The sequence below is a fragment of the Carassius carassius genome, chromosome 11 (genome assembly GCF_963082965.1).
Source record: "Carassius carassius chromosome 11, fCarCar2.1, whole genome shotgun sequence".
In the NCBI taxonomy this organism is placed as follows: Eukaryota; Metazoa; Chordata; class Actinopteri; order Cypriniformes; family Cyprinidae; genus Carassius; species Carassius carassius.
The window spans coordinates 5,324,718-5,468,896 of record NC_081765.1 but is presented as its reverse complement, the minus strand read 5'-3'; the positions used below and the strand labels follow the sequence as shown (position 1 = coordinate 5,468,896).

At 38.0% G+C, this 144,179-nt stretch overlaps 6 protein-coding genes across 6 annotated transcripts; all 6 read right to left on the bottom strand.

Annotated features, from left to right (window-relative positions):
* Positions 1 to 67,000: 67,000 nt before the first annotated feature.
* On the bottom strand, positions 67,001 to 87,456 carry LOC132152665 (homeobox protein Hox-D3a-like). Its single transcript, XM_059561449.1, has 4 exons — positions 87,046 to 87,456; positions 71,786 to 71,851; positions 68,879 to 69,420; positions 67,001 to 68,664 (listed from the first exon to the last, which is right to left on the bottom strand). The coding sequence occupies exons 3-4, from the start codon at positions 69,318 to 69,320 to the stop codon at positions 67,916 to 67,918; spliced, it is 1,191 nt and encodes a 396-aa protein (XP_059417432.1). The 5' UTR covers positions 69,321 to 69,420; positions 71,786 to 71,851; positions 87,046 to 87,456; the 3' UTR covers positions 67,001 to 67,915.
* On the bottom strand, positions 79,036 to 81,420 carry LOC132152666 (homeobox protein Hox-D4a-like). Its single transcript, XM_059561450.1, has 2 exons — positions 79,988 to 81,420; positions 79,036 to 79,591 (listed from the first exon to the last, which is right to left on the bottom strand). The coding sequence occupies exons 1-2, from the start codon at positions 80,454 to 80,456 to the stop codon at positions 79,290 to 79,292; spliced, it is 771 nt and encodes a 256-aa protein (XP_059417433.1). The 5' UTR covers positions 80,457 to 81,420; the 3' UTR covers positions 79,036 to 79,289.
* Positions 87,457 to 91,192: 3,736 nt separating the features above from the next.
* LOC132152664 (homeobox protein Hox-D9a-like) lies at positions 91,193 to 96,933 on the bottom strand. Its single transcript, XM_059561448.1, has 2 exons — positions 95,322 to 96,933; positions 91,193 to 92,076 (listed from the first exon to the last, which is right to left on the bottom strand). Exons 1-2 carry the CDS (start codon positions 95,848 to 95,850, stop codon positions 91,835 to 91,837), a joined length of 771 nt encoding a protein of 256 aa, XP_059417431.1. The 5' UTR covers positions 95,851 to 96,933; the 3' UTR covers positions 91,193 to 91,834.
* An 821-nt stretch (positions 96,934 to 97,754) lies between these two features.
* Positions 97,755 to 106,511, bottom strand: LOC132152662 (homeobox protein Hox-D10a-like). The gene is made up of 3 exons (XM_059561445.1): positions 106,328 to 106,511; positions 99,047 to 99,978; positions 97,755 to 98,342 (listed from the first exon to the last, which is right to left on the bottom strand). Exons 2-3 carry the CDS (start codon positions 99,765 to 99,767, stop codon positions 98,068 to 98,070), a joined length of 996 nt encoding a protein of 331 aa, XP_059417428.1. The 5' UTR covers positions 99,768 to 99,978; positions 106,328 to 106,511; the 3' UTR covers positions 97,755 to 98,067.
* LOC132152663 (homeobox protein Hox-D11a) lies at positions 103,420 to 105,999 on the bottom strand. Its single transcript, XM_059561447.1, has 2 exons — positions 104,837 to 105,999; positions 103,420 to 104,122 (listed from the first exon to the last, which is right to left on the bottom strand). The coding sequence occupies exons 1-2, from the start codon at positions 105,432 to 105,434 to the stop codon at positions 103,890 to 103,892; spliced, it is 831 nt and encodes a 276-aa protein (XP_059417430.1). The 5' UTR covers positions 105,435 to 105,999; the 3' UTR covers positions 103,420 to 103,889.
* Positions 106,512 to 108,416: 1,905 nt separating the features above from the next.
* On the bottom strand, positions 108,417 to 109,770 carry LOC132152367 (homeobox protein Hox-D12a-like). The gene is made up of 2 exons (XM_059561130.1): positions 109,178 to 109,770; positions 108,417 to 108,800 (listed from the first exon to the last, which is right to left on the bottom strand). The coding sequence occupies exons 1-2, from the start codon at positions 109,734 to 109,736 to the stop codon at positions 108,562 to 108,564; spliced, it is 798 nt and encodes a 265-aa protein (XP_059417113.1). The 5' UTR covers positions 109,737 to 109,770; the 3' UTR covers positions 108,417 to 108,561.
* Between the last annotated feature and the right edge of the window lie 34,409 nt (positions 109,771 to 144,179).

The following is a 144,179-nucleotide window of genomic DNA, read 5'->3' as shown; positions in this document are numbered from 1 at the left end:
AGTTAAATATATTACATTAAATGTAATATTAAATAACACAGTACAGTTAAAATTATAATCAAGTGTTTTACATGTGCTTTACATGTTAGTCAATACATCTAAATAATTGTACTTCTTTAAAGCATGAAAATGATTATAAAACCGCTGATTTAAAATGATCTTTAGAGTTTTGTTTTATTTGATAGTACTACAAAGTGTACTTAAGTGCATTAAGTAATATGAAAGTGTATTCTCCTTAAGTACAGTTATCATATTTTTACATAGCATTTTTGTCTATATCACTTTCTCAAGCCACATAAAACCCAAACTTGTCAGACACTGTTTGTAGAAAAGATTCTGAATGTCTTTGCAAAACCAATGTTGTGTTGTTGCGAAGTGCCAGTCAAGCGAGGATGTGGAACTATATGCAGAATATTTAAATAACAAAGGAAACTAAAGTCAGGGAACACAAGAAACAAAGAACAGAAAACACGAGCAAAAACATCATTACGTTAAAAAACTGACAAAAGCACACACAGAGAACATGTAACAGTAGGCATACAGTACCAACACAATGTCATTGCCATAGAAATAAATGCAGCAAAAACAAGTTGGCACCACAGGACACACAAATCAGATCTGAACCATTGCAATACACAGTACAGTCAATCATTTAGATCAGGTTCCAGTCAGATACACAAATAATCAGATTTGGACTTACATTCTGAACAAGGCTTTTCCACTACTTCTGATACTTACTGAGCTCAAGTCACACAACACTCAACAAGCTCCAGACTCTTAGAGTAGACAGTTTAGCTGATATCATAAACTCCAGAGTTTTGTCACATAATGAGTATGGGATTGAGAATAACAGTGATACTATTTTACAAAAGAGTTTTCTGGTCATGTGAGCAGGTTTTTAAACAGCACTGCTAAGCTCCAGGGCTCTAGTCTTGCCAGCCCAGGCTTTCATTAACATAAACCTCTGAATCCTCATTATGAAGGAACAGAGTCGAGGGGCCGCGAGATGCTCATTTTGAAAATAGTGTTTCTGCTTGTCCTGCCATGGGGCACAACTAATGGCTAATGTTGATGCCATATCTTCAAATGGACTGGGAATGACTGCATGGACCACCTCAAAATCCAGTGTGTTCCAGAAGATATGCGTATTGGCAGATGTACTCTAAATCAATTTCTAGTTTTCATTATTTTATTTATAGATTAGAATGGACGGTTTGATCATGTTGATTCAGTTGACGAGGTCCTCAGGCAGCTCTTCGTTTTTTCTCAACACACTGTTGTTTCATTTCATCTGTAAGATGCATTGGATCAATGGAGCGGAGAAATCGAGAGTGTATCAATAACAGGAACAGAAGAGAAGAGAATAATGAAGCGTTTCAGGAACCTGCGGGCTGCAGACTTACTGAAAAAGAAACAGTCGTTAGAACGAGGCCCACCACTGAGAGAGAGAGACAGTATGAGAGTGTGTATCGGGAGTGGGTGTTCATAGTCATTCTGTGGTTGTTCAGCTGGTATTAAGATGCGTTCTCAGTGATCCGATCACAAATGTTCAGCCGAGACACATTATCATTCACACCTGGTCTTAACGTGCACTTTAAATGCTCCTGTGTCCACTTGTGTTTGGATTTCATCTTATTTCATCACACTCTACACCATTTTCTCAGGAGCGAAAGCCAGCAAATAGAAAGGGCATGAATGGTAATGGTCATTTCAATCGTAATCTTATTGCTTTGACACAAAAAAGTGAAGTTGGAATCGGTGTTTTAGAGCACTTTCTCAAAACACATCCTATAAGGCTCACATGTTAGGTCAGTGGTCAGCGAGTATGTGGTCTTTTGTGGCTGTTTGAATGCATTTGTGCACATGAGCGTCCAGGCAATCGAGTCAAAAGCATTTTCGACTATCTCTGAAAATGGCCAAAAGTGGACAAACTCATTTTCATGATTGTATCAACAAAAATGCATCTTAACACCAGGTTTAAAAAAAGGTCTTACATGCATATGTTTATACTGTGAATTGTTGTGTGTTTGAACTAAGAATATGAAATATCATATTGTATATCTTCATCAAGTTATAAAACACAGGGGTTCTCAAACCTGGCCCTTGAGGTCCACAGTCCTGTCAATTATAGCTCCAACCTTCATCAAACTGACCTGTTTTAACTTTCTGTTAAGTCTGAAGACCTTGATTAGCTTGTTCAGATGTGTTTGATTGGGGTTGGAGCTAATGCTGCATTCCATTTCCCCTTGGGAGTTTGATGTTGGAGCTGGGAATGACCTCACACTGAGTTTATCACATTTCAGTAAAAGACCTCCATTAGCAATAACAGTCTATAAAAACAAATAAAAAGCAGTATATTGAGCAAATAATGCTGAACTGTGATGTCCATAGATAGAGGTTGGATAGCACTGTGTACGCCACTGATACAGACAAACAGAAGTGCTAACAAACAAAATATTACTAGTGTTTCATGAATGTTGATGCACTAGGAAGCCATTTTTAATTTTGAAGTTGGGGTTGTTATGATTACTTCAAGCTTCCAAAATCGGAAATTCTGACTTCTAGTTAAAAGCGCCTATAATGGGAACTCCAGATTTCCTACTTCCATTTATTTTTTTCAAAAACATAAAACAACTTACCAACCACACAGTAGTGTAAACAGTAGTGTACCTTCATATCCTTTTTTTGTTGCCTTTTTTTTGTAATTTTATTGGTATTTTCAATTGTCGTCTTAGTAGCAGTAGTAAGTAAGTAGTAAGTGTTTCAGTGGCCCAACGGTGAGTGTTGCCACCTACTGAACTCAAACAATGCATATGAGCAGATGTCAAATTCAGATGAGCATGCATGCAGCTAGTAAACGTGTGCTGCTGTGCTCAAACAGACTCTTCTGATGACTACATTTCCAGAAATTGGAAACCGAAGCACACTTTGGCCTTTAGTATGAACAATGAAAATTGAACTAATGAAATTGTTGCTCTCCCATACACACTCACACAGTGCCTTGCCTTCGTCTGTAACACTGAACGTAAAGGCCATCTATCAGTACTCACTCACTGTGTATGTGTGTGTAAATGGGACAGATTACAATCACTCACATGAAAGGAAATTAGCCTGTCCTTATGAGGAGCAAATGAGTAAGACCAGGACAAACACATCAAAGCACACCACAGGATCAAATCAGCCAAATGGACTTCATCTGTGAAGCTAAAAAAAAGGCTATCTGTCTTATGACTTTTCAGTCTGTCCTTTTTCAGGTTTGTTTTCCTTCTATGTTTAGTTAAATCCCACATATGTAATTAATATGAACATCATACGACAGACACAGGCATTAAAAACGTTGAGAATGTTTTTTTACTGTTGAGATTTTTCTGAAGCCTCTCTCAGTGAGTATAAAAGCAGCCTGTGGCAGAAGAGGTAGATATTTGTGTGAGCTCATAATCCTTAAACCTGCTTGTACTGTTGTGGTAAATTTGCTTATAAGCAAATTATACAGTAATTAAAACTCTAGATTCATGAATCATCAAGGATGGAAACAGTCCTCAGAGCATTATTTGCATCTGCTTCCCCTCTTTACTCTGACTGTGTGAGGTGCATCAAAATGAATGACCACATTGTGAATTTTGCTTCTTGATTCCTAACATAGTTCAGTTCTTAACACTGATTCACTGAGCTTGGATATTTAATATTTGCATCTCAAGCATATGACATCTATCAGTGCATGACATCACTCTCCTCTACAGCGAGCTCAATATCCATGTGTACAGATCACACCAAAGAGCTGAGCCAACACAATTTTAGCCAGTATTAAACACAGATGCTGATTCTCATTTTTACCCTTACACTGTGTTTTCACATCACTATACAACATGCAAACCACTAGTACACTGTACAAAGTATATTGTCATCCACATCTATAACATCCATATACCATACTAATGCATCATCTACACATGCATCTATCTACACCGTTATCATTAACCGCACAACTCATAGCTCTCTCACAATACATTTAAACCCTGTTAGCCTGAAATAAATGAAGAAAATGCCTGATTTTATGTTATGTCATCCTGTGTTTTTTTGTTTTATCTGACATTTTGTATTCATGGTGACCATAAATTTTTATTTTTATAAAAAAAAAATATGAAATAACAGATACATTACATCAGTCCTAACCAGTGTTTGGGTAACACATTGTAACAAGTCGTGAAGTAATACATTCCTTTTTAATTTACATGGTTTACAATGGTTTCAAATACCTAACACGTTACTTTGTTTTACTTTTTAAAATTAAAAATAAATAAATAAATAAAAATAATAATAATTAGCTAGCCCATCTCAGGTAACAGAAGTAAAGCAATGCTTTACTTTCCATGAAAAGTAACTGAATAACACAATTAGTTAACGTTTATGGGGAAACACAATATTGTAATGCATTACTTTTAAAAGTAACTTTCCCAACACTGGACCTGACATCTATATTTTTTTCTACCACCGCTAAGCTTCCCACAACTTAGCTTAACTGTACAATCCATCTTAAATTTAGCAGAATACTACCTTTTAGAATAATTAAAGAGAATGAACACTACTATTTTGTGAAATGTATTAAGGAATAGTGTCATCTAAAGAGAGACAATCAAAAAAATTGCACCTTTGGCTTGTGAAATGATGGTCGAGATGGTAAACACAAAATCACATTGTTATTATTTTCATGTGTTTAAGTTAGTTATTGAAAGCTACTTTCAAGTTCATATTTGAATGCACGGCAAGCAATATTGGAGGTCTGTGTGGATTGATATTGACAGATGGATTATCCCATGGGCAGTCATTTTAACAAATGGACGGCAATAAAAAAGCATAACAGTGAAATATTCTGCACATCAGTCTTACAGTAACATCACTGACTGGACAAAATACTAACCCGCACAGCAGAGTCAGTACAGAGCATATATCAGACAGTGACTTAATAAAACACTCCATCAGAGAGAGAGAGTATGACAGCGTTTCATCTGGTCCCAACCCAGCTCAGGAAATGAAAGCTGATGTGTGTGTGTGTTCTTTACAGATGAAACATATATCATGATCCACAAGGCTCCCTCTCACTCATTGTCCCTATCCTTCTGTGTGTGTTGAATGTATCGCTAGTGGTTATACACAGCCATCTGACTTCAGAATAACTGAAACACACACACTTTAAGGCTGTGTATTTGGGTTCTGAACACCTGTGTCTCATGAAGCGCTGCCATTTCTGAGCATAGAAATAATTCACAGGTTACTGAACATATCTTATTTGAAATATTGAACTTTTTTTGTATGTATTATGTAAAGGAAATTAATTTATTTAAAACAATTATACTATTTTTACATTTTTGTTGGTTTTAGAACCCTTTTATGTTGTGACATTTCCCTCCTTATGAAAAATTGCGGTATGATATTTCTGGTATCATATTTAAGGGATTTTTTAAACCATTTAGTTATCTTAATTAGTTGTACAGAGATAAGTAGCAGTCTTTATACTTATCACTTCAACAGTTCAACCCCGTTATTAGACAAAATCTTGACACAAAGCACAACAATATTGACTGTAACTTATGGTGTAATAATAATGCTTTCACTGTGAAAACAATTATGCTTTCACAGTCAGCTTTTTGATTTACATTTCTGAGAAACGCACTTTCTTTTCAACCCTGATTTAATTATTTAAGGGATTAACCCATTATTTAAGGGAATTATTATTATTTAGCTTTACCTCTTAGTTATCTTAGTTAGTGGTACAAGGGTAGGTTATGACCTTTACCATTATCACTTCAATGTTATAAGAATGTTATCACCCTGTTATGAGAAACAAATACTGAGCCAAAGCATAAGAATATTGACTGTAAGTAATAGTGATATTTGCTTTCATTGAAAACGATTATGCTTTCATGGCCAGTTGCACAATGTATTTATTTTATTTTATATGATATTTTTTGCTTTATGATTTATATTTTTGAAAAATGTGCTTACTATTTTACCCTGTTATACTGTGACATTTCCCTAATTTTGAAAATAATGGTTTGATTTTTCTTTCCTTATATTCTCTTATATAAGGGATTTATTATTATTATTGTTAGTATTATTATTACCTTACACTTATAGTTAGTTATGCATCAGTATCACTTCAATAGGTCAATCCTATTATGAGAAAAATTATTGATCAATTGTAACTAATGATAATGTGACACATGCTAGTTAAAGGTTGCCTACTATGCAAAAATCACTTTTGTTAGTTGTTTGAACACAGCTGTGTGAAAAGAACCAGCCTATAATGGTAAAAATTCACCCTCTCTTTTTATATATATATATATATATATATAATAATCCCAATAAATCATAAACAGTCTCTCCAAACGAGCAGTTCTAGATTTTTCCCTATATTGACATAAAACTAAGGAAAAGTCCCGCCCATTTGTGAAGATATCTGCTTTATTAGCATAAACACCGCCCTGAGTTAGAAGCAGCAATCCGCCATTACAGATCTCTTGCTGTAGCTGCTGGGCATACAATGTCAATAGTTCATAGTAATAAGAAATAAAATACCACTGGTACTAGAAACCACATATTTAAAATTGGAGGCGATAAAGACTTGGCGACCCATAAATCACACACATCTGTTGACCTCTAATTTTAATATTTAAGGAAGGAAACACTAATGTCTAGGTGGTTCTGAATATTAGGCACAAAGTAATAAAATATAATTTCTCACATGTTTGGGATAATCTTTACAAATGAAACGGCACCTTGTTCTGTATATCTGTCTTGAATGTGCTATTCAATTGCTGCTTCAGGTTGACACACTCATGGCGGGACTGCATACTCACACACACACACACACACACACACACACACACACACACACACACACACACACACACACAGCTCACTGTGAGCCAGATGACGTCCATCAGCGTCTCTATAATTATCTTACTCTGACACAGAGTAGGTGGAATTAGATTCCTGTATTAATTATAATCTAACACCATAAACGCCCTGCTGGGCAGAAGACACAGCTCTCACTCAGGTTGCCAGATTGAGCCCCCTGGCAAGAGAGAAAATACAATTGTGGGTCTGCTTACTCACCCTCTCTCCCGCAGAGCGCTCGAGGACCGTCCAACTCACACACACACAAACTGTTTATTACAGCTGGTCTTGGATCAGCTCCCTGCCCTCCAGCTGGCAGTAACAATTATAACACATAAAGTAAAACTGGGCTAGGATAAAAAAAACATGGTAAACCAGGCCTGCAGCCACACTGTACTAACTTAGTATTGCCTATTAAGTCTTCTGTAGTCATAGGATATCTTTGTGTGAGAAGAGAGCAGAAGTAGTTAGTAGTAATCTTTTTCTTTTTTTGTCATTCAAATATGGTGCATTAATAATACATATGAAAAGTCATTTTTTACAGTTTTTACCAACTGCTTACACACAAAATCTTTTCATGTCACACGATTTTTGAAACCTCTCACTCAAAGTGCAAAACTACATGCCAAATCTTCAAAACCATAAGCTATTTCTCAGCCTTATTTCTTAGCCTTTTTTTCAAAACACTACTCACAATTCTCTTCCTAAAACACAAAGATCTATCAGGAAGTGACTTGCTTTCCTTTTCCAAACAAAACAACTCAAAATGCTACACTTATTCACCAGGTCACACAGACACACTCCTCACATGTGCAAACACTAATTGCTTAACTGATCACTAACCAATCACTGCTTTACTTTACAGTAGTATAGATAGTACAGGTCAGATTACCTGTTTTCAATAATGGATGCTAACAATAAACAGAGAGCAAGAGGAGTAGGAGGAAGAGGCAGGGGACAACAAGGACAAATACCAATAGGAAATACCGATTTACAGTGGCGTCCATAATTCGAACCTTCAGAAATGAGAACAGGTATGCAACTATCTAATGACTATTTTAGCATTATAGTAATGTACTGTAAAATATGTATGACTGCATAGTATTGCATAAACATTTGTAACTCTAAGCCATCCATTTACTGCACTGCATTGAATGAATTAGGTTGGTTATCATGCTGTACTAATTTTTTTTTTTTTAATGGGTTACAGTTCCTATGCTGAACACATACAGTGTTTGAATTCTGTACAGAGTGGAAAGGCAAAGACATCATCGAGGACGAGGACGCTTGTTTACAGATGCAAGAGACTGCAATTATGAATATGGTTTTGGCCAACAATGCAATTAGGATTCGAGAGATAAGAGAGCATATCTTGAATAATGACACCATATTCAACAACATCAATGCTGTAAGCCTGTTGACCATACAACGCATCCTCCAATGGCACCAAGTGATGATGAAACAACTTTACAAGGTGCCATTTGAGAGAAACTCTGACCAAGTCAAGAATCTGCGACATGACTTTGTAGTGGTATGTATGCAACACTACTTCCAGTACTTCAGACATACCATATTTACTCATCTGTATATAATTCTGTCTTTTACAGAGAGTATTGGAGATGGATGCCCATGTAATTCGCCACAAATTTATTTATGTGGAAGAGGTTGGATTCAACCTCACCAAAACCAGGCGCCGTGGACGAAATGTAATAGGACAGAGGGCAATTACCAATGTCCCTGGACAGCGTGGGGGTAATATAACCATGTGTGCTGCCATCACTCAAAACGGGGTCCTCCATCACAATGCCACACTGGATCCATACAACACCGGCCATATACTCACTTTTCTGGATGCAATTCACACAATGCTTGTCCCTGATCCAGATCAGGCGCCTACTAGATCTTTGGTTATATGGGACATATTAGTTTTCACTGGGCTGTTCTGGTCCAAAACTGGTTTGCCACCCATACACAATTTGTAGTTTTGTACCTACCCCCATATTCACCTTTTCTAAATCCCATAGAGGAATTCTTTTCAGCCTGGTGCTGGAAAGTGTATGATCGCCAGCCCTTTGCCCACATGCCGCTTCACCAGGCAATGGAGGACGCATGTGCGTACATAGAGGTTGCCTCTGTCCAATGTTGGATACGCCATGCTAGGAGATACTTCCCTCGATGTTTGGCAAGAGAAAATGTATCTTCTGATGTGGACAAAGTATTGTGGCCAGACCCAGCTCAGAGACGAGATGAAGCTTAGCACTGGGGACTGCCCCCTATCTCCACCCCCCCCCCACCCGCCAATTCCTGGACGGGGACCTCACACACAATTTACTGTATTCTACTTAAGAATATACTTTTGGTTTACATGTTTATAGTCTTGTTGTAAGCTAATGTATACAACATTAATGTTTGGCCTAATAAATATTTTCTGTTTCTACATTGCATTGTATAAGGCTATGAAAGACCAAAAAGTTTTAGATTTAGAACAGCAGTGTTTACATGGTATATCCAAAAATGTATTATTATGAAAGAAGTGTTTGCCATGTGTTTATGGCATTTTGAATGCAGTGTTGCATTTTGAAGGAGATGTGAGGCATTTTGCATTTTGTGTGTGCAGTTTTAAGAATTGTGTGTAGAGTTCTGAAAAAGGGGACTTGGTTTTTGAAAACGTGTGTAAGCAATTGGTAAAAACTGTAATATAAGCACAGTGCAGTGAGTGCACTTATATGAAGAAAGGGGTGAGAGGATGGAAAAAGCATGGGCACTTAGTCTCTGGTAGTTGTCATAACTACACCATGTTGGCAAAAAGCATCTTTGAAAAAAAATTGCAATGATTTGCATTGGTGAGGTCATGAAACAGTGCTACTAGCCTGTTGGCCATTCTTTTTTTTTCCTTTTTTATAAATTCTAACAGTGCATGGTTGTAATGAAGCAATATGCTTTATGTACAATTGGCTGGTTAGCCGTCCTTGTACCAAAGGAGAAAAATGCATATGCTGCAGTTTATTGCCAAGGCATTATTAGGCAAATTGCCAACTTATTTTTGTAATCTCTTATCATATTATACTTGTCATTATAGGACTAGAATTTCTTCTAAATGACACTTTATTTTTCCTAGAGCATATTCTGAGTTTGGCAACACTGCCTTTTCCTCCTATGGCCCTTATGAAATGAAATGCAGAGTATTTTGATGTTAGAAGCACTCTCATCTTTAAATATTTGTAGAAACCTTTTGGAGTCCTGCTTGAAGGAAACGTGTGCACATTTTATGTATATTTCTTTCATATTATGCTGGATAAGATTTTATTCTTTATTATATTTAGGTGTTTGAAATCTGTTTGTGTGCTGCCATTTTGGCCAGGAATCCCTGGCAGAAGAGATTTATATCTCAATTGGATAATTCCTGATAAAATAAAGGATACATTAAAAAAAAAAAATGCTTATTGAAATTATTAAATTGCAAAGGCTCCGATTTAATAATATAATTATATTGCATCTCTTGGTTCATTGAAAATGTTGTGCCGCAAAAACTATTCAACTCTATTCTAACTCAATTCAAAAACAATTTGGGTCGCATATAATGTGCATTTTAAAATGCCATTTTCCCAGATTTTGAATGAGAATCATTAATAAATCTGAGATCAGAGCTGTTCTGCTCTTTCTGCAACACTATTAATAATCCATGCAGCTAAGCTTACAGAAATCACAAAATCTTTTCTTCTTGTCTCTCTCCAACACTCAGGATTGTTATATTGTTGAGTAAAACACTTTTAAACTGGAAGCATTGTTCCTGCAGCTTAGCTTATTATGTGTCCTCTCTCCGTGGTGGATTGTTTGCGGTGTGAAGCCCCAGAGGAGGCCACACAGTCCCGCTCTTTTAGTTCCTCCATACCAAAATACTCAGATCAATAAACGGAACAGACTCATTCACTACAACGTTATTGCCCAGAAGTTTGAAAGCGCTTTCTTGAAAGGGATTTGTTTTCCTAACCTCTGGAATGGTTTCATTTCCAGAAGATCCTTTCTAATAATGTAAAGTGGCTAACTTTGGAGCTTTTCACGTAACTCCACCGAATGTGATTTTAACTGGTAGGTGCAGTATGAAGTTCTGTGCACCTCATTCAGAGACGTCATACCATCATATGGATCCATTTCATACAACTGATGGTCCATGTGGACACAGCATCAGATTGAGTGTCATTTATGGATTTATTGAGGAATGATACTATGGAAAAACACTCTCTAGCCAAGTTTATACAACAGGTGGGGCTTGTCTGAGACAATGAGTGAAAATGCTCTTATTTTATAATTTAAGACTTAATTTTAAGGGATCTTAAATATGGTCAGGAAGAATAAGGCATTAAAAATGTGCTTTATAAGTACAGCCAATATGCTAGTAATATGCAAGGAACTAACTGCAGTGTTGCAGTGTTTTCACAGTCAGCTGTCCCTCATTAGCCTTATATACACTGAACAAAACCTACATTCACAGAGGTCCACACAAACAAGCCCACTGGTCATCATGCCTTTCACAGGAAGATCTCCTTTACCCCCTTCTGTGAAACCTTGCATACACACTTTTGGTGTAATATATATAGGCACAGTTATGTGCTCTCACACACAACACATCCCCTATGTGTTGAACGCAGCTGCAGGTGGCTGTGGAAGGCTAATGTGTCGGCCTCATGACGGAGAGTGATGAAAAACAAAACTGCTTTACTAATGAAAAGTAAATGCGTGCAGCAGCTCCCCCACTCACTGTTCCTTACCTACAATAAATGCCTTCAATGCATTTAAGTGCATTATTGTAACGTTCAAATGCTGTATTATTAAACTCAAGCAGAGAGCAGTGACCTGCTTCTGCTCACACACACACACACATGTTTGTTTTTGTGAAAAGTGGGGACATCCCATAGGCGTAATGGTTTTTATACTGTACAAACTGTATATTCTATGGCCCTACACCAACCCTAACCCTAACCCTCACAGGAAACTTTGTGCATTTTTACTTTCTCAAAAAAACTCATTCTGTATGATTTATAAGCGTTTTGAAAAATGGGGACATGGCTTATGTCCTCATAAGTCACCCTCTCCTTGTAATACCTGTGTCATACCCATGTCATTATACAGAGTTGTGTCCTGATATGTCACAAAAACAAGAGCACACACACACACACACACACACACACACACACACACACACACACACACATACAGAGTTTTAATTGATTAATTATTTTTATTCATCTATACACTGGCAGTATGTCATCACTGTATCATGGTACTCCCGCCATATTTTTGTAAAAGAGATATTTCAAACTGTACCATGAAATCAAAAAAGTGTGTTACCATGCTTGAACGAACAAAAAAAAAAAAACAGACAAACAGACGAACAAATAAAGTACAATAGGCTACTACTTTTATTCTGTCAGTTTTCTAAATGTCTTACCAAATACCCAAATCGTCCGTCTTCAATTTTCCCATCTGAGCGAGTTTGCAAACGCTGTTTAAGCGTCATACTGTGTACTAGAGTAACTGCTGAAGTTTCTCTAAATGAATGTAGTGAAATAAGCGATGTGCACACATTTATCACGAGCTCTGTTTGTGTGGGAGCGCCGTGACCTCGACTGGGATGTGCTCAGGTGAGGAACACCTTTAATGGTTTCGTCACACACCTATAGCGTATCTCATTCCACGTCTGAAAGCTGTGGAGGCCACCAGCCCACCGCAAGTCAAGATTTATGAGATGTTTTTTTACCCCAGTGTGTCTGAATTAGTCCAATAGCTGCTGAGTTGTGGTCAGCACCCTAAACACATATAAATATATAAATATGTGATTGTAAATGTGATACTGTACTGGTAGAGTATAAATTCTATATTTCATAGATTTTGATGAGCCCTGTTTGAGTTCATGGGTAATAATATACCTTTTTCTCGGGAGAAAACTGTCAGGCAAGCCAAAGTCTGCATTTTGTCTCCCTGCTGTCTTTGAGAAACAATCTCATTTGTGATTTTATTTCCTATGGACAGTCTGTTAGGAGCGTAAGATGATTTATTCCCCTTCCACCAGAGGGCACAGTTCTGCTAATTACACATGCACCGAAACACAGTGATGATGTCAGCTGTGCTAAATCTCATAGGAACCAACATAAATGTGTTAATTCTCCATGAACCTCTAAACACTAGTGTATCCGTCTGTGAAAAGCATTACCTCAAAGAAATCCCATCTATGGGAAGAGCAGGGAGGGGGAAATTGTGCCAGGAGTTCTTCGCTCGCTGTAGGAAATGTAGATGAGATTATTCAGCAGGAATATAAACCAGAGGTTTTTGCAAACACCAAAATTTGCACTGACAAAATAATAATAATAATAATAATAATAAAATAGATAAGATAATTCATCAGCAATAGAAACCAGTGATATTCATTATATTGTGTAAAGATGAACATTTATTTTCTAAGATTTTTTAGAAAAATGCTTTGATATAATGTTGACCAAAACACTTCCAACATCTTGATTAATGGTTGTTAACTATAGTCCTGTTAAATTGCCATATATAAGCACCATGATATTTAAATGGTGGTATAAGGCCATATATATATATATATATATATATATATATATATATATATATATATATATATATAATTTTTTTTTTTTTTTAATTTAGTTTCATGGAAATATTTCGATGGAACTGTTTGATTACCATATTCAAAACAGCACCAAACTTACACACACAAAAAAAGTACCAAAAGGGACATGTTACTGCCATTTTAAAGTACCATATATCATTTCAGCACTGAAAATATGGCGTAAAGGTACCTTCTGACACTATTTTAATGGTACTGCAACAGTATAGATACAATGGTATTTAAATTATACTATAAGATACCAATGTGAAATATTGTCCTCTTTTCTTTACATTATGTATTTTATAATAGTTGTTTTTGTAAAAGCCAATGCCCTTTTGCACAGTTTTATCTGGCAGCCATCAGTAACTGCTGCGTTAATGACGGTGAGTGACCACTAGATGGTGCTGTGTGAAGAGTTTTAGTAATGATGATGATGATGATGATGGTGGTGGTGGTGGCAGTGGGGGAGGGGTGTGTGTGAGTGTTTCTTTTAAACCCTGCAGTGTTCGCACATTCTGCCCTTGTATAACACATTTGGGCTTGGAAATCTCGTGCAGCTTTATGTTTTTGTGTTGCCAAAGACTGCTTTAACCACTAGCACCATGACTTTTCCTTCAGATGTTTTCTGCGCAGCATAAGACTCTTCAGTGCCAAACAAAGATGATGGCTCGCCCACTCGTCATGCATGTGTGTGTGTGCCATATCTGCAGTAAAATGACAGGATGTGTTCTGCTGTAGGGCTCTCCGAAGGGATGGGTTGGAATGAGACAGAACAATGCAGGGGGCAGAGAAACCCATCAGCTAGAATAGAATGAGTTCTCCACCCTTCTTTCATCCCTCCATTCCTCCCCTCTCTCTCTCTCTCTCTCTCTCTCTCGCCTGCCTGCACCTCTTCCTTCCTCTCCTGCTCCGTATTTCACACCCCTCCATCTCAAACAATCACACGGCTGGCCTGGGCCTCTGCTCTGGGACTGCATGAGGAAATCTATAACAATGTTATGAGTACCGATGCCAAAAAAGAGAGAATTTATTCTGTTTTATGTGAATACACTTGACTGCAACGCTCGCATTTATTACACCAACTCTGGCCCCGCGTTGGCAGAAAGACAGATGACTGTTTGACTGCTCAACATGTTTGCTTTGAAAATAAATCCACCCTGTAGAGTATCTGATCAGTGTGATATAATCGAGGTCTGTTGGCTGGTGACAGCAGGTAATGTTTAGGAAATCTCTGGGTCTGTTATTAATGAAGGAGCTCTGTCCCTGCGGTGGGTCTAATTCACAAGTGTGTAATCTGCAGCGATTATTAGCCTAGCCTTTTGCACGCCGGGTTGATGTGCATCCAAATAAAAGGGTCTTCTAGCATGGACAAACACGGTGGAAGTGTTAGAGGGGGTGTTGTGTGTGTATCTGTGTGGGGGTCGAGGATCGCTCTGAATGCTGGTGAACTACACCTCTGCAGAAAGCATTGTCCCGTCTAGACGGAATTCTGCCTCATTCTCTGCTGGGCTTTTACAGCCCGACATAAACAGAGCCACAGGCATCCAGTTCCACACTGTTTGTTTCTGTTTGTGAGGGCTTATTGTATATTTTCTGTATGTCTTTTTGTTTTCTCATAGCTCAGCTGGTAGAGCATGGTGCTGGCAACTCCAAGGTCATGGGTTTGAATCCCAGGGAAGACGCTGATAAAATGTATAGCTTGAATGGAAGACTTGTTTAGAAAGGCATCAAAAAAACAACCAAACCATTTTTGCCATTCTCTATTGTTCACAATGTTAGGGTCAGTAAGATTTTTTTTGGGATCACTTGCAGTAGATTTGGGAACACTATTCCCTATTAACTAGCTCCTTATTAGCATGCACATTACTAGCGATTTGGTTGTTTAGTAGTAATTATATAGCACTTATTAATGCCTTATTCTACATAATCATATTCTAGACAATTAAACCCTTAACCCTAAACATAACTAGGTCTACTAAAAAAAACTACCTTACTATCAATAACAGTAATTAAGAGTTTATTGGAGGAAAAACTGAATAGTAGTGAATATGTTTTCCGTAATTCCGTAATAAGTGTCACTGATTGTTTCGATTTATTTAACAAAGATGCATTAAAATGACCAAAATCGACAGTTTCCACAAGAAAACAATACACAGCACAACTATTTTCAACACTGTTAATAATGTGAAATATGTCTCTTGCACCACATTATCAGCATGTTGGAATGATATCTGAAGGATCGTGTGACACTGAAGACTGGAGCAAAGGATGATGAACATTCAGCTTTGCATCACAGGAATACATCTCATTTTAAATTATATTAAAATAGAAGGCAATCTGAAACAGCTGTAATAATATTTCACAATATTATATTTTTACTGTATTTTTGATCAAATAAATGCAGTCTTGTTCAGCATTACAGACTTACAAAATAGGCCCTTTGCTTTTGAACAGCCGTGTATCTGAAATAAATCTGCATAGTTATTTGTGGTCTGAGCAGCAAGCAAATGCATGAACATTTACACTTCTGAATTTAGCATATGCTTTTATCCAAAGCTTCTAACATTGGATTTCAAGCTAAACATTTTAGCATTCTCTGGGAATCAAACCCATGAGCTTGGTGTGGCAAGTATGCGCTACTCTTTGAGCTGTTCAATCTATATAAGCCATAATAGTCTATTCAGCATGCATAGTGGTTTATTAATCTTCAGAACTTCAGAAACTCAGAATGTCCCCATCCTTTCACGACTAGCTGGTTCTCCTTCTGACGTACAGTTACAGAGCAGGATGAAGTGATCTGAGTTGCTTCTTGTCTATTTGAGAGTATGATTTAGTTGCATGAGGTCATTAGGAAACCCCAGAGTGGACTCGAATTGTTTCATTTGGCTTTAGTTTGCGGCTTGGGAGTTTTCACTGTGAGATTTGGCCTCTCTGGACAGGCTCTTCCTGCTTGGGGACCTTCTTCAGTTTACTACTTCCTTCTTGTGCAGACAAGCAGACCAATGGGGTGTCAGACCGCCGTCAGATCTCTGTATATATTTGTCAGGCTGTTGAATAAGGGTGCTGATGTCTCAGGCTGAGCCGAGCAACTCAGAGTCTTACGCCAGACCAGAAAAAGTAACACTTGGGAAGTTAATACCTCAATAGCTTCTAAAAGACATTAGTACGGCTAAATGATTAAATCAAGTACATTGCAAGTTTTTTGAGCTGCGAAAGAGTAACTGTGAGCAATAACATTTTCCTTTGGGCTAAACACAGAATAATTTAAAATGAAACGTTTATCTGTTGTTGTTGAGGTCTGGAGAAATTTCAACAGTCATTTCAGTTGTTTCTAGAGATATATAGCAGTCAGGGTTTGGATCCAGGCTGTGACAGAACGAGAAAACTGAGAACAGGAAGCCAGACCTGATGATGAAGGGTGCACACACTTTTACAGCTGGATTGAGAGAAAGAAAACAGAGAGAATGAAAGAGACAGAGGTGAAGTTCTGGAGGAAACAGCTGTCGGTAGGATGCCTCAGGAAATACGGTGTCTCTGAAGAATTCATGCTCTTGTCATGCGGTGTCTCTGAGTTCACTCCCAAGGAGTTATGATGATTTTTACACCTCACTAGACAGGGACAGCATGGTTTGATGTCCTCGATGTTGTCCCAAATTGGACATTTCACCCATTCGCATATGTATTTTAGTAATGTGATCGTCCATCCTGTCATCGTGAGCTGTGTGTGGTCCTGTCACGACCCGAGTGCGGTCTCACATGATTGGGTGCTCTGCGTCTCCATCTGTCCATCTGTGTGTGTTGTCGCCTGATCCAGTTTCTGAATTCACAGGCTCAGAGAATGAAGTGGGCTGTGTCCAATTTCTCTGCCAGAGCAAATTCTAAAGATGGTGTGAGAGGTCAGATTAATCAGCTCACACTCACTCACATTTACGGTTCATGTCTTCGCTGGGCCACCAGCAGTCAAATATATAATACTTTAAATGCTGGTTTTTGATTCATTCAATATCGACTCAGTAAGTACATGTTAGGAATGGAATACTAACATACTGCTTACTACATAGTGGAAATGGATTATTGTTGTTTTCTTTTTATATATGGTTCTTAAATATGGTTATTTTGAATCCAAGTTTGTGTAAAAGCATTTAACAATCCAATCGAATGATGAGTAGAAACATAATTGCTGATATCTCCTCGAGTAATCTGTTTGAATGCATTGCATTGTGGGATTCAATAGTATTCAGTGCAGGATGTTCTCTTGATTCCACCTAATTTTTAATGATATTTGCTATAATTATATTTAATCATAATCATTGTGCAAATAGTTTTACCATTTACTGAACTTTGTTATTCTTCTAGTTATTTAATTATAGTAGCTAATGAAACAGAAGTCTCACACATTCAAAGGAAATAGCTTACTTCCATGCTGAAAAATAATGTGAATACTGCACTTTTTGGTAAGTGTACTTGGTCATCTGATATGGTATACTACAGAAATCGTGTAGTGTGTTATAAATATAGTAAGCTAAATATGGTAGTATATAGTATATGGCACCCTACAGCAAATCTATGTCAAATATCCACTTTGATTGGATTAGCGCTTCGATGCCACCATTACAGTGTAAACCTGGAATTAGAAGAAGGACAGATATGTTCTTAAAAACTCTTCAGCATGTTGAAGAGGTGTTAAAACCCCTGTGTGCAGGTGGAAATATAAAAAAAATGCCATCAAATCAGACCGTTTCAGATCAGATCCTTACTTCAGTAAGGATGATTTCCCACTGAGTGTGTTTAAACAAAACCAAGGTCTTTAAACCATTACCGTTTTGCAGTTTAAGACCTTAAAGGAATAGTTCACCCTAAATCTGTCATCATGCACTCACCCTCTCCTCGTTCCAAACCCGTATGATGTACTTTCTTCTGTGAAATACAAAAGGAGATAGGCAGGCTTACAGTCACTATTCACTTTCTTTGATGCAGTGAAAGTGAATGGTGATTTATCGATACACACAGAAGTCCTGATCTCCGTGGTTTTGGCGGAGCTGATCGGGTGTGTGTGTGTGTGTGTGTGTGTGTGAGAGAGAGTCTCTACTATAGCATTCACTCTCTTCTCAGGTCAGGAGTTATGTAGCTCATGGGTCTAAAATCACACCCTGCCTGTCGTTCCATGGCCCTATAAACATTAAAATTTGCTTGTTAAATTTTACTAAGTGCCAAAAAGTCCAGCAATGGATTCTCCTACTGTGACTGCCATTGAGATTCACCTAGAGTTCAAACCTCAGACTCACTGTGTGAAATCTGTGGTGCTGATATCTAATGATGAGAAGATCATAGGTGGTCATGTTGCAGCTGAAATGTGGACTCTGACTCTCTCTCTCTCTCTCGCTCTCTTACACACACACACACACACACACACACACACACACACACACACACACACACATCCATTGTTTTGAATCTAAGCTAATGAAATTTTCTTTCCCCAAACCTAACCCTCACACAAACCGTTTAGCATTTAGCATTTTCATTTAGACATTATTTAGTATGTTCATTAAGCTGTATTCTCACAATGCAGATGATTTCATGGTTCTTCTTGTTCCTCACAATGTAGGCAAATTCTGATCCACACACACGCTCTCTCTCTCTCTCTCACCACTAGGAGGCAAAGTAACTCCAAAAATCTCTCTCTCTCTTTTTTTTTTTGGCAAAGTTACAGAATGGCATTTTCATAATGCCATTATGTCATTAATAAACTAGTACAATTATAGAAATTTATAGACTTTTGAAAAGTCTTTTAAATTGTAGAACAAACACGGCTTCTTCTCTCAGTTCATACTTGTATGTGCATATATGATATCTTGCATCCTTATTTTGATAAATATTTGCACAAATATCCACCATTAGACTGTAAAATATGTATTTTGAGTGTCACTCACATTGGAGGTGTTGAAACGGGATTTTAGTGGAATAATTAATAAAGCATCAAACATCCCTCTTTTGTGTTTCCTGTCCAACAGTGTGTGTGTGCGCGCGCGTGTGTGTGTGTGTGTGTGTGTGTGTGTGTGTGTGGTATTTGTGAAGTGGACAGTATTGTCACAATCAGGTCAATACAGTGTTTTAATGTTGAGTATACAATAAAACATTCTATTGATTGTATTGAAGTTGTATTTGTTTATGTTTCTCATAAAAACACACAAAGCACACACACATATGCCTGAACGCTAATATGCACACACACTTCTCTTTTCCTTTCTTCTTCTTCTAAGGATTGTTGAGCCAAAAAAATAATAATAATAATAAAAATTGGCTTTGATAGATGAAACAGGCAGGCATGCACTGTCCTGCATCCACCACAAAACAGACTTCATGAGCTGTTCGATTATTACAGTGACATGATTTACAGTCACATGATCAAATTACCAAGCTTTCATTGGCCAAGATATATTTATTTTTAAATTATTTTAATAGTAGTAGTAGTCTTGGCTTAAGGTTTAAGATTAATCTATAATGAGTATTTGCACTTCATAGTGATGTTGAGGAAATGCTGTGCTGAATGGGCTGTGTGTTTAGTTGTGATGGTTGTAATGTACGCTGCTGAGATTGCTGTTGACATCATTACTCAGGAGTCTCACTGTTCACATCAATCTTCATGCTCATACACACACACTCTCTCTCTCTCTCTCTCTCTCTCTCTCTCTCTCTCTCACACACACACACACACACACACACACTCCTCAGCTGAGGGAATTTTTCATCTTCGGGTTCAGGTGGGGGTCACATGCACTTACACACAACATCTTCTCTAATGTGACACATCCACTGCAGGTACACTCAACTGCTTTTGCTTCAGGACACAGATTTTAAATTGGGTATTAACCCCATGGTATTAACTGGCGACACAACACAGTATAAAAAAATCATAACACACCCCTAAAATTAAAATGAAATATTCAAAAAACCATAAACAACATATAGATGTGTATGCAAAATTATTAACATGAGACAGGTTACATATATGTTGGTTTCTACCAGATGTATTTTCTGCTATACATTATGCTATCCGAGCTATAACAATAGCCTACACAATTCTATGGTTAGTTGCATCTTATTATGTACAATTAGCATAGTTTTTTTTCCCCCTGATGCTGACTGTTGAGCCCTTTTTTTTTTGTATCTACCACACTAATGTACCTATAAATGACTTGTCTTTTCCTCACTCCTGCAGTGTCTCAGATTACACCTCTAAGTGCACACAACTGAGGTGAAACCATTTTATCTGAAACGGTGACAGTACGGTGGTAATGTCAGTCATCAGCTCCTGACTATCATGGATGATTGAGTCTTTTATAAAGCGTAATATGCCCTGCTAACAGGGCTGTGTGAAGTTCATTGAGCTGGCTGTGATGAGATACTCTTGCTGTAGTGGAGAGGTCAGCGTCTCCTCTAGAGACCCTCTGTGTTGCGCTCGTCCCACTGTACTGTGGAGGACACACAGGCTCATTTTCTCTGGAAACATTTTCTCTGACCCATGGTCAAAGAGTTTCAAATAATTATCTAAATATGTAATTTCATAAACAAATGATCTCCTCATTAAACTGGAACACACATAATGCTTAATGGACTTCATGGACTTAAAAAAAGCTTAGTTTAACAGTATGAGGTTTGACTGCATTTGGGTTTTCTTTACTCATGCAATGACATGTTTCCACTTCAGTAAATGGATGAATGTCTCCAAACTAATAAACTGTAAAATAATTACTTGAAGTTAAAAAATGCATTAAACACCAAAGGTGTTCAGGGGCTTATCCTGTCATTAAACACGTAAATGATTTAATAGGATAGTTGTCTCATTCAGAATAAGACTATTAGTCATATTATTGCTGTGCATTTACAAGTAGCCAGTGTTAAATGAGTTTGTTGGCTACCCTTTCTTTTATAAATTTGTTTCAGTGTGGTTAACTGGACATTTTTTTGTGAGTTCATATAACACACACTCTACAAAGTTTGTCATCGGTGTTTAATTCATAGGATTCAGTCTAAACTGGCTCAACAGTTTTACTCAGCACCATAATTTATCCATATTTAGCATGCAGTTGAATGTTAATTCAGTACCTTCTGTGCTGAAAGCAAATTATGAGACAAGAATGTCTTTGTGTGCATGTGTGTGTGTGTCTCGGCGTGCTGTAGGAAGGGAGGACTTTCTGACCCTGCCATGAACCTGCTTAGCAGAGCAGAGGTCATCTGACAGGTCAAAGTTCAGGAGTCATGCTCGCCTCAAACTGTGATCAGAATTTAGCTGAGAACAAAAGGAGAAGACAAATTCAGAGTCAAAATCAACCAAACAACATCACAGCACAGACGATTCCTACAGAACACCGGATTACACACACACACACACACACACACACACACACACACACACACACACACACACACACACACAAACACACACACACAAACACACACATACATACATACACATACTATACACACACACACACACACACACACACACACAAACACACACATACATACATACACACACACACACACACACACACACACACACAAACAAACACATACACACACATACATACACATACTATACACACACACACACACACACAAACAAACACATACACACACATACATACACATACTGTACACACACACACACACACACACACACACACACACACACACAAACAAACACATACACACACATACATACACATACTACACACACACACACACACACACACACACAAACAAACACATACACACACATACATACACATACTATACACACACACACACACATGCATACACATACTATACACACACACACACACACACACACACACACACACACACATACACATACATACACATACTGTACACACACACAGACACACACACACACAAACACACACACACACACACACACACATACACAAACACACACATACACACACATACATACACATACTACACACACACACACACACACACACACACACACAAACATACATACACACACACACACACACACACACACACACACACAAACACACACATACATACATACACATACTGCACACACACACACACACACACACACACACTGTAACACTCAGAGCATCACTATAGAGCAGACAGAGTTACTGTATTAGTAAACACGTGTAGTATGAGTAAGAGTTAACAAATATTATATTTATATTATTTCACAACACTACATTACTATTTAATAACAATTTAATAACACACTTATTAGCATATTACTGTTCAATAACACACTTATAGTAACATTAACTATTAATATTGAAGATCTGAAAAGTCTGTAACACCCAGTTAGATCTAAAAGGCATTTGTCCTATTAAATCCCCCTCAAAAGAGATGTATTTCAGTAAATATTACTATACAATCTAAAATACAGTAGAAACAATATATTATACAATACAATATGAAGTACATGCAGAATATGGAAAAGAAAGAGAGCAATGTTTCTATATCAATCAAAACATACACTGTTTCATTTACCACTAATGCTTGTATGAAATAAACTGAGTGCATTTCAGAAGTACATAGTGTCAAATTCAAAGTTGGCAGCAGTAGTAAGCTACAAAGTATATTTTGTAAAAATGAGAAATCATAAATATCCAGAATAGTCTCTCCAGAATTGTTCCTCTGTCCAGTATACACAAAAGTGAAAATCTGCAGTTGTTTCCTTAATGATCCGTAATGAGCTCAAGGGTGAATTATACTGAATCTGCTTTGTTTCCAAAGGAAATGTAACATTTCCTTTTGCATGGGGCATAGCAATTTTGGCAGTGCATAAGAGAGAAGCTGAAGATTATTTAATAGGTTGGCTGGTGACCAGAAATGCCATAAGCTTGGTTTTATGTAATGGTCAAAAATTATTTAAATGGCTAAAAAATACAAAGCTTCTTCTTGTTTTATTAACATGCCGAGCAGAAATATAAAAACAAATGATCAGTGAAATGTCCTGTTGCGTTTTGCTTGATATCATCATGGCTATTTTCACAAACGAAAACTTCCGTTCGCTCCTTATTGCTTCAATATAAAACTGCAGGGAAGTCATCCAGTGCATTTACGTAATAGAATAAATAGAGAGTTACAAAAATAGTAATATGGTCAAAGTGCACATCTCCTGCAGGAATGTGCTTTAGTTGCTGATGAGAGCCAGCGCCTGAAGAAAGAACGTGTTTTTGTAATGAACTTAAACAAGCAACAAGCCACAAAGATTCATTACAGTTGTTATATATATATATATATATATATATAGTTTGTGCATGACATATTAGTCTAGTGAGTCAGTACAATCCCAAGCTAGATTCCTCTGGCTCTTAAAACACAGGGTGCACATGCATGACGTCGTAAAGCATTAGTCCAGAGTTTGATCCCAGCTACAGACATCTGATGTGAGAGAGCGCTGTGCTCTTCTTTGCTGGTGCTTATCTCTGCAGGCTCTGGACACGAGAGGGCAGAAGGGCAGCTGCTCTATCTGGAGTGCTGAAGGATCTGAGGTGATGAAGGGAAGGATAGAGAAAACCTTGCACATCTCACACATCTCCAGTAAACTGGATGTCCATGAGCAGAACTCTAAATTCAGTTTGAGGTAAAAATGCCAAAATAAGCTGCAAAGTGGACCAGATTTGTGCTGTTTGTCAAATATCTGTCTACACAGTAATGCAAGAATGCAAATTAAAGGGATTGTTCAGCCAAAACTATAACAAAGATGAGAACTGTTTTTTCTTACACTTTACAACGTGCCACACTTTCTGTGGAACATAAAAGAAGATGTTCTGAGAAATGTCTGTTGTCTGTCCTTACAATGAAAGTCAATGGTCACCAAAATTTGGTTACCGATGTTTTTCAAAATATCTTCTTTTATTTTCCACAGAAGAAGGAAACTCAGACAGTAACTTGAGGGTGTATGATGACAGAATTTTTTTTATTTTTGATGAACTATCCTTAGTACAATACATTATGTAGTGCAATACATTAGCTAAGCATTCATGTCTGTTGTATGTAGGTACCATTCGCTTAAACAAAAATGACCCCTAACATGCAAACTGAATAAAGGAATAGTCCAGCTAATTTTGAATTGAATGTACTACGCTCTGTGGCATGCTGCCAATTACAACAGACAATAATTTAGAATTATTGCAAAACACATGTACGGCAGATATACTTTTGATGAAAGTCTGGTTAGTTTTTCAGCAAAAATGCTTTGTCACTTGGGTTGTGATGCTGTCTGAATAGCTATTTCACACTTTGTGCTACATCAGCATTGTGGCAACGTGTCTCTCATTTGTGCTTCTGTCCACTAGGGGGACAATCTGTGCTCAGATCAGTGTGTGTTTGTCCCATGTGTCAGTCTGAAGGGCTCTCTTGCCTCATGCCTCAACGGCTGATGGAAAGCTCTCTTATTCGGCTAGTTTTCAGGGATATGCCATTGTTGTGATTTGTAATTTTCAGGAGTGTGTCTCCCGAAGCATGACTTTACGGCATTGAGAAACTGTCCACATACACACAAACCAGCATGCACGCGCTAACACAAGGGCTTGGATGTGTAAGCAGGATAGCTGGGTGCTTTACAAACTCTTTAACACAATTTTATTTATATTACAGTTTAATTTCAGCAGTCATTACATTAGTTTTCAGTGTCACAATGATCATTCCTGAAATAATTAGTATTATTCTTATTAATTGCTTATCATTCAAATTGATCAAATCTGGATTTTTTGGATGAATAGAAAATTTAAAAGAACAGCATTTATTTGAAATAGAAAAAGTGTATCTATTTCCCCCCTGTCCTTTTGTTTCGCCCCTCACTGAAATCTAATAGGAGCATTTGTTTTTCAGGCCACCTTAACCCCGTGCTGAACCCTATAGTTAATACACTGTAGTTATGATTTTACCATCAATCAACAAGCAGGCACCTAGCACACACACAAATACACAGCTCCCAGCTCTGCCCTCCAATTTAATTGTGTCTGAACCCTCATCAGTTTCCAGAAGAATCAATCGCACCCCGTCCGTCTGTCCCCAGCAGGGCTGTGCTCTTTTCATTACACAGTTCAGGCCGCTCTGCAGGTGGCCACCAAGCCTGCTCCAAATCCCCCAACCCCACCATTTGTAACCTATAGGAAAGAAAAATCACAAAACAAGACGTCTTTGATATCGCAGTTGTTTCTACATGACAGCAAATAGATACAATGGAGAGAAAAACTGGATTTTTGCATCTTCTGCTTCTCAAGTTGCCTCTTACGTGTCTTCTCTGGAGTTTCAAAAAAGACAAGGTCTCAAACTGTGCTCCGATTTATTGAGTCTGCAAACTCAGTTATTTCTCATCAAATTCTCCCACATCCCAATCTTGCTGAGCTATTATACACATTCATTTTCCCTAGAAGATGAGGTTGTGAGAGTGCTACAAGAGTGGACAGAGATAGAGATATTAAGGGATGCTGTGTCAGTAACACTGAGGTGTGATGCATTCATCTAAATACATCCAGATCCAATGATGCCATTCAGTACCAGCTTCTACTCTAACTCCTTACACGCTATCAGCACTTCTTTCTAAAGTGAAATAGACATTTGCACACCTCCCTGACTGCATTAGTCACATAAATAATATAAACAAGACACATGAACAGGAATAAATCGCTCAATCAGAACACTTCATTAACACAGCGACCCCAAAAAGTAATTATAGAGACTTTAAGCCATCTTTGAAAATGTATGAATTTTGTCGCATTGCATGAAAAAATATTAAAGCAAGCTCATTTATTTTAAAGAAAGAACAAGCACAAGTACACTTTACAAGCAAGACATTTCGAAAAATATGCTTGCAGGATTTTAAAATGATAAAACAATAGATATATTTGTTCAAAATTACGGATTTGGAAGCTTTCATGAGGCAACAAACTTGTCTTGTTACTTCTGTAAATAAAAAAACATTCCCAGAATTCTCTATTTACAAAGTTACCGTTATGGTATATTGTATTTTTGTCTGTGACACAGTCCACCTTTTATATATTTTCGAGACTGAGAGAGAGAGAGAAAGAGAGAGAGAGAGAGAGAGAGAGAGAGAGAGGGACAGAGAGAGAGAAAGAGAGAGAGGGACAGAGAGAGAGAGAGTGAGAGAGAGAATTTTACCTCTGCTTGTTGTAATGAACTTTAATTCATGTTTTGTTTTGTTTTATTATTATTACCACCTGTGTTTTATGATGGTTGGCAGTATAAAGTATAATATTTGATATATTGATATTATTTCAGTTAATGAAGCAGGTTCATGCTTACATTTAATACAAACTGTACATTTTTGTACAGATCATGTTGTATGAATCTGTACACAATAGATTTTTGGTGAAAATCTCCAAAACACCAGTTAAGTTATTGAGGAAAAAATATGAGAAACATTATGAAGTAAAGTGTAAAGATTTGTGAAGAAGTTAGCGAAGACACTCCAAATCAAAATCTAAATGCAACTTAAGTTACATTTTTTTTAGTCTTTTGCTTCTCATATAAAGGCCTTAACATTTCTTAAAGCTCACTAAAGCTCTCTCTCTCCCTCTGTGTTTACATTCTGGTTCAGCATATGTATCTGTTATTAAGACATATGGCTGCTTTATAGTTGCTAACAATGCCAATCGATACTCATGAAGCATGCAGAAGCGTCACCTACCACAAATCTCAGGACCTGAGGGGGATCTGACAGTGATCATCTCTCAAACACACTCTCACCAACATCTACTACAGTGTCTCACATCCACGATGAATCTGTGCAAGCAGAGAGAGCAGCACTGCCCCAACTCAACAGCAAGATTCATTGTTGTTGGATCATTTTATACTTAATAAAGGAAATGGTACATGACTCAAGCTGTCTCCTTACAAACAGAGAGAGAGTTTGTGTGTGTGTGTGTGTGTGTGTGTGTGTGTGTGTGTGTGTTAAATCCATCATAACAGTTCAGCCCAGAGCCAACATTTTACCTTATGGGTCAGTTATTGTCCATCAACTGTTTGTGTGTGTGTGTGTGTGTGTGTGTGTGTGTGAGAGAGAGAGAGAGAGAGAGAGTAATGATGACATTTCTCTGTAGTTGGAGATCAAAGGGTCAGATCGATGATAGATACTCACTTCCTGTTGCTCTCCCTGCCAAAGGGCTGCACTTCCTTTTTCTCTCGGGCACACATGTAATCATATTCACACACACACAAGCTCATTCCCCTCTCACGCTCTCTTCCCTCTCTCACATCACACACCTCCGCTCAACCCTGATTCATCTCTGGCACGTCTGTGTGTGTGTGGGAGACCAAATGTATTTGTGCATGTGTGCTAATGATTAAAAGCAAATGTAAATATGTGTGGATGTTTAATTATAAGACAAAGATAAAAACAGCTGAATAACAACTGAGATTGAGACGTTTTAAATTAGGCTTCATTTTCATGTTTCTCTCTCTCTCTATCTCTTTCTCTTTCACTCTGTATCTCACTCTTTCTCACTTTTTTTACAGTGAGAAAAGAACAGAAAGAAAAAAACTGTGGATTTGATTTCGAAAGCAGGTCATAATAGGTAGAATAAAATTAATACAACAGTTATATGAATAAAATAAAATAAAATAGTTGCAAAATGAGCAATTAAGAGAGATACCATCAAAATGTATTAAATATATTAAATATTGCCTATAAATATTAAACAGGGGAATCCTCTCTCTGTCTCTCTCTCTCTCTTATCTTTATTCCCATCAGAGTTAAGTTCTCTAGCTCTTCTGTTTTACATCATTGTCAATCCAGTGTTCACATTCCTTCACTATCCGCACACACACACACACACACACACACACACACACACACACACACACACACACACTTAGAATTGCTCTCACACACACAACACATAGACTTGATCACATGGAGGAGCTCAATTTGAAGACTGACGTGCTCTTGCCTTTTCTTACATCAGATGGTCGGATTCTCATACTTTCTCAGACCGTCTTTGTGTGTGTGTGTGTGTGTGTGTGTGTGCGTGTGTGTGTGTGTGTGTGGCTGTTGAATGTGTGCTGCAATGCCACTTACGTCCAGTTGGGGGAGTCTGTCCTCAAGTGTGAGTTCACTGTGTCTGGGAACCGAACGCATTATGAGCACAAGGGAAGTCCGTTTTAGAGAATCGATTCGTTCATACGGTTCGTTTAAATGAATCGGTTCGCTTCAGCTATGGCGTAAACACATTTATAGTGTTTGACTTTATCTATCGAATGCAGTGTTGTTTATCGATTCAAGAGGTTACTCGCCTCTCACTTTTACCCCTTGCTTTCTTGAAATTACAATCCAGAGATTTATGAATGAATGAATGAATGAATGAATGTTCGAGTCATTAAAAAGATTCATTCAGAAAACATTTCTATCCCAGTCATAAATCATGTAATAAAATGTAAAAGATTAGGCTATGTAAAAAATATCACTAACAGTCTATTAGTTCTTTATACACTGTACCATCTGTAGAATATATAGCTACATGATTCGCTAGTTTGACCTCGAATGGAAAGTAGGTTTAACTGAAGGCAAATGACTATTTGCCAAGGAGAAAGTGAGTATATTTGTGCTCCAAAGCAGAAGAATGATGAGGAAATGGTCTCTTGACCATACCATCTCTCTTCTACAGGCTAGGATATATGGAGCGCTGTATTCACAGTGAAGTTTGTGTTTTCTGATTTAACTATCCTCCTCAGTCAACACTGGAGAGCAGAAGTTTACCTAATGTGTTTAATATGATTTAATACGGAGGTCTATGGTTCAGACTGCCTGCACTCTCCTCGGTCAACATCATGGAGTTTGGTGCCAATTAACACAAATAGTAAGCGTAGCCTAATGGTAGGGAAATACTTGTTTGCCAAAGTCCTGAAACAGGCAATAGACAAAAGTGAAAAGTTTTTCTGATGCATTTTTCAGATTTGTATATCATTAATAAAAATAAAATAAAATAAAAAGTGCCAAAAATAAACTAACAAATTATGATTGAAATGTTTCCTTATTGATGTGCCCTGCTTACTTCTAAAATGCGACATGTTGATAGGAAGCATTTGGACAGCCTCTGTTTGATATGAAATGTCAATGTTTATTGAGCTGTAAGCAGAGACGAGCAGTGAGACTGCTTTCAGCTGCTGTTTTAGGAGTCCCTGAAGTGCACTTACATCTGGCCTATTTGACAAAAGACAACAATAAGAGTCAGTTTGGTGTTTTAGTACAGTCTATCCTGACCAATACAACATAACATTTCCTCACAGCTCAACTCAATGCACAGTTAATAATTCCTGCTTAATCCTGCTGAGCCAAAATGTATGTCTCTTGTGTGTGTGTGTGTGTGTGTGTGTGTGTGTTTGTGTGTGTGCTTCTCTTGTCAGAGCAGACACATTATGTGGAAGCAGAGTTTCTGTACACAGTGGCAGGCACTTATTTCCCATCCAAAACACACTGTATAGTCAGGTTCAAATGTTACTCAAATTACCACGGCAGTAATTGTGTCATTTATGTATGACTAATTGTAGTACACTTCTTATGATGTGTCTCCAAAAAGAAGAGATGATCCAAGAGACTTTTTGTTTAAAAAGTGGTTGATGTTGGCGAAATGTTCCAGGGTTGCAAACTTAAACAGATGTTTTTGTATGTTATTATGCACTGTCAAACAATATTGCTGTGATTATTGCTGATTTAAATACGCCAAATACATATATACTTGCTAGCTTACATATATCAAGTTTTACTAAATTGCAACTTGACAACTGTTTTTTGTCTTTGCAGAATCAAACAAACAAACTAGTTCTTTTTTGCACTAGATGCTATTGTCTTCTAACAATTACATTTTAGTTGCATTGACAGCTATTATTGTAAATCTAAATATCTAATGAACTTTTGTTCATCTTTGTTCAAAAAGTGGTTGTTTTTGGTGAACTGTTCCAGGGTTGCAAAACGAATTTGTTTTGCGTGACATGATTAAAAATGATCCCTCCCTGAGTTACAATATACACAGACACACTTATGTGCATAGTCACTGAAACATATGCATGCGCACAATTGCGCTCAAAAGACTGTAGAAATGATGTCATTTGTCTCCAAGTGTCATAATCTGGGTCAAATCACGGCCTACTGTAAACCGACTTTACGGACAGTTTGACACATTTTGTCTGATCTTACCACAGTGTAATTTGATCTGCTTCTTGCCCCATGCTGATCCAAATACACACCCCCTCCAGGATGGGTATATTTAACCCTCAACGTCTCCTCACATTACTGCAGCAATTATCTGTTAGTTAAAGGCTGGGAGTGGTGTTCAGGGTGCTCTGCCTCCCTGACCAGCTGCTGATCTCTCACACACTCCTGGAAAACACGCTATGGCCGCGCTGCTCATTTGTCACGCAGTACACTGACAGTAAAAGGTCATCGTCTTCCATCGCTGCGAGCCAGAAACAGCGGTCTCCATATTACCCAGCACAACAGATTTGTTTAAGGCTGGGAAGACAAACGCGCACACACACACACACACACACACACACACAAACACATACACTCTAGAGCTTTATCTAATCTAGGCCACCTGTCTGTGCATCTACCTCCCAGGTGGCAGAAGGACATGGAAGAGGAGACACTGTGTAACATTGCTGTGTGCTGGCCATTACAGTCATCTGCCCATAACCATGTGTGTAAATGAGCACTGAGACCCTTATTCTGATCACCAATCGCTTCGGAGTGGACAAAGAGGAGACCGTTTCCACTTTATAAATAGAAGCAGGATGTATTTCTCTATCTGCAGAACAAGACCTGCTGAGACACTGTAACTCTAGAAAACCCTAAATATGAATGGGACTATATTTTTGTATTTTCTGGAGGCATAGCACAAACTATAAAAGATGTTTCGTGCAACAAGGTTTATTGTTTAGGGTGAAGTTTTTTATTCTTTATGTGTATATATAAATATATATATATATATATATATATATATATATATATATATATATATATATATATGCTGAAATCCTCAATATGAGCTATAAGCTATATGAGCTATACGTAGAAAAGGTAATAATGATGCATGTTTTAGAAAACACCACTAATAATTACATTTAGTATATACTCTTTTGGGGAGGAAAAAGTACACCCTTTTGAGCGAGCAGTATAAGAGTAGGCAAGCTTTGTGACAAACTATAACATCATACAATTGCGTCTTTAATGGTCCTCTCGGTCGCACCCTGTCACTGTAAACTGGCCTGTCAATCATCTTGTCATTGTTAACATTCTACACATTTCATGTAATTTAACTTCCTACCACACTGGAGAGAAAAGAAGTAGCAAATAGCTGCAAGCCGTGGGTCTCTATGTGGAGAACTCTGCTTATATATATTTGAATTATTTTTTGCATTTTGATGCATTTAAAAGTTAATGGCCAAATGTATGTTTGTAAAAGTTCCCATGAAATATAACACAGATAACATTAAATTAATATTTTAATTTAATTTAATGAAACTTCTGTCTGTCCCTCCTCCTCCCCAGTGCCACCTGTATAGATCTGCTACAGGGGTTCCTCCATTTCTTGCAGCAGCCTGTCTTTTTGTATATTTTGTCTAAGCTGAATACATTCTTGTATTTACTCAGCAGCAATAGTGTAGCAGAACTTGTCCGCCAAATTCAAGTTTATGTACATCACATGCCCCATGCTAATAAATGCTGGTTAAAATCATTCACTTGGAGAGCCTGAATCATTGTTACTAGTGTTGAAAACAAGGTTTACATGATGTAGAATGGAAATGTAAAATATAAAGAAAGAAAAATTATTTTGAAAAACATCCATAAAATCTTCTGAAAGTACGTTTAACCAGTTCAGAAACTGTTAAGGATTGAATATCAAAGGGTTAAACAGCTGAGTGTTTGAATGATGATAGCTGTTATGGTCAGGAGTGATGTGACGTGAAAGAGGTCCTGTAGTTTATGACACAGATCTTTCAAAGCTCAGAGCTGTGCTGTTTGAAGAGTCAGGGATGGACAAACCATGACAGTGAAGGTTTGTGATGTTCTGAGCGCTCCATTAAAAGTCTATATAAACCGACTGACATTTCTTACTAACACTTTTTCTCTGTCTGCTTTTGTGAGGAGAGTACAACCCGAATTCCGGAAAAGTTGGGACGTTTTTTAAATTTTAATAAAATGAAAACTAAAAGACTTTCAAATCACATGAGCCAATATTTTATTCACAATAGAACATAGATAACATAGCAAATGTTTAAACTGAGAAAGTTTACAATTTTATGCACAAAATGAGCTCATTTCAATTTTGATTTCTGCTACAGGTCTCAAAATAGTTGGGACGGGGCATGGTGTAGCATCTCCTTTTCTTTTCAAAACAGTTTGAAGACGTCTGGGCATTGAGGCTATGAGTTGCTGGAGTTTTGCTGTTGGAATTTGGTCCCATTCTTGCCTTATATAGATTTCCAGCTGCTGAAGAGTTCGTGGTCGTCTTTGACGTATTTTTCGTTTAATGATGCGCCAAATGTTCTCTATAGGTGAAAGATCTGGACTGCAGGCAGGCCAGGTTAGCACCCGGACTCTTCTACGACGAAGCCATGCTGTTGTTATAGCTGCAGTATGTGGTTTTGCATTGTCCTGCTGAAATAAACAAGGCCTTCCCTGAAATAGACGTTGTTTGGAGGGAAGCATATGTTGCTCTAAAACCTTTATATACCTTTCAGCATTCACAGAGCCTTCCAAAACATGCAAGCTGCCCATACCGTATGCACTTATGCACCCCCATACCATCAGAGATGCTGGCTTTTGAACTGAACGCTGATAACATGCTGGAAGGTCTCTCTCCTCTTTAGCCCGGAGGACACGGCGTCCGTGATTTCCAACAAGAATGTCAAATTTGGACTCGTCTGACCATAAAACACTATTCCACTTTGAAATAGTCCATTTTAAATGAGCCTTGGCCCACAGGACACGACGGCGCTTCTGGACCATGTTCACATATGGCTTCCTTTTTGCATGATAGAGCTTTAGTTGGCATCTGCTGATGGCACGGCGGATTGTGTTTACCGACAGTGGTTTCTGAAAGTATTCCTGGGCCCATTTAGTAATGTCATTGACACAATCATGCCGATGAGTGATGCAGTGTCGTCTGAGAGCCCGAAGACCACGGGCATCCAATAAAGGTCTCCGGCCTTGTCCCTTACGCACAGAGATTTCTCCAGTTTCTCTGAATCTTTTGATGATGTTATGCACTGTAGATGATGAGATTTGCAAAGCCTTTGCAATTTGACGTTGAGGAACATTGTTTTTAAAGTTTTCCACAATTTTTTTACACAGTCTTTCACAGATTGGAGAGCCTCTGCCCATCTTTACTTCTGAGAGACTCTGCTTCTCTAAGACAAAGCTTTTATAGCTAATCATGTTACAGACCTGATATCAATTAACTTAATTAATCACTAGATGTTCTCCCAGCTGAATCCTTTCAAAACTGCTTGCTTTTTTAGCCATTTGTTGCCCCCGTGCCAACTTTTTTGAGACCTGTAGCAGGCATTAAATTTTAAATGAGCTAATTAAGTGGATAAAAGTGTAAAATTTCTCAGTTTAAACATTTGCTTATCTAGCACTACGTTATCTATGTTCTATTGTGAATAAAATATTGGCTCATGTGATTTGAAATTCCTTTAGTTTTCATTTTATTAAAATTTAAAAAACGTCCCAACTTTTCCGGAATTCGGGTTGTACTTTCCAAGGTCAAGCACTGAGAGCAAAGTACAATACCAATCTTTCCAGACCAGGACAAGTGGTTAAAAAAACAATATTATAATAACTTCCTCTGTTGTTTCTATTAAAACATGACATCACGACAACACTGACAACACAAGAACACACACACACACACACACTTTGGATGGGTTAAATGCAGAGCACGAATTCTGAGTATGGGTCACCATACTTGGCTGAATGTCACGTCACTTTCACTTTTCTTTTCAGTCCCACAGTCCCACAGTCCCTTCACTAATGAAGCAGCCCGCATTATAGTAAGTAAATGAATAAAATGTATATATTGTTTCCCAAACTGGTAAGAATATACAGCTACTGATACTTCTGTCAGAATATGTGCAGCTAACTGTGCTAGCCCCAAACTTTTATCATTTTATCGTACCATTAATTTATGATACTTTTTCTTTTTGCATCTTTATAACTGCTCATCATTCCCTGTTTCATCCCCTAAATGGTCTGTGTTTCACGGAAAAGAAGTTTGGAAAAATCTCATCGAATTGTGGATGATATATATATATATATATATATATATATATATTAGGGGTGTAACGGTACGCAAAAATCACGGTTCGGTACGTATCTCGGTTTTAAAGTCACGGTTCGGTTCATTTTCGGTACAGTAAGGGAAAGAAATGCAAACATTAAAATGCAGGTTGTTTATTACTATACACTTTTTTTATACTTTTTAATAAAATATATATAAAATAAAAAAAGAATAAGAAATAAAATACTGCTGCAAAGTTCTCCACTAAATAAAATACTCTCAGTCTCAAACCAATATCATATAATAAAATATAATGAAAAATCGAAATAAATAAATATGATTACAATGCAGCATTGCCAATCCCTGCTTGTAGGCCTGCTTCACCAGAACCGTGCCGTGCTGCTGCTGCTGCTGCTGTAGGTGACAGGGAGACCGCCGACAGACCAGGCTCTTGTCTTCATGACATCTATACTTCATGTTGAACATAAATATAAAGCCTACTGATAAAGGACACCGCCAATAGTATTGACGACAAAATAGACTATGTTTAACAGGCGCAATATTTGAAAATTGATAATTATTAATTTATTTTTTAAATTACATTTATATCTGAATTTATGTCAACCTATAGACTTTCAAACATCAAAGTGTCATTAATTAATATGTATTTGTGTACAAAATGACATATAAACATATTTTCCTATTCTATTTTGCCTGGAAACGCTTCCAACATGCTTGCGTGTCGCGTGAGAAATAGGCGTCGGTTCTATTTCTAGCATGCACGCGTTTTCCGCGCGGCTCGAGCCGCGCCTGAGATGCGCGTCTAACGCAGGCAGTCTGCAAGCTCTAACCTGTTAACATGGGAGCTGAATTCAAAACGGATACGCCACGCAGCTGAGACGCTTGCGCCACGCATCCAGTGTGTCGCCAGCCTTAGAATCAGCTGCAGGGCGGGATTTGCGCTGAACGCGGAGACTTCCGCCACTTAATATGTTCGTTTGGAAACACGAAAATGTACTTATGTTCCGCTCACAAAATATTGCATTCGGTCATTCGGTACACACCGTACCGAAAGCCCTGTACCAAAACGGTCCGGTACGAATACACTTACCGTTACACCCCTAATATATATAAATATATACAATACATATTGTCAGTTTTTGAGATCAAATTACAGCACCTATTGTGGCATATAAACCTAAAAAAAACATAAACTATTCAAACAAACACACTCAGTTTGACACCCTCGCAAACCCACAAACCTCTCCATCATCTTATGATCTCTGTGGGTCATTTCACACTGTACAGACTCACCTCATTAGATGCTATGACTGCCCTCACACACACACACACACACACACACACACACACACACACACACACACACACACACACACACACACACTCCAGGGGTGTAGTGAGTATTTTAAAGTGGGACAACTTTTGCACACAAAGTCTATAATTTCTAGGTGAATCCAGGGGTATTTTTAATGCCTTTTGTCCTCAATACACACTTTTTCTTCATATACATGAATACCATTTATTATCTGTCACAGCAATTCAGAGGAGTTCCCATGAAATGAATCCACACCTGGATTAGATCGGTGATCTGAGGGATATTTGCAACTGAAAAACAAAGTTAAGAATTGCATTTTGGTTAAGAAAACTGAAGTTGTATAATTTGTTGAGAATTAATCAAATTGTTTAATCAGTGCATAGGATTTTCATTCTTTATCTTGGCTAGCAATGAACGTAGGTCTGATGCTAGTGATTTCTCCCTCTGCTGTCCTTATTGAAAACAAATAAATATTTTGTTGTTGGACCATTGGGACCCACCGCTGTAAGATATATAGCTGGATATATAAAACATTTTTGTTACTATTTTCAGCTACTGTCTTTGCTATTACCCAGCCATTTACGGAATTGCAACCTTGATCTATTGTTGATTATTGCTGTATCACTGTAGCACTCGTGACATCTGCCTGTGCAATGCACACTTTTTAACTGTTCCAATACACTGCACATCACATACTGTAAATACACATATATATCATGTGTATATATCATAATTAATATTATTCAAATATTTAATATTTTTACTCAAAATGTATATTTCAAATAAATGCTGTTCTAATAAACATTTTAATTGATCCAATAATCATGAAGAAAAAATATATAACCTTTTCCACAAAAATACTGTGAAACCCGTAGTAATAGCTGCAGAAATGTAAGCTTTGCATGATGGGAATACATTACATTTGAAAACATAATTGTAAAAGATATTTTAAGCTGTAATAATATTTCACAATATTACTGTTGTGCTGTATATTTGAACACATAAATGCAGCCTTGTTGAATGCAATACATTTATTTCAAAAACATTACAAACCCTTACTGAGCCCAGGCGTTTGCACGGTAGGGTGTGTTGTAGAGTTCATGTGTGTTTTCTGCAGCGGAGGTGAAGTGATGGTGTATCTGTGAGCCTGAGGGTGCAGTCACTCTACATCTGACATCATCAGGTCATAAACTCTGACCTCTTGACCTCTCTGGTGGTCATATCGCACAGCACTCATCAGCTTCAGACAAACACACGCCACCATGTCTGAACCGACTAGTTCACGAAGAAATGTATGATTAGATATGCTATTGTGTAATTTCACAGATGTATTTATGAGGTGAGCTTCTAGATACAGTCTCAGCTGACTGATGAATCTATGGTGTTAAGTGCACCCATCAGAAAAGCAGAAATGTAATGATTATGATTATGGGCTGTGTGAGTCAAACTACTATAAAAGCCGCTATATGATGCAGATGGAGAGGCTTCAGTCTGACAAGGTCATTAAACACACACACACATTTATGTAGCTATGCATGCTGTCCAAACAAATGAATGCACACAACGGCAATGTTCACAAGTGAACATTAAAATGTTTATGACTGATTGCAAAAGATGATTATGTTACATGTGTGAGTTATATGTAAACAGATATTCAGTAACTACAGGTTAAATCTTAACTCAAACCCTTAAAAGGAAATAAAATATTATTTCAGTAATTAATATTTTGTAAGTTTTATCCACTTGTTCATATGTTTAGAATTTCTTAAAAGGTATAAAATGGTTTTAGCATCTTGAGCTAGTCATTACCAGATTTTAAATGAACGCTATGCTTAAAAGTTTGGGGTCTGTAAGGTTATCAAAATGTTTTTGAAAATCTCTTATGTTCATCAAGGATGCATTTATTTGATCAAAATATTAGATTTTTTTTTTTTTTTTAATAAGTCAATTCTTTTTAATATATTTGATACAAAGCTAAATTTTCAGCATCATTAATTCAGTCTTACACAATCTTTCAGAAATCATTCTAATGTGTTGATTTGCTGCTCAAGAAACATGTATTATTATGATTATTATAAATCTTAAAAACGGTTGTGCTGCTTCATATTTTTGTGGAAACTTTTTTTTTTAAGAAGTTAATTTGAAACAGAAATGTTTGTAACCTTTGAAATGTCTTTTTGAATAATTTAATGAATCCTTCCTGAATAAAAATTTCTTAAAAAAAAAAGGAAAAAAAGGAAAACGTGTTGTTTTATGTGCCTTTTAGGTTTTATCTGAAGTAGATAAAGCCAGTCAGATTAAATCTTGGCAGATCAAGAGATCTGTATATTTTGTATAGAATAAGCATCAGACGGTCAGTAAATGGTCAGAGAGCTCACGAAACCATTCAAGAGACCCATATTTTCCAGAGCTCATGTTGCATGAGCCTATTGTATGGTCTTTGCAGCTCCACACAGAGCAAAAACAGCAGGCTGAATTATATTCATCCAGAGGACAGGAGCCCCCCCCCCCCCCCCACACACACACACACACACACACACAACAACATGGCCCAGTTACACACGTCCCAGCCTGAGTTTGTTTGTTTGTGTGGATCTCTGTGCGTCCCTGGGGAGGACAGTTAGTCCAGAACTACTACACTGGCACATTTTCTCCAGCATACATTACCCACACAGACAAACAAGACCGGCAGAATGTGTGTGTGTGTGTGTGTGTGTGTGTATGGAGGCAGAGAGGGCGTGCTTTGCGGGCGGAGAGGGCCGAGAGGTGAGCTCTGGTGGTAATAAAAGCATATGCTGGCTGTTAACTGAATGAGAAATAAAGACATCGCAATGATCCATCTTCATTACTTCTCTTCCCCTCTCCTCTATTCGCACTCGGATCTGTTTCAGCAGGTCACATGATATTCAGCTCTCTCTCTCTCCAGCTGCCTCGCTGTAATGGCTGTTTTTTTAATGCCGAATGATTGCCGTTCAAGGGCGTTTTGCAGACACTGCTGCTATCTCTGAAAGTGAACCATCATCACCTGACACATTCAAACAGAGATGTTTAGAGCAGTGTTCTCACACGCTGTATGTCATGGCCAATTCAGGGTACAAAGATGCCCCGATAGAGTGCTGTTGTGTGTTCACATGCTCGCAAACCCACACTTTCACACATTTTAAATGAAGGTCACTGCTAAATAATACAGCTATAGAACAGATCAATCTTACTTTGATTGTGAAGCATGTCAACAAAAGTTTCCACCAGGTTATTGCTATTACGGAACAATCATAATGCATTATTATTCGATACCCTTCAAGCATAAAAGAAAACAGTAAAAAATATATATTCTCTATAAAGAAACAATAGTTTCAATAGCAACTATACAATTGTGTCAGAAGCTGGTATTGGTGCTTTTTATTGTACCTGAGGGCAAGAAAGCAAAAACCGCTCTGTGTGCAAAAACAAAGTTTTATGCGGTTTTCAGGGCAATTAGAAAGTATTTGCGTTTGTGTGTTTGCTAAGCCTGCATGTATAAACTCTCTTAGCTAAGTGCAAAGATGCAGCAGGGTTTTATCTCTCTGATCAGGAGTCTAAACGCCACACTGACACCATAATTACATGATTTATGTCATTCTGCGATTCTAAGACAGGCACAGCATCTCTCTTCTGCTGATTCATGAGGAACGTACTCAAGTGGCTTTTGAGGGCACATCAAAGGAATTACCTTGATTCATATGCTTTATGTTTGTTTGTTTAAATAAATGCACGGTGATCAATCTTAAGGTTTTCTCCAAAGTTTGTTTGGCTCCAGACAGACTGAGGGATGGAGCCAGATCTCATCTCACGCAGACCGGCTCTTCCGAACACAAACTCGGCCTGCTGGGTGCTCCTAAGAAAAGAACCAGAAACACAGCTCGCTTCACCTGAGTGTATTTGAGACTACTTTGTTTTCCTTTCTACAGTCAGGCATACGACCTCAAACAGATCGCCAAACTCTGCCAGCTCCTCCAGGGGCCGGCGAAATAGGTGTGTGAACTAAAAATAAACCTGTTACCATGCAGCGGCACTCAGTTTAGTCACTGAGGAGGGTTTTTTATTCTCCAGCTGTACTCAGGTGGGTTTCGCCTCATGGTTTGGAGGCACACATTAATTATCGCGCTCACAGGAACTGCCCTGCCTCACTGCTGACTTACTGCCCTTCACTGCCTCCACTCTGAGGGGGTTTTAAAGCTGTCATTTAATACAGTTCAGGCAGTTAGGCCTGCGGACCGGGCTGAATGCTGCGTATGCAAATGAAAAGATACCTTCTGAGTGTCGAAATGAAAAGGAGGCAATTCATTAATCACTGAGGTGTGTGAAAGTAATTTTTACTGTGAAGGAGTTCTGGGATGGTGAGGTGGTGTGTGTGTGTGTGTTTGCCGGGGGCTGCTGCTCGCTTCAATGACAGCATCTCTTAGTATCTGGACACAGCGCCACCATTGCCACCGATAATATTTGTTTATCTCGGGCGTTCTTGAGATGCTGCTTGCTCTCCTCCGAGCGTTCGCGCAGCAGTCATACACACTCACGGTTGTCCTCCATCTAAGCCGTCTCACTCGGTTACAGGAGCTGACCTACACTTTTACACTGCTCGTGTTCACTGTGTGTCACTGCTATAACGCAGTTTTCATCTGTCCTCCCTAGTTTCTGTGTTGAAGTATGCATGCATGAAATGGACACACTGTAAAAAAATGGACAATTTTATTGATAGAAAACTGTCAAAATGCAATGGTAAAAAGCTTGTTTGGGGTAACATTACAAGGGTAACACTTTATAATAATGTCTATTTATAAATCATTAACAGACATTATATAATGCTTAACGGATCATTAGATAATATATATCCACATAGCTAGATATATGAGATAATGTTCTTGTTAATGTTTACAACACGTTACCTATTGATTAACATATGATTATTTAATGTAAATGTCAGTAAACTTTCAGTTCATATGATCTTCATTCGTTGGTCTTTGTTTGTTGTTTAGACCTCTATTTTCACATCTTAACAAATAATCTATTAATTATTTGCTCATGTTTTGGCAGTACCCAATCTAAATTGGAAACTATTAAACTATTCATCATTTGCAAGTGTTTATAAATGTTTACTAATCATCAATACCTTTATGAGCAATCATCTCAATGGCAAAAAGGTCCCGAAAGACCTGAATTCACCTTATTCACACATATTTCCTAATCATTTATTAATCATGTGTTCATGTTTTTTGCAGAATTCAATCTAAAGTGGAAACCATTCATCATTTGCAAATGTTTATAAATGTTTACTAATCATTTAATATCTTTATGGGAACTGGGCTTTTAGCTAATGTAAGAAGGTTTGTGTAAAGGGTGGCTGTTTAGGTTTAGCTAAATGCTTGCTAAAGACATAACAGATTGTAATTTTGGTGCAAAAAAATGTTTTTATTGCCTCAACACTCACATTAGTATAGTACTCTTCAGTATATCATTAAACAGGATATTCCTTGAATCATAAATAAACAGGAGAAAACTAATTATATTTTTAAAAAGAAAATACTTGTTCATTTCTCAAAACAATATAATATAAACAGATCTAATTGTGTCCCCATATAATAATCAAACTGACCCCTGTACATACTGTTGACCCTTTAATCGACCCTTAAACCTACCCATACTACCAGACCTGTCCCTAAACTCACCCGTATCACACTTCAATAGCATTGTGCATTAACACAAGCTTTTAATCATTTCATAACATCTGTTGAAATCATTTGTAGATTTTAAATAAGTGCTTGATCATATGGAATTGAAAGTTTAATGATAGTTGTACGCATTTTAACTTACATGAAATAATGATTTGTTTGAACATTATCTAAAGTCTAATAAGTGCTTTAGTAAACATTAACAAACACATTATCTCACGTTTTTAACTCTTTTGAACATATATTAACTAATGATTCATTAAGCATTATAAAACATTTGTTAATGATTTATTAATGAAAGTGTTTATAAAGTGCCTCGTTTTAAATTAATTAAATTCAATATGGAGTTTAAATGAACCTGATTAAATTCTATTCCCAGAATTCCCTGTGTGACACATGAAAAGTTTTTTCATTGAAATAAGATTGAAATACAAGTTTATTAGCATTTTTCTGATCAGTTATGTATGTTCTGGTTTCATGTTACAACTTATGTTGTTAAATTCACATTTATTGCATTGCTTTAGTGCCGTGTATGTGTGTGTGTGCTACCATGATGGTGTTTTGTATTTGTGTGTATGACACTGTGTGCACCTTCTATATATTAGCATTAGCATATTAGCATTTACGTCAGCTTGTAGAAAAGCTGAACTTTGATTCTTCATTTTTCCTTTAACTTGACCTCCTATGTTTTAAGGCAGTTGTCAGTGTATTATAAAGGTACGAAACACATTTTAGCAGTTCAGTAGTAGGTATTTTAACAATATTCATAACAAACAATTGTTTCGCAAACATTGAACAGCATTTCACCTCTCCTTGTGCTGTAAAATCATGCAATCAGAAGGTACTCAGTGTATTATTACACACACTACTGCACAGCTCAGATGAGGAGGGGTCGACGAGGAGACAAACGAAGCTAAAACAAATGCTGCATATCAGACATGCTCCAGTGCATGTATGATTCATCTTGCTGTGTAAACTGTTTTTCTTTTTAGTTGTTTGCAGAATGCCTCCAAGTGCTGGCTGTTATTGTGTACAGCTCCATGCACCCCAGCCATGAACAGGCTCATGTGCCACTGAGATTGTTTCCAACTGGAAAATGAAATCAAACCACACACAACACCTGAAACCATATGAACCGAAATTAATCATGTTACTGATTTGGAAACTTGAGCCATGTGTGAAAATGGACTGCAGCAGGATTTGCAAGTAGCATTTGACTGTGAGTGAAGCAGAGAGACCTTGTCTTATTTTAGCACAAATTTAAAAACAGATTTATTTTCATGGATAAATGACTCGCTAGTTTCTCCTAATTTTGTATGAAAAGAATACACTGCATAGTCTATCCAGCATGCTGTTTGACAAGAAAAGCAATGCAGTTCATACATTTTAAAATATTTAAAAAGACTAACCATAACAGCAATAAAAAGTACTTTTTCTATAATGGTCTTTAGTATAATGATAAAAAGAGATTTTGAGTCCATCGCATACCTCAATGCTTCTTTAACACATTGTTTTGCTCCAACAGTATAATATGAGAATGCTAAGAGCTGCTTTCTACTTTAACGTTTTCTCAAACCAATTTCAAATTGCTGTTGTTTATCTGAGCTTTCTGTGTTACCACCTCGGGTGTGCATTATTTTTCAATAATTCAAACATTCCTTACATAACAGAGCTCAAAATAAGGGGAAAAAATCATTAAAAATCTCCATGAGCTGAGAGGATTTGTAACGTTTCTGTATGATGGCAAATGTATGGTAAATGTTTAGGTTTTATTTCAAGTTTTTTTTTTAACTGCGAAATTTGACACTCCCCACCATTCTCCACCAACTTAATATTACGCACAGCAATAAGATATGGCAGGCTTAGTAATGCCAGCCACAGTGCTAGCTATCATCCTAATTTTATTTAATAAGAAATGTTTTATAGACCTAGATAATAAGTTGTATACAGAAGTATTGTATTTAATGAGACAAAAACAAAACACCAGATAGATTACATTATTAATTACACTATTTAAAGTGCTTTAATTTTATAAGTTCTAAATTAAATGTGTTAGCTGATGTTATGTTTCACTTTTCACTTAATAATATACAATTTTATGTTTTTTATATATATATATTACAGTACATTTGCTAAAGGTTGCATTACAGTGTGTGTATGTGACACTTAGGATTTCTCCGGCTATTCTTGAATCTGGCAGACTGACATACTGGTTGATGATTTTTGTAAGCATTGTGGTCTGATCGTGTAAAGGCCTGAAAAAATAAAATAAAAAATGATGCCATCCCTTCCTCTCCATTCCCTGACCACACCTCCTACTCTGAGGATGATGGAGGGAGAGATGAGAAAGTAACAGAAACAGAGCGAGTGAAGGAACAGTGGGAGTAGATGTGTGTGAAAACAGCACTCTCAGCTCTTTCTGTGTGAAGATGGACGACCATCTGCAGGAGTACACGCACATGTCTGGACATCATTTGTCCAGTGTGGAGTGATATTGTGTGTGTGTGTGGGGGGGGGGGGGGGGAGAGAGAGAGAGAGAGAGAGAATGCCAGAAGTAGTTGTGTCAGATGATGTATGTGATTCTTCAGTGCTGTGATTAGTGCTGTGGTGTGGGGGAGCTAGACTCACCTCATCAGTTCCACTCACTCTCTCTCTCTCTCTCTCTCTCTCTCTCTCTCACACACACACACACACACACACACACAAACACACATATGATAAACTTACAGAAACAATATAACCAAAAACAACGTCACACATATGAACCAAGCTAAATGAAGGCACAACATTACTATAGACCAGCCCTTACAATAATCCATGTTTTTTTTTTCAGATCGCTAACTAAATTCTTAATAGAATAGCCAGTCAAGTCACCTTTATTTATATAGCACTTTAAACAAAAAAATTTGTGTCAAAGCAACTGAACAACATTCATTAGGAAAACAGTGTGTCAATAATGCAAAATGATAGTTAAAGGCAGTTCATCATTGAATTCAGTGATGTCATCTCTGTTCAGTTTAAATAGTGTCTGTGCAAACATTTGCAACCGTGAATGATATCGCTGTAGATGAAGTGGCCCCAACTAAGCAAGCCACAGGCGACAGCGGCAAGGAACCGAAACTCCATCGGTGACAGAATGGAGAAAATAACCTTGGGAGAAACCAGGATCAGTTGGGGGGCCAGTTCTCCTCTGACCAGACGAAACCAGTAGTTCAATTCCAGGCTGCAGCAAAGTCAGATTGTGCAGAAGAATCATCTGTTTCCTGTGGTCTTGTCCTGGTGCTCCTCTGAGACAAGGTCTTTACAGGGGATCTGTATCTGGGACTCTAGTTGTCCTGTTATCCGCTGTCTTTCAGGGCTGTAGAGGTCCTTTCTAGGTGCTGATCCACCATCTGGTCTGGATACGTACTGGATCCGGGTGACTGCAGTGACCCTCTGATCTGGATACAGACTGGATCTGGTGGCTACGGTGACCTCGGAACAAGAGAGAAACAGACTAATATTAGCGTAGATGCCATTCTTCTAATGATGTAGCAAGTACATCGGGTGTTATGGGTAATCTATTAATCTATTATGGTAATCTATTAATCTATTATGGTAATCTATTAATCTAGATTTAAACTGCAAGAGTGTGTTTGCCTCTGGAACAATGTTAGGTAGGTTATTCCAGAGTTTAGGCGCCAAATAGGAAAAGGATCTGCCTCCCGCAGCGGACGTGGAGGACTATAATGTAACAAGAGCTCGTTCAAATACTGAGGTGCTAAACCATTCATGGCTTTAGAAGTAATAAGCAAGATTTTAAAATCTATACAATGTTTTATAGGGAGCCAGAGCAGTGTTAACAGGACCGGGCTAATATACTTCATTCCTGGTTGCAGGTAGCTGCTGCATTTTGGATTATTAAGCCCAGTAATACACCTATTTTATCTTATTTTACCCCCCCCCCCCCCCCTTTTTAAATTTGCCTTTTTCTAACCTCACATCTTTGAGAATCTGAGCATCATTTTCTTCTGGCAACTATCCCTGTTCATTCTCCCCCTATCCTCTTTGTATGTGTGACAGAGAGAGTGTGTAGAGATCACTGAAGCGATCGGAGATAAGTGTTGTCCCTGCATTTGTCTTAATTAATCTTTAATGAAACGGCCTCGTCCTACCCCATCTCGCTCTCGCTCCCTCATAAATGAAAGATGGAGCTGAGCAGTGCTGGTCTCAGTGTATTATTAAGGTTGAGCTGCTCATGAATCCAGAGTCTCCTGGCCCTCGCATTCACTGCATGTTTTTTTTATTCTCTCTAGTATCTGACTAGCTGCTTTCTCTACTCCCAGTTAAGACTCAGGTTGAGCCTTCTGATGTATGACAATTTTATTTAAAGGTGCTTTGTTTGTCTATTCTGTGAGACTTTATTTTTGGGTAACACTTTATTTTGACAGTCCACTTTATCTGTTTTACTTACTTTAAGTAACTTTGCAACTATATGTCAACCAGCAGTCATATTATCTGCTCAATACATGCTAACAATTTATATTGTTCATACCCCAAAGGCCATTCTAATGACTATAAGTTAGCAAATACATGTAAACTTATTCATTTCCCAACCTTGGAGAAAACTGAGAATCACAAACATAAGAATGATAGAAAAGGCATGAGAGGTGATGACTTTGCTAAGTGATTTTATGTAAAGGCAAAATAAAAATGGTCCGGGAACGGATCCCTGTGGAACACCAGTGGATAGCATGTGGGTAGTTGAAATAGATATCTGTTCTGATTCTCTTCCGGTGGTTATGTCCAGTTCACTGATGGTTGTGGAAATTTATGAGACTCAGGTATAGTAACAATAAAATGTAAAAAGCTAATCAATGGATCACTATTCAGACCACACAACAGACAACCTGTGCGAGCAGAGAAGCCATACAAAATACAAACTGACTGATCCATCTGTTCCCCACAGCGGTTGTTTCCCCAAAATAATCTTCTCCACTCTCACACTTTCTCTCTTTCTTTCCTGTTCAGTGAGGCCTTTAAGGGCCTGGGCCTGGTTCGTCAAAACTCTGTCACACAGCCACTCTTGCATCATATCCGAACTGTAACACACCAAACAAAATCAATCAGCTGTTTTGCTTCAGTCACTGTAACATATATTTATCACACACAGCTCACTGTTTTAGAGTGATCAAAGAGGATAATCTCAAACAGCCTTCTTCACCTTGGGAAATAACTTTTAATTAAAATTAAAATCTTTATTAGCAATCGTTTGAATGCATTTTGGACTGATACGTACTGTCATATTAGTGACATTTTAGTTAAATTTTCTGGGCAAATTTTTCTATTGACAATAGTGTAAAAATGAATGAAGTACAGCCCACATAGAACTCACTTTCCATATAATCAACTTGAACTTTTCGTGAAATCTGCATGAAAAAGAAATTGTCTTGAAAGTCACTAAATTTCATGAAATTTGTCAAACAATAGTAAATGTGACAACATCTTTAGCTATAAAATGAGTGTAGAGTGTGAAATAGGAAAGCAGGAGTTGTTTGCAGGATGCTCACCTTCTGCAAAGTCAAGTTCCAGTTTAATCTGAACGAGTGAAAGGTCTTTCAGATTACTAGAAACATATAGGCTGATGTGTTGGGACAGGATGGAGTTCAATTCTTCAGGACACTGGGCCTCCAGGAACAGAAATGGACACAAATGACTGACATAATCAGGTGACAACTGTATTAAACTGCAGTTTGTATGTGGCCCTGCTGAAGTCAGAACCTGTGAAGAAAGTAGACGCAGTTTCACAATTTACACCAATCAACACTATTATCACCTGCTTTGTCCTTCATAGACTGAGCACAGTCAGAAAAAGGCATGTGGTAAATAAATGACTCTTCAGCAATGGGGAACAGCATGAGTGAAATTTACTTATTTATAAACACAGCAGTATAGGTGATGGGAATGTAAATTTGACTTCATTCTTTACATGCAACTTTAGGTGAATTATAAATAACTCAACCCTCAGTCTTTTATACTGATTCAACTGCTGAAAAATGACAATCAACAGAAGGACTAGAGATAAAGCGCATCTCTGAAATGGACTTTTACCAAATGAAATTCCATGCTGGTCCAAGCTAAGTGATTAATGCAGATCTAGATCGGCAGAACCGTCTTTTTAAATGCTGGTCAACAAGTATGGTCTTTTTGAGCAAACTCTTTGACCAAGGGAAATTTGCTGGTTAAGCTAGTTACAAAGCCACACCAGCATCAAAAACAAATGTGCTGTTGACCACGCTGGTCTTTGTAACAATGAAGTGTGTTGTTTATTCCTTTTCAACTAATTAGCATGAGATATCAGTTTACCATTTACCAGTGACATTTTTAAAAATCTATTTAAAATGGATTGATTCAAGATTCCTTTAAATATCTTCAAAAGGTTTAATGGTAAAGTAGAGGTGACAGTTGCAGACAGAGAAGTACATGTAACACAGTTTGTGTGTCCCTCTCTACTGAACACAAGAGAGACAACCACAAGTGCTACTAGAGAAGATGATGTGCAGAAAAAAAATGGTATAGTGGTTAATGGAGGCTGGAGGGAAGGACCGTTTCACCCCTGCACACAAACATTATCATGCACATATTCACACACAGATACACACACACAAAGTGAGGGCATTCTAATTAATGTGTTAATGACAGCTGGACCTGTGGTTAGCTTGGGGAGTGTATAATAAATTGTGATAATAAAAATGCATCACTGAACCCTTCTGAGGGTTTATTTAATGTAGTTACAAAAATGCCAGCAGCTGATGTGGACCAGAGAGCTTCCCCGTACACTTCATTTTCAACATCAGACCTCACATTGGGCATATTACAACTCTCCCATTCTCTCTCTCTCTCTCTCTCTCTCTCTCACACACACACACACACACACACACACACATGGTTTCTGTTTCACTTAATACTTGGTTACAGGTGGAAGGTGAGTTTATAGTTTTATTTCAATTAGTTAATTACATACATTTAGGGCTGTTATTTCATTTCCATGAAATCTTGAAAAATCCTCACATTTTCACTGTTTTACAATAAAATAAATCTTAACATACTTAAAGATATTCAAAAGCAAAATTATTATTATTATTATTATAATTTGTGTGTGTGTGTGTGTGTGTGTGTGTGTGTGTGTGTGTGTGTGTGTGTGTGTGTGTGTGTGTGACGGGACTTTCTTTCCAGCTGCAATACTGAATATTAGTTTCACAGAAACAGAAATGGTTATATGCTGAGGATGAGAAAATCTGGTCTGTAGTCCCTTTAACAAATAAGATGATATTCAACAACATCACTATTAGCATGTTGAAGTGGCTGATTGCTGATGTATTACTGAGTGCACTGAAGGGCACTGAGGGTTAAAGGTGCCAGAGTTTTGTAGTCCTTCAGTCTGAACATGAGTCATTAGCAGCAGCTGAACTAAAGCTGTACAGTGCAGAGAGAAACTTCTGGAAACTTCCTCGTCTTTGATGTGGTACAAAGCCTCTTCTGTAGAGATCAATCACCTCAAATACACACAGGCTGTGTTCAGCATGGAATACTAGCATACAATATGTACTATATGTGAAACTGTATACAGTGATACAGCACTTGGAAATGGTTCGTAATCTGAAAACAGACCTCTGGTGTTAAATGGTACAATAAGTGTAACAAAGAGCATTACTTTAATAAAATCATTTAAACAAATATAAATCATTTCTAAGCAGTTTTTACATAATCTGGGGAAAAATATGTTAGTGGTGCTTGCCTGTACAAAAGTCTAATGCATTAAGGTGTTTGCTACACACTTTCTAACAATGTTCTGAAGAGATTTGTAGCACTTTGCTCTTTGCAATAGCTAGAGTGTTCTGGATGGTTGCTTTACTGGCAAGTTAAAAGATACCACCCCAAAGCTACTTTCATAATGGACACTGGACAGCTGCGGTACTAATATTTCTGTCTGTCTAAAATAAAATGAGTTTATTAAAAAAATGTGTGGATAAAGTGTGAACTGATTGATGTGCTCCATAAATAAAATGACTAGACGAAATTAGAAATGGAAAAATATCCGTAAAGAAGTACCTAAGGTGAAGGTGAACTCTCACAGTGCAAGTACACCATGCAAAAAAACCCACCATATTTACAGTTTAATCCTCTGCAGCTAAAATAGCCAACATTGGGAAGTTTTAAGACATGTTTGTTTGTTGATTGAGATGGTTAGTCACTCTCTGGCCATGCTCAAGTCAGGCACCACGCCGCCTGGTTCTCACAGTACCGGGTTCAAGCCTGGCCTACAGGCGGACTGTTGCAGAGGCTGAACATGCACTGTGACACCACTTAACCCTTAAGCTTCATCCAGGTCATCTTGCCACAACATTGCCCTCTATGTGACACTGGACAGTAGCTCTGAGAGCACAAAGCCAGCCTGTAGCCTGCAGCTCTCTCACACACAGTTCAATCAACAGTCCTTCATTTCAGCTGAGGAACTGTGAACTCATTAGGCCTTCGGTGACCAGCGCCTCACCCTGCTGGGGTCAGTATCTGGACCAGACACTCAGTCTGAGATGGATGGCTTAGGTCATTGTGTGGGCCACAGATGAACAAAACTGACGAGAGAAGCTTACAACAAGAGGAGGTTGTGATGGACGGAAATGAGATGGATTGTGTTTATGTAATAAATCACACAGGAATAATATGGCAACAACTAAACTCTCACCCACTACACTAAAGAACTTATATTCTGAAACACTGAGTACAACTTAGATTTAGGGTACTCAGGTTTTGCACAAAACAAAGTCATGTTTAGCACCACATACTAGGTTTCTACAATGAGCACGCCAAAGAGAGATCTACTTGCTGAACTATTTCATCCAAGTCCAAATTAATTCATAATTGCAGTCTGAGTCTAAGTACCACAACTCTAATTATTGTAGTTCAGCTTCACTATAAAATAATGTATCAAACCACATAAAAACATGGTAAAAACCACTAGTAGAGAAAATAAAATGGCAGCATTGTATTGAAAACATACAGGCTGGTTTAAAATGGTAGAAAGTACTTGGGGGAAAAAAGATAACACTTAACTTAAAGCCTTTATGTACAGTATAATGCAGAATATGATTAGTTTTAGTGCATTTATTATACATTGTAATGCACCTTATAATGCATTGTATGATCTTAAGAATAATTATAACCACAGTTATAATACATTATAATACTAATCTATTCACTGTTACACCTGTAGAAAATATAACACTTTAAAAAATGGGTCAAACAAACCTTCAAATATTATAATGGACTTTAATTTTGACTACAATTATTTATAAAAATATATAATGCATTACAATATACATTATATAAACCTTTATAATGTGTTATACATTAAGTAAAGTGTTTCCAAAAAATCTTTAAGTGCAAAATAAAGTCAGTTACATGACCTGGTTGACAATCCACAAAAATGTGTTAAGCTTTTGTGCTGGTGAACCAAGATCATGTCCAGCTCACAAACACATGCATACAGTATACAAATCTTGCTTTTTCATACCTGTGAGTTCATATAAGCAATAAACATTGAGAATGTAGTATCTGTATATATATATATATATATATATATATATATATATATATGTGTGTGTGTGGTGTGCTTTTACATGAAAAAGGATGCCTTCGTTCCCATGATGCTGCAACAGTTATTCCCCGTCTGCTTGGTGCTTGTGTTGTTTTAGTTGAGATTGTTTGTTATGCTCTCTCGCCCCTCCCTCTCTTTCTCTGGCGAACAGTAGTAATCATAATAGAGAGTGTTATTTATCACCTGCCTGTCCAGAAATGATCGTTTTGGCTCCGCTAGGCAGGACAACCAAATGCACCAAATTAAATAAAAAGATTAACCAGACACACGCATGCACAAACGCACGAACACACCCAGCTTCATACCACACAACAAACAAACGACTAAACACACTTTACCCAAGTTCACATATATTCTTTCTGTGTTCATCCCCTTCTCTTTTCTCTCATCCACTGATTAATGGGACTTAAAGCTATGTTCAGCAGCAAAGGTATCTGTTTAAATAGGTTTGGTCATTTATTTTCTACCAGAACATATATGTTGGTGCACTACATAGAAATGAATGGGGATTATACAGTAGGGTCCAAACGTCAGAGACCACTCGTGAATTCACAGACTTTTGGTCTTGGACTCAAACTGCAACACTCTATACAAGCTTTAGGCCCAAGAAAAGTCTGTCATTGCTCTTTTGTACCTTCCAGAAAGGGAAAAAGAGAAGGATGGAGGGAGAGAGAGAGAGAGAGAGAAAGAAAGAGAGGCAGTGGAGTGACCTTAATGTAAAACTGTACTTAATCACACTGCAGCCAGATCAATAGAGAGTCCTGGGTGGCCGTCCGTGGGGCCGTTAGCAAACGCAGTCTTGCAAGGAAGAAGAAATTCTTTGATAACCTCTAGAACTGAAAATACACACACAAAAAAATATTCTTGGCCTTCAAACAGCGATCTCTTGCATTCTCTGAAGGGACTCCTCTGGACTGTTGAGTCTTTTGGCCTGTATTTCAGGGTTTCTTTACGCTTGTATTTGTGGGTACATCAGGAGATGGTTTGTTTTGGTGGCTTAATCCACTGTTTTAGCAGATGGAGGTCAGCTTTGATACACATTCTTGGACACAGATTGTGAGACTGATTTTTTTGGTACAGTGCACAATGTCATTAGGTTTTTAAGCTATTAAAGCTACATTAGTTTACATCACTCCGTCATATGTAGTTAATCTATGTTTTTTTTTTTTACGATTAATATCATACAAATTCATACAGTATCTCCATCATGTAAAATAGTTATGTGTTCTCGTGAGTTTGGGATGTCAAAGACACCATTGTATAGTACAGGACTTCTGAAAGATATCCCATTAATGTGTGTTAGACACTGAGAAACAGGGTATGAGAAAGAAAGAAAGAGGGAATGATAGAGACAGAGTATCAGAGACAGAGAATGGTTGCAGTTGCACCAAACAAAGCCACTCAGTTTGAGGTAGTTGCAAAATACTGAAAGAAATTCCATGTGTTAGCTCTGTTTCCGCCTTGATAGAAATTAAATTGTCCAGAGACTTTTCATATTCAGCACAAGGTCTGAGACAATATTGCCAGTGGTTCAGAATCGGCTGTCTAACGTGTCTAACTTTTGCACACTGTCTCATTCCTCTCTGACTCCACCAAAAAAAAAAATTGTGCAACTCTCATTTATCTTAGACATAAAATTCCCTGAATGACCGAAACCTGGAAATACTTATAACTTGATTTCCTTTTCCAGCAATGGTTATTATGATGATGGATTGTATACATATTAACATAGGTTTGGTCCAATTGTTTGTTGGTTGAACCATGAAGGTTTACATTTAATTAGTGCTTAATCTATATTATGTTTGCTTTATGGCTTTGTTAGATTAGCCTTTTTCTTTCATTTCAGGTCCTTTGTCAGTGTGTATGTCTCTCGCTGGAATGTTTGAGGAGTGCCTTGTGTTTCATGAGGTCTAAAATCAACGACATTATAATGTGCTTATATTGTTCCTCCACACAGGAAATTATATACTGGCGTTTTTATGTATTTAAAAACATCTCTGATCTAAAACTGCAGGCCTTGCTCATTATGAGCACTTTCTTTTTTGCTATAAACATAATAATAGGGTCGTGCATGTGCATTGCACATGTACAGGTAGATGTGAGGTCCTGCCTGATTCTCTCTTGTATTGAATGCATTGGAGCGGCTGTGCTGAAAAACTCACACAGCACTGTAAACACACAAAGACACACTGATGTAATCAGCACTGACAGCAGAGGCTCACAGATCAGAGACTGAAGCGAGGGAATGAGTGATGATAGTGGGAATGCAGTTTATAGCTTTATATTAAAATAGCACAGAGACATGGCGGAACAGACAGAGAGACCACAGAATAAGACTGATTATCTTGAGAAAGATAGAGTGAGTCTGTGGTAGGCAGGCTGAAGCAGGGAGAGGCATGTTACCTGTGTAGTGTTGTGAGAGTTGCGTTGCGTTGTGTTGCAAAGTGCAGTGATATGTTGTGCTGCGCTGTGTTGCTCTGTGCATGCTGTAATGCGTTGTGCTCTGTTGTCATGTGATGTGATATGCTGTCATGTGCTTCACTTGCATTAACTGTGAGGTGCTGTCATGTGATGAGTTGTACTTTGTTGTGCCCTTTAGTGTGATGCATTGTACTGTTCTGTTATGTAATGTGATGTGATTTATGTTATTACATTTGTCTGTGGTGTATAGTGGTGTGCTGTGTTGTATGTGCTGTACTGCACTATGCTGGGTTATGATGTAGTGTGCTGTGTAGTCCTGTGATGTGATGTATAGTACTATGCTGCTATGTGATGTGCTGTGTTTTATTGCATTTGTCTGGTGGTACTATACTGCACTATGCTTTGATGTGCTGTGCTATTGCATGTAACAAATTAAGGTTATGTAAGCATTGTGGGAACACTGTGTTGGAATGTGATGTGCTGTGCTTTTGTTACCTTGTGATGCGATGTATTATGCTGCGTTGCCCTGTAGTGTGCCGTGCTGCTTGGTTCAGTTGTATATCATTCAACCTAAATCTCTGCTACTAACCACATTCCTTACATAAACACAGGTTCTAATCCAATATATATTTCCATATTTCAGGTATTTTAAAAAAAATCTGAAAATATTAAGGATGGTGAATGCATTTTCATAAAAAATTGTTTGCTTTAAATTTACTGGGCTATTAATAACATGCTATGCTATTGATAATTTCTTGTGGCTATGCCATGTTTCACACATACTATGCATTCTTGGTATTGAATTAATAGGCAAATATGATAATCACTCGGTTCCATGGTATATATCAAAGTACCACAGTATTATCATCTGATACCATCACTGTAGTTTTTTTGTATGAGTGCGGACTTGATGCTTATTTAGCTCTCTGCAGATATGCATTTAAATAAGCACCGTGTAACATCACTGAGTGTTTCAGCATCAGTGTGTGTTCCCATGACTGCGGTGATGTGTTAAATGGGCTGAATTGTGTAATTGTGTGTGTAAGTCTAGGGGCGTCTCTAACAGCACTCCCGAGCCCTTTCTGGACACAACTCATTGCTTTACTGTTTCCCAGTTGGCATGATTTGCCTCGAATTCCTCTTATGAAATGTTTAAAACTGCATGTACACCCACACTTAACCTGGCAGCTTTTTAAGATGCTCACCATACTTAAGCTTTATTCTCATTCATCATACACAACTACTGACTCTGCTGGGACCAGCTACCACCATGCTGGTGACCGACGCTAGCAAGGTGGAACCATGTCACTTTGACACTCGGGGGACCAAACAGATGGCGAAACACACACAAATACACACACACTCTACTGGACACCAGAGCCCTCACCAGAGGTGGAAAGTAACGAATTACATTTACTCGCGTTACTGTAATTGAGTAGCTTTTTTGTGTACTTCTACTTTTTTAAGTATTTTTTTTAATCTGTAATTTTACTTTTACTTAAGTATATTTTGTTTGAAGTATTGTACTTCGCTACATTTTAAAACACATTAATTACTGAGTAAAAAAAAAGTCAGTAAATAATGGGCAGGAGGGCAAACTGGCGCTAAAATCACAAGAAAGATGCAGACGGACAAAACAGGCGTTAGTGGTGCAGACACCGCTGAAAACGAAACCCCATCATATTCTGAAGTTGAACTCAAGGAAATGAAGTGAACCCATGGCCATATGTATGCTCTATTATGCTGTGTATGCTGTGCTTGCCTAGGGAGACCAAACTAGCAGTTTATAAAATCTCGACAAGACATCAACCCCACGTAAGCATATAGAGGTGAGCTAAATAATTGCGTCATTGCATTGGTGGTTAAAATGATGCTTTGACATTTTAGCAAGAGGTTTTGCACAAATTAGCCAAAAAGACTGGTGCGGAGTGTGCGATATATATTGTCTGCGATAATATCATAATTGTTGTTTTAATGATGTACGCGCGCATTTAGAGTGTTCTTTCACTGTGTGATTCAGTCTGTTGAAATGCATTTAGAATGAAATCAATCAAAATCATTTAGAATCAAAATCACACAAAGAATGCTGTCTTTTCCTCTAAAAATCATAATCACACACACACACACACACACACACACACACACACACACACACACACACACACACACACATATATATATATATATAGATCAGTGGGGATTTCTTTAAGACTGCAAGGGAAGCTCAGCTTCCCCTCTAATGTAAAAAAAACCCAACGGTCAAATATGTACTATTGTGTATTATGTATTGTGTTAATCAGCTACATGTCGGCTGACTCGATTTTCTTCTCATACATTCCCGTAGCGTCACAGTGCATTTCCCTGTTGAAGCCGAGCGTCCATTGACTTCAATGGGGCTGCTTTGAACAGTTTTTTTCAGTGCTCCGAAGCTAGACGGTCATTGGATAAATGCTGCGATTATGTCCCGCCCACGGACGCTCAGCGTCTCTGGAGGTGAATGAAGACTGGGCTTCCGCGTGATGATTGGAGGATCTGTCGATCTCCTTTTGACTGACAGCGGTCTGCACCATAAGAAGTCGGCGAAGCTGTTTCACGCTCAGTCCCATGATCGCGGATTTCTCAAGTGTATTCGAAAGACAAACTGCGGCAATATTTCTTGATATTTGTAAAATGCAGAACCACCACAAAATTAAATTGGTAACTAAGACAGATTGAAAATGTGCGCGCGCGCACACACACACACACACACACACACACACACTATAGCCATCTAGTGGTTAAAGTGATTTATTACAATTTTTAAACTGAATTTCCCCAAAAATGGGCAAAAATCTTACATTAAACCTTATAAAATTATCCATGGTATCCCCATGTATGAAAGTTAGAAATCTGGGTCTTTTATGAAGTGAATTTTACCTGAAATGCTTTTTTCTTTTTTTGTAAAAAAAAAAAAGCCTATTTAAATAAATATTTATTTATTTATAGAAATGTAAAAGATTTAAATCCTCCAAAAACTGTACAAAGTTTAGTAAAAACATAAATGAACAGAGTAAAATTATATTTGTAAAAAATGTAAATATTTTACTATTACAAAATGAAATGTTATTGTCTGGGGTCAAAAAGACCCCGAGTGTCATTACAAATGAAGACCATCAGAGGGTTATAATGTAGGCCGAAAATGAGCTTCCCCTCTTTGAAAGACCAGCAGCCGCCACTGATATATATATATATATATATATATATATATATTTTTTTTTTTTTTTTTTTTTTTTACAACAGGACAGTAAACTAAGAGACTTGCGTTTTAGACACCATATTGCCATTGTTTTTGCTCTATTTCTACAACAAAAATTTATTCCAAACACAGCCACCAAAGCAAAATTTTGCATCTCTGAGCAACATGACAGTGTTTCGTTTCTGAATGAATCAACTGTTTAAATGATTTGGTTCAATCGCAATGACTCACTTATTAACAGTGACTAGCTGACACATACTGGCCATTTTAATTTCACATTTAAAGTATCTTTTGATTTTTTTTTTTTTTTATAATTAAGTTTTTATAATTTCAAATGAGTATTCAACATTTTATGTCTGGCATATCAAAACTTTATTCATGCATTTGTAACTGCAGGTTAAATGCATTCTTGTCCTGCACTAAACAGTGTAATACATCTAAATGTCACGTCCGATGAAGCTTCTGCATTTCCTCTGTATTGAAAAGATGAGTTTGTTGATACTGATTTGCCTGGTAACAGCCCAAATGTTTTATTATTCTAAATAACTGATTCCTTTAATTAAAAACAACTAGTTTGAGATTAATAGACCTATCCCAGGGGTGTCAGACTCAGTTCCTGGAGGGCCATAGCCCTGCAGAGTTTAGTTCTAACCCTGCTCCAGCACACATATCATGTAGTTTTCAAATAAACCTAAATGATTAGATTAGCTGGATCAGGTGTGTTTAATTAGGGTTAAATCTAAACTGTGCAGGACTGTGGCCCTCCAGGAACTGAGTTTGACACCCTTGGCCTGTCCCATTTTTGACTCCCTCCCACTGGTTAAAATGTAACTAAGTAATTTTTACTCTGAGTAAATTTTAGATGAGCTACTTTTTACTTTTACTTGAGTGGATTTTTTAGACTGGTACTTTTACTTGTACTTAAGTAAAATTTCATTAATGTAATGGTACTTTTACTTGAGTAGAATATTTTTGTACTCTTTCCACCTCTGGCCCTCACACAGGCAGACATATTGTTCTTCAATGCATACGAGAGGGACAATACAAAACTGAACAGAATGTGTCAGTCGTGTAAGCACACCGCCCCTCCCCCGTCTGAAAAATATTACAGATTGTTCTAGATGTTGATTAATGGCACAGATATAAGATGTAAATGTTTGCACTATTGTATGTGCCCTCTGGTGTTGTGTGGAAATGCAGGTCAGACATTTTAAAGGCAGCGTGGTGCTGAGCAGGAGGGACAAGGATCAGCCAGGGGACAGCAAATGTATTCAGATTATACTGCTGCTCAGGACGCATCCCAAAATCTCCCTGTTTGATTTTAGCTCATTTATCATTATTCTCTTTGGCAAGCACAATGTCATCCGCTCCCAGAAGAATTATAGGATTGCACTGCAGAAGACAAACAATTTACTGGCACTTTGCCTCACTGAACAACACTGTCTGCCTGCCAGCTCCCATCCATTTCACTGTTCACACCATACGTCACAACACAATACACACTCACACACCGTTTGAACAGGCACCAACAAACTATATGCACACTGAAATGAACAAACGTACCGCGGACGCAAGTATGTGTGTATACAGCACAGACTTAATGCAACATACGATTCAAGCAAAGCATTTGTTGCAAACAGCATGTGTAATCACATGTAGCAGTTCCTGCTAACGCGCTAAAGGTCATGCCTTTCATTTTCTTTGGAAGATGAATACTCAGATTGTTTTCACATTGAAATGTTTGTGTGTGACGCTCAGATTTCTCATGTAGCTCTGCCTCTTTCCAGTGATGCACTCCTTGTTTCCACAGTGTTAAGGTAAGGTTGTACGAGTTTATGAATGGACCGCTCATTTTAAAAACTTCCCAGTCTACTGACATTTGATATGACATTTGCCTTGAATGTTACATCCACATTATAACTTTCATTAACTCTACAATAAGCAAATCCACTTCACCAGCTAACAGTAGAGTGCACGATGTGGCCAACATTTCACACATCTTTGGTTGTTGGTGTTAATTAAGTGCACCATCTGGGTTTTTAAAGTGCACCTGTTTCTTTTTTTTTTTTTTTTTTTTTTTTTGAAATCTTCATATGTCATAGTGCATGTGATTTGGGATGCACTTAAAATCTATACAGAAACAACTATAAGTCATGGGTTGATTGACAATCATGGGTTGATTGACCTGAAAAATGCTACCGCTATCAGAAAATCAATGTGTGATGTTAATTTGGTAACGCTCGACATGAAGAAATTACAATTAAATTATATGGAAAATATGGAATTTCAGGGAAAACAGAAAGTGTGTAAATGGGAAAGTGCCACGATAAAGGAAAGAGACGCAATTGGTGGGTTTGGCAGCATTTTCTAATGCAAACTCCCTGTTGGTTTCTGCCGCAAATGAGCTGTGAGGAGCTGCCGCGGGCCGAACGAGTGGAACGGTAGCAGAGAACAGGAAGAAGGGATGGGGTGGAGGGAGGGCTTTGCTGGAAGAAGCCTGACACCCCCCCCCCCCCCCCAACCCCAGTGTCCCGTGCTCACTCTGTCCCCCTCAGCCACTGCATTCTCCAGACATTTACATTATTCAAAGATAAATGCATTGTCAATTCTGTGTCTCCACACACTAGATATGTGCGCTGCTCCACTCCCAGTACTGCCAAGGGTCTCTCACCCCTGCTGCCCACAAGACATGCTACAAATGAAATCAAATGGATACTGCTAGAGTGTAGAATAATTTAACCTCACAAAGTGTGTGCGTGCGTGCGGTTGCACTATGATTAAAATACAACGTACCAAAGCTCTGTGAATTTATCACTACAATGTCACTTAGAGTTTTTGCCCTAGATTGTGTAAGAAATGGGTAGTGATTTCAGTGCTTCGATATATCTCCGTGTCATTTCTTGTCATGCGTAAGCGAGGTTGTCCCTGTGAGAGAATGTGATATTGATTAAGTGCATTACTATGTTCTTGCCACTAACAGATAATAACCTGTTTAGTTCGCCCTTCTCGTGCATACATTATGCATCAGCGAATTTGTATGATGACGTATGGTCATCCTTGCTGCAGTCTGCTCAAACACAATGATCACTCTCTTTTCCATGAAGATAAACAGCCTGTTTATCAATATTATGACGTATCGCCTAAGTCTCCATTATCATCAAGTACTGTGTGTGTGTGTGTGTGTGTGTGTGTGTGTGTGTGCGTGTGAGAGAGAGAGAGAGAGAGAGAGAGAGAGATTTGTATCCAGTGAGTATATGGATCTTTTGTATATGGATCCACAGAGAATCAGATTTCCTAATGAAGGCACTCTCAGAACACTCCTGAGATCCCACACAAACGACATGGGCTTTCTTCAGCCATTTTGTGTGATCATAACATGGACCATAATGGACCCATGTGGCCACCCCTAATTACCCAAGCTCCCCTTACTCAACCCAGAGGACTCCTGTCTGAGCAAGAGCTCTATGGAAAGGGACCAAGAGATACAGGGAAGTTCTTATGTAAATTAATGTTGTATATATCTCAAGAAATACTGCAAATACATAGAATTTATTCTCAAACCATTACATAAATACATTTTAAAAAATTAAATATGTATATGTTATTATTGTATTTATTTATAGGACTACATTATTTATTTAATCAACCTCAGTAGCTGTTTCAGTTAACAATTGGAGGTTTCCACAACAAATCTCATTAGGAAAACGGAACTATTTTATGAGGTGGCAATTTTTTATTCCATTTTTATATTCCATTTGGAATTTGTAGAATGCACAATGTGTGGAAATATATGATTCTTAGAAAACAACCACCCCTAACCCCAATTCCTAAACATAACCAACATTACAGGGCAAAAGTAGATTGTACAAAAATGTATGAATGAGAGAATGTTCAAATGTTTAGCCACCAATTTTCCAAATTCTAAAATAGTTACGAACTGCCATGAGACTGTGTTGTTTCCCACTTTTAACAGTGCATCAGCATTACAGATTGCAGTCCATTCAACCCAATCTCACTATGAATGCGATGTGTGAACTCATGTGATTTAGCCACCAATTCACCGAAATGTTAAATAGTTTTGTTTGCCATTAGATTATGTTGTTTTCTCTCAGATACCTGATATGTCCGTTTGCTTGCCCTTTTCCAATATACACATTATAAAATATACAATATCAACACATTTCCAAAGTAGACATGTGAGTGAATGCACAACTGACAGATCTAACAATCACAGAAATAATCTTAGGTTTCATTTTCATAAAGAATCCATGACTTGAGGGCTCATTATGGGTTATTACAGCTTGTATCAGTTTGCAAACATGCAACCCGATCGGCTCTCTCACTCTGAGATAGATCATGAAAGTGGCTGATGTAATGCAGTGGAGTGGAGCGTGGAGCTGTGCATGAATAGAACAAGATGTGTGCGCTCTGTAGTCACCTGTGGAAATGAGTATGATAAAGATCTTTTCTGTGCTCAGGTAACCATTCAGAATAGATCTTACATAGGTGTCTCTTGCTCTTGATATGATGTTTAATAACCCATTTTTAACTTCCCTTTTAAATAGAAAGACTATGACGTTTAAAACCCAAACCCATGAACAAAGCTGTCCGCAAGTCATTTTTCATATTTAATAGTGGGAGGCCATTTTACAGAAATAATGTGTCTGGGATTACAAATGAAACGTAGAGAGATTCATTCTTTATCATGCAGACAGATTAAATTCCGAACCCTGTTACTGTAATAGGTGCACTTGTAACTCCACATAAATTAGAGCATTAATTCAATCGGCCTCTGTTTTAAACAAAATAACACACAGCTCAGAATCCAGAAGTGTAATTTATAGCGAAGCCAGGTTCATTTTCAAAAACAATCCATTTCTCTGCACGTCTGAGGGCTAATACGATGATGCTCTGTGGAACTCAGAGTATCTGAATCTCTCATCGTAGAGCCAAATAAAAGATAGATGAAGATGTTTTTTATTGCGTCATAATTTCCCACTGAGAATGCCATAAAGGATGAAATCCATATGGATTGAGGGTGGGGGTGGGGTGTGGAGTTTTTACGTGGAGTGGTATAGTGCTTCTGTAATTTATGGCATCTTTCCTGTGTGATCAGTTTGTCTGTCAGGTTGGTGAAGGAGAAAGAAAGGACCAGCCTCAGAGAGAGCGAGAGAGATTTACGCTGGCTGGGTTAAATATCCTAATGATAAAAATAAATCAAAATCATCAACTGCTGGTCAGTCAAATGTACAGCATGCTGAAAATCTGGGAAATAGTAAAATTACTGTTATGCCACATACACCATACCAAGAATTTTATATATATATATATATATCATATGTCTTATTTGTGTATGCACTAGTATCTATTAGTCTTCATTATTTTCAGGCTAATGACAACTGTAGCATGGTGATGCACTCCAAATAGAGGCCATAATGTAATGTGATGATGTATGGAAACCTGCTTACATCAACACGAGCCACTCCCCTCTTTTACACTCTGTCATTTTCTCATACTTAAAAAGAGTGAAATTGGTGGAAGGGGAAATCTCTACAACTAAACTTCCCAAATTTGTTGTTTCAGCAATGATACAGACACGTTTGACCTTTTATGCCAAGAGCGGGAAAATTCCTGGAAAAGAACCAACTATACATGAGTCAAGTTCTGCTGTTTATGGACTGCAGCTGTAGTATGTTTTGGCTGACAAGATTATGTCATGACAAACTCAGGGCACAGAGGGGATAAAGAAGGATTTGTGAATTGCTTACATTCTGCACTTGGTTCAAGTGTTGGTTAGGTAAGATGTAGTTAACCTGTTGTGGTCAACACTTGGGTAGAAATACCATTTTTTATTATTAGTTCATGAGTATATAATTTTTTTGATGTACAGTTATTCACTTTTATGAAAAAAACTGAGTAAAACCAAACTCTTAAGGTCGAAATAATATAATCTGGAGATTATCCAGATTCTTTCTACTAAGCACTGTATAGTTGTGATTAGAAAATGCACTTCGTAAACTCTCTACTCAATGTAAATGTTCATCAATTCAAAATTAAATCATCATCAAAAATTAAACCTGCAAGAATTTGCTTAACAATTTAATCAAAAGTTTAAAAGCATAGTTTCATTATTACATAGTTTAATATTTAGGAAATATTAGTGCAAATCAATAAGTGCATTGCAAGTAAGGGCGTTGTAAAATCTACACCACGAGTAAGGTTTGGATGAACTGCTGGATTGATGTAGTTCCAGGCACTTTTATCTTGACAGAGAGAGCAGTGTGGTGACAGAGCAGATGGTGGAGCCAGGCCTTCCTTCTCTCTCTTCTTCTGCGTCATCCACTTGTTCTGGAACCAGATCTTCACCTGCTCAACAGTGCTGTTTATTTTGGTTCTTCTTGATTTGCTCAGGTACTGCTCGGTTCTTCTTAATTTGCTGAGGTACTTGTTGAAGCGAAACTCCTTCTCCCGTTCAATGAGTTGTTTGATGAAATTAGTGCGGACTGCATTGTTGGTCGATTTTATATCGGAACCATTAACCCCCAACCCAAAAAACGTACTGTTTTGGCATATTCATCCAACTGAACCGAGCCCTGTTTGCTCTGTCTGCTCTGTCGGCTAAACTGCTTAATATCACAACCCACCTTGGACTGAGAAAAACTTCTCAGGAACTGCCACCCTAACATGTATATGATTTTTGATCTCATTGCCTGAACTTAAATTTCTCCAGAGTTAATGTAGCAAAGCTCGTTGAAATGTGTATAGCCTACAAGTTTCCGTTCAGCATTCAGGCTAAACACTACATTTGAACCATGTTCGGGAACTTGTGAGCTTACACCCAAGCGTTTCCATTATACTGAACTTCAAAAGAATCTTGAAGCATGTCCGGGATTAATCGGGTGTTGACATGATGATCCAGAATGTTTCTCGTCAGTCTCTCTCGGGTTCCTCCGGGGTAAGAAGAGGGCGCAGTCTTTTTTCTGATCCTGTCTGCACTTGGACGTGAAAGTCATAAAGTTCCCATGGTTAATAGTTGAGGAACGAGGTCATCATGTCTCTTTAAGCGCCACTTTAAACGGTGAGTGGTGGCTCGCGTTGCTTGTCTTCATTACTTACTGTACTTTCCTGCTCGACATGTAAATATTGCAACACGGAGGGGGAGGGGCCTCGCTTCCTCTGACCAATCGAGAGCGACCCATGTGTCGGCTGGCCTGGGGGCTCGAGTAGCACTCATCTTTGTTTCCCAGAGCGCTTCACCGCATAATAATAACTGGATCTGATTTATTTTATGAAACCTCATGAAAGCCCAAGCTATTTTTGCTTTGCTCGCGAACCGAAATTCTTTTGCAGGATTGTCAGGGGTTCCAATGTCAAATTCACAGGCCATTAACAGTATATGGCACATTATTCAGCTGAAACGCACGAATTACTCTTCACACAGGGGTTAATGCCATTTTTTCTGTTAGATAATGTAAATTCATATTTGAAATGTATTTGTTTCTGGTTTGCATTAGGCTATATTGTGTGATTTGTTAGAGAATCAGAGATAGTAAGAATGATATAAAATATAGATTCTAAATGCTTCTCTCGTCATTATAGCGTGGGATGAACTGCAGTTTTTGTCCCATGCAGCGCATCTGGCTTCTCCCTCGGAAGACTCGAACTGCTGTCGAGGAAGATTGTGCACAATCAGTGATTGATGACCTCAAGCTACCAAATACCCATGACAACTGCAGCGCTCAAACTAAGGCTTGCACTGTTATCGAGCTCTTTTATTTTAAGCCGATACAACAGAGTCAAATAAAGTGGAATGGCTTACATTTGATTAAATATATAGGCGACGTAACAGAGAAATGGGTAAAGCTCATAGTCTATGAGCAACCAGCACTGTCCAGCTTGCTCAGAACAGAAACTTGAGAAATTTCAAACAGAATCCAGAAGACAAATGTACGATTAAATCCCAATTTTCACATATGCAAACGATAGCTGGTGTGGAACTCCTTTGACTGCTATAGGTCTATTTTGGGTTGATTGTTATTGTGATGAGACAGGATGATCTAAATTTCTTGTAGATCTCTTTTAAAATATATTGATGTGTCCCAATTTATCGGAAAAATAATGTTGTGTCCTCAACTTTAAGATTTTTTTATTTATTTTTTTCAAATGGTTATTTTTATTTGTTTCATCAGGTTCTATCTGTTATTATGGATTATTAGCTATTCCTTACTTCTGAAACGTAAAGATTCGTGTAACTATAGGGCTTATTATTTTTATTAGCCTAACTTATGTTTGTGTCAAATAGGTCTGATTTATTTCCTGAGCGGCAGTGCAATTAAACCTTTCCAGAATTTATCTTTGATACCTGCAAATGTAAATACAAATGTTGAAATACAATTAAAACCTACATTTATGAATAAAATGATGATGATCACAGAATGTTTCATTTCACTTATAGCGCAACGAGTAGGCTAATCCATGATAAAAAATGTAAGAAATTAGCTTCTTTTACAAAACAGAATAGCCACAGGAAACAAATAATCTGTTAACTTTGATAACGAGGCCTTTATTTTGTCTTTGTGCACCAATCATAAGAAGCTTAGGATCCTCCCCCGTCGATGTATTTCTTAAATATACCGATATTGTATTCACAGTCTATGCTCTCAGTGGTTGAGCCCTTTGGCATTATGTCTTTCCAGCTTTGAATTCTCTCTCATCCATGCCATGATTGCAACCAGAATGTGTTGTCACAGTCGCTCTCTCTCTCTCTCTCTCTCTCTCTCTCTCTCTCTCTCTCTCTCTCTCTCTCTCTCTCTCTCTCTCTCTCTCTCTCTCTCTCTCTCTCTCTCTCTCTCGCTTTCTCTCAGGACAAAGTTTGGCCTCTTGCAATTTGAAATGTGTTTCCACAGTTGAGAAAGCAAAAAGCTTTGTTCATAAGGAGCAGGAATCAGTAGCGAGACTGAAAGCGAGGAGTTTTTGATTAATGAGCTTTGAAATGCCTCGCTAGGGGAAGCCGGGAAAGAGCCTATTCTGTTAGAGACGGCTTGCCAGTGCTTACAAAGGCAGTGACGCTTTAGGCTATTCATTACCACATTATAAGGTGCATTTAAAATACATAGACCTATATGTATTAATGCTTGCGCAATGGTGCAGGTTAATGTTATATCAAACTGTTTATAAGACTATAAACACTTGCTCTGGGCCTTATGATGTGTCACAGTTTCTTCTGAGCACCCAGTCTATAAAAACATTAAAAATATTAGCAATATGCTACTTTAATCTTGAGATGTAGGCTACATCAACTTGGCACACCAATGAGAAAACCCAATAACTTTATCTGGATTTGCACACTGCACCAGTTTAACTTAGAATCGCATTATATTTATAATATTTTTTGTAAGAAGTAGGCTAGCCTAACCAGCGAGAAATTTGAAAACTATAGGCCTATTTGTGAAATCTCAGTTTCCTAAATCATAATAAACTCACTGATAATCTGATTCACATAATGGTTATGCAGTTCTATCAAGTTTGAAATTGCCACATTTTAAATATTTGCAATGGTGTGGTTGGCTGTTGTGTTTTGTGAACAGCCGTGATACGGGTGCGCGCACATTCACGCGCATCTGGATGGGGGTGAGAGCGAGGGTGCCTCTTTTGTTTATTATCCTTATGTTTCCAAAATGGCGTCTCCGCCTTATGAATTGGCCATAATCCAAGTTTGAAATCCATTCATATCCACACACAATATATATGAACATTTTAAAATTTAAATTATCCTAAATATGTAAATGAAAATACATTAATATCGATGTAGCATTTGCAATATCATTTGTTTATCTTAAGCACTTTATTTACTAAATGTTTAACACAATAAAATATAACATTTCTGTATAGTTACCATTTCATCATTTTATGCATGGAGAGTGCAACTTACAAAATAACATTTATAATGAACGTGAGGGTGAGTCATTATAGATGCTGGTGTTTTTAAGCAACATGATTTTAACCATAGTCGGAGATTGCCAAATTTCCAATTACTACATTTAATATTAAAAATAACAATTTCGAGATTCTTGTTAATTCTTCATTTAATAACATTTTATTACTGAAAGAAGAAATAAATACACCAGTCTTACATTATCACCTTGTTTGCACCAGTTCAACGAAATGTCAACGGCTTCTGCTTCTGCAAAATAAATTCTACAATTGTCATATAAATAATATACATGAGAATATAAATAATGTGCATTAAAAACGATAAATAATAAATATAATACTCAGTCAAGATAAATGTTTGTCGTACCGTCTTGGAGGAAAATAATAAATAATGGTATAATGGATAACATATGAAGAACCCATGAGGAACTGACAGCTTAACAAAGATGCAAGGCTTTTTTTTTTCTTTTCTTTTTTTTTCTATAAATCCCATCTCTAAAACGACGGATGCCTATACTGTCAAATCTACAGAATTTACCTTCAAGTAACAGTACGTTATGGAAATTGCCTTCATTTTGCCAATACAGTCCTTCCGAGAACTAAACAACTGACAACAAACAACCATGTGTATCTTCAAAAGTCATGAGAAATGGACCACAGCTATTATTAAAAATAATTACAATCATAGCAGTAATAGTAATATCAATCATAATAATACAGGATAATACGTTATGTTTCTCTCGGAGTGTAATTTTATAAATTAGTTTAACTAGTGAGGTAATAAAAACGCGACGTTTCGCTTAAGCACACTGATGGGATCCTTACAGATGCGTGAGTTTGGGTGCATCGTGCAGCCTTCCCTGAGACGCGTGGTGAGAGCTGAGGTCTGTGTATGTGGGGTGGGGGTCACACGGTCCGTGGTGGTGGTTACCCGGGATCTGAGCCGCGCAGCTGTAGTCCACACTAGCGGATGAGGGATGGGGAAGATGACCGAGGTTGAACATTGGGCCCGACGCTGGCATTGAATCAACGAAGTTTCCCCCGACGTAAACAGGGCTACTTTGTAAATTGGCATTCGCAAAGCTCCCGTTCCCCTGCATGCTGGGGTGCTCGTACTCTGCTCCCGGGTATCTTTTCTGTTGCGGTATGCAGCCGCCCAGTGGCGCCGTGTAGGCTGCCAAGCCGTACATGTTCTGTTGCGGTTTGGCGAAGGACGGAGGAGATGGCGCGTCGTAGTTTAGGCCGTTTACGTTTGGAAGCTGACCAGAATATCCGATGTGATTCGAGCCACTTAACGGCGGGCTTCTGTCCGGAGAATGTCCTAAGGGAGAGTGCATTATGCCTTTAGATTTCTGATCTTTTTTGTACTTCATCCTCCTGTTCTGAAACCAGATCTTTATTTGGCGCTCGGTGAGGTTGAGCAGATTAGCCATCTCCACTCTTCTGGGCCGACACAGGTAGCGATTAAAATGAAACTCCTTCTCCAGTTCAACCAGCTGGGCGCTGGTGTAGGCAGTGCGCACTCGTTTCGAGGCAGGGCCGGGTGGACTCTTGTCGTCGCAGGTTTCTCCTGAACACAGAGAGCAAAGCAGTGGATTAATTGTTACACAGCTTATTACATCACTTAAAGGTCAAAGAGAGACGGACTACTGTAAACAAACCAAACTAGGTCGTAATCGTATTTGTCGCCGTCTTAAGAGAAAACTATTCTATCCTGCCCCACACACTTAAACACACACACACACACACACACACACACACACACAGACACACACAGCCCATACCTGCAGCTGGGCAGTTGGAGCTTTTCTGCTTTGCGTTTTGGCGTGACTCTTTCATCCAAGGGAAAATTTGCTTGGCTATGACTGGGGTGGCAGTACTGGAGCCAGTGGTGCTGGGAGATTTCTTTTTTTGTGTGGAGCTGCTGTTAGGGCTGGGTGAGCTGGCTGCTAAAGGAGCGGCTTGCTGCTGCTCACTGATACTCTCTGTTTGGCTGTTGCCCTGGCTGGCACCCGGTCGCATACAGCTGCCACTGATGTCTCCATTTTTATGTGCTGGTGGCCGGACTGATGTAGTTTGAATAGGACAGCTTGGATTTGAATAGTTATTCTCTATGCTGGAGGATGAGAAGCCCTGGTGTGTAGGACCGTATGTATAGGAGTCAGATTTGGTGTATGAATATCCTCCGAAAAGTCCAGCATTGTCATAATAAGTGGCTTTCTGCATTGCGAAGGTTCAAACTAAGAGAGTCTGCGAACCCCTGTCCAATTGCATGGACTTGTCAATCACGTGATTGGAGCCTCCCACAGATTTTCTGTCCTTTGACCTGTTAAGAAATAAAATGAATCAGTTGTAGCAAATATTTCAGGATTAAACAGTGATGTGCTGTTACACTCATTTACAGAACTCTTCTCGATCGAAACATATCCCACTGCAAATGAAAACAGCCCATAGCATTTTCAATATTTAAATATTTTATGGAAATAAATGTATCCTATAGCTCTATAGTTTCTGGTGTCAACCTTATGCCTTTTCTTCTGTCAACTCTCTGGATTTCATGACTGTTCTTTTACCTATTGTTTCTTAATGCATTTCATGCTAAAGATGGCAAGACAAAGTTATGTAGTGAAAAGTAATTGTATTCGTTGAACGTTGTTCCCTTATTGAACCATTCAACTTTAGTTTCTTTTGCCATCTTGTTTTAGTACCTATAGAAGTCTCCTGACTCTTTCCAAATCAGGATGGGAAACGGGCAAGTTGTAAAAGTTTTCACCAATATTTTTAATGTTTCTTTAAAAAAAATTATATATTTTTTCCAATTTACCATATCTAAACAGTAACAGATCCTATGTTGTGAACAGCCATCTTTCATCTATATAAGGCCTTTCTCTTAGCCGTTTTTTTCTCAGCCAACCCCCTTCAGCTTTTCACTTTCAGAATTTAAGGCATGAATGCATCAAGGCGGTTAAAGTTTAACTTGTGCTAAAAGTATGCCCTATTGAGTGAGACTACAGGGCAGCAGAAGGAGAATCAGCGTTTCTCTTCAAACAATATCCCATTCTTTTCCGACTCTTTGCTCAGTACCAGATTTTTTTTAATGTCATTCAAGCAGTACTAAAAAAAATCCTTATCAAATTATTGAGTGAAATATATAATATAACGTATGAACTACACAAATGAACCACAAAAAAAAAAAAAATTATATATATATATATATATATATATATATATATATATATATATATATATATATATATATATATATATATATATATATATATATATATCCTATATCTATGTCTCTATATGAATGTGAATAAATCTCCTTGTTCTAACAACTAAAAAGCTAGATCAGCCGTTGTTTGTCTATAACCTGGAATTGTTCATCTTTTATGTATGAGATTACATGAAGATTCGGCGTCATTCGAAGTTGGATCGGTTCACATTAATGAAATTCATCAAGTGAAGTTTAATATAGGCTACTATAGCTCCACGCTTCTTTTTCTTGCATTTGTTTGTGAGCATTGAATTAAAAAAAATCCATATATTTTTTATATGAAAATAAAAAGAAATCCGAGGTATAAATTATAGAGACGAATTAACCAAACACCTCTTGTCTATTTTGTCCTTTCTAATGTCGCACCTCATACATATAAATAGATAATCTTTATTAGTGTATAGTGTAATCCCGGGATTTACTTGACTGCTAAATTCCCAGTTGCCATTTGATCTGTATCATAATGGCATGGTGGGTTTGGAGTAAGTCTTGTTTCCCACCAAAGGCCGAGCGTGGATCACCCAAGTAGCCTATGCGAATAAGATAGCGATTGTTGGTAGTAAAGTCAAACTGAGATCCCAATGTGCAATACTTCTTTCTTTCTTTTTTACTATTGTTGTCGTCTTCTTCCTAGTCTTATTCTTTCACCCGAGTGACTGTAGCTCGTGCTCAATACAGTTATTAGACGGCCTGAAGCTCTGCAACGATACATATCAATGAATGCACCTGTCATTGTAAAGCTCGACAAAATTTATGACTGGCCATACTACAGGCGTAAATGCTTCAAAGAGGGTGAGAAGAAAGGAACTCCTCAAGACTTGGTTCCGTCAGAGGGGTAAAACTCTAAGCGTAGGAGGATGGATGAGGGCAAGAATGTCCCGCTGAAGCCAGAGCCTGCAGCCCGCCAGTATAAATCCGGCTACTGCACTAATTCACACACTTTGTCTTGAACCTTCTTTAACTACTTGCAATGGAACACACTTTTCCCACAAGCGCGGATAGCTGTGGATTTTAGTAAAGGATATACTCTAAATTAAGAAGAAAGTGCGGATGGGAATATTTATTTCTGTTTTTGCATGTTTATTTGTTATATTTATTACATATGCCTACGACATAATGCTTTTGCATGTTATATTTTATAGTGTAAATGTTTATTTTTTTGTGCACAATGTGTCGTGTACTTCAAAATACATTGGCAAAAGCCAGTAAATGATTGTTTATGTTTATTTATTTATTTATTTGTATAAAATCAGAGGATCAAAAGACTGTTGTATTTAGGCTATACAAAAATACATGTATTCATTTTCCAGGCCTGTAAGTTATGAACTACGAGTCACAGGACAATAGCTTGCAGGTTATAAAGCTGCTCTTGTTCTATTTCAGTGCAAACTAAAATATTTCAAGCATCTCTTACCGCAGTCTGTGTTTTTCTCTCCTCTGTTTCTCCTCAAGCGGTCTTCATAATTTAGACGGCGACGACCTGAAGAATAAAACATAGATATTTCTTTATGTGATCTCAGTTGTTGATCGGATTTTTCTTCCAGCATCTCGTTTTATTTAGGATTCTGTGAGTACATGGTCAACGTTTTCGATTGCAAAATGACGGAATTCACATTCTGGATGTGCATTCACTGCCCATCATCGTTAACAGTTCTTAGAACCAAAAATGTAGAACATTTTTACATGATGGCCCATTTTTTAATTAACGAATTATTTCGACCCTAGAAGATTGGACTGGTTTTAGGAGCAGTATCTGAGAGAGAGATGGGGGGGGGGGGGACTGACATAAGCGATTTTACACAAAAGATGCTGGCCAAAATATTTAGCACTCATAAGCCTTTTGGGTGACCTTTGACTTCCTCTCCAATAACTCACTGATTAATGAACAAGGGACGGAAGGGACTCAAGTCACAATGCAATCCACACCACACAACTTTTTCACCGGTGATTTTAAAACCAAGAGAGCCTGAAGACGAGATTTGAATCCTCATCCTTCCAGACAGATGACCTGTTCTGTTCCACTCTGAAATACTTTCGAAAACATCAGACGAGGACAACACATTTGAAAAAAACCTATGGGATTAATAATAGTAGTTATATCATTAGATTATTATTATTGTTTGGTGACGGACCGCAACCTTGGCAAAACTACCATGTATGTAGCTTGTATTTTAAACGTGTGTGTCATGTTCAAAGTCTTAATGGGATAAATGTAGCGACCAGTGCAGCCGAACACGGTCTGTCTTTATTAGGCAACAGTGTTTTCGCCCACGCACACCCACGGTAAGTTTGGTACTCATAATAGAACAATGGGCTGTAAAGAATAATGGACTCTGGAAGTCGGTCTGTAAATATAAACATGTATGTCTGTTTCTGATTTGCATGCTTAAGTTGGTCTCTTTTTTAGGAAAATTAAGATTTTGTATGGCTATCATTTTTTATGTTGGAAATAATGTGTACAAAATACCGCATATTCGTCTCAAAATCTTGTAGTCTGAAGAATCGAAGACAAATGCGTTTGGGTTTGAGCCTCGATTTATTTACCAGATAATGCACAATGCAGAATAATCTAATTGCAGAACTTAATGTTTTGTAAAATATGTAGGAATATGTATAAATTATCAACAAAACGAAAAAAAATGCTTGACCCAAAACATGTTATTTTTTATTTTTATTTTTTTAAATAGAATCCAGTAAACAGAGCTCAAATGCAAAACGGGTTTAGGATATCAACTTTAAAAAATAATCAAAAGATCTTCATCTCAGTCAATAAATCATATAAGGTCTAATCTAAGATTTCAAACATCTAGATTGGCATGACATAGTATGCTCTTGCTTCTTGTGCAAAATACATAAATAATAAAACACTTCATATCTGAATTTATTCTTATAAAAACTACTGTTTTATTGCATGCGAAATATGGTTTCATAATTTGAATTCATTTGATGTTTTTTAGTGCTTCAATCCCAACAATTTGGACAATCAAAATCAGAGAGACTGAAATGATTTGAGTTTATGGAAACGTGTATGTTTAAAAGAATAGCATACGCTAGCCCACATATGTCATGTCTAACATCGCTTTGACTATAACACAAATTAAAGTGATTAACGATCTCACAATGTATGGAACAGATGTTTTATACTCTGCATCGCAGACTCTAACTCTAAAGCTACCAGAATATATAAAATAAATAAAACAGCTCAAATAAAACTCAAAAATTCTATGAATGAATCACCTTACAGTGTAATCCATGTAAAATAGTCAAGGTTGCGTCTCAGTCTCAGTTTTTTTCTTCAAATCGTACTTGCTTAGTTGGAAGGCAACGACATTAATAAAGATCAGCTTTGAACGGAATAAATCTTTTTTTTTTCACACAGGCCTAATGTAAACCCACGCTTAAAGGTTACGTTTTGCCATGCAATTGCTTACCTGTGATGTCAATTTATTATATAGCCGTGCTTCTTAGTCTCAATATCTCTCAGTTTGGCTGCTCGGATATATCCTTCACCCTTTGTCTATAGACAGTACTGTCTTAAAACTGATCTCGCGCTTTTCCAGGCATTTCCATATACCAATGCAGACAGTATTCCCGAAAGAATGGGACCCACTCACTCAGCTACCAATAAAAAGCCAAGAAGTTCTTCTTATTCCAAAACGAATTACCACTTGCAATCAACTTCCCATTTGAAAAAGAAGTGAACGTTTTACAGATGCAAGCTCGCCGAATGAGTCGACATTACTATATTTCAGAAACCTTATCATGACAAATAAAGGCGCCCCCTTAAAATACAAGCATATTTGTTCACGTGATCCGGATCGCAGATTGTCCTGATTGAGACTCCAACCAGCCTCACCTCACAAATACATTTAGAAAGCAAGAGCACTAACATTTCCTCCAGCCTCGCATCATTGTACAGTCATTTTGCACCAGAACTCGCTCCTTTCTCCCACTGTATAACAGTTTATCATTAGGACAAATGCTACATTGCTATTTATTATGGCTTTGAAACCCAGACGTATAATAATAAAAACGTTCAAATGAAGCACAAAAAAACATATTATTGTTAGCACTACGCTGTCTTTATTTGAAAGACAAATGTTTACATAATCTGTGAAATATTTGATTTGATTTTCTTCACACCCAAATGTCTAAAACGTTTTTTTTTTTTTACACTTTTTTTATTTCATCTATTTTTATTAGTAGTATTTTTAAATTTAACGCAGTGTAATACAGGCCTGCGAAACAGACCATAATCGAAAGCAACAAAATTATGGATATTTTAGTTTTATTTAAGATTATCCGATATATAGTTATTGCTTTTTTCTCGCTGTTTTGAAGAGAAATCCATTTATTATAAGATGCAAGAAACCACTGAAATATTGTTTGACTATTATGGTTTTGGCATTGACAGCAATGTATGACCTCTTTAACCAAACAGATTCATCAAAATCATCCCAAATTCTATATTGTTCTTCTCAAAAACCAAGAGCGTGTATGAATCCATATGTGAGCATGAAACGTAAAAGTGGGTACTTTCAGTGTTACGATTTTTACTAGTTTGTTCATTAAAATACATTCTATGTATTACAATTTTTCTGAATTAAAATTGTCACCCTTAACGTTTTAGCCAAAAGACAATTTGAGAGGTTAAATGCAAGATGATAACGTTATATGCAATCTGGATCAGAATGCTTGCTCGTGCGGTACGGTTATGATGGTAAGATGGAGATGAAACGGTTGGGAACGCGGCCGAGCTCAGGCTTGTCCTGAGGAGAGGATGCGAGTCGTCTCCCCTTGCAGCATATGTTCACGGGCTAATAAAAGTGAAAGATTTACAGTCCACGCCCGGCCCCCAACAGCCTCTCACCCTTTCAGACATTACTGAGCATGATTTACAACGATGCAGATCACCGTCATCCCTCTCCAGCAGTTCGAGACACTTTATGGATAGATCCACGATCATAACGCTCCATTACTAAACGAGTGGGCATTCTGGAGCATTTGACATCATTGAAATGTATTGTTTTTGAATCGATACCATTGTTGTTGTTGTTTTTTTTTGTTTTCTTCTTATGCTGTTTTGTTAGTGCTTCCACAATTGTTGTCAAATTGTCATGATCTTACATCCAGTTATTCAGGCAATACTTGCATCAATAACCATGTGATGATTTTCCAGACAGACCTCTACAGTGAATCTTAGCCTGTGTTCTTTTTATCTAACCAGAAACATACGTCTCCGCAAATAGTCGCCACTAATCTGGAAAGAACAGCATCTCTTGACGGATTATAAATCACAAAGAGGCCTTCGTTAGAGTCCTGGAGGCTAAGCAATAAACACATCGAACTGGACTTCACATCGTTCATACACAAATGCATCAATAAAACATAATATTACATGAGAAAATAATTACCGTAAAGTTTGCCTTTAATACTTAAAAAAATTAGTGTTACTTAACGGTTTTTTTATTGATAAAGGTATAGATTGGGAAAGCTTCATGCTTAAGCTATTTAAGCAAAAAAAATCCCAATGAGCCTGAAGTTGTTTCAGTCTGTCCGCGAAGACCGAATCAAAGGACGCTATTTATCAAAATCCTGACAGATATGTTTATCCGCTGTCTCGGTGCAAATATTAATCTTAAAATGTTTACCTACCGATGCTCCATTGGCTGAAAAGCTGTACGAGTGTCCAGGTTGCGGTGGGTGAGATACAGGACCGTTTGGATAATATTTTCTTGGATCTCTTCAGTTTTCAAGTCTGATAGAGTCCTCGCGATTAATGACGACGCCGGGTTTCTAGGGGACGTGCTGCATTAATTATTTAGACTATCACGTGGTCAAACAAAAAAAGATATAGGCTAGACCGGAACCATACCGAATTCTATCATGGGATGTCGACAGCGCAGTTTGATTTATCTTAACGGGTTGTCTCGACGGGCGAAGACATTTTCAACGAACAGCTGGAAATCAAAAATGGCCGTTTGAGAAGCATTGTGAGAGCGGCGGTATATCGGTGCAGTGTCATTACAAATGGGACTGCGTATGGCTCTCATTTATTGCGTTCAGACATCCAGGGCAATACTCAGAATGCCTTACTGGAGGGAAAGAGATGGAGATTTTCACTATGCACAAGGCTTATTGAACAAAAATAGATATTTGGAATAGATATCGACACACACGCATACATTCAAGATCTCTGTATGACAACGGTATACAATTGACCATGCATATCCAATATATAAATCTAATTTTCAGCAATGCAACTGATGAAAAACGGTATCAGAGAACTACTCCACATGCATGTTTGTAAGGTAGATGTTTGTAGATGTTTTGCCTGAAATAAACTTTACATTTGGTCCTCCCTGGAGGTGTGTATTGCAGTTCTTATAATCTCTCTCTCTCTCTCTCTCTCTCTCTCTCTCTCTCTCTCTCTTTCTCTCTCTCTCTCTGTCTTTGATTCAAGTGGCTTTTATTGACAGAAAAAGTATTTACATTGCAAATGCATTGGTAACATTAAATCAGACACACACACACACACACACACACAGTATATTTACACACACCACAAAAAAAGCTGTTAAAATTCTTATTAGTATAGTAGTACATTGTCTCTCACACACAGAAGTGTTCTTATGGACATGGCATAGACTTCTATTGTTTTTATATACAGCTAGTTATAAAAACTTTAACCTAAACCCAACAGAAAAGTTTGAGCATTTGTACAGTTTAAAAAGCCTCTACTATTTGTATTAGCTTCCTGTTTTTACAAATGAGGACGCCTACAAAAGGGGGTTTTGAGAGAATTTGTCATGTTAACCTCACTTCTGGGTACATTTCCCCCCCAAAATATGGTTCAGTAGGTACACACACACACACACGCCAAGCACAAACATTTTCAGTGCTGATGGACGAAAACCTTTTTTGATAAATTTAGAAAATTTAGTTTAATATTTAAATAACACAAACTCTGTTGCTATTTAGTCATAACCTTAATAATGATTGCGCATAGCCTACTCTTTGAGGGCTCGTAATACTTATAATATAATATATATATATATATATATATATATATATATATATATATATATAGGCCTACAGGGATATCATGCTTTGACATTATATTTTGCTTGAAGAAAAACACATGGTTTATTTACGTACAGCGTAACCGTGATTTTAAACTGCAGGACTCGGGCAGAAACTGATAAAGTACAAATTCATAAAAGTTGCATGACGTAGCAAATAATCACAGTGTAAGCAAGCAAATATTAATACAGAGCAAATATTTCTTGCAGATTTTTTTTTTTATTTTCTTAAAAAAAACAGGCACTCCTTCTCCACAAGCACACATTATTGGAGCATCTGTGTGCAAAACGCGTCTGAGAGAACCGGCTGAAGGTCCATCAGGTCAGGAGTGTAGAGGTCAGTGCTCGCGGCTCTAGAAGCGTCAAATGCAACAGAATCTGTCCTCTGGATGAACCTGCCCGCAAGGCTTTTGTTGAACTTCTGTAAAAATACCTTTTCATGCTCTCAACGTGAAGGCTTCTGTGTGAAGACTCCTTCGCAATGCATGTACGCCTCGAGTTTTTGTTCAAGGAGACAAAGGCACCACAATGATAGCAGAGCGTCTAAGTTTAATCACTGTTGGAAAACCATTTCAAAATCAACACCAATCGCTTTTCAAAAATAACATAATGTGCATGAAAGTGCATGATAAAACGTGTTTTTTTTCTAAGAGTTTCTAGATTCAACACAATATGACGCAGTTTGAGTGAAACCTCTCTGCATAATATTTATTTCATAACTGTAAAATATGCCTGTAAAAATATGCACAATATACAGAAATATATACATATATATTTAAGAACTCAAAAACTCAAAACTGAATTTGATCATTATTGAACGGATAATTACGTTCACGTAGAACATAAAGCTTTTAACATTACATTTTAATAAATAGAAGGTTCAAACATCTTGAGGGATAAACGTGTATAAAAAATGCAAAATAAAAAGCTGCTTTTCAAGAATTTCAGGTAACATATGGAAGACAGAAATACTGGTTCTGCAATTGTAGTTAGATTGTTAACAAAGATGACGGGCGAGATTTATAGTGGATTATAAGGCATGGAATATTCGTGTCAAAAGGAGACATTTTTCTCGATTAAATAGGCCATTTTTAAAAGCTGCAGTAAACAAATGTAAAACGTCTATAACGAAATTCCTATTGAACATGATGAAATTGCTTGACTGAAATCTAGTAAACCATTAATGAGGCGCGCACAATAAACGAGGTTCAAAAGGAAATTTCAATAGCTTTTCAGTCTACAAATAATATTTTTTTTCCTTATTATTAACTAATTTTATTTTGTTTTGTTACTTGCACCCAGTCGACTTAAGTAAAAAAATAGACATTCGTAATTTAGCTACTATATGCTGGACATTGCTTAAGTTCTCTTTAATTTTTAAGTTAAGATAAATTGACTCGCCACAGGCGTAAAATGCGTCAAAAAAAAAAAAAAAAAAAAAAACCCTGTAGATGTACAGAGATTTACAAAAAATGTGTGAATAGTAGCCTACCACTAAAACGAACCATGCTCTGAAACAAATGTGGGAAGTTTGTGTAGAATAGCGTGAGCTTTCTAACGTTTTAGTGTACCTCGTGGTGGCACTTGAACCATCATTCGACGCCTCATACTCTTTTTGCCTTTTGTTACAAAGGATTACAATATCGGAAATGTTGAAATTTGAGTTTTTAACCTATTGCAGCTTTTATGCTGCATTTAGTCATGGTGTGTGCTCCTGGATATCAGTTTTGGCACTTGTACCCAACATGTCATGATTTGCTACCATGCAATGTCAAAGAAGCATTGTCTATTACATACAGTTCATCTGTACATCTGGAGAGAGGGAGAGATATCCACTTATAAAGTTGTGAGCTCTGTCTGGTTGTCCTTCTGAGCGTGTTGTGCATGCTGATTTCCAGCTGACGCCGATCTTCCTTTCGTGTTAGGGAGTTTGTGATCTTTTTTCCATTTCATTCTTCTGTTCTGAAACCAGATTTTGATCTGTCGCTCAGAGAGACAGAGGGTATGCGCGATCTCAATGCGACGCCGTCTTGTTAGATACCTGTTAAAATGAAACTCCTTTTCTAGTTCGAGAGCTTGTTGTCTTGTGTAGGCTGTCCGAGAACGTTTGAGTTCCGGTCCCGTGTAATCCGGGTTCACTGAGAGAGACAAAAACACACTTTTGTAAAAATAATTGATATATTGATATATAAAACCAACTATTAAAATTAAACATCCATTCGCTTCTTTATGTTTGAACTTACCCACTTGCTTAAATTTGATTTCACACATATAGCCTGTACTGTGAATTTATCTCAGAGTTTATCACTGCTAAATTATTCAGTTCAATGCTATGGGCCAAGTGGACTCTCAGTTCTACAGTAGTGTCCAGCAGAGCTAGCGGCCTATTTCCTAAGCAATAAAAATGTATGGCTGGTGTAATTGGCGGCCCCTTCAGAGGAACCCATAAATATTTCACTGCATGGTTTTAACTGTGAATAAAACAGCAGAATGGGGCTGTCCTACAAGCAGACAGCAAAGAGAGTGAATCTTACCCGTAGTAACGTGCACTTTCTTCATCCATGGATAAACTACAGCAGGCTGCTTGGCTGGTATCCCGTTCTGGCTCTTTGTGTTTTGTTGTGGTCCACAAGTCCTCGGTCCGGATATCTGGACCGCAGGACACTGCTCTGTCTGTGCGGGGTAAGGGCTCGGGTGGCCGGCTGGATCCTGCACATGACCCCGAGGCTGCACCGACGAGCCCTGGACAGTGTTACAGCTGTAAGGCTGCTCAGAGTAGTTTGACCGTGAATAGATGCCGGGATGCTGGAAACCAGTGTCCCGCGACGGACTGTAGTAGCCTGGGCTCTGTTCAGGTATATAGCTGTTCTGAGAATATTCCTCACAAGGAGGAAATGTTGGATCCACATACTTGGAGTTCACCATGTACGAACTCATGGCCATTAATTTCTGAAGGTAGGAAATACTAATTTTTCTCGAGTTGTCTTTTTTTCCTCCCTCCATAAAGCCCTCCTACTTGCTGTCAACTGAATAAAGTTAGGCTACCATGTGACCAGCTCGGCCAATCGAGGCGGAGGGACTCCATCAACCGAGAAGAAGCTGTGCACACCTAGTAGCTGATTTCACAAACTTCACATTATCTCTCAATTAGGACAGTAACGATATCATATAAAACTGATTTGATTGAATACCCGGTCTGTGTAAAAATAAATAAATAAATAAATGAAATAAAGTGTGTGTTGTGTGTTGAGACCCAGTGGCTAATGCCCATCATCACATGGGAGGATCCCTGCTAACTACACATTTCGTGATATCATAAAACATGTATATGCATCACATATGTGTGGCCCAAATAGGTGAATTAATATTCAACCAAGCTAAATCAAACCCAATCCAGGAATTTTGACTGGTAGAAACAAAACAAGACAAAAGATAAAAAACGACCCAAGGCACAAAAAGAGTCACATAAAGCCAGCAGACAATTGATGGAGACCGTCTTTGTCATGTAGAGGTCACGCAGAAGTTACTGGAGTCTCATCGTTCCAGCGCTTCTCATCCTTTCAGCTCTCTGTATAGAGCGCCCTGCTTCGCCATCAATGCGCCGTGCCAATCAATAATCAAACACCACATACAACAGAATAGCCACTTGGGAGTTCATAAGGTAAGACTAGGGAGCAGTGGATGTGCATACTTGGTTGACATCTATACAACATACATATATATTCATAGATCTAATATGAATTATTGCTCTCTGTCCTGTTTTAGCCACGCATTGAGAGTTGAACTCTATATATAAAAGGTTAAATATGTTGACTTATTTTAGTGAAAACAGCAATACACAGCACTGTTGATCAAAGCATTTCGTGACAGTTCAAGTAACAGAATCATTTAATCATATTATGCAATCAAGTAATTATATGCGTATCATGTCATATTCTCCACTGTACGCAAGTGGTTTTATTCGAAGTTCTTGCGTCGACCATATACTCCCCTAGAATCGAATCTGTGACTCTCATTGTTTCCCACACAAATTCGGTTCTACAGGGTATATATAGACGACGACATGGATTCGCCCAAAAGACAAAACACCTTCGAAAAAAAAGATTAAAATGTAATATACAATTAATCCGTTATCACAAACGTTTTGACTCAAAGATTCAAGTTTTTCATTAAGCATAATTAATTCCCAATATTACAATCAAGTTTGACTTAATTTTAATTTGGATAATACATATGTTTAAAGGGGGAAAAAATCTTTAAAAATAGAGGCCCGCAGCTCAATTTCAATTTGTTTGATAAAAGGTGACTAATCTCATTAATAAAAATCTTTCATTCGATATACAACACAACATATTATATCCACCCAGGCACAGGACTGAAGGACTCGTGCTAAATTCTACTCACTCTGAGATGCTATCATGGCAGTCAATGATCAGGTGTCCCTAAATCCGTGTGCTGTTTGGATACGTGAAGAAGCATATAAAGGAAGGCTAAAGGTCGGAGGTCAAGCCGATTCATTTACAACACACATCACAAAGTTTCATTATTTTTTGCAAGGCGACAGCGGGAGCGGAAAAGCAGGGAAGTTCATGGATAATACACGACCTTCCTCTGATAAGCAGCTCCTGTGGCCCTTAGCTCCCGGTCACCAGAGCAATACTCCAAAACCATGGATCTATTCAAATGTTAGGATCAAGAACCCTCAACATTTCAACAATATTAAGGCCTATCGATTTTTGTCGTTACATCTAAATTTGGTTAACAGTGATGTTCAATTTATTTTCCTATATAGGGATTTTCCAATCTTTTCTTAATAAATAAATAAAACATAAACACACACACACACATATGACATATAAAACACAAATCTAATATAGTTCCGTTCAAATACGTAGCGTGTTTAATTTGACGAGCTGTATCTGAACTGTGTTTCAGTAAGTGATTGTAGCTTTTTGGAACAAAGAAAGGCACGCGATATAAAAGAGCTAACAATACTTTCGAAATTATCAAGGCCATTCATTCTTGATATTACATTTTTAAAAGGATTAGTTCATTCATTTTGTATGTTTTGATATTTACATAGCCAGTCATAAAATGCGCGTATTTTATTTCTTTATTTTTTAGCCAGCGTGACCCGTGTTTCACCTTGCTTTGTGACTCTCTCAGCTGGGTCAAAGCCGAGTTACAGATAAAGAAAACAATGAAACGGACGGTCACCAATTGTCGTGACCTCTGATTTTAAATTAAAATATCTACTTGTGCATTTTTATTTTGTTTTTTAGATAATAATTTGCATTCACATAGGGGTTTCTGTGATATGAACCGTTTTTATTATTTCACCAGCACTCCGTGAATTTAAAGTTTTCATTCAGAATAGTCGATTGAAAGGGTTATTTTTATTTCTCAAAAAAATTATGATTTAATTATTTTTTACAAATCATTTTAACTTGAAAGAGAATTACAAACAGATTTGCTATTAAAGAATGAAATATCTGATTTACTTCAAACGTTTAGGCCTACTGCAAAATATCTGGATTGTGATTAGCCTCGTCTTTTTTATTGTTACAGATATATATTAAATGACTGAGGTTTGACTTTACATTTAAAAAAAATTAACTTTCAAATTATTTAACAGAAATAGTATGACTGGATAAAACAATGACAAATTATCTAGCTATTTCGTTTTCCTTTATAACATGTACGTAGAATTTGATATATTTGGTGTTTTTAATTCAGACAATTTAATTCAGGCTTTAACGAACATGAATTTTTTTTTCTTTTTCTTTTTTCTGATCAGTCTAAACAGCCACTTTTAAATGGATAATAATTAGTAGGACAAGGTATATGGTTCAAGGCCAGATTAAGCGTTTCTTTTGCTTGGGGGCGCTAGAGAGCTGGTCAATAAACCCCAGAAAACCTGCTTATTACAAAGTTCAGTATTATACCCAGAATGATTGTGTATCGACTAACTGATGTTTTCGTTTGGACGAATTTCTCTCTAAAAATAAACGGTAGACTGCACTATTTTTCAGACGAAGCGCGCTACACAACAGGTGTGAATGATTAACAATAATTTGCAGGTTAAATGCAAAAGAAAAACATTAAAATACTTTCGTCGTATTTATAAATATGTGGTAACCAAAAGAAAACTTGCAATATATGTTTATTTCACACTTTGAAACCAGCAAAACAATTAGCCTATTAAAAAAGAATATTAATAATGAGAAAGTAAAAGTTTTTTTTTTTTTTTTTTGCATTCGTCAAAAATTTGCATTTTGACATAGCCTATATAATACTAATAATGACAAAAACAAAGATGATAATAGACTTCATATATACGAGCTAAACAGTGAAAACCGAAGGAAGCAATCTTTCGTAACGTGGCGCCACAACTGCACCAAAACCGGACTACTGCATAACATTTACGTCACCTAGATTACAACCTTTTTTTTCTCTATAGTTATCCAACCACTCAAAAGTGTGCACAGCAACACAAGAGGAGTACACAGAAACAAATCAGCGCTGGTTTGGAGGCTGACTATATGAAACCACAGTAAACATTATGGCACAATTCAAGCACGCACAAGTTCAGTGACGCACTGAGGACACGCTTACCTCCAGAAGCAGGAGTCTCATGTAAAGAGAATCGATAAGTTTGTATATCCATGATCAAAATAAGCGAAGAGCCTCTTTCCTCTGCTGCGATACTGGGATCTTTCCTAAACCGTCTGAACGACCTTTCTAATATACAATGTGAATTATATTTTGGCTTGTCAACTCCCAGGCCATAAAACAAAGTTTAATGGTATCACGTGCTTCCCCACAGCCATTCATGACAGCGCGCGGGTGCCATAAATAATCCTGAAAGTTGCACTTATTCAATAATGGCGATTACTCTGATCTCAGGAGGAAATAAACACACGGGGTTCAATTTGCATTCACAGCACTCAACGAAAAAAAAAGGGAAAAAAACGACATTGTCGAAAACCAGAGATTATTTCTTGTATCCTATAGCAGACAAATGCACGCTATATATTTTGGCAAATATTTATAGTTCTTATCCAAGTAGGCTAGTATATAATTCGGTGTAGTATTTCTTAACCAATGCTTTGCTCTAGTTTGCATGTTATTTTGCCACAGTTCAATCTAGGATAAATGAGGTGTTTTTGAAATCTGAAGAGTGAACTAATGGGATAATAATAATTATTATTATTATTATTATTATCTGACTGTAAATTAAAGGTAGTGTAAAATAAATAAAATAAATACATTAAGAACACTCGAAATACATCCCCGGTGAGAGAAAGTAGACATACATACATAAATAAATAAATAAATAAATAAATAAATAAATAAATAAATAAATAAATAAATAAAACTCAACATTAGCGCCATATGGCGAGTTGTTGATTTATGTAAAATGGCCATTGGGAAAGTTTCTGTACACTGTGTATTAATATAGCAGTAAGATTTACTGGTGAGATATATTGTGTCATCTCTGAGTGTCCCTTTTTATATTCCACCAGATGAATATAAAGTCAACTGATTAGTCAAGTAGATAATTCAAACATGTCACAGATTATTCAGGGGCATGGAATGTGTGCAAGGCTGTCACCGCGAGCGTTTCGGGATGTTCGAACTCACATTACAATTACACAACTTACACAGTCCCTGAAAGTATTGCTTTATTCTAAAAATTTGCATTTTTCTATCAGTTAGTAAGACAACTGTGTGACTGTTGTGTCACATGACTGCGACAACCAATCACAGTTACAGGAAATGACCTCGAGGACAAAGATGCAGATAGCGGGCAAACAAGTCCCAGAGTGTTAGACAACAGCGCCGCCTGCCGACCAAAGCACACACTGCCTAGGTGTTCTGTACGTGCCAAACGGTCCTCATTATTATTATTATTAACTTTATATATATATATATATATATATATATATATATATATATATATATATATATATATATATATATATATATATATATATAATTTTTTTGTTTGTTTGTTTGTTTGTTTTTTTGTTTTTTGCATAGCGGCTCATACAGAAACTACAAGACGTATACATAACTATTTTACATATAGGCTATACTATGAAAATATCACATCATTCACTCCAAAATAATTATTTCAACTCAACTTTGGGTCAAATTCGAACTAACCCAACTTTTGGGTTAAAAATGTAATGTAAAATTTTAACCCATCGGTTGGGTTAGTCCATATTTGACCCAAAGTTGGGTTGAAATAACCCAGCATTTTTTAGAGTGATGTGTCAATACCCAATACAGGCCAAGGTATAGCCTACATAATGCACTTTTTTATTTTATTTTTAATATTTAATATATCTGATAAAAATCAGATTTTTTAAAAGGCAACACTTTATATTATGTGGTTATAAAAGATAAATTAACTAAAATGCACATTGCATGATTATCAACCGCGGAAAATCATTTTAATATGTTCCAGGATTATATATAATTCTAGTTTAATATTAAAATAAACTCTTAACTGGTATTTCAAGATTGTATTGCAGTTTCAAATAAATAAATAAAAAAACTGCGATGAAATGCGTTCTAAAGTAATTTATTTAATGTTTGTGTGAGTGGGTATTGCTCTGGTTTGGAGGCTCCTCTCGCTTCTTCTGCCGCATTGCAGTGAGGTTGTAAATACCTCTGCAGTGACCTGTCAGCTGACTGTGAAATACTGTCTTTGTTCCGCAGACCCGGTCTCCCTTCCCTAAAAACTGCGCCATTCTCACCATTAAGGGAGGCATACATTAAAACACACAACAACTGCACATCCACAGTTCTACAGACTTTCAAAATCTCTGTTTTTCCTCCTTATTGATAAACGCTGTAATTCGGTATTTTCATGCACTGATCAAAGCTAGATAGAAGAATAATGTCTGAATATTAATGTGTAACTGGTGTGGATAATTGTTTACACACACACACGTATATATATATATATATATATATATATATATATATTTCATTATTTAATTGCATTAAACATTAAAATAAAATACCAGAAAGGTTTGAATCGGTCATAAAATTATGACCGATTAAAGTTTTCATTTGGAAGTTTACATAACTTTATGTTTTTAATTTTACAATTTTTGAAGATTTGCTTCCTTTTAATTTGAACGACGACAGTAATCCAATGACAACTGTTATAATACTGACATCAGTTGTGAATGAAAAATGTATTCATAAAGGTTTATGTTCTTTATATTCAAATCTGTGAGTCAAATCAAACATTTCAATCAAATAAGTAACATTAAGATCGAGTAAAGTTAGGCCAACGTTAAAAAATCACATTAATCTGAAATATGAGCCGTTTTAAATGAACACCCTTCTAGCTTTTATAGAATCCAAAAGGATGCATTGTCTCGACTCAAAATGTACTATTTAATTTTTCTTTTAACTATACCCTGCTGGTTTGATTTGATCAGCCTGCCTATGCTGCTGTCACAATCTGAAATTATTTTCGCAAACCAAAAACCTGCTGGCCCTGTAGCTCCTGACTGCTATTACGATAGCATATATTGTCCAGCATGTTCAATTTAATGAAATGTAAACTTACCAAACAGAGCCCTGTAATCCATGTTTTGCCTCCCGCGCTGCTGGTGAATATTATGAAGCATGTTTCTCATCAGTCGTCCAGTAGCCTAATGTATACTGATTAGAAATGCAACCCTTGCAACACCCGATGCATCTGACAACATACATACGTAATCGGTAATGCACGTTACCAAAGCCTTGAATTCGTCTTCTCGATCTGTTAGACAGATAGCAGGAGGAAAAACAAACATATTTAAATATATGAGCACAGTTTGTATTTTTGATTCGGAGCCTTTAGTCACAGAATGTAGTGGGAAAATCGCTTGGGAAATCAGGAAAAGGGGTCATGAAGACGTTTGCGTCTTGCACATGACCAGTGGCATCCAATGGCAGACGAAATAGGCTCATAAAAAGATCTATTACAAAGCTGTAAATTGTCTTAAACAAAAAAGAATGTGGGCTGCCGCAAAGCCTCTCGTTTTTTGTGCATAATGACTGAGCCAGCTGCACTTCCTCAGCAAAGAAAATACAGTCACAGACATCTGCCTAGAGAGAGTGTGTTTGTGCTTGTGTGTGTGTGTGTGTGTGTGTGTGTGTGTGTGTGTGTGAGAGAGAGAGAGAGAGAGAGAGAGAGCAAGAGAGACAGCTAAAGAGAGAGAGGGAGAGAGACGTGCAGAGAGAGATATTGTAAAGACGCTAAAATATCGTTAATTTGTGTTGTTTTGTAAGAATAAAATATGTAAAATAATTAAATTAGTTTTCGTTTAATTTAGGCATACCTAGAAATGTACATTATTTTAGCTATAAAAACATATTAGCCAGGCAAAGTAAACACCGACGATCGATATTTTTATTTTTTAATAACTAGGTCTAATCTACCTTAATGCTCCAATGACTAATATTAGATACTATTCTATGAATTAGGGATGAATTTTGTAGCAAGTGTACGAAATGTTTTTTTTATACTTTTGTTTAAACTGAATAATAATTGATAACAATACTTGACCATTAACTTATATATTTTATTAACAACACAATGAATACACAGTTCTGAATATGGCTCTAATAATGTGTTTTGATCAACAACGCATCGATTCATACATCTGTTAGCTATTTATAACAGGGAGAATATGAGGAAAGAATAATTTGTCGGCGTTTAAAATGTAAACACATTTGCCTGTGTTTCTGTTTGTGTGTCTATTTGAATACTCATTTTATTATTATTAATTTCTGCTTGTGTTCCCAGAAGGAGTGCTATCAGCTCTGAGGCTGGATATGTCAGAAGAGCTGTAGACGCCAGATTAACATCATGGTTTTGAATACAAAAATCGCGATTTTATATATTCTGACACGAATAATATATAGGGTAATGAAAATTATATATTTTTTAAATTATTCATGTCTATTTTTCAAATAACACTGAGTAAATTAGTTATTATTTAAGATGCAGGTTTTTCTTTCTTTTTTTTTCTTTATATCTTTTTTTTACGCGGGGTCATTTATTGCGTATATCACTAGTGGAAAAAAAGAATGTTTGAGTGCATGAGTGCTTCTGAATATTCTAAATTAAAACTAAAATAAATAAATGAAACAAAACCAAAAAATAAAAAAATAAAAAATAAAAAATAAAATACATAAATACCTTCACTCAGGGTAGCCTACTTGTAAAATCCTATTTTCTAAGGACAGACATATATCTTACAGAAATATATAATTGAATTCAGGTTAGTATTGAATAACAGTGGGTATGTATGTAGAGGTGATGGTGGTGGTGGGGGGGGGGGGGGGGTCTTGAAAGGGAACTCCTTTATAATCAAAGAGAAGCTATAGCTACGGTAATCTGAAAACAGATTGTATGGCCGACAACCTTGAAGTCTCATCCAAGGGAACATCTGAGACGCAGGCGCGCGCTGATTTAGGCCCGCTGGTTCCGAGCCAGGGACGATTTACAGGCTCGGTGTTGCAGCGACCGGGTCTCTCGCAGCGTCGTAAAGACCCGCTGTCTTTGAAAGTTATCGTGTGCGTAAAATTTAGAGCGGTCACTCACAGTGACACGTAATTCCACCGGGATTCGACTGATAACTGGCGCTCTGTGTCGCAGATTTCCCAACTGCATCAGAGCTGGCCGTCGCAATACTCCATCACATGCCTTCCGTTCAGCATTTGTGAAAATGTTGATCCGCAGGAGAAAATGCCTCGTCCAGTGTGTTATGTGAAGGGTCGACAAAGTGAGAACTCATTGGTGACTCATCGTTTCAAACGCCAGTGGAATCAGATATGATTGAGAGAGCTGATGTTATTTGGTGAACAGGCCCACAGCCAAATTCTGCAGTCAGGGAGCTACAGCATGCCTCAGGACAGGTTTGCTTTTAGTTATAGATCACATGACAGACAGGGAGGGAGAAGAGGGAAAGGAAAATTATACTAAGTGTATGTTTTGCTCTCTTCCATCTATGTTTGGAGTCAGCGAAATGCTATGCTTTTTCGGTGTGTAGGCCTACTGCTTTCATTACATTTGCATGTATTCATTTACTATTACTGCTACTACTGCTACTACTACTACTACTACTAATAAGAATAGTTATTAGAAACTGTTGTTTTGTTGAAACATTGAATTATCAGCATTAGGCATATTTAGAAAAAGTGTAACGTTTCAGATGTAACAACAAATTTATAAATATTTAAAACTAGATTTAGTTTTTAGTTGATTTGGTTTTTCACTGTGCATTATTGCTTAAAACAGATAGAACAAACTGCTTTGTTACATTTATACATGTTGCTGTATGCTGTTTTGAGTAAAGCCTTCATTTTTACAGTTCATTTCTAAATGACTGTTCTCCTGGTGATTCCATTTCTATTGTGCTGTTAGTTGAAAGGATAGAAACATTATGTAAAGTAAAGTGAAATAAACTGTAGCAACCTCACTTAGTAGTCTACCTTATAAACTCCTGTAGCCCAATTTTTATAGGTCATTATTAATATAATAAGCAAATCCACATTTCATAGAGAGCCCGGAACCTCCATATCATAATAATATAATCCCTCATCTACATACATTTATCTATTTAGCCATAACTAACCCACACAGTGCTCCATACTGAGATATCCATGCTCAATGTCCAAATTCCTTTGCTTGTCTTTTCTCAACCCATATTATAATTCAAAACAGACCCTGCAACTACGTGTGCACCTTAACCATGGGAGAACTGAACTCATATGTTTGTCCAGGAATATTAACTTTCTGAAAGCAAATTCGAATTTAACCTATTTCCCAGTAGTTACCCTGTTTTGATATCTGATTATCTCCTGTAAGTTAGTGTGCACAGCCACGGGCGGCCCTTTATTTTCACAGAACAGCTATGCCATCTAGTGGCAATAATGTGCACACCGGTTTAATCTCGCATTCTTTGAAATTGCTGGATGCACACATTTCTTTTTTTGCAGTCACGTTCCCAGACATTTAAATAGGCCTATATTTTGAAGTCTTATTTGTTCAGAATCAAAAATAGTTGATGTAACGAATGCATGACTGATATTAGTTTAGACGCTGATAATTTTATCTTTACTCAGCTTGCATTAGTATTTAATTGCTATCATAATATGCTGTTATGTCGACCTTTTTTCTAAGATGAAAACATTCCTGTTGCGTTTTGTTGTAATAGCAACACCCCAAACGATTGTCAGCTTTAAGTTTTGTAGAGATGCATTTCGTGAATAAACGTGACTTTCAGTGTACTGGGGGGTCGATGTTGCTTTAGTCTCACCATCAATAGACCAGACGCCTCGTAGAAGTGTCTACGTTTTTGTGTGCAAGTAACAGACACAAAGAACCAGTGAGGTTAGTTTCAAAGAGAAGAGCAATTCAGTCCTATACCATAAATTCATTTAGACCAGACGTCTAGCTCTTTCTATAGCTTTATTGGACCCAATTTCTCCCTGCTCTAAAGCAATTCTTGGTACAGGTTTGACGATAAATTGGGGTCCTTTGCACCACCTTTTTCTAATCATAAAGGTTTTTTTTGTTTTGTTTTTGTTTTTATATTGACTAACAATGAACCTGTATTTTTTGTTCAGCATGAAACAAAATTATCCTAGTCGCAGGTGGAAGCACCGTTTATAAAATGCATGTCTGTTATTTAAAAGGTCTGTACATATTTATTATACATGTCTGTACATATGCAATTTATTTGTAAAACATGGTCTAAAAAGAGAGACAAACAATTTCACAGTATGTGCACGTGTAGAGTATTTAACAAAGCTTGTCTACACCAAAATTCATTATAAAACACTGAAGCTTCACTGTGAAAAAAAAAGGAAATATTTTTTTTCTTTTTTAGACCGTGTTGATGCATCTACCACACCAGCAAGAGCTTCAACTTGAAATACACTAGTTCTGAAACGATAGATTAAAAATATGAGATTGTACATAATGTCCAATTTACAGACAGAAATAAACGGCACAGTAAATTATCACATGTGGATGCATGAAGGTGAAGAGCAGGTTTTGCATGCATTATGGACATAATTACAGCTCAGCACATTAAGAACTGATCAGACCACGAACCATATCCTAATTGCCTATAAGACATTTTAGTGGTAGGATTTTTATGAATAAGAATAAGTAACATCCGACGCTGAATTTTACTTTGAAATATAGGACACTGAATTATCAGATCCTGAACTACTCCACCATGGATCTAGGAAACAGATTTTAGGTGTTTTAAGCCAAGCTAAGGTATAATTTATTGTGGAATAACCATTAATTTCAAGTAATTCGCATTATAAGATATTAAGTTGAAGCACACTGTTCACTAAGGATCTTTGCTGCTTCTCTCTCGGTTCATCTTCTTCATTTTCATTCTTCTGTTCTGGAACCAGATTTTAATCTGCCGTTCTGTTAAATTCAGGATTCGTGCAACTTCATAACGACGATCCCTCGTTAAATACATGTTATAAAGGAACTCCTTCTCTAATTCTAGAGTCTGATATTTTGTGTACGGGCAACGTTTCTTTCTTGTTGATCTTGCACTGATCCAGTTTGCTGCAGGGTTGCCTGAAAAAATAAATAATAGTAAAAATAAAACACGTAAATAAGCTTTACGTCCACAATTGATTAGAGCACTTCTTTAGAATGGCAATATAGGGAGATAAACGTTAATATGTATCAATAATATATATGGAGAATGCTATATATATATATATATATATATATATATATATATATATATATATATATATATATATATATATATATATATATATATATATATATATATATATATATATATATATATATATATAGCAGAGGTGGAAAGTAACGAATTACATTTACTCGCGTTACTGTAATTGAGTAGCTTTTTTGTGTACTTCTACTTTTTTAAGTATTTTTTTTAATCTGTAATTTTACTTTTACTTAAGTATATTTTGTTTGAAGTATTGTACTTCGCTACATTTTAAAACACATTAATTACTGAGTAAAAAAAAAGTCAGTAAATAATGGGCAGGAGGGCAAACTGGCGCTAAAATCACAAGAAAGATGCAGACGGACAAAACAGGCGTTAGTGGTGCAGACACCGCTGAAAACGAAACCCCATCATATTCTGAAGTTGAACTCAAGGAAATGAAGTGAACCCATGGCCATATGTATGCTCTATTATGCTGTGTATGCTGTGCTTGCCTAGGGAGACCAAACTAGCAGTTTATAAAATCTCGACAAGACATCAACCCCACGTAAGCATATAGAGGTGAGCTAAATAATTGCGTCATTGCATTGGTGGTTAAAATGATGCTTTGACATTTTAGCAAGAGGTTTTGCACAAATTAGCCAAAAAGACTGGTGCGGAGTGTGCGATATATATTGTCTGCGATAATATCATAATTGTTGTTTTAATGATGTACGCGCGCATTTAGAGTGTTCTTTCACTGTGTGATTCAGTCTGTTGAAATGCATTTAGAATGAAATCAATCAAAATCATTTAGAATCAAAATCACACAAAGAATGCTGTCTTTTCCTCTAAAAATCATAATCACACACACACACACACACACACACACACACACACACACACACACACACACACACACACACACATATATATATATATATAGATCAGTGGGGATTTCTTTAAGACTGCAAGGGAAGCTCAGCTTCCCCTCTAATGTAAAAAAAACCCAACGGTCAAATATGTACTATTGTGTATTATGTATTGTGTTAATCAGCTACATGTCGGCTGACTCGATTTTCTTCTCATACATTCCCGTAGCGTCACAGTGCATTTCCCTGTTGAAGCCGAGCGTCCATTGACTTCAATGGGGCTGCTTTGAACAGTTTTTTTCAGTGCTCCGAAGCTAGACGGTCATTGGATAAATGCTGCGATTATGTCCCGCCCACGGACGCTCAGCGTCTCTGGAGGTGAATGAAGACTGGGCTTCCGCGTGATGATTGGAGGATCTGTCGATCTCCTTTTGACTGACAGCGGTCTGCACCATAAGAAGTCGGCGAAGCTGTTTCACGCTCAGTCCCATGATCGCGGATTTCTCAAGTGTATTCGAAAGACAAACTGCGGCAATATTTCTTGATATTTGTAAAATGCAGAACCACCACAAAATTAAATTGGTAACTAAGACAGATTGAAAATGTGCGCGCGCGCACACACACACACACACACACACACACACACACACACACTATAGCCATCTAGTGGTTAAAGTGATTTATTACAATTTTTAAACTGAATTTCCCCAAAAATGGGCAAAAATCTTACATTAAACCTTATAAAATTATCCATGGTATCCCCATGTATGAAAGTTAGAAATCTGGGTCTTTTATGAAGTGAATTTTACCTGAAATGCTTTTTTCTTTTTTTGTAAAAAAAAAAAAGCCTATTTAAATAAATATTTATTTATTTATAGAAATGTAAAAGATTTAAATCCTCCAAAAACTGTACAAAGTTTAGTAAAAACATAAATGAACAGAGTAAAATTATATTTGTAAAAAATGTAAATATTTTACTATTACAAAATGAAATGTTATTGTCTGGGGTCAAAAAGACCCCGAGTGTCATTACAAATGAAGACCATCAGAGGGTTATAATGTAGGCCGAAAATGAGCTTCCCCTCTTTGAAAGACCAGCAGCCGCCACTGATATATATATATATATATATATATATATATATATTTTTTTTTTTTTTTTTTTTTTACAACAGGACAGTAAACTAAGAGACTTGCGTTTTAGACACCATATTGCCATTGTTTTTGCTCTATTTCTACAACAAAAATTTATTCCAAACACAGCCACCAAAGCAAAATTTTGCATCTCTGAGCAACATGACAGTGTTTCGTTTCTGAATGAATCAACTGTTTAAATGATTTGGTTCAATCGCAATGACTCACTTATTAACAGTGACTAGCTGACACATACTGGCCATTTTAATTTCACATTTAAAGTATCTTTTGATTTTTTTTTTTTTTTATAATTAAGTTTTTATAATTTCAAATGAGTATTCAACATTTTATGTCTGGCATATCAAAACTTTATTCATGCATTTGTAACTGCAGGTTAAATGCATTCTTGTCCTGCACTAAACAGTGTAATACATCTAAATGTCACGTCCGATGAAGCTTCTGCATTTCCTCTGTATTGAAAAGATGAGTTTGTTGATACTGATTTGCCTGGTAACAGCCCAAATGTTTTATTATTCTAAATAACTGATTCCTTTAATTAAAAACAACTAGTTTGAGATTAATAGACCTATCCCAGGGGTGTCAGACTCAGTTCCTGGAGGGCCATAGCCCTGCAGAGTTTAGTTCTAACCCTGCTCCAGCACACATATCATGTAGTTTTCAAATAAACCTAAATGATTAGATTAGCTGGATCAGGTGTGTTTAATTAGGGTTAAATCTAAACTGTGCAGGACTGTGGCCCTCCAGGAACTGAGTTTGACACCCTTGGCCTGTCCCATTTTTGACTCCCTCCCACTGGTTAAAATGTAACTAAGTAATTTTTACTCTGAGTAAATTTTAGATGAGCTACTTTTTACTTTTACTTGAGTGGATTTTTTAGACTGGTACTTTTACTTGTACTTAAGTAAAATTTCATTAATGTAATGGTACTTTTACTTGAGTAGAATATTTTTGTACTCTTTCCACCTCTGATATATAGCATTCTCACAATAGCCTACAGACGAAGGCAATATTTCGGCCCGTGATAAGAGCCCGGACACATTTATAGGTTTGTAAAACCTCCAGTTTAGGACAGTTGGAAGGTTGTAAATCATGAGGCAATTCATTTTACTTACTTGGGTCAAGTTGTTGTTTTTCGTCTTTAGGTTCATCGTGACTCGAAATATCATTTGCAGCCGTTTCTTCAGTCGCTTTGTCTACGCTCTCGGACACAGCCCTGCAGCTGAACTCGGGAACTGTTTCTGTTTCAAAAGCAGCGCTCTCAGTCCTTTTCGAGGGTAAACTTGGAGTCTTTGTGCCGCTGTGCCGACTGCTGGAGTAGAGCCCCGATAGAGAGATATGGCTTGAGACTGGCTCTATCCAGGAGCGCACGTATCTGTTGTCCGAAAGATGGGTCTGGTGGACGTACGGATGGTAAAGTCCGGACGCAGCAGCAGTAGATGGTTGGTGAACCGAGGTCCAGGACGCAGGTAACACGGCTGACTTTGGAGCGAAGCTGCACGAGGAGAAGTCCGCATTTTCCGCCACACCTGACGGCCTCACTGTGTGTGAGCCCTGGACATAACGCGCTCCGTACACATCCTCCGTGTCGTGCCCCATAATAGAGTCCACATAATAGCTACTGAGAGCTGAACTACCCGACATTTTTGGATTCCTTCAAACTCATATAAACCGTTACTCTGTTTCCGGAACCTTGCCTCTGAACAACCATAGTATTTTTGCTGCCTTCATCTCCAGTGATTGGTTACATGAATCACGTGATCATATTTACTAATACAGAGAGTAAATCAGTCCGCTGATAACGGCGTTTTTGATTTGTACTCTAAAAAAATAAGATAAGAAATATTTTTAATCTTAACTATGTAGTGATATTATGCATTGAGCATGGTTTAAACCAATACTTTTTGTTTTAAACAAGGTCATACTAATACATACATTTATTGCAGTGGTAGCCCTCACCGCTGATAGCTTAACGAACGATTCAGTGTAAAATCTTGCAAAATTTCGTCATAAGGTATGTCATGCCCTAGCCTTGTAAAGTTTTTTATAGAGTTCCGAGTTGCAAGTCCTCGTAAAATAAATGTAATAACATGCTGTAAAACAACGAACCACAGCAGCCTCACAGATTCTCATATTTTATAAACGCTCCTCGCTGCTTTAGTGTTAAGATCTGCAGTTCAGTTGTTGTAAGTTTGATAATGACTGTAAGGTGTTATAAGATTGACACAGGAAGTCATATTTGTGTATGTTTTTGGTCCTTATTGAAAAGCGAGTCAGATTTTTTTTATGTTTAGGCCTATCAATAAAAATATTATGAGGTGTATTTGATTATGTATTAATGTTACCTTATAAAAAAAGACTCTGGGCATTCCAAAGTGTCTTGATCCACGTGTCTGTCATTAAATAATAATACATTTGGGAATATTCTCGCCTTTTTAGATAATAATGTACGTCGTGCACTGAATGAGGTGCCGACAGTAGCCTATGATGATGGTAATAAAGCGGATGTTGCTACGTCACTTTACAATAAAAGAACTAAAAGGTTTAGACCGAATAGACCATTTGTGTAAAGAGAGATTAAACCCAGTTCATTGCACATTTCTTCCTGATTTGAGAAAATAATTTCAATATTGGAATTTACGTTCCCATCTGTGTCCACATATTTGAGCTTGTGCCTAACAAAGCATGGTTGACATTGTGTGTGTTTGTATGCATGCACATTAGAGATTGAGTGGCCAGTGCTACAGAGAAAAAAACGTAGAACAGTAATATAATGTTTAGACTTGTGGAAAGTGGACTTGTTAAACAAGACTTGTTATGAAATAAGAATTCCACGGTTTTTTTTTCATCGACCATAACATTTAAAATAGTTTTGGGCCTTTACATAACAACGGACAAAAAACATAAGTAAAAGATATAGGATATGGCCATAATTTTTCAAACAAATATCAGTTGACATGTATGCCTATTTGTAACTTAGTTTGTATTTGCTAATTTGTCTTTGAACATAATTTAAGTACAAAAAATAAATTTAGAAAATGACATGCATTCAGGCTCAAACACGGAATATATTTTAACATAAGATCATATTTTTAAATAACTTTGTTTTGCTCATATATTTTACAAACGGGGTTTTAATCAGTGGAGTGTTCTCTTGAGTGTGTGTGTTTGGGGATGTATTGGGGATTGTATTATGTTCTAGATATAAACCGTGGTTTAAAAACTTTATTATATACAAATATTTCAACAAACACTATTATGACATATTATGAATTTATTGTCCACTGACCACATGCCACAAACATGCACTGATACAGACATATTTAAACATCTATTATACAGAAACCTTTATACGTAATTATTTCAGATAAATGAGTGACCTTTACTTTCAAATTTGCTTTCATGTCCTTTTTTTTTTTTTTTTTACCGCAAAGGTTTCTGCGACATTTTTGCTCTGTCCCCGCTGAAATGAAACCTCTCGGAACAGTCTGTTTCTATCGTATTATTATTATTATTATTATTATTATTATTATTATTATTATTATTATTATTAATAATAATATTAATAATAATAATAATAATGATAAAAATAATAATAATGATAATAATAATCTATCTTATTATAAGTTAAGACCTAACACCACTATTATACCCTGTGAAACATATTGAAATACACAAGGCTTCACATTTCAAATGCAATCAAAGATGTAGCAACAAATGATAACGATTTAGCAACGATCACAACATTGGAACGTGAAAGTAGCCAAAACAATGCACACTGCCCTCATGTCAATATTTTACAAGAGAACACAGATGGACCGAAACGGGAGGTAAGTTTTTGAAATGCTCCTGTTTGCACGTTCACGAAAAAGTGAGAGTTGATGTGAGTTCACGAATACGATTTTCTCTGCTCATCTTCTTGAGTTTCATCCTGCGGTTTTGGAACCAGATTTTCACTTGTCTGTCAGTGAGGTTGACGCTTTTGCTTATCTCTAGACGGCGCTCCCGAGTCAGGTACATGTTGAATAAAAACTCTTTTTCTAATTCCAAGGTCTGGTGCTTTGTATACGGACATCTTTTCTTCCTTCCACTCTTCGCGGTTAACCAGTTGCTCATCGGTGTGTCGTTTTTAGACTCTGCAAAACAAAAACACAGTGAGCGAACAGCAAGACAAAAAAAAAAGGGAAATTAAGATGCTTCTTTCTACATGAGAAAAAAAAGACAAGCATGCTTGTCAAAACAGTAATCATAATTAAACCTATACATACAGATCATTAGAATTAACGTACTGAGTCAAATAATAGCCCATATGTGGCCTCATTTGGTCTTTCAGCACATAATGACAATTCAAGTGTTTAGGCTACTAGCCTATATCTCTGTAGCATATAGTATACTTTTACTGAAATATTTTTTTTAGGTTTACATTTAATCTTTTTAATAAGCTTGATTACTCCTTATAACCAATGCGCTTTTTATTTACGCAAATTTGTGTATTTAACCTTACTGCACCAAAAATCAGATTTTGCCAAGCTATGCTAACGATGTTGCAGTTAGTAACAAATGGTTCCTACATTAGAATTGCATTCATTTTCCTGCTGAATGGATGAAGTTGCAAATATATTTCACTGTTCTTATATTGACCACAGCCACTTGCAACAAAAGGTATTTGATGTTAACGCGCGCTCGCAGCGCTGTTTCCTGTTAAGGCTTTTACTGCAACCTGAGTAAGACTCCCATTAAACATTACGACTTTCGGGTTGTTTGTGTTTTATTTTAGGTTTTATGATGCCGGGGCGTTCGCATTACACCAAGACGCGATTACTCCGTTTATTGTACCCACCTTTGCCTTCTCTGTGTGGCAATTCAGGGCTGGAGACAGACGCCTCAGTTGAGCAGTTCTTCTCCTCCAGCGTGCTGACTTTGGGCTCCGGAGTCTGCGCAGGGGAAGAGCTCCTTGTGTCCCGATCTTGCGGAAGCTTCTTTTCCACCTCGACAAAGGGCGTTGACTGCGCCTTTGGAGTCACCCTGTTCAGCTGCATTAACGCAGTGCTCGGGCTCACCGTCTCGCTGTCATAGTCCAGGTTTTTCGCCGTCGCATAAGTCTGACTTAGTCTAAAATATCCAGGGACAGGAATCTCGGGACTATCAACGGAACATGTTTCGGGAATCAGGTTGGAGTACGCGGGTATCTCGGACGAACTGACCTTTGCTCTCTTGTCGGAGTACATACAACAGTTCGTTTCTTCTTTTATGCTTTGTGAAAATGTGCAGGTGGACATCTGGTTGAGCGGTTGATCTAATCGACAGGACCTGCTTGGATCTGCCCAGTTATCAGTTTGAGGTATATACGAGTGGACGTTCATGCCCATGTTTTGGTGGTTTACTTCCCCCCGTTTGCCAAGAGACGGCAGGAGTCCACAGGTTTGCATTCCATAGGTTCCCATTTCTGCAGTGGCTGGCATGTACATGTTACTGCTGGAATAAAAATCTGTTCTGCACGCCCCAATCAATGAATCTACCAAGAACGTGCTTGCAGCAGGAGAGCTGTTGGGAAAGGACATTTTGGATTTTTTTTTTAAGAAGCTGAGAAGTGTCCTCTGTAAACTGACATATCTAGCAAAACAATCCCTGTATAACCCAGAGAGTCTCTCTGCAAGCACATGACGCTCTCACCAATGAAATTTGAAAATGGCCTTGAGACGCAGGCTCTTCCCCGTCACGTGGACGCGCTGCCATGCGATCTGAAGCTTTAGACGTGGTCAACAGCGACACCTAGAACGAGGACTTGAAATTGGTTCCAAGACGGGCAAAATAACATTGTTAAATGCATTTTCAGAATAACATATACAATTAAGACAAAATGGGACGAAATTGGACTAATACAGACTAAATTGTGAAACAAAGAGCGAGAACAGGGAAATAAAATGACTATTGTCATCTATTTTGTATTCCTTTTAACTCCGATTCAAGGTCAAGACAAGAAATGTCGGCAGACACAGAAGGAATTTCTGGTAGTTTACAGTTTCCCTTGGCAAAAAGCAGAGGACAATGCAGAAGAAAATGAGGCGGCGGACGTGGGCCCAAACACCGCAGACTGCATTACTGGATTAATGGTGAAAGGCAAAATTGTGATTCAACTTTTCTATGTGTGATTTTATCATTATCTATATTTTAATCTACACAACTGATGTTGCCTGTCTGCAGTTAGAACTCTTGATCGGACGCAAAGAAAATGTCAGTGTGATTACTATTTAATAATTCATGTAATACAATGTTTGTTATTTTCTAAACTAAATGAAATAAATCTTGCACTTGTTAAATCATTTTAGCCAGACATATATTTATTATATGTTATCCATACATATATTCCATTACATTATCATTCACCTTATCATTATAAAGATGTGAGGTAGGCTATATGTTTAAAATACATAGCGCAAATCACAGGTTTAAATGATCTTTTATGAATTGTTCGTAATTAATGCAGTTCTTTTAAATGTACAGAGTGAAGAGTTTTTATTTGAATGAATACATTTATATGCGCGTGTAGGCTATCTTAAATCATTTAAACTTTTCTTTTAAAATACATCTTTATTCAGCACTAACATCTTATATGCAACATTATCAAAATTTAACTAAATATGCAAATATGTCTGCAGAATTAAACAGCATTTATAAGTTTTAACAAATGATCTCTGCTTTGCTGCTTCAGAACTGATACAATGCAAATGCGCACGCAGAATAAAATGCTGTTTTTGCCGTTGAATGAATCAGTGTGTTTGTTACAGGTGTCTGATCCATTGTCACAAGGAATACTATTGTCTTTATATACACAAAATAATCAAATAGAAAAATATCTATACGGAGTTATGAACTTGTTTATATAGATATCTTAACATACAATGATTTTAGGTTAAGGAACAATCATGTGCAATTTCTTCATATAATTTTAACAAAGCATAAAATGCAAGCACACACAGATTCCTGGATACACTTACGTAAATTAGTTTAAAAATAGTACACACAAGTCAATTTTTCTAGATAATTTCTGAATCACTAAAGAAAAATACAGAATCAGATTGACATCTGAAAACAGAGATAATCAACAAGCACGTACACAATTTTCATATTTGTAAGTATACACCTTTCACAATTACACGTCAAACTATTATAATAATATGCGAAATGCATAATTTACCTCTATGTGTTTAAAGGTAAATACTACAATTCTTCGAGAACGGTTTCGTTCATTTAATTTGTTTAATCACCCTTAAAAAGATTATAATAATTATTTAAAAAGACCTACGATTAATAAGAGGATGCTGTAGAGATGCGTACAGTTTAATCATTTGCTAAATAAGTAGTGGACTGCAGCTACGTTATGCTAGAATCCATAGGAGAATTTCATTATCATTATTATTATTTAGTTTTAGTTTTTTCATTGCATGCAAGCCTGCTGTCTACCGGGAAACTGTTTTATATATATATATATATATATATAAGCTGGTAAAGCCCTTAAAAATCTGTCGGCTACGTTTTAAATCTGTCTGCTACGCTCTATTAAAGATGATGTAACAACGACGGACATTATTATTATTATTATTATTATTATTATTATTATTATTATTATTATTGGTAGCGGTTCTGATTATGTAGTATGATCTCTTTATTGAACGGGACGTCTCCCAAAAAGGCTGAGACTAGGCAGATGTTTACTGAAATTGTCTCCCCAACTATGCAGAGAAAGATATCCTTATACGCGACGAAAATATATTTCCCGGGTTTAAATGTATTTTTTATTTTTTTCTATATAGCCTATGCAAGAGCATAAATCTAATTAATGATAAGAGTGAATCAACAGCACACGGGCATAAAAACATTATATTATATCACAAAACTCGGCTCAGGAGTCATTATTGTGTTGAAGAACAGCTAACACACAGCACCAGGTCAGATCATTGCTGTACGTTCGCCCTCTCGTGGCTTCAAGCAGTATCCACTAAATGTAAATAATCAAAGGGATGTCTATGTTAAGATTCCTTATTAGGACAGTCAGTATATTTCAAAACACACAAAAATACTGGATATACTTACACACGGCTAAAACTTTTAGGAAACTCACATCTTGGAAATAAAAGGAGCTTGTTCTGCATTTGCCTAGCAGTCAGTTTTGTCTTTCCAGTAGGCCTATATTCTGCATCCACAGAGTAAGTAATGTCTACTGATGAGATTAAAATCAACAAATAATGTCTTTTGTATTTTTTTTTTGTACTTTAAGCATATCCGTATATTAGCCTATTGTTATCCTTGCATAAAACCTTAAGGAGGAAGTGATATTAATGGTTTTATTTAAAGCATATCACCTAGCAATTTAACCTAGTCCAGAGGTAACTGTACGGAGGCCTCTGAAGGCAGGTCAGTGTGAGTGGATGCATCGGCAATATTGCGCCGTGGTGCACTGCGGCGCCTCTGAGAGGGCGTAGTTTTTCAAAGAGAAGCCTAAAAAATGCACCTTTACTTATTCAAAAAGGTTAAGGGTGACGACCTTGACATTACAGAAGTTCAAATGCAAGATTTCATTTGACTTTTTACATTTGTTGAGGACATCTAACTTTGTAAACCACCGTAAGAAAAGCTGGTTACTGTACGTCTTCACGTGCTACATTTGACGTAAACAGACCCGTGAAGACGCTTGTAGAAATACGGTGATGTGCAATGCGTAGGACTAGGCCTCTTTTGCAACATAAACCTTAATATTATATTATCTCTTGTATTTGTGCACATACTGAGTTCACATCTTCCTAGACAGAAAAACAAAACATCTGCACCCTTTGTGTTTCAGGGCAAAGTCGCAGTTGAAGTGGATAGAGGGTCCAACAGCCCCAATTTAATTTACTGCCCAGAGTTTATTGTACTGTCTGTTCAAGGTTTACTAAATAGCCTAAGTGTAAAACAACATACATGGAAAGAAATCAGTCAAAAACTTATAAAGTTACCAGTGGAAATAGTTCTCTCTCTAGCGCAGGTTTATTCTTCCAGTAATAATCAAAATTTCAGCTTTCGTCTGAAAATTAAGTAGGCTAGGCCTATACGTTTGAAATGCAACTCTGTTAAAATGTTATTGAATAACAACAAATATCTGTTAAATAATTACATTTGTTTCTGACTTAGACGCGTACTATCCACCATCACACACAAGAGGCGTCACAGCAATAGATAGAAATCTGCTGTATTTTTATTTATTTATTTAATACATAGATACATTACATGCTTCAAACGAATAAATGCATACAGTTTTACCTCAATGTAATTACGTACTCTTGATGTAACCAAACGGATTGCTGCTTATGCAGTGTATTAATTGGATGTACTTCGAGGAACAATGAAAAACACAATAAATAAATACAAATACAATGCTACTGCATTTCAATTCCATTAACACAAAGTATGACGAGATTGTCGAGCTATGTTCCTGATAACTGATCCTTTTCTTCATCGCGAATACACTGTTGTAGATCATTTGTGCCGAATTTTAATCGCAGATCACATTCATTTTTGATAGCAAGTATTTTGCATAGTTGTAAAATACAGAGTTGACGTGAAAATAACTGGATGATGTCCAACAAATATGACATAATAGAATAGCCATCGTTTCATCGTCTCATCGGCCAATATCATGGCTTTCAGAACAATGGATTTCCAGTGAAATATTGGAGACGATCTCGGTTCATCTTTTTCTCTTTCATCCTTCGGTTCTGGAACCAAATCTTCACTTGTCGGTCTGTGAGACTGAGCATTCTGGACAACTGCAGACGCTTCTCTTTGTTTATGTACACATTGAAAAAGAATTCTCGTTCAAGTTCTCGGAGCTGGTATTTCGAATATGGACATCTCTTTTTTCTGGACTTTGTTGTACCTATAAAAAGAAAAGTAACTTGATTACCTTACAGTGAATTTCAAGGCTAACTCAGTTGCAATACAACTGCAGATGCTTCATGAGATGGCATTACAAGTTAGATGCTTCAGATACTAATGCCGAGATTATTGTATAATCCTCACTGCAGTTACAAAGACAGCACAATCGGAAAAACTAAAGTATGTTCACACAGACTACAAAACAACACAAGATGAAATCCACACAAGCATGCAAGCGGCCCACACGCTCACGCACACACACTTATGTCGAAACGCACGCACGCGCACACGAGTAATCCGTGTTTGTTTTCAGTTCGATTAAAGTGTTTCTTTTTTATGTTAAAAATCTTTTGTGGTAATGCAACGAATTACTACTGAAACAAGCAACAGGCCTGAGATTTTTAAAACACGTGCTTTCTGGATTCACAGCACGATCATTACAACATATTGTCTTTACAACATATTTGCAGATGAATTATCAGCATATATAAATAAGAGTTTGTATTGCGTGCATTTCATATAGCCTATTTAGATGTATAATGATCCAATGAAAGCGCCTTCCACATCGTAAAGATTTTTACAACAGCAGAGAGAATCTTACTAGCTATATATATATATAGCAATAGTCAAAATAAACTTTTGCACTCTTATAAAGCGGCACATAAAAGCTAACCGATAAAGCCGATAATGATCACCGTTAAAAGCGTGGACCTACTTGAGCCGTTGTTCTTTTCTTCATCGCAGGTTGATATTGAGGATTCCTCCTCCACGGCTGCTGTAGGGTCTTGTTTGGTCTGCTCCGCGCTGTCTGTAGAAACATTGCATGCAGCATCTCCGGGGACACTCGTATCTGGCTTTTGTTTGGACTGCTCAGGGTTGGGCTTCTCAGAGTTAACAGTCTCAAAAAACTGATCAAATCCTTGTGGAAGTACCCCATGTCGGCCGGCGTTGGTGAAAAAATTGCAAGAGGAGTTAGTACCACCGTGATGGCTATACATGGAATCGTTCTTAAAAATCATTTCAGCTCTTTTTGATGACTGCAGGAGATCCCGGTGCACTATATCCTCCGTTGAATAGTACGAAGCGTAATTGCCCCTGTAATGCAATTTTCTCGGATGATCCAGTCCATAGTCTCTGAAAGTCACTTCACGAACAGGTTGGACTTGCGCTAGGTTGGAAGAATAGGGAAAATTGACTTGACACGACGTAGTTTGTGGTAAGAACGAAGAGACCGATGAGAAATCAGGAGCAGAAACATAGTACGGTAAATACATATTAGATGCACAGTTGCTGCGATCCTCGTAGTCCGTCATTGCTCACTTAGAGAGGAAAAATCGTCTGCTTGACTGGTAAACTTTGTCCATCTATTGCACCATATGCGTGTGGATAGGACTCGCGAGGAAGAAAAAATCGGAAACGTACGCTGACGTGCAATTCTCATCTTGATCGATTCTTGAGGTAATTGTGTCATGTGATCCGGGAACAAAAATCACCATATATCAATATCAGTCATTAAGTGAGCGCCTCATAGGTAACCGCGTAAGGAAGGTCATTGGTTGCCTACATTTTTGAAACTCCCATGTTGATTTCCCGTGTGTAGTACAAGGCATTAGTAAGCAATCACAGAAATACCAATCAAATATTTTGATTAAAATCATAAAATAGTTCATGAAATAAAGCACCTTCATCATAACATTAAGCAATTTATTTCCAATGCATCACATTAAGTTGTAGCCTACTATTCAGTTGCTTTAAGATTTTCCTAGGATTCCCAGCCACCCTTCAACTTTGACGACTGAAGCAAAACTGCAAGGTTTTCACTCTCTCCCTATACCGCTCTATACTCTGAAACTGAGATTTGCATGCCTTATGATCAAAACGCACGGCACATCATTAAACACGATCTTTACGTATGTTTCTGAATCTGTAGGCTATTTTACAAAAATTCTTGGAAAGCCCATATTTTGTTATAACTTAGACTATACATTCAAGACAAAGGAAAAATTGAAAAAGGAAGGCAAAAAAAGAAAATACGTAGAGAAAAAATCTGGGCGCTGACACAGAAACACAGAAATGTAATGCAATGACCAAATGTCAGCGATTTAGTTTATTCTTCGCAGTCTACAGAAAGTAAACATTTAGTCACTGTTTCCAAAAAGGACGAAAGGTAAAATATAGTAAAGGGTAATAACATTTTCAACTGTACCTTTATTTTTTAGCCTGAAGTAAAATCTGCAATTTAGTCCGATAATGTGATCAAGTAGTCAAACGATTTTGTAACGATTTGAATAAAATTCCTCGACGCAGTAACCAAAGGGAAGAACAGGAAGACGGACGGATTCACACTGCCAAGTACAAAACAACTGTTCTGGCTTTGAACGTCTGTCGTCTTGAGACAATGCGCACTCGGCAATCACCTACAACCGTCAGCCAAATCATTTTATTGCACAGGCAAAAGGATGTGCTATGGTTTAGTGTCCTGAGTGGAGGTAAATAGTGACTTCTACATACCGAGAGACTCTGGGAAAGCTACAGATTTACCGTTTATTTATTTATCCCCCACCCCACATATACATGTCTCAAATCTGTATGAACCACAAAGCAGTTCAAAGTTGTTGCATTGTTTTTGTATTGCCTGCTGTATTTTATATCTATCTTAATATTCTCAAAATTTAAATTTAAAACAGATTTAAAATACAACAGGCAATACAAAAACAATGCAACAACTTTAATCTGCTAACCTGCCTATAGTGGCCTATAATGATCATAATGTTTTTATCGGTAAATTTAAGCACAGTTAAAATTTTAGCACAGAAACTAACCATTCCAGAATAAACATCTGATTTAATTTGAACACACTGATTTTTTAGAAAAGAGCAGTCTGTTTACCAGTCGATGTCCAAGGATTTTTTTTAATAATTCTCGCAATAATATAAACCTGTAAACTGAGCTGAGCATTAGCGCATCAAATAAATAAAGAGTTGGGCAACAAAGTCTTGTACAAATATATATAACAATACAAACTCGTGTATGTATGTATACACACACACACACACACACACACACACACACACACACACACATGCATTCTTGTCTTAGGACAACTTTGATTAATTTTTTTATCCACTTCCAATGTTGACTACTGTATATATTGATGATTCCTATATTTGTCTTTATTTGTCAATGTCGGTCACTAACTTGACCTTAACTTTGTATTGGCGCCCCCAGTTTCTACAGCGGTCGAAAAACGTCTTGCAGTGCTCTCCAGAAATTTCCATTGCGTTTGTTTCTTGCTTGTTCAGTCTTTTAACACAGTTCAGTCTTTATTGCACTCGTAGCAATTGTAAAGACAATTAACTTGGACCAAACTTACCTTTGTCTCATTTATTTCTAATGTATGTTTTTAATTATCTATAAGATATTCAGAAAACATGTATTTTAAATTAAAATTGTAATACCTGATAATACTAATGATGATAATAATAATTTACAAGTAATAATAATATATGTGTGTTGAATGTGTACAACGGTAGTGCTGTTGAACTATGCGTTAAAACTTTAAGTTGCGAAAAAATATCCAAAGGTGGGATTGCAAAACCTATACAACAAACCTTTATGTCCACGTCACTGGACATACATTTATTTAATTATTTTTTATGTTTCGTATAGGCCAGTGTTGTATTCGCACGCAATAAATATGATGGTACCACTGATTTACCTGTTCAGTATACACTCTTTTCAAAATAAATAATCCAATCATTATTCCAACGAATAATCAGCAAGTTTATTTCTAGAAATACGAACATTATTGCAGTAATTTGAACTAATTTATTAGAGTACACATAAATAAAAGCGTTTTTTTATTGTCCATTTCCTCTTTTGACCTATACACCATAACGCAGAGTTACAGCACTTTGTTTGCTCGTTAAAGTTTAGTTTAATTCGATTATATATAATTCATTAATAATAATAACTACAATAATAATACATGATGGAGAGTCATAGAAAAAAAGATATTTGCACACCGGAGTTTGTGTATTAATAAACGAACTGGAGCTTGGACTGGAGGCGCCACTGCTTTTATTAGAGCATTTTAGAATCACCACGGATTCATACAATTATCGCACACAGAAGTTTAATATAATACATCATTTACACAACACTTAATAAATATTACACATAACACTTTTTGCTAAAATACAACTTGTGTTTTTTAGATCGGAAGATACAAATGTGGTTTTATCAAAAGTATTAGAATGGTTGGAATGTCTGACAATTTTCAGATTTTCACCGTTTTCAGATAGAAGGGCTTGGTGGATTTGGATCTCCATAAGAAAAGTCTGTTGTATGTTAAAAAGATGTATGAATGATGTCATCACATAAAAAACAAACTCTAGATTGTAAATAATAATAATAATAATAATAATAATAATAATAAAATCAGTAAACAGTGAAGATATCCTCGCGCATCATAAGTCTTTTTTTCTTCATCCTGCGGTTCTGAAACCAGATTTTCACTTGCTGATCACTCAGTTCCAATCTGCCGGAAAGCTCTTTTCGTTTCTGTCGGTTAATAAATTCATTAATCATAAATTCGTTCTCCAGTTCGGCTAACTGTGGCTTCGTGTAAGGTTTCCTCTTTTTTCTTGATCTAACCTGTGAGGCACACCATGGCAATCCTGGGGAGGAGAAAGAGAGAGAGAGAAATCCAATAGTGCACTCGTTATCATTCTTTCATGTCACTGAATTAGTATCTTCATCTAAAGACGTTAACTATTAAACGCGACCATAACTCTGATTACCCCGTAACATCTATTCATTTATCATGGGGCATGTTTTATTAGACAAAATGTTTTTCTGAGAAACAAACCGGTATTGAAAAATAAATAAATAAAATTATGGCTGAACTTGCCTATAACAAAAGCAAACATTTAATACATCGCACAAGAAGCACACATATAAAGACTACAGAGTAAAATCCGATGAAATCAAGATCACCGAGTGACATCTAAACACAGCGTTGGATTCTATGACGAAAGGGTCAAAAGTTGCGTACCATCAGAGAAGGCTGATCTGATGGTCTGGCTGTTCAGTGATGGTTGAAATTGAGCGTTGGAGCCGACAGACTGCTTTGACCCATCAGTCACTGGCTGGTCACTGAAGTTCAGTTCATTCTGTGCCACCCTGCTCTGCTGTCGCCTTTCCGAGTTTGAAACGTCGTTGCTGGCAGAGCCAGTGATTCTTTGGTCACTTGCGTAAGCTGCATTAGGTCGTCCAGGCTCCTCTGATTTGTGGCTGACATCTTGGAAGTAGTACCTCCCGGATTCCTCCAGTGAGCCCTTCTTGTGAGTGTTGAGGCTAGCGCTCACAGCGGCTGAACTGCTAAAGAACGGCTGAGAGTTGCCACTGTAGGCGCGGCTCTGGGCCGGAGTAGTGCACGAACTTGGAGAAGTCCACGGGAGAGAGCACACCTCTCTTCTACCATAGGACATCTGCGGGAGCCCAGATATATGGACTCCAGTGCCTCGTAAGTTTTGGAGGTACAGCGAGTCTGGAGAGTGAAAATTCAAAAGGGGAGCAACATACCCAGAACTAAGAAGATTGTGCTCACACATTTCTGACGAACTTGCCCGATCGCTTCTAAACACCGTTTTTAGTAACCCCTAAACAATACGAGAAAGGTAATTGTTGATTTGTTAATGCACCATCACGTGATATGCAAAGTAAAATGTTTAGACACGCCCATGTGACAGTAGTGCTGCAAAGTCATAAATAGGCATTGCATTAAACGAATATAAAATAACAGTTTTTGCAGATAACCCAATCAATTTCTTGGCTATTAATTTCAAACTACGATTTGTATATATATATATATATATATATATATATATATATATATATATATATATATATATATATATATATATATATATTACACCATGTAAAATGATCGCATGCTTCGCTATTTTTGTGAAATATAGGTTCAAAAAGCAAACCGGCCTACGTAAAATAAAAAGAAATAGAAAAGAAAATCCTAACACTGTCAGTTATTTAGAATATCACAATACAGTGCAAAAATAATAGCGTTGATTAATAATGAAGGTTACAGCGAATGAAAGTCATTTGGCTCACGGTGGCAAACATTAGCGTGACTTTATGTCAAGTGTTCGAAATTATTCAATATAGGTGCTTTAAATACATTACAAAATCCGTGTGACGTTCTGTTACAATATAACTTCCTGTAAAACATTTTTTTAAGCACACACACAGACATAATGAAAAATGGAGATGTTCCTAAATTTGTAATGGGGGAAAACATACAAAACAACAATGCATTACTGCCAGTATTGCTACAAAGGAGCTGCGTTCGTGTTTTATTCAACGTGACTGGTTTTATTACATGAACAGTGATTTATAAAATCATGATTTAACAAATATTGTAAGCAAACAAACGCATGGTAACATATTTTTGTTGAAAAATGATTTGATCTTCTGTGAGCAGATCCAGTGCCAAAAATTCCATATTTAAAACATTTTGTTATTGAGTGGCCGATTTCTTCATTCGATTCAGTTTATTTTCTAGGAAAACATTTAACTCGGTCGTCTCGAGATGCGGAGATATTGTTGCAAGGAATTAAACACACTTTAGACAACGGATTATTATAGTGCAGGATATGCAAGTTATATTCGACCTTACCTCCGTAGATTTGTCCAGATAGGCTAATCCAAAACACGGTTTAAAGAATGTGCACATATACGCACGTGCAGGCAAAATGACTATTGTAAACAGGCAATTTCCGGAAAGAATGGAGACAGGACAACCTCCCACATTTTACGGGTCCAGTAAATTCATGAAAACCTTTAAAAGGGGATTGCTTTAGACATTCCCAATCTGTTGCATACTGACAACACAGAACCCAATAATCACATGTTCAACCTTAAAATAATAATAAGAAAAAAGAAGAATGTGTAGGCTACATAAAAATTATATGGTACATCAGTATAGCTCAAGTTCAAAGTCCAGAAGCGGATTTACCAAATACAAGTCCAAGTGCATTTAAAAGCAGCAGACTATGTTTTTCATAGTCTAAATTTAATTTTATTTAATTGTCCCAAATAACCAGGAAGATAATTTGATGAAAATGCGTCGCTTTTAAAAGCTCATGCGCGTAATTTGCACGGGGGTTACGGGGGTCATGACCCCCCCCCCAAAATCAGATCCAGCTAATATAACCCCCCCAATATCATCACATCATTCAGATTAAAATAGATATGAAATATTCAGAATGAATACTTTTGTTCATTTTCTTTATTAATTTCATTTGCCAGCAAGAAAGATAGTATCATATTTTAAATAATCTGTAATGTACCCCCCGCCCACCGCACCGATTTGGTATTACCAAAGTCTCTGGTATTACCCAACCCGCTTTCTGTACCAAGTTTGTTCACTATTTTGCGCAGTCGATGGGGTGAATGGTTGGAGAAAGCTGACGGAAAGATGAAAAGGACACTGAAAGGCAGCCAGACAACGATTTTTTATTGTTTGTCGACACCAGCCAAAAAAAAAGAAAAAAGAAAAAAAAAAGAAAAACGAAAAATCCTGACCAAACGGAGGTACCCTTAAGTTAGCTGTTAAGTTAGCTCAGCGTTTCTCAAAGTGTGGGGAATAGAAACATGACAAACAGGTTTTGTGCCCATCTTTTAAATTCCGTTATTTATTGACCATACACTCAAAACAAAGACACATTTAAATGTAAGCCTTGACGTTACTTAACCTCTTCACACGTAAGTTTAAAAGTATTTCAAGGCTACCGTTATTGATCGTAGTATCGCTTTATGGTTCCCATGGAGACGCGCCATTCATTGCTTGTCACACCGTAGCCACAATAGCGCTGAATGACTGATGATCTGCTTTTATTTCCTTTTTTATTCAAAATTTCACAAATGTGTTAGCTATAGCAGGATATATCTGATATTCCGATTGTCAAATATGTGCAAGTGGATGTGTTTTGTTGTTCAAACACCTTTATAACGATCGCATTACTTGAGCTGTATGCGCAACGTATTTTAGGTATCTATCTTATTAAAATACCTAAAAAAAATACGTACATTATTAGGAATTTACCACCTCTGGTTCAATTTGAGATTATTTTTATTTTTGTTTGTTTGTTTGTTTTTTTGTTGTTCTTTTTGCATGGATTTTGCAAAGTGTCAAAATGAATCAAAGCACAACTAGGTTAATGTTAGTCCACACTTGTATTGATGTTATCAGAAGCTAAATGCAAACACAATTATTATTATTTTTTAATCTAATTTTGAGTCTTATTTCATGCAAAGTGATAATATAATTGCACTTTCATTTTCTTTATTTGAAATTTTTTAATGCTGTTATTTGATGTTAAGTTTTTAAAATGTGATGTTAATAAAATACATTTTAACAGTTAAACTTAAAGCCTAGTTTATTAACATTTTGTTGGGGTGATTGGGGACAGGTGGGGCTCGGAACCCTTTCCTACCTCTGAAGTGGGGAATGGCAGAAAAGTTTGAGAAACACTGAGTTAGCTGATGATTTGTTTTGTTGACTGGAGTTGGCTGGCTAGATGTTCGTTTGCCAGTGTCCTATGAGGTAAAGCCAGAGGGTGCCAGGGACTGTGTAGAACCAATGCCACTGAATTGTAACTGCTGTTTGCTCCAATACAGTCACCCGTTTTGGGGGGGATTGCATAATTAAATTATGCAAATTAGCATGTTACCTTTAACACAAGAAAATAATACAATAAATTAATAAATAAATAAATATGCCGCGAGTTTAACCCCCCCCAATGGTAGACCCAAAGTTACGCCCTTGAAAAGCTGAAAACATCTTGACAGAGAACTATAACATTGTTCTTTAAAGTAGGCTACTGCCGTTTAAGTAGGCCTACTGCTGTTGTCAAACCCTTCGTATGAATTCGCTAACGTCGGCAAAACGTAAAACAGCTACGAGTTACCATGAGTGCAGCCTTTAGGGAAGTATTTTCTGATCAACAAGTGTGAATGGAATTGTTTAACTCTATATTACAAGTTATTTTTCTTTCATTTATGACTGGATATTACATATTTATTCATAACTTACATCACCATCTTCTCTATTAAATGACATAGCTGTTGAATTCTTAGAATGGTTTACTTTTTTAATGCAAAAGTACATTTGATCTTAATGCAAGGCACATGCTAACCGGTAGGTGGCGATGCAGCTTCAAGAATTGCTGGCAAGTTTTTATTTTTATGGACCTCTTAAAAGTCAAGGTCTAGTATGACAATACGTCTCAAGGTCACTGAGAAGAGCCAGTTTAAAAGGTGTTAAAATGTTTTAAATAATGAAATTCTGTTTTAAAGGCAACAAAAAAGCTTGTGTTGTGTAGAAGGGACACTCATGTCTTTTTTTGCTTTTCAAAGATTTTCAAATGACCATTAAATAATCAGTTAATCAAACAATAAAACAACAATTTGTGAGCTGCTTTATCTAAATAACTCCGTGTATGGATCTCGCACTTAAATGATATTCGATCAAGTATTTTACTCTTCACATTTATCACACGTACGTTTCACGCAGTGACCATGCGTTAATTTATGCAGGCTTACTGATAGCTTATATTTTGTATATACACTTTATATTATATTTTGTAAAGTACATTTACAGACCTTTGCAGGCCTCAGCAGTTGTGAAATCAATACTATTATGAATATCACTCCTCTACAGAAATTCATTGGTTATGTTTCACAAAGTAGGCCTAAAGGTGTACTGTCAAACATAAAATTCAAGCCATTATATTCAAGCAATTATATATATATATATATATATATATATATATATATATATATATATATATATATATTTTTTTATATATATATATATATATATATATATATATATATATATATATATATATATATATATATATATATATATATATATATATATATATATATCTATATATATATATATATATATAAAGTGTTGGCTCGAGCCCCTTTAGCTGCAACTGTGTGAGGAACCCGTTTTTTTCTCCCGCGCTGACAGAATGAAACTTCTGTTCCCTCCGAGGAAATACAAAATCATTTTAAATAGGTCTGTCTTTTGTTACAAGATCTTTTCATTATTCCAAGATTAGCAATGATGTAACATTTATTGCATTTTACCTTAACGCAGACTTTTTAAGAAACATCCTTCAATAATCTAAATGTAATGGCAACATTATTTAAAACCAAAATAATGACGTGTAAACTGACATCCAAAGAAAGGCCAATTCAGGTTCAAAATACAAGGAACGTTCTTCATTTCTGTCGTAATTAATTTTTTAAGAATTAATTTAATTGTTTTGATACCGACATTATTACATTTAATAAAACGGTGCCAAAAACTAATGAAGAGAGGCGAGGAGTTATTCACAGAGCATATCTCACAAGTCTTACCCGTTATTTATGGAAAGCCGTTTTAACATTTAAAAGCTAGACTGGATGTGTGTTGCAGATATCTATATTTCAGTTTTGCCTCGTCAGAAAGAACATTTCAGATATCCGCAACTACATTCTTCCTATCCATAATTGTAATTTCAGATATCCACAAAGACATTCTTCCTAGGACAAATGACATCACTTTTGCCATTCATTTGTATGGGGTTTATCATTACAGATATCTACAATTCAATTGAAGATATCCACTTTGTGAATTACGGATATCTGTAACTGAATTGTAGATATCTGTAATTCCAGTTTGATATATCTAATTCTGATTAGTCATAACTCCAGTTCAAGATATCTTTAATTCAAGTCAATTCAAGATATCTACAGGTACATGTTCCTTTTCAGATATCTTAAATTAAGTTTTGACTAGTCTAAATGACGTTGTAGATACCTGTAACTGGAATTATGACTAGTCAAAATGGCATTGTAGATTATATCGAAGTCGGTCGTTCCGCCGCGGAGAACATCGGAGTTTCTGACGCAGACCCACTTGAGTGCGCCTCGAAGGCAGACGGGTAAACATCTCTGAGCTCCTCATCCAGTCCCCTTGCTTCCGTGTTTAACTGCACACAGTGTATATGATTTGTAATCTAACTCATTGTATTTTAGGAGTTCAAAACCAAGAAAACTGCACACAGAGAACGATCTACGTTGATGCTTTTATGTTTTTTTCCAGACTAATTACATAGGTCAGATAACCTGGTACCTGATTGGATAGTTGTAACCATGTGACATGCAAATAGTTAAGCTGAATTTGGACAACACCACGGTGTAGATTTCACGTGTCTTGCGTGAGCCTAGTTTAAGTAGATACACTGAAAAAAAAAAGTTTCATTCATCCATTAAAAAAATGAAGGGTATTGATTCACATCTATATTTCATAACTTGAGCCAATGAAAAATAAATGTTATTTTTTGGGCAAGTTATTTGTTTTTCATGGGCTCAAGTTAAAAAATATGGATGCGAATCATTACCCTTAATGTTTATTTATTTATTATTTTTTTTTTTAATCCGGTATTGCTGGAGAGAGGAAGACGATGATGTTGTGAAAGAGAGAATGGCGTAGGAAAACGTCGAGTGTGTTGCGCAACACATAACTGATTTCCATGCGCGGCAACTAATTTTTGTTTCCCATTTCCAACTGCCTGGCAGGAATGTCAAACTCAATTCCTAAAGGGCCAGATCCCTGCAGAGTTTTGTTCCAACACACATAGGCTACCATAATTTTTCCCAAATAAGCCTAGAAGGACTTTATTAGTTGGATCAGGTGTGTTTAATTAGGGTTGAATCTAAACTCTGCAGGCTCCGGCGCTCCAGGAATTGAGTTCGACACCCCTGCTATAAAGCATAGCCCATTTTTCTTGAAAAAGACTTCCTAAAATTTAGTCACAAGTCTTATGTGTAATTTTGTTGCGGAAATCCTGTAGAGTTCAACCATTCCGATGACGACTTTGAGACTTCTGAAGTATTTACACTCGTCTCCCAGATGAATCAGACCTTGAGCCATGGGTCCGTCGGTGTGACGTCTGAGGCTGAGACTACTGTTAACTTAACTTTGCAGTTTTGGCTTCTTCAAAAATTATTCTTTTCTAATAAAGTTGTTGAAGTCTCTATTAAAATTATCCATAATTGTTATCCAGATAAATTATAAACTTGCTAAATTTAACAATAGTATTTCACCCTATTGCTCCTTTTGCCTTCAGTATAAAGAAACGATCAATCACTTGTTTTGGGACTGTACTTACTGTAAAGTCTTCTGGATTGATTTTTCCAATTTTGTTAAAAAATATTTATATCCAACCTTTTGCATTACCCCCAAAAATGTGTTTTTGGTTATTCTTTGAATTTAGACCCTTCTCCCTGTAAATGTATTATTAATTTGTTGCTTTATCTTGCAAAAATTTACATTCATAAGTGTAAATTTTCAAAGAAAACTCCCTACTTATATTTTCAGGAAAGATTTTGATGTGTATGTAAACTCTTTAAGAAACTATAATAATTCTATGACTCTTTCATGGTGTAAGGTTTACAAGCTAACATAGTTTGCTTTTGGAGTATTGTTTGTAACCCTCATTGTCTTTTGTTCTTACTTTGTCTTTGTAATTGTATTTGTTGTTCTTCTATTGCATAATAAAAAAATAAAAATAAATAAAAACTTTGTGTGTCGCTATGTTCATGTGACACAACTTATCGAAATCACAGTTCTAAAAGGCCCACTCACACAAATAATGAACATCTTCATTGATGCACATTTTTAACGCTGCTTACTAGCATAATAACATAATACAGAAACATTGGCTGCATTTACACTGCAAATCATAATGCACAGATCCCATCTTTTGACCAGGTTCAATTTTTTTAGCCCGTCGGTCTACATTGAATTTAAATCAGGTATCCGATATCTCTCATGTGTGCCTACTGTGCTGGAGCGAGGACACCCGAAGACGTAGGAGATTCCAATAATTCCAGAACTTGTAGTAAGCACTGGAGTAATGCTGGGTATACACCAAAATAATTTTTACATCTTATAAGATTTTCAAAATGTGATAGACCACAAACATGAGGATAAAAATCCTAGATTTAACCAGATTTAAAAACACTCACAATTTCCATTCTGCATAAATTTTATATATACTCCCAACCCCTCACCATAATGAAATGATGGATCATCCCTTACCCAGTCTTTCTGCACCTGGTTAAGAAACAAAGTTTTTCTTAACCAAAGTAACAAACAAATTCTGTTGAATTATAACACTTTTACATTATTAAACTCTTTTCAACATACATTGGAACACACTTTTTAATCTCACATACTATTTAGGATGGATAGTATGCTCATTGGGACGCAGAGGAAGTGTGCCATTTGAGACAGGACCGTGTATTGTCGTCACTCCTCCTTTTATCCTTCTGGAGCTCCTCCATGGGATTTAAGACTGGGATTTAAGACTAAATTACAAAAAGAGGAAACCATTGAACAACTAGCCAGCCAAGTTCCATCAACCTGGAGAGAGCTGGAGAAAGATGCCTAGTACAAACATCAAATTTGCATTAAGTTGCTAGTTCCAGTTGGTCAATAATTAATGCACATTTATGATACAACATGTTATTAGCTTGTATATATAATTATTGTTCAATTAGGTAGTCTCTTCTTATGGAAATATTATAATATTTTGTAATTATCATTTAAATCAAATTTTTTAATTGTGTAATAAATCAACATCTCAGGAAAATGTAATGGGGTTTAAATTAAAATATAACTTTCTGTTACGAAACAGGATGTTGATTTCATACATTTCAGGACTAAAAGCATGTTTATTACACATTTTGGGAGAAACAACAAATGAATAGGGAAATGAATTATATTTCAATATTCTATGAAATATTGTATATTATTAAGAAAATCTTGTCAGCTAATACATCCATTATTACACTTCATTTTTCACCATATGTTGCCCCAAAAACAAATTCATATGCAAAATAGATTAAGTTTATAGACACATGGTATATACTGTAATGAGGAAACCTGTTTATGAGCATTTTACACACATTTTGCAGAAAGAAAAATTGTATATTAAATCATTCTGTTATAACATAGTTGAGAATCATCTTTATACAAAGTTTGGTAATAAATAAATAAAATCTTAAAAACTAAAAACGTATTGGTGATTTAAAAAAGATCAGTTGTTTTTGCCTATGCATGTTCATTCATGTCTTTAAATTTCTTTTTAAGATATTTAGTTCTGCTGTTCTCTACCGAGGACATAGCATGACTTATGAATTAAATATATATACATATATATATATATATATATATATATATATATATATATATATATATATATATATATATATATATTACATTATTTTTAATGCTCTAAACAATGTAAAGACATGGAAAAAACTAACTTTTAATACATAAAATACATAAACTGTATAACTGTTCAATAATTCAATGTTGTAAAAATATAAGATTATAAAGATGTTACTTATGTTACATTTACAAATTAAAATATTTTATTTGTATAATATTTTTATGAACAAATAACATTAAATAATATCTTTTGCTGAGATTTGAGTAATCTCGTAGTGTATTCTACGTAAAAACGCTGTTATGTGTCATGGTTATGCAATGATGTCATCACACAATGACATCAAAACGTCATTTAGCAACTTCCCCTGAAAATTAATTGGCAACACTGACAGTGACAAGAGTGCATGTAATTATGCAAATGTAACTATTCCTCACCGAAAGAGTACATACTTTAAGGGTGTAATATAAGTTGGCACATTGGGATGCAGCATAAATCTTTTATGAGAGCCACTGACCCTTCAAACAGCAATAGTAATGTGCCCTTAAAGGTTTAGTTCACCAAAAAAAGAAAATTACTTAATGATTTATTAATGAATTAGTGATTAATGTCTTATTTCAGATGATGATTTCAAATATTTCAAATTAATGATTAATGTCTTATTTCAGATGAATACAATCAGAGTTATATTAAAAATGTGCTGGCTCTTTGAAGCTTTATAATGGCAGTGAATGGTGGTCAAGATTTTGAGGCCCAAAAAACTGCATCCATTCATCATAAAAAGTGCTAAAAATATTAATATTTAAAACTTTATAAACTGTCATTTCTAGCTTCCGCTGACCTTCATGCGCGCATTCACGAGAGAGTGGCGTTCCTGCGGATGAAATACGACATAGGCATAGCGTAAGCTCTGGTGAGAATATGCTAGTCTCACAAGAACCAAGTTCTGTTTACGGCAAAGGAATACCAGTCTCCTCTTGGCTTACATGAAAATCCTCTGACATTTTTCTGTACAAATCTTACTAGCTTAATGAGTTATCTTTAAAAGTTTGTTGTTATTAACAACTGAAAGCAAATGACAGAAACAAATAGCACTGTACATAAGAATTGGCTCCATAATACTTCGATATACGAGAAGAAGGAGACAAGGTTGAACAGACAAATGCTTAAGTTTACGGAGAACTGCTAGTCTCTGTTGACAGCACTTGATACCTAGAATATGCTGATTAAATTTCCAATGTTCAATGTAATCCCAATGTATCTAAAATGTTCCACCCTTTCAACCATCTCTCCATTGATGATAAAACCGGAATGAATCTGTGTTTTGGAGGACTTAAAAACCAGTTCTTTAGTCTTTGAAATATCAAGTTGAAGAAAATTAACGTCACACCACTTACTAAAGTATGTAATGTAATGTTGATAGTCCAAAAAAGTATCATTATCGCTGTTATTGAGCAGCGCAAGAATGGCTGTGTTATCTGCATATTCAAAATGAGTAGTAGTACATGGACTCTGACAATCATTTATATAAAGAATATAAAGGAAAGGACATAATACACATCCTTGGCGGGCCCCAGTATTAAGAACCAGAGTGGGTGATAATGAATTTTCCACTTTTACCACTTGCAGTCTATTAGACAGAAATTTTTAATTTAATGATTGAGAGGTAATGGAACTTGAATGCCCAGTAAATTAGTCATTACCTGATGACACTAAATTGATTCAGAATTAAAGTCAACAAAAAGAAGTCTAGCATAATTTCCAGGGACATCCAGGTGGTGAGGTAAAAAGTGCAGAAGACAAGCCACTGACAAGCCACTGCATATTGTGAATATTTGATATTTGGGTGAACCTGCATGAGTGCAGCTAGAATCACAGCTTCTCAGAAACAGAGAAGAAATGGATCTCCAGATATCAGCCTGACTCTTCTGATGCTGAACTGCTCATTGAAGGTAAACTTGTACTCTGTCCCAGACCTTATCTTTCTCTTTAGACTACTGAGTTACAACTGGAACATCAGACAGCTCTCCTGACCAGGGAAGCAGGGGTAAACAGTGTTAGGCCAGTGGCAGGCCGCCAGAGGGAGTTTTGTGCATACTTTGTCTAAGAAAGGAATGGTGAGATGAATTAAGTACTGTGGTCAGACAATATGCCTTCCATGTAGTTGTAATTCCACAAGACACGGTGAAGCCCCTTCACTGGAACCAGATGACTCACTTCTGAGAATCAATCTGCGGCCAGCAGCACATGTGAGTCCTTCTGAGATGGGGGGGGGGGTCATTGTGTTGGAAGGCGTCATAGGCTTTTTTGGACCAGGGCACTTGGGACTTGGGTTTGGACCAGAGGAAAGAAGTAGAGGGTGTAGTGATCAGACTGAAATTCTTGATAAAGCATCAGTATAAGCTGGCAAAATCTAGGAAACAATGAATTTTCTTTATTGTAGATATAAATGGCCAGATTAGAATATCTTGGACTTTTCCCATATCCATTTGCACACAATCTTGGCTCATATGGTATACTAGGAACTAGATGGAAATCTGGTGGAACACACTGATGCTCACACAACTTTTCCAGAACCAGTGCCACATGCTTTCAGTGTTTGCACAGGTTCCGGGAGAAGATACCTGTTATTCATTTATATCCATTTTATTTTTGGTAGGTGGTAGTTAGTGATTAAAATTAAAAATTTAAATGCACCAAAAGAGCACCTAAAACAAAAATGACAACTTAAATAAGAATATGTAAATTATATTACTATAGACTTTAACAAATTATTTTCATAATTTTTAAATTAACAAATTTGTCACGATACACAGGAGCAAGGAGACATGAGACGCTAGAGATTTGAATTAAAATACACGGAATTACATGGAGTACGGGGAAGATGACATATACAACTGAGAACATGGGCACCATGGTGGATCAGGAGACTCGGGAGGCCTCTGAGGCTCCAGCTCCCACCTTGGCCTTAGAGCACTACTACCACACCCTCAACCCTATTTTTTAGGCACTATTGAGGAGCGGGCACTCAAATGAGATTTGGGACTGGCAGGCTTGCCAGATTAATGCTCATTGGGCTCTACATATTAATGTTCATTGTGCTTGCCATACGAATGGCTGGTGACTAGAGTGGACCACAGATGGTGGCGGGCTAGGGTGAGCCACGGACGGTGGCAAGCTGGTTTTGGCTCGGGACTGGACCGGACACTCCCCAGACACCAGAAGACACCTTCCCTCTAACATAGCCCAGTGGTGTCTGGGAGGTCCACGGGGTGATGGTAGTTGGCCCAGAGTCAGAACAGCTGATTAAGGACAGCGCCATCCAACGCCGTCGCCACAGCGAGCTTGCAGAACTCCCTGTCGTACTCATAGAAGGGGAGATCTTGATGGGATATGGCGAGAAGATGAGCAGCAATTTCCTTGCCAAGGGAGGGAAAACCAGGAAACAAAAAACTTAGAAAAAGAAAAAAAAACATGAAAAAGAAAAATGCTGCTTACTTTTTTTCAGGTTGGCTGTTCTGTCACAATACACAGGAGCAAGAAGATGTAAGAGATGCTGGAGATTTCTTCAACATGGAATTCAAAGACGTGGAATTACAGGGAGTACTTTGATAGAAGTTGGCAAAACTGAGGAAGCGTTGGAATCTTTAAAGAGCTTTTACTTTCCTCTGGTCCATCTGGATGCCTTGTTCACTGATGACGTAACCCAGGAAGTGGATGGTATCATGGTGGAACTCTCATTTCTCTGGTTTCATGTAAAGATGGTGTAAAGATTGCATTCCCCTAAGCGTCCAGGGGACAGGAGGAAAAGTAACAAAGGGAAAAAAGTAAGGAGGAAATTAAAGGTGAGAACACACTTCAGTCCTTTGTTCTAGAGAGACGATGCCACCAGACAGTGTATATAAACAAAAAATATTTTATTTACAAAACAGAAAAGTACATAATGTAAACAGGAGAAATGGTTCTGGGGAGAGCAAGGCCTAAAATAACAACAACAAAAAATCGCTAACTAATTTAAGGAGGAGCTCTAACTAACCTTCAAGAAAATAAAAGAAATATACAACAAACTTCCCTAACCTCCCTTGCTGTACATACACAAAGGGTTAACAGACATTTTAAAAGAAAAAGGCACTCTCAGAGGGTTATGTTCTGTATGCATAGTTATTGGAACTGCAATAATCCCAAGATACACTTCAAAGTACTATAGGGCCCACAATAAGGCCAAGGCTTCTTTTTCCAATGGTGCTATGTGGCCATGATGTTTGATGTTTCAAGGATTTTAGGGGGAAGTGGGATACAGGGTGTTCAACACCATGAGCATCCTCCAGGATTTGAGGAGGCAATCTGCATGCATTGTGAGCATTTTTTCAATGAAAAAGCTCTGCTCTTGTTCGTCTCTCTTTCCGAGGAAAAAAAGGAAAAAAGGCTTCCCGCGGTTCAGGACCCGCCGCTGCTGAGGCACGGAGGAGAATAAGCTCGTGAAAATTTCAGGTGGATCTGTCTGTATGGCTTAGAGAGGGACTTTCCCTTTTCGCGCTCGTAATGGTGGTTGACGAGAGAGAGCCTCAGGAGGATGATGTTACATTATGATGTTACTTTAAGTCAAGTCAAGTCAAGTCACCTTTATTTATATAGCGCTTTAAACAAAATACATTGCGTCAAAGCAACTGAACAACGTTCATTAGGAAAACAGTGTGTCAATAATGCAAAATGACAGTTAAAGGCAGTTCATCATTGAATTCAGTGATGTCATCTCTGTTCAGTTTAAATAGTGTCTGTGCATTTATTTGCAATCAAGTCAACAATATTGCTGTAGATGAAGTCCCCAACTAAGCAAGTCAGAGGCGACAGCGGCAAGGAACCGAAACTCCATCGGTGACAGAATGGAGAAAAAAAACTGTGGGAGAAACCAGGCTCAGTTGGGGGGCCAGTTCTCCTCAGACCAGACGAAATCAGTAGTTCAATTCCAGGCTGCAGCAAAGTCAGATTGTGCAGAAGAATCATCTGTTTCCTGTGGTCTTGTCCTAGTGGTCATCTGAGACAAGGTCTTTACAGGGGATCTGTATCTGTGGCTCTAGTTGTCCTGGTCTCCGCTGTCTTTCAGGGATGTAGAGGTCCTTTCTAGGTGCTGATCCACCATCTGGTCTGGATACGTACTGGATCCGGGTGACTGCAGTGACCCTCTGATCTGGATACAGACTGGATCTGGTGGCTACAGTGGCTACGGCATATTAAAAGCATATTAGTATGTTATGTGTAAGCCAGGTTAAAGAGATGGGTCTTTAATCTAGATTTAAACTGCAAGAGTTTTGAGAACATAGCGGACAGAGGATTATAATGTAAAAGGAGCTCATTCAAATACTGAGGTGCTAAACCAATCAGGGCTTTATAATTAATAACCAATATTTTAAAATCTATACGATGTTTGATAGGGAGCCAGTGCAGTGTTGACAGGACCGGGCTAATATGGTCATACTTCCTGGTTCTAGTAAGAACTCTTGCTGCTGCATTTTGGACTAACTGTAGTTTGTTTACTAAGCGTGCAGAACAACCACCCAATGAAGCATTACAATAAACTAACCTTTAGGTCATAAATGCATGGATTAACATTCCTGCATTTGACATTGAGAGCATAGGCCGTAATTTAGATATATTTTTGAGACGGAAAAATGCAGTTTTACAAATGCTAGAAACTTGGCTTTCTAAGGAAAAATTGCAATCAAATAGCACACCTAGGTTCCTAACTGATGACAAAGAATTGACAGAGCAGCCATCAAGTCTTAGACAGTGTTCTAGGTTATTACATGCAGAGTTTTTAGGTCCTATAATTAACACCTCTGTTTTTGTCAGAATTTAGCAGTAAGAAATCCACCGGGCGGCGGAGGAGTGTCGTGCCGCCCGCCGAGGGCTGTCCAGTGCCACCGCCAGGCACCGCGGAGGAGATCACCCAGCTGGTGGAGGGCCGAGCAGCAGTGCGTCTGGGAACCGCATTTTATTTAATTTTTTTCCTCTCTCCCCTCTCTCGTCTCTGTCGCTCCTCCTTCCATCTCCTTTTCTCTCGCCTCGTCTGTCCTACCCCCAGGTTCCTGCAGGTCACCGTGAGCGGTCCCCCCGGAGGGAGGGGGGGGTGGAGTAGAGAGCAGTCTCGGGAGTACCCCCTGGCCTGTGAGGGGCGATGGGGGTATGTGACGAGTGGGGCGGGGCCGAGGGACGTGGGAACAGGAGCAAGGCCGGTGGAGTGATTGGAGATGAGCGACACCTGCAACACTCGCCAGTCTCGAGTCCCACGGAGGAGATGGAGGGATATAAAACCGGAGCGAAGACAGTGACGGACGAGAGAGGAACAGGCCTGGACTTTATTTTGTGTTTGCTTTTTATTTGTGCACAACAGTCGTCCGCGAGGGGCTGTTGCGCTGTTTTGTGTTTATTTTGATTATTACGTTTCATTTGATTGTCCGCCGGTTCCCGCCTCCTTCTTCCCGTGATAATGGAGCTTTATTCATTACAGAGAGATACTGTCTTTGGGTTTTGCAATTTGTGGTGAAGTCTGTGTGTTTCGCGTCTGCACTGATTAGTTTGTGGATGTCACTGTTAATTGTCATCAGCAGCAGCTGTCACTCATTACACACTCCCTATATATTGGCTTGTCTCACGTCTTGTGTTTGTGAGAACGTTGTTTCATGTCTGATCTCTGTCTCTTGCTTCTGTGTTGTTTGCGTTGGATGTCCGTGTCTTCCCCCGGAACCTCATCCACTCTCCACACTTTCCACAAAGCATCACGACTTACCTTCAGCTTGATTCCCCACAGTTCCTGTGCCATCCTCTCCTGCTGCCTTCTCACCGTCACCATCCGGATTCCTCACCACCTCATCGTCTTGGATTGTCGTCTTCCCAGCATCGTGTTGTACCCTTGTTTGTCTTTTTCATATTCATTAAACTGTTTAACTCGCACTTGTTTCCAGCTCCTCCTTCACCCAGTCGTCACAGAACGTTCTCACCCTCATGGAAGCAGCGAGCACCAACACTCTAACAGACTCTAACAGCACTCTAACAGGCACCACAGTGTCAAACGCATGGATCAGCAGCAGGAGAGTATCTCTAACACCGGACGCACTATCCAAGCGCTGGTGGCACAGGTGTCCGAGCTCACCCAGCAGATCCATCAGCTCACTTCTCCCACTGCGCCCATCGCACCACCTGCGACGCCTGTCCCCCGGGAGACCCCCCAGGACCATTTCCGGCCAGAGCTGCGACTTCCGGCGCCAGAAAACTACTCCGTTGAGCCAGCTTTCTGCAGAACTTTTCTAAATAAATGTTCCATGCACTTTGCCTTGCAGCCCCGCACCTTCGCCACCGAGGAATCTAAAGTGGCGTTCACGCTCACTCTACTGTCGGGCAAGGTCGCCCTATTGGGGACGGCGGTGTGGGAAAATCAACATCCGTGTTGCGCCTCGTTCCACTCCCTCTCGGAGGAAATGAGGAGGGTATTCGATCGAGCTCTCAGACTTACATCAGGGAACCTGATCAGTCACGGATCACTCCATTCAGTTCCGCACCCTGGCAGCCGCGTGCCAGTGGAACGAGGCGGCGCAGTTGGATCGATTCCTGCATGGGCTGGCCGACCATGTTCGAAAGGAGATCTACCTCCTCGAGCTGCCCCCCACACTCAATGGTCTTATTGACTTAGCCTTACGAGTTGATGCCCGGATTAATCGTCTGGGTCGTCAGACCAGTCCTAAGCGCCATACCATCTCTCCGGACAGGGGGCGCTCGAGTCGAGAGAACGTGGTCGGTCCCGTCGACGACCACGAACCCATGCAGGTGGGTAGAGCTTGGCTGTCCAGGAGGGAGAGAGAATGGCGGAGGTCCCAAGGACAATGCCTGTACTGTGGTGGCTCAGGACATACCATCTTCACCTGCCCGGTAAAAGAGCCAGCCCGGTAGTAAACTTGAGGCTACTATCGGGTGGGATCTCTGCTGGGAAGTCCTCAACAACATCATCGACTCTCCTTCCGGTGAAACTGCGGTGGGAGAATCATACTCACGATTGTCACGCCCTTCTGGACTTCGGAGCCGAAAGTAATTTCATCGACTCACTCCTTGCATGTCACCTGAACATTCCTGTCCGGCCTGTGTCTCTTCCCATCCATGTCACCACACTCAACGGCCAGGAACTGCCTCGTGTCACACTACACAGAACCCATCACTCTGCTCACCTCTGGCAATCATATAAACCATATCCTTTTTCCTCATGGACTCCCCTGTAGCTCCCATTGTGTTAGGTCACCCCTGGTTAATAAAACATAATCCACGAGTGGAGTGGGGTTCCAACATAGTCACATTGCGGAGTGAAAGTTGTCATGAGTCTTGTCTGGTTTCTGCTTGTCCTGTTGTCCCTGTTTCTGTCTTTCAGAAGGAGAACATGGTTTTGCCAAATGTGCCCGCAGAGTATCTGGACCTGAAGGAGGTGTTCAGTAAGTCCCATGCTGCTTCTCTTCCTCCGCATCGTCCCTACGACTGTGCCATAGATTTAGTGCCAGGTAAGTCTCCGCCTAAAGGCAAGTTATACTCTCTTTCTATTCCTGAGAGGGAGGCCATGGAGAAATACATTTCTGATTCCTTAGCATCTGGGTTCATCCGTCCTTCCTCTTCTCCAGCAGGGGTGGGATTCTTTTTTGTGGGTAAGAAGGATGGTTCTCTGCGACCTTGTATTGATTACCGAGAGCTGAACAACATTACGATAAAGAACACTTATCCGTTACCACTCATGTCTTCAGCTTTCGAGAGGTTACAGGGAGCATCCGTATTCACAAAATTGGATTTATGTAATGCTTATCATTTGCTTATCATCAGGAAGGGGGATGAATGGAAAACCACCTTTAATACCCCCAGAGGGCACTTTGAATACTTGGTGATGCCGTTCGTGCTCTCCAACCTCGCCAGGGGTTTTCCAAGCACTCGTTAATGACGTGTTGAGAGATATGGTAGATCAGTTTATATATGTTTACCTGGATGACATACTGATTTTTTCTTCATCTCTCCAGGAACACGTTCAACATGTCAGACGAGTGCTCCAGAGGTTACTTGAGAATGGGCTTTTTGTCAAGGCGGAGAACAGCGGTTTCTGGGGTTCACCAATTTCTATCGGCGTTTCATTCGCAATTTCAGCCAATTAGCCTCACCTCTGACAGCCTTGACCTCTCCCAGTACTCCGTTCAGGTGGTCGGACGCAGCTGAGACTGCGTTCACTAACCTCAAAAGCCGCTTCGTTTTGGCTCCCATCCTTGTGGCCCCTGATCCCACACGGCAGTTCGTGGTGGAGGTCGGCGCGTCAGAGGTGGGGGTAGGAGCAGTGTTGTCCCAACGTGCTGTCTCGGACGATAAGTTACATCCTTGCGCGTTTTTTTCCCATTGATTATCTCCTGCTGAACGCAATTATGACATTGGTAACAGAAAGTTGTTGGCAGTCAAATTAGCTTAAGAGGAGTGGTGTCACTGGCTGGAAGGCTCAGGGGTACCTTTCATTGTTTGGACCTATCATAAGAATTTAGAATACATTAGAACTGCCAAAAGACTCAATTCCAGGCAGGCTCGGTGGGCACTTTTTTTCGGTCGCTTTGATTTTACTTTATCGTACCGCCCGGGTTCCAAAAATGTCAAACCCAATTCTTTATCACGTCTTTTTGATCCCTCTGCCCGCCCGGTGACTCCCGAGTGTATTTTACCTGAGAAATTAGTGGTCTCAGCACTCGTATGGGAGGTCGAGTCGAAGGTCAAGACGGCCTTACAAGGGGTAACGCCTTTGTCCGGTTGTCCACCAAACCGTTTATTTGTGCCGGAGGGGTTAAGGTCCGAAGTCGTCCAGTGGGATCACTGCTCTAACGTGGCTTGTCACCCAGGGATAAGTTGAACTAATGGGTTGGTTAAACAATGATTCTGGTGGCCACGTATGGCTCGTGACATCGGCAATTTTGTTTTGGCATGCTCAGTTTGCACCAGTGGGAAGTAATCTAACCGACCTCCTGATGGGCTCCTTCAACCGCTGTCTGTCCCTTCGAGACCCTGGTCCCACATCGCACTAGATTTTGTTACCGCCCTCCCGCCCTCTAATGGCATGACGGTCGTTTTGACCGTAGTGGACCGGTTCTCGAAGGCGGCACATTTCATTCCCTTTGCCCAAATTACCGACAGCCAAGGAAACTGCCTAGATCACGAATTTCGGCTTCATGGCCTCCCGGTAGACGTGGTTTCTGACAGGGGATCTCAATTTATATCCAAATTTTGGAAAGAGTTTTGTAAATTGCTAGGAGCATCAGTTAGCTTGTCTTCGGGTTATCATCCCCAAAGTAACGGACAGTCTGAGTGAGCCAACCAAGATTTAGAGAGGACATTGCGATGTTTGGTCTCCAAGAATCCTTCTTCCTGGAGTCAACAACTCTCTTTGGTGGAGTATGCTCACAATTCGTTACCAGTGTCAGCTACAGGCCTTTCTCCGTTCCAGTGCAGTTTAGGTTACCAGCCACCAGTTTTTCCCAGTCTGGAATCTGAAGTCGCGGTCCCCTCCGCTCACGCGTTTGTCCAGAGGTGCCACCGCACCTGGACCAGAGCCCACGAGACTCTGCTCCGGATGAGGGAGTGCACTAAGGCCAAGGCCGGTCAAAGCCTCCCATTTACGTAGTGGGTCAAAAAGTGTGGCTTTCTACCAGTAACATTCCTCTGCGTTCCATATCTAATAAATTAGCTCCCAAATTTATTGGCCCATTTACTATCACCAAGATCATTAGTCCGGCGACAGTCCGCCTCAAACTACCTCCAGCGTACAGGAGGATACACCCCGTCTTTCATGTGTCCAAAATTAAACCCGTGTTTTATGCACGTATTAATCTGCCTACTGCGGTTCCCCCACCGCCGCGTCTCAAAGATGGGGAACCGACTTTTTCGGTTAATCTGCTAGGGACATATTGGATCACTCCCTTATTGATGATTACAATCAGCAGGTAGGCCCTTCTGGGAACTCCAAGAGGAGTTCTTAGAGGGGGGTGGTACTGTCACGGTTGGTAAACTGTGATCTCTGGGTTTTGCACTTTGTGGTGAAGTCTGTGTGTTTCGCGTCTGCACTGATTAGTTTGTGTGCGTCTCCGTTAATTGTCATCAACAGCAGCTGTCACTCATTACACACTCCCTATATATTGGCTTGTCTCACGTCTTGAGTTTGTGAGAACGTTGTTTCATGTCTGATCTCTGTCTCTTGCTTCTGTGTTGTTTGCGTTGGATGTCCGTGTCTTCCCCCGGAACCTCATCCACTCTCCGCACTTTCCACAAAGCATCACGACTTACCTTCGGCTCGATTCCCCGCAGTTCCTGTGCCATCCTCTCCTGCTGCCTTCTCACCGTCACCATCCGGATTCCTCACCGCCTCACCGCCGTCTTGGATTGTCGTCTTCCCAGCATCGTGTTGTACCCTTGTTTGTCTGTTTCATATTCATTAAACTGTTTAACTCGCACTTGTTTCCAGCTCCAGTCCAGTCGTCACAGATACAACCACGATCAGATGATAAGAGCAGGTCATTTGTAACTCTAAGGAAAGCAGTCTCAGTACTATGATACGGTCTAAATCCTGACTAGAAATCCTCACATATACCATTTTTCTCTAAGAGGGAATATAATTGTGAGGATACCACCTTTTCTAGTATCTTGGACAGAAAAGGGAGTTGCGAGATTGGTCTATAATTAACTAGCACCTCTTTTAGGAGCTTAGATGGTTGGTTTAGATGATTTAACAAGTTTATACAATTCTTCCTCTCCTATAGTAGAGAATGAGTGGAACTGTTCCTCAGGGGGTCTATAGTGCACTGTCTGATGCGATACTGTAGCTGACGGCTGAATGGTTACAATTTTATCTCTAATAGTATCGATTTTAGAAGTAAAGTACTTCACAAAGTCATTACTGCTGTGATGTTGGGAATTGTCAACACTTGTTGACGCTTTATTTTTCGTTAATTTAGCCAATGTATTGAATAAATACCTGGGGTTATGTTTGTTTTCTTCTAAAAGAGAAGAAAAGTAATCGGATCTAGCAGTTTTTAATGCTTTTCTGTAGGATAGGTTACTTTCCTGCCAAGCAAAACGAAATATCTCTAGTTTTGTTTTCCTCCAGCTGCGCTCCATTTTTCGGGCTGCTCTCTTTAGGGTGCGAGTATGCTCGTTATACCATGGTGTCATACTGGTTTCCTTAACCTTCCTTAAGCGTAAAGGAGCAACTGTATTTAAAATGCTAGAAAAGAGAGAGTCCATAGTTTCTGTTACATCATCAAGTTGTTCTGAGGTTTTGGATATGCTAAGGAATTTGGATACATCAGGAAGATAACTTAAAAAGCAGTATTTTGTGGTAGAAGTGATGGTTCTTCCATACTTGTAACAAGAAGTAGAATTTACAATTTTGGCTATATGAAGTTTGCACAAAACTAAATAATGATCTGAGATATCATCACTTGGCTGCATAATTTCAACACTATCAACATCAATTCCATGTGACAGTATTAAATCTAGAGTATGATTTCGACAATGAGTAGGTCCTGAAACGTGTTGTCTAACCCCAATAGAGTTCAGAATGTCTATAAATGCTGATCCCAATGCATCTTTTTCATTATCAACATGGATATTAAAATCACCAACTATTAAAACTTTATCTGCAGCCAGAACTAACTTAGATGTAAAATCACCAAACTCTTTAATAAAGTCTGTATGGTGCCCTGGTGGCCTGTATACAGTAGCCAGTACAAACATAACAGGGGATTTATTATTAACAATTGTTTCTCTGGATAATGTTATATGAAGCACCATTACTTCAAACGAGTTATACTTGAAGCCTGACCTCTGAGAAATCCTGAAAACGTTGTTATAAATTGAAGCAACACCTCCCCCTTTGACTTTTAGACGCGGCTCATGTTTATAACAGTAATCTTGGGGGGTGGACTCATTTAAAATAATGTAATCATCAGGTTTTGCCAGGTTTCTGTCAAACAGAGCACATCTAGATTATGATCACTGATCATATTATTTACAAAAAGTGTTTTTGTAGAAAGGGATCTGATATTCAATAAGCCAAGCTTTATCATTTTTTTATCCGTATTGCATCTGTTTTTCATTTGTTGAACCTCAATTAAATTGTTAATCTTAACTTGGTTTGGACGTTTTTTGTATTTTCTAGTTCGGGGAACAGACACAGTCTCTATAGTGTGATATCTAGATGAAAGTCTAGTTTTCTCTGGTCGGTTTAGCCAGTCTGTCTGCTTCCTGACCTGGGCCAAAAGCTCGTCCAATTGTCTATGAAACCAATGTTATTCTGTGGGCACCACTTAGACATCCAGCCATTGAGTGATGACAATCTGCTATGCATCTCGTCACCACGGTAAGCAGGGAGGGGACCAGAGCATATTACAGTGTCTGACATCCTTACAGGTATTTAAAGGTATTTAACACTTTCTGATACTGAGGTTAGCGCTCTGCTGGGTTTTTACCCAGGAAAAGCAGGAGAAAAGACACTGCACCTCTAGCTCCCTGCCATGATTTCGACGCAAGCTTCAGACAAAGAAGTGAATGACGTGTTCTCTCGGTGCCTGTTTATTGTCGCACCAGTAGTGATGTCAGAGGCTGTCGCCGGCCAATTTGTTGGTGTTTTTTCAATGTATGCTTCAGACATGGGTCACGACGAGGTGTTGCCCATAGCAACCCCTAGAGAATGCAGTGTCTCGTTCCCTACTCAGGGTACACACCAAAATATTTTTTACATTTTATACAATTTCAAAATGTGATAGACCACAAACATGAGGATAAAAAATCGTAGATTTAACCGTTTTGCTCCTATGTGTGTACGTGTATGTGTGTTCTATAGCACACCACAAACGAACAGACTTTCAACCAGAGTCTCGACTGTGAACACAGGAAATCTCACAAAATCTTGCGAGACTTCAGATTTAGCATGGCGGACAATATGCTGGAAAAAAATTGCAATGATATTGTTTGGAATGATTTTATACACGACACATTGTATAAACATTCGTGCTGTTGCCACAAGTCAACAAGCTCATCCTCCATCTCTGCTGTCCACATCAATCTCACTTTGTGCTGCGCCATGACTGCTTCCGTCTTCCATCATCCATCATCTTACTTTCTGATTGGATATTGTTTAGTTTCACATGATAATCTCTAACGCATGCGCGCGTTTGTCCTCGGGATTCCCCCCACACATCAAGATTTCTGATCGTAAATATTAAACATGTCGATTATTTATGATTCATGATCAGGGCGGCTCCGATACTTCCGATCAGGTTCAGACACTCTTAACACACCTCACACCAAGGGGAAAACTTATAAAATAGAGCCATAAAGATAATCGGGACATAGCTAGGATTGTCTGAAGGGGGGTGGGGATCGGCCCAAAATCAGCCGATTATCTTTTGGTGTGTACCCAGCATAAGTGAACAGTCTCAATTTGAAGTTTGTGCCCTGATCAGTTTTCAAGACTCCAGGCAAGCCATTGGAGGTACAGAACTGGATCAGCTCTGAGATAATTACCAGAGCCTTGATAGAGTGCAAGGGGATTACTTCAGGGAAGTGTGTGGCTGCACACATAATGGTAAGGATGTACTCATGTCCTGATTTTAACTTGGGCAGCAGACCTACATAGTCGATCAACAAACACTCAAATGGTTTTCGCATAAAAGGTATGGCCTGTAAAGGAACAACAAGAAGCTTCTGGTTTGGTTTACCACCTACCTGGCAAGCAGCACACAAGCAACAGAATTTAGATACATCTGATTTCAACCCAGGCTAGAAGAAGTAACAAGACATACATTGGAATGTCTTTGTGACTCCCAAATGGCCGGAGAGCACATGCTCATGAACAATTTTCAATGCCTGCTCTTTATACGATTGAGGCAGAACAATCTAACCTCGTTAAGGGAAGTATGAGCTTTTGGCCTCCCCTTCCACATTAAAACGTATTTATCCCAGAAACAGATTATATTTTCTCTAGACCCACTTTAGACTCGATGTACCTGGCTAACAAGGGTTCTGTTTTCTGAGCAGCTGCTAATTGTTCACTGCCAACTCCTAAAACAAAATTTATACATTTTAGAGTTTTGGCACTGTCTTTACCTTTTCTGACATTAAGTCCCGATCATTTGAATTGTCCAGAAATATTTCAGAGAGTTCAACTACATCTCTGAATTTTCTCACCTAGGCACGCATCACTGTGCACTCAGGAAAGACAGCAGGGAAGCATTGTCCAAGTATCAAACAATTACTTGCATTTACTTCACTAATTACTAATGGTTGTGGAAGAACATCTCCACCAGTGAGATTGTTTCCCAGGATATCATCTACCACTTTGACAGGTAAACACTAACAAATCCCAAATCTTACAGGACCTGTAGCCAAATCCGATTTTAAGTAGAAGTTGTGTAGGAGGAGGCTGAGGCATCGCATACTGATACTTCGTATTAAAACATTAACACTTTAATAATTAGACTGCGAAAGCAACAGTTTTTACCTATGTGACTGGACTGAACCAGTGTCTCCCAGAAACTTTACCGACATTCCTACAGAGTCAGATGAAAGAAACACTGTGCCATCCAGTGAAAATTGCTGTTACCCAAAAGTAGCCAGTAGTGGCATAATCAATGTAATGTAACATAATAACCAAAGCTACACTTTTGGGTCATGATGCAGCAACTTTGTTTCCAAACATTACAGTCAGAAATGAGGTGGTTTGGATCGAAACAGAAGAAGCAAACTCGCTTATCACTTTTCTTACAAAAGTGAGTCAGATGGGGTTTCATGAGAAGCAAGCACAAAGTTCAGTTTGGAACAGAGGAGAAGTGTGTCTTACATAGCAAACAAGCCCCAATAAACTCTTGGTCTCAGGCCTGCTCTCACAAGCGAGCTACAGGTGGTGGTGATTTGCCCTGAGAAGGAGAAGAGAGAGAGAGAGAGAGAGAGAGAGAGAGAGAGAGAGAGAGAGAGAGAGAGAGAGAGAGAGAGCAAAAACAAACACGGGGCATTCAACCATGCCCAAACCTTTATAAACAAAAGTGGAAAAAAAATTAATGAACAATATTAATAATAATAATAAAAATAATAATATATCCTGAGACAGAACACCAAAGCTTCTGAAGGACCTGCTTCACATAATGTTGATGTTTAGCCAGGTTCTTGGAGTAAATGAGTATACCATATATGTAGTATCTGATTGGCCAGCTATCCAGTGTGTTGTGATTGGCCAAATGTTTCAAGCATCTAACGGAAATATTACGCCCCTCAACATATACTGTTATGGCATATACTGTCAGAACACCGATTTGACAGGAAATAAAAAACAATAAAACCCATTACGCACGAGGCGGTTGTTGCATCCAGTGGGGAGATAATTACTCCAAAGAGAAGGGAAACATTTAAATTGCATCATATGACCCCTTTAAAGCCTGCATGCAGGGTTCCTTCCTAAGGGTGAGTTTGCGGAATAGTTCACAGGAGATGAAATAACCAGCTGACCCGGAGTCGATAAAAGCTTGAGCTAAAACTGAATGTAGTCATCATCACTGTTAAAGTAGTTCATGTCTATTGTGAAATCTAATGTGATAATTGAATGGTACTCACCATTGGGTGTGATGGTCGTAATGGACAGGTAGGAAGCAGATGTTCATCAGCAGCACAATATGGACAAAAGTGATTATCTATTCTTCTTTGTCGCTCTGCAGGGGTCAGAGGGAACACTACTAGCAAAAGTCTCGGACAGAATGCTACCATCCTGAGTCAACTTGTGATTGGCTAAGAGTCCAGGTGAAGTGAGGCCTCTTCCAGTAGGAGAGAGAGAGAGTCACAGTAAAGTGTCTGATGCTTAGCGGCAACAAGGGGGCCTTTTTTAAAGACTTTTACCAGATTACTGAAGGGAATCTGCAGAAGAAGAAAAGGCGCCCACTCATCCGATAGTCTTTAGTCTGACAACTCTGGAAGTTGGATGAGTCGAGCCACAGGGCGAGTGTACGCCTGGTCTCCTACATTCACTTCAGCAATTCGTACTTTACCGTCGAGGCCGGGAAAGACGATGGTCACTGTACCCACTGGCCGCAGTGAGCGAGGGAGCTGCGGGTCAATGATGAGGACCGTCTTGCCGATGTGCAGGTCTGGGTTTTCAGCATTCCACTTCTGTCGGGCCTGGAGGCTGGGCAGATAGAAATGGATAAAATGCTTCCAGAAGTGGTCAGCCAAAAGCTGGCTATGGCGCCAATGCCTACTGCTCAGGAGCTCGGAGTCAGGATACACCACCTGCGGGAGAGAGGCATCTGGCCGCCCAATGAGCAGTGAGTTGGGAGTCATGGGAGTTGGGGCGTTAGGTGGATTAAACTTTGAGGAAAAATTGCTGAGAGGAGAGCTTTGTAGTCTGGAGCATGTTCGGCGAATGCTTCCCGGAGCTCTCTATCACCACCTCTGAAGTTAGTCCCCTGGTCTGAAATCAGCTCAAACGGCTTTCCTCTGTGGGCGATGAACCGTCTCAGGGCCATGAGGAATGAGTCTGCATTCAAACTGGAGAGCATGTCGATATGCACGGCTCAGGTGGTTTTTATAGATGGATAGCATAGATGGAGCTCATAGTGACGACTTCTTCAGTGGCTACAGACTCTCGACACTTGAAGGACAGGGTGTCTTCTCGACAGTCCCACTGCAGGCCCAGGGCTAATTCTTCTTGACCTGGGTGACCTTGGGCGATCCACTTTTCAGCACTAGCCAATCTTGCCTCAGCAGAGAGGTGACGGATGGTGTCTGGATGTGTACTGGCCTACTGGCGTAACTCAAAGCCTCCTTCGGCAAGGAGAGTCTGCAGCTTGTCAATGATGGGCTTGGCATCTTCAACTGTAGGCATTCTTTGTAGCCAGTTATCCATATAGAAATGTCTTAACACAGAGTCTCTCACTGCGTCAGCTGGCTGAGTATGGTTGGTGACGTGCTTCTGTAGGGCATATGTAATACAGCAGGGGCTACAGGTAGTGCAGATGTGAAGCACCTTCCACTGGTAGTCTGTAGGTTGTTCATCACGCTTGAGCTCCCTCCAGAGGAAGTGGAGGAGAGGCTCATCCTCTGGAAGGAGCCTGACCTGGTGAAACATTCCCAGTATTTCACTGCTTAAGGCCACACAGTGTTCTCTGAATCGCAGAAGAACTGAAAGGAGTGGTGGACCAAGGGTTGGACCAGGGAGCAGGAGTTTGCTCAAGTCAGTGGCACTGTACTGGAAAGAGCAATTAAAAACCACTCGGTGCTTGCCATTGTGCTCAACAAGGTGGTGAGGGATGTACCAGCTGCTTGAGGTGTTCTCTGTGCCAGGGGGGTAGTTTCACCACATAACCAGCCTGTTCAAGTCTCTGGATCTCTGCATTGTCTCTCACACTGATCTGGAGAGTAGCTGCAGTGGCATGCAGGAGAGTAGTCACCTCGGCATGATGGTTCTCTGTATTCTCTGGAGGAATAACAAGAGTCTCTGTAGCTGGCATAGCGCTCAGGTGAGCGGCGGTGGCTGCACTACTCATAATTATAATGAGAACTGTAACGCCCTTCTCTGGACTCATAGCTTCGTCGCGAAGCCTGGTGCTTGGTGGGTACTGGCTTGGGAGAGCGCTTAGGTGAGGGGAAGTCATACCTGGTTGTTTCCCTGTAGTTCTTTTTCTCTCTACTGTAGTCATGACTCCTGTCAGAGGAACGTTGTGGTGGTGTCTCCCTGTCCCGGAAGTAGACTGATTTGTATTGTGTTAAAGCACCTCCATAATCCAGCCCTTCTCTGTAAAGTCTATCTCTGGCAGCTACAGTACGTGGCTCTGAATGGGAATTGCTGGGCTCCACCCTGGCTCTGAGCTGCTCGTTCTGTATTTTCAATTCCTCAATTGATGCTAGGAGATCTTCCCTTTCAAGCTCTAGTATGTGGCACTCCCTTCTCCACTCATCTGCAGAAGATTCCCATTTATCAGTGACTGACCATCGCGCTGGGCTGTGGTGCAGCTGACCTTCTGGTGGTGCAGAGCGTGAATCAGGTCTGCTGTGGTCCTCTTAGTCTAGCCGCTCTCTGGGCTGTGACTCAGAAGGCTTCATGGTTTGATATCTGGTCAGGAGATCAGACAAGTCATAATCTTGCAAGTAGTTAGGGAGGGAACGCTGCCTCCTAGATTGAGCACTAGACTCTTTATCCGAGGTGGTAGACATCTTGCTCCGCTGCAGGCTCTGGATCCGGCTCGAAGGACCACTTTGTTAGAAGAGTATTTATATTATATAGAAGAGTATAAAGAAGTATTTATTGAATTTACGATTGAATATGTACATTGATGTGTGGTTCTGAAACAAATAAAGAAATAAAAAACATAATTAGTTGAATGCAAATTAATGATTTTCATGCAACAAACCGCTATTTGTATTAAATGTATCCTACTTTAACAATACAGCAGAAATAAAATACAATAATATTTTAACATGGCCGAAACTGGCATTAAAAGAATGAAAAGGCTGTGCAGTGGTTCTAAGCAACTACAACTATTACAATGAGAAAGCATAAACCATTCGCTATACAAACTCCCTCTGCTGGTCACATAAATAACTACACCAGGCCGCTCTGAGAGGTGTCACGTGACGACCAGTGTACATGCGGGAGGTGCATGCTCTATAACCGATTAACTGGATTAAAGGTGAATATAACTGCATAGCTTACAAACTATGGGCAGAGAGTGCTTAACTGGTATTCTACAATGTGTAACCAAAGAATAATGCCAGAGTGGCGACCTATACATTGATAGAAAGAAGCTTCACAACACGAGGCCTAATCGGACAGGAAAAGCCTGAGTTTACATTTAGCAACACTAAACAGACAAAACACTACCAATCTAGCCTCAGCAATGACAGGAAAGGAACAAGAAAATACCGATACTTACTTGTAAAGACGCACACAGGATAAACCAATTGTATCAAGGCGGGTTGTAAGTCCGTGCAGTTAGCGTACACTACTGGCAAAAGTCTTGGACAGAATGCTACCAGCGTCCAGCGATCCTGAGTCAACTTGTGATTGGCTAAGAGTCCAGGTGAAGTGAGGCCTCTTCCAGTAGGTGAGAGTAAAGTGTCTGATGCTTAGTGGCCACAAGGGGCCTTTTTTTACACGCTTTTTCAGTTTCTTCTTAGTTTGATAAATACACATATTTTATATATTTAGAAATATGACAACAATCACATATCCCACATATCTCACAAAACACATAATCACATCAGATAATATATAAAAAAAATAATAATACATAAAAAGAAAAAGAATATATATAAAGAGAAAGTGAAAAAAAGTGAAAGTGACGTGACATTCAGCCAAGTATGGTGACCCATACTCAGAATTTGTGCTCTGCATTTAACCCATCCGAAGTGCACACACACAGAGCAGTGAACACACACACACACACACACACACTGTGAGCACACACCCGGAGCAGTGGGCAGCCATTTATGCTGCAGCACCCAGGGAGCAGTTGGGGGTTCAATGCCTTGCTCAAGGGCACCTAAGTCGTGGTATTGAAGGTGGAGAGAGAACTGTACATGCACTCCCCCCACCCACAGTTCCTGCCAGCCCGGGACTCAAACGTACAACCTTTCGATTGGGAGTCCGACTCTCTAACCATTAGACCACGACTTCCCTCGAGAAGGTAATATCACGGTTGTTTAAACCAATGAGTATTAAACATCAGCATGACATCAGAGCAAGTCGTCCCGGCATGCATCTCGCAGTGATCACGCTGATCTGCGCAAATTTTGGCACAGCCCGGGAATAAATGGATGCATTTTGAGGCTGCACTTGAGAAGCCCTTAAATTGGGACAGAATTCGCGCCACTGTGACATACTTGATTTTCGAATGAGGCCTTCGAAGGACGCAGCCTCTGAATTTAGACATACCTAATCTGAATAGATTATTTTATTTATTTATTTTCCAATGGCAGAACTTGCGACCGGTAACGATGCTTTTGGGAACGGAGTTTAGGATTGTTCGTAACTGTATTTTATTTATCTATTGTTGTTGCTGTTTTTATGTGCGTCTCCCGAAAATGCTGCAAGCAAGCTTCAAGTCTTTCTTTAGAGTTGCATTCTGAAGTGCTGAAATGTCAATCACTCCAGCTTTTGGGTATAAATATTTGTTTTGTTTGTTTATAGGGAGAGTCTTTTATTTGATATATTATAATAATCAATCTAATTCACTAGTTATATAATTTTATTATTATTTGTGGGGGGCCAAAGGCAAGCTTCCAGAATCAGTGAAGACGTGGAGTTTGTGATATGACAATGAAAATGATACTAAGTAGACCTAACGAACGAGATTTATAATTAGCTACGGAGTTCGCATTAAAGAAGTGAAAGCTTAAAGGGATAGTTCACTCTCAAATTAAATTTTGATATGTTTTAGCTTACCTCAAGGACATCCAAGATGTAGGTTTCTTTGTTTCCTCAGTATTTCCCATTTTGATATTTTTAGGTCCAACCGTTCTTGTCTGTGACTCACATAATGGATGTCTATGGTCACCACCTCAAAGAGCATGCACAGAGGAGTCCAAATTAAACAATTCCCCATCATAAGTACACATTGATGACCTAATACAAGAAACGAGCGGTTTGTGTAAGAAAACGAACAGTATTTATATCTTTTTTACCTTTTGTACACAACCACGTCTAACTGATCCGAGTTCGCGAGTGCTTCCCGATGTGACGTGCGCACGCGCTCTGGCTTAGTCTGTGCAAGCGTGGAAAGCCCCGGATGTGATGTCTCGCGCATGCACATCACTCATTGTTTACCACATGCTACGCCACCAATCTGCACTGTCTGAAATATAATGCAGTAATTGTAATAAATTAATGTTTATAATGCACCCTATAATCGTTGCGTTTATAATAAAAATACAACACATTACTCACTCTATTGACAGCGTGCCATTGGGTCCCTCTGGCATTGGACGTCGCCTCCAGTTTATACGTGGCAAACTAAACACAACGTGCAAAACGCTGCGTCTCAACAGCGGAGAAAAATCAGGATCTTCAGTCAGGCAGGTGTGTGATGCGATCCTTTCAATGTCCTCGTCGTCGTCTTGTAGTTTTTCCATTCGTGACAACATATGCTCTCCACTTCTGTTGGCATCTCACAACACTTGCTACTAAAACACCACCAATTTTGAAGAGATCTCTGTCTCTGAGGCTTGAAGACGTGCTGCTGCAGCGGATCGCTCCTGAGTACTTGGTCTGTGTATTCTGTTTCAAATAAATATGGTTGTGAAAAAAAATCAACGTTGTCTATGGATATATTGAAATCGTCTTCCATTGTAATTTCCTGTACGTCTAAATATGTTTAGATCTTCACAGTGAAAGGTAATACTTCCGAAATCTGTGTAAACCATAGGCAGTAAGTGTAAACAATGAGTGATGTACACGCGCGAGAGATCGCTTCTGACGCTTTCCGCGCTTGCGCAGACTAAGCCAGAGCGCGCGCGCACGTCACATCGGGAAGCACTCGCGAACTCGGATCAGTTGGACGTGGTTGTGTACAAGAGGTAAAAATGATATAAATACTGTTAGTTTTCTTACACAATCCGCTCGTTTCGTGTCTTAGGTCATCAATGTGTACTTATGTGAATTGTTTAATTTTGACTCCTCTGTGCATGCTCTTTGAGGTGGTGACCATAGACATCCATTATGTGAGTCACAGACAAGAACGGTTGGACCTATAAATATCAAAATGGGAAATACTGATGAAACAGAGAAACCTACATCTTGGATGTCCTTGAGGTAAGCTAAAACATACCAAAATTTAATTTGAGAGTGAACTATCCCTTTAAGTGGCGATCTGCTAAAATAAATGGCATCATCCATGGGTCTATGGCATCCATGGCTTGAGCACGGCTCTAGTGTTGAAGACGTTTTGGCAAGCCAAAAAATGTTTAATATATGGCCAGTTTTCAAGTGTAGCAGCAAGTCATTAACATGTTTCCCCTATTTTCATCAGCATGTAAATTCCTCTGAATTATATATCAGAAAATTGTTAGTGCCATATTATGCCAACACAAATCTATACTTTTCACCTCAATATTATTATCACTGTACTTAAAACTATAGAATAATAAATTCATAAGTATTTATTTATGCATTGATAAAAACATTAATTTTAATTAATAATTTAAATAAAAATAAATATAGCATTTATAAATGTATACACATATTACAACAATAACTGTATTTAATGTACACTGTAAATGATTTCTGTTGGTTACACACAGTATTATACTGTTGATCTCAACAGTTTCTTGCTGTATAAGCTGTGTACAGTATGTTACTGTAGATTTGGTTGTTTTCACAGTATTATATTGTACTCTCAAAAGTTGAGTACTGTGTACACGGTTGACAGTATGTTACTGTAGAATTGCAATGCATTCTGGGAAATTATCAATTACCGTAAATCAAAATACAGCAGTGCAAACTGACCGCGAAAAACAGCACACAGAATTTTGCAGAATTTCGTATAACTGCTATTCCTACATAAAAAAAACATTCAGGACTGGGTGCTATGCATTAACACTCTTAATTTCTGTCAGTGGGGGTTGCAAGAGAACGCACTTGAAAGAGTTTTTCCTGTAATGTCGGAAACATCGTTTCTTCTCTGCGACCTGGAAACGTGCTTCATCTAGTGAGTAATACATATTAATATTTTCACACATACAGACATTCTAGCTAATTCTAGCTAATAGATTTAATGTTAGTAAAAAAAAATTTAAGAAAAAAATACAGTAAAATGCTGTATTCAATATTACAGTAAGCTAAACACTACTGTAGTTTTACAGTAATTGTACTGTTGAATGAAATACAGCATCTACTGGATAATTGTTGCCAGTAAGTTACTGTTAATTTGACAATACATTTTTTAGTGTAGGTGTAATTTTGCAGTTGTCCCGCAGGTGGCTGCACGTGTCTGTTTGTGTCCTTACACATGCACTCTACTGTAGGAACACTCCATGAGCATTTATCTACGACGAGCTTCAAGTTTCTACGATCTACTTAGGCTTAAAATTATTTTGTAAAATGCAGGCCCTGATTTTGTCCAAGAGCTTGTTCTGTTTAAGTCAATGTCATGCAGAACACTAAGTTTGAGAGTTGTAGTTCCCACCACACAAGAGTGCGATGCTGTTTGCTGCGTAGGTCTATGGTTTTGGTAACAAATAAACGTAAAGATTTCACCCTAGCCGCGTTAAGATTTGCCTTCAGTATCCTATTACAGAGGATTCTGTGCTTCCACTACTTACAGAGTCAGGTGTGGAGGACAGATTTGTCATTTCATAAATGTATAGCCTACTTTAAAACAGATTAATGATCATAGCTATGTGGACCCCGCTTTGAGCAGAGGCCTTGTGTTGGAATTTACTCATCATTTTACAATTTCAATAGGCCTAAATCAGTTATAAGTTACTTTGAAACGATGTATATTGTGAAAAGTGGATAATAAAATGGACTTGGCTTGAAAAGAAGAAGAGAAAAACTTCTCAAACTGTTGCAACAAAACTGAAAGCATACATGCCTGTATTGTGCAACACAAAATATACTTGGAAGAATCTGTGGGATCCAGCGTTGTTTTGAATCGCACTGACATAGACAAAAACAGCTGAAACATTTTTATATCTTCTTTCATTTTCCACAGACGAAAGATGCAGGAGTTAATTTTAGCAAAATTTGAATATTATTATTATTATTATTATTATTTAGAATAATCTGTTGAAGAGTCCTCACAGACATGTCAGTCGCGTTAAGGTGATCAAATAGGCTATTTTGGCCTTAATTTACTAGTTGCAATTTATCATCTTATTAAAGCAGGCCTATATAAAGTTAACTTCTTATCTGTCATGCATATTAAGGGCGTAACATGCGAAGCAAGTACAGTTTAAACAAAACAAAATACTTTATTGTATAATATAGTTTACAGTAAAATAGCAATAAACAGATTTCATAAATATCGTTTATATGTTTTCTTAACTGCCAGAGCAAACGGAAAGATGCCTTCGAGTTATTGTAGTCCATGTTGCTGTTTATTTGCTAATGTATTCACTTAGACATTGAAGCTTTTGGGAAATTTGTAGAAGAAAATACGAAGATTATGGCTTATATGCACAGGCTATTTTGTTTCTACCAAACACTTTTCAATTTTTGTCGACTTAATGTTTTACCCAGGCTTCTCTACGATTTGTTTCCTTTTTGATGATTTCATTTGTCTGTCATTGCATTGTTACAGATATCACAACTAATAAATTACCAATACAATAAATGAACAAATGGACTGATGTGTAAGAACTGCGGTTAATCATCAGGCGAGTTGAACACTCACAGAATTCAAGTTGGTGTGTTATCTGCGAGAAAACTGGCGAGGGCGCCAAAGAATGCAAAAACAGTTTCGTGCGCGTCTCTCTCTCTCTCTCTCTCTCTCTCTCTCTCTCTCTCTCTCTCTCTCCTTGAATTTGGTAACTTAACCTAGCCTTAAAGAGCCCCCAAGTTAACACCTGACTTGAGAACGCAGGCTAGACTCAACATCAAATATTAAAACCGTTTTTATTACCAATTTAATAGCGTTTGATGCATGCACTAACATGCATGTTGTGAGAGACGGTATTGAGTGGAATATTTATTCTCGTCCTTGCATATTA

Excerpts from the sequence above, each read along its gene's own strand:
- LOC132152665 (XM_059561449.1), bottom strand. The coding sequence starts at position 69,320 with ATGCAGAAAGCCACTTATTATGACAATGCTGGACTTTTCGGAGGATAT. Across the intron at positions 68,665-68,878 it reads CTCCAACTGCCCAGCTGCAG|GAGAAACCTGCGACGACAAG; the intron begins GTATGGGCTGTG and ends CTCTGTGTTCAG.
- LOC132152666 (XM_059561450.1), bottom strand. The coding sequence starts at position 80,456 with ATGGAGGGAGGAAAAAAAGACAACTCGAGAAAAATTAGTATTTCCTAC. Across the intron at positions 79,592-79,987 it reads GAAAGTGCACGTTACTACGG|TGAACCCGGATTACACGGGA; the intron begins GTAAGATTCACT and ends TGTCTCTCTCAG.
- LOC132152664 (XM_059561448.1), bottom strand. The coding sequence starts at position 95,850 with ATGTCGGGTAGTTCAGCTCTCAGTAGCTATTATGTGGACTCTATTATG. Across the intron at positions 92,077-95,321 it reads AAAACAACAACTTGACCCAA|GCAACCCTGCAGCAAACTGG; the intron begins GTAAGTAAAATG and ends TTATTTTTTCAG.
- LOC132152662 (XM_059561445.1), bottom strand. The coding sequence starts at position 99,767 with ATGTCCTTTCCCAACAGCTCTCCTGCTGCAAGCACGTTCTTGGTAGAT. Across the intron at positions 98,343-99,046 it reads GCCACACAGAGAAGGCAAAG|AGTCTAAAAACGACACACCG; the intron begins GTGGGTACAATA and ends TTTGTTTTGCAG.
- LOC132152663 (XM_059561447.1), bottom strand. The coding sequence starts at position 105,434 with ATGACGGACTACGAGGATCGCAGCAACTGTGCATCTAATATGTATTTA. Across the intron at positions 104,123-104,836 it reads AGAAAAGAACAACGGCTCAA|GTACAACAAAGTCCAGAAAA; the intron begins GTAGGTCCACGC and ends TTCTTTTTATAG.
- LOC132152367 (XM_059561130.1), bottom strand. The coding sequence starts at position 109,736 with ATGTGTGAGCACAATCTTCTTAGTTCTGGGTATGTTGCTCCCCTTTTG. Across the intron at positions 108,801-109,177 it reads CAGATCAGCCTTCTCTGATG|GATTGCCATGGTGTGCCTCA; the intron begins GTACGCAACTTT and ends TCTCCTCCCCAG.